Here is a 135334-nt window from a genome sequence, read left to right as displayed (position 1 = left end):
ATATATATAATATGCATATCAAAGTCCTGACTCCTAAATTTCTAAAACAATATGCTGAAGTATATTATAAATAGAAAGTGGGCACTTTTCAAATGAAGTTGGTATTAAACCGGCCTTTTCAAATTGATGACATCAATTAATTATACATCATGTTGGAATAATTCTTTTGTGACGGCCGCAAATTAAACCAATTTGGTGTTTGTTTTAGTTCAAAAGATACAGACCAACAAAATATATAAGATGCTATTCACGTCTAAAATAACAGCTAGCAGAAGGAAACATATATATATATATATATATATATGCAATTAATGTGCTGTTTTCAATAGTAACAGACTAACAGTTCTTTCACTAATAAGAGAGTATGGGATACGGCCGGCCTGGGCACACGGTTGCTGGGCGATCTGGAAAGAAAGGAATAGAAGGCACTTCTCGGGTGAGAAGACGAATGCGATTCCACTAATGTTCTTTCTTTTTTAATAAAAGTTGAGGATCAAAAAACCATATTGGTATCCATATTCACATGGATATTCATATATTAGATATTCATATCTAATTTATTTGAATACCGATCAAATATTATCCAACTGTTTTCATCCCTAGATGCATTACATCTTAAAGTTATTATAGTTTTGCTATACAAGTAGAAATATTTGTATTTGGTATAAACACTTTTTAAAGGAAGTATAGTATGAATTTTTTTCAGAGAATAAGACTGTTACAATGGATCTTATTTCCTAAGGAATGCATGCATGTATGAATTGTGATAGCAATTATTATATGCTTGTAGTTCAAACATGTCAGCATTGTAAGTATTTGGTATAAACACTTTTCTGAGCAAGTATAAGGCGTTTGCATAAATTTTGCTTATAATTATGAGTAATGAAATAGTTAAAATGAACTCTTTTTCTTAAGAAAAGGAGCACCCCTCCTATTCTTCCATCCTAGCCGTTCAAAATCGATCATACGGCTTCAATTACATCTGATTTATTTTAATATATTATATTGATATAAAAGAAAAAAGTAATTGAATTCGTATAATCGATTTTGACCAGCTCGGATGGAGAAATAGGAGGGGTATGAGTAGTACAAGTTTTTTGTATAAACACTTTTTAAAGTAGATGTAAGATGTTTTGAATGGAATTGAACCATATGTGTATAATGTCAATAACTAATATATATTTATATTTATTCCTATAATTACTATAATTACTAAATGGTATTTGTATATGTCAATAACTAACAGGAAAATATTTTTAAAATACTCTCGCAAATAAACAAAAACCGGAGCTTCTCTTGTGGAATTATGTTCATGATTTAATGATATATAATTTATATACTAGTAATCGTGTCCGTGCACAGCAACGGGAGCAAATTATGTAGTAGAAAACATTAAGCTCCTTAATAAGGAGGAGACATAATTTAAATCAAATTTGTAGAGAAAAATAGTTAAATACTATATTTATCTACAAGATAACACATGTGAACTCTAGTAAAAAAGAAAAAGGATGCGCGGTGCACAGGCTCGGTCCGCAGGTGCCGTGCGTGGTTTAGAGGCGCAGTTCACGGGTGCGGCGCGCGGTCTACGGGCACTGGGATCATATGCGGCGCGACCAATGCATACTTAAGTCACTACAGCAAAACAGATTTACTGCGACCGGTATCAACGACCGGTGCTGACGCCGGTCGTTGATAATTGATTTTTCAAAAAAAAAAAAAAGGAAAAACGAAAATCAGCGGCGACCACAACTTTCAGCGACGATATCTGCGACCGGTGCCTTCGCCGGTCGCTGAAAAAATTTTTTTTTAGCGCCGAATTTTTTCTGCGAAATTTTTCGCCCCAAAACCTTTCTTCGCGCGGCAGAGACCAGAAAAGACGCCCAAAACCCTAACTTCTCTGCCCTCTCTCCCTGTCTTCCTTCTCCGCCACAACCAACTCGCAGCAGAACCAACTCGCGCCATTGTCGCCTTTCTCCCTGTCGACTGTCTCTCGCTCGCATCAGAACCAACTCGCGCCAACCCTTCTTCTCATCTCTCGCGCCAAAACCAACTCGCACCACTGATTGCCGCTGATTGCACAGGAGGACCCTATTGCCACTGATTGCCCTTATTTGTCGTAGAAGGTTTGAAATTTGTGAATTTACTGAAATTTGTGAATTTTCTGTTTTTTTTTTTAATCTTGCTGAATCTGTGAAATTTGTGAAATTCGGTGGTTAAAGGGTATAAATCCTAAACTGACTCGGGTATAAATCTGGTTCGGGTATTAATCTTGCTGTTTTTTTTTATTGTTGGTTCGGGTATAAATCTGACACTAACTCGGGTATAAATATGGTACTGACTGAGTTATTTGATTTTTCTAAATTGTTCATTTGAGGTTTAATTGAGGTTTACTTTGTCAAAACGGCGTGGCCGTGACGAATGCAGGTGAGGTATACTCGGCAGATGCACTAAGTTGATTGATTTGTTGAGAGGGATCTCCATTTGGCATTGATTTGAAAGGGGATAACCATAACCTGCTTGGATCTCAGGTTTGTTTGTCAATTCAGATTACTCATACCTCAGCTTTAATTGGTGCGGGTTTAATTAATTCTGCTTGTAAAAATCTGCTATTTGTTGGAAATTTTTGAGTTAAATCAAGGCATATTTAAGGCGTCAATAGTTAAGCCTAGCACACTTGGTATTATACTTTTAGTTATACTACATAACACACTAAGTTCTCTAAATGCATCGGCTAATGCATATATGGTGTCACATTTTATTAGCCTTTCTAAGCTGATGCATGGTTTTGTTTTAAGCTCATGATCAAAGCAAGGAATTTGCTAGAAGGGGTTAATTATTTTTTCATATATTAGTTGAACAATTAATTGCCTTTGACTATTCCCTTTTCTTTTTTCATTTTCTAAGAACTGTTTTGACTGTTCCTACTACCACTTATAGGTTGTTAGATATGTACCACTCAAGTGAAGAGCATCAGATTTGTTAGACATCATCAAAATTGACATATATTTTCTATCAAGTAAATACATTCAATAATATTCATAAGTGATGCTAGAAGGCATTTCCACTGGTTGTGTATATATGTTTGTTCATATATTTAATCAATTTAGACTACATTGTGGCTGCTATGCATCACATATATTTAATCAATTTAGACTACATTGCTTTAAGCTCATGATTAAAGCAAGGAGCTTGAGACCAGATTTTGTTTGAACTTGAGACCAGATTTTGTTTGACCTTGAGATCCATTTTTATTGTTGTGAATCATGTGATCTTCAGTATTGTCAACAATGACATATATGGGCTTTAAACCAGGCTAAATGGATCTGGATTTTGCATGTCTAAGTGCGTCACAACCCATTTGGAAATAAATTTGCTACGATCCTGAAAGGGATTGTAGGGTCCTACGGTTCTAAAAATGCCATGATCCTGGTTATAGTTCGGGATAGACAGCAAAATAATGCTGTAATCACTGGGTATTCATTGCCAAATTGTTCAATTTAATAAAAATGCAATATAATGCATGCAGGATATTCATCAAGCAGGGGTTATTTGTATTAAAGGTTAGTTGCTGTTAGTCAAGGTTGCTTTATGTAATTTGTAGGATATTCAGGAAGAGGTGATTGAACTTCAGAAACGACTGAATTCCTTGAAGAATATTCAAAGGTTAGTTGCAATCTGACAGAAACGTTTATTTTTCTCAAAGTTGGCAATTACCCCTTTTACTGTGAAATATCACTAGCATAATATTTAATCCCATAGCTAATCAATATCCCAATTGTAATCATATTTCTGTGTTTTCTGGGTCGCTGCTTAGTCCTCAAAATCGGATTGTAGTTACTGGTATACTGGTTTTCCTGCTGAATTTTACTGGTTTTTGTTGATTTTATCAATTTCCTTTAGATCTATGCATTTATATCAGTACACTATATAAATTTTCTCTATTTTTTAGTAGTTTAAAATTGAAAGTAGCATTGCACATCACTGCTGTGCTGTGTGCATTGGTCAATGTAGAAAAAAAAATTGCATGAAGAGCTTGATCTCTGCTCCCTAATAATTCATAGGCTTCATGTTTATTATAAAATATGTATAAAAGCTTAATAATTAAAAGAGTGACGTCAATAATATATCTAAGTACTATACATATTTTGCTTATATATTGAATATAATTGCTTCTATTATATATTATGGAACACTAGACAAATAGTCTATTAGTTTAGTGCTGATATATAAAAAAAAATTAGGATATAGCTAGTATATTAAAAGGTCAAAACTCAAAAGTTTCAAGTTTCAAGAATAGGAATATGATGAGACTTCTCTTTTAATAATTATTAAAAAATTGCAAATTAAGCATTGGTTCTCTGAGGCACAATTGTTGTAATATATACTTTATACATCAATAAAGGATTATTGGTCTCTCTTATCTTATCCAACCATATGAGCTTCTTTATAGCATGATATAATGATTAAATTCTTTATGGTCTCTCTTATCTTATCCAACAATTTTAGTAATCAATTGTACTAATAATATATATTAAATTCTTTATAGGATGTTGAATTAAAAGGTCCAAAAGAAAAAAGGCTCAAAGAGAGGTACGGGGAAGAAGTAGAATAATTGCTCGTAGTCAGGCAAGTTTTCTCCCTCTTAATGAAATGGTATTTAATTATATTATTAATTGTGTAGTACAATTTGTTAGTTATTAGTATAGTACTGTTTTATGATCCAACAAAACCGGAACATTTAGTATGCCTTTTAGGTTCATACCCGTTCAAAATTAATCCAATAGGGATTAATTTTGAATAGTCCCCGTTTTGGGACTGCTCTTTGAATACTTTGTCTCATTTAGGATGTGAAGAACTGTCTGTGGATCTAGTATTTAAGAAAGATTCGGTATCATTTTCCCTTGTTGTTCCTACGAGTACGTATTGAAACATGTCCAAAATGATGTGTTTCTAACGCGTACTCGGGGAACTAAGGGGAAATGCTGCCGAATTTTTCTTAAATACTAAATCCACAAACAGTTCTTCACTATTGAGACATAGCATTCAAAGAGTGGGATAAGATTGTACACCGGCCCTTCGTAAGCCCCAAAAGACTAACAACTTTGGACCTGTTTATATTTAATGTCATTATTTCATGGAAGTGTCAGAATATAAGGAAATCATAACTTCAAGTTCAGTTTTGACCTCGTGTGCATTTAATTTTATGTAGACCTAATTAAGGCAAGTCAAGTCAAGGCAAGGCAAGCGAAGCGTCCTCTTACTCTATCTGGTATGTATGTTTAAATTCATAGTTTATGTAGTGTAGAAGCCGCTTGTATGGCTGTATACAAGTCCTGTTGCATGGATGATGCAACAATTGATTGTGATTTCTTCCATGACTTGCTTTAGAGGGTCCGTTATCAATTGATGATATCTGGAGGGTCTAAAGTATAGATCTGGACTTCTTTATTTGTTTGAGTCTTAAAGTATATATACAATGTCTTAATTATAAATGTGTATGTCATGATTAGGAGAAATGGAGGGTGATCGTAGTTGGATGTACGGTCCTCGTTACTTGAATAAGCGAATGAATCCCACATTTGTTAAGGGTGTTGAGGGTTTTTTTGAATATGCATTTAGTATTCAAGAAAATATAACTAGTGGTGATCGCATTAGGTGTCCATGTGCCAAGTGTGGGTGTACCCGATGGTTGGACAAAGAAACTATCGGAAAACACCTGATGAAATTTGGATTCCGACCTTTCTACACCAATTGGTTCATGCATGGTGAGGCATACAGCCAACCCGAACAGAGCCAACCCGAACAGAGCCAACCCGAGGTGGAGTCGCCAAATGCTATGGTGGACATGCTTCTTGATGCTGCAGGTTCGTCTTTTGAATGGACTGCGGACGAGCCCCCGAATCAACAAGCTCAAGAGTTTTATAGCATGATGAAAGCGGCAGACGAACCGCTATGGGATGGTTGTGACAAGGAACATACTGTCCTTGCATGCGTTACCGAACTTCTCAGCATTAAAGCCGACTGCGGCATAACCAAGGAGGGATTCAATCGCATCATATCGGCCGTGAAGAAGTGGCTTCCGAAAGAGAATAGGTTGCCTCCAAATCAATATCAATGCAAGAAATTGGTGAAAGGGTTGGGATTAAGCCACGTGAAGATCCATGCTTGTCCGAATGATTGCATGTTATATTACGGTGATGATAACATTTCTAAAGAGAAGTGTGATGTTTGTGGACATAATCGTTTCAAACCCAGCAACCGTGAAAACACCACGAAACGTTTGCCGTACAAAGAAGTGCGGTATCTTCCAATCGGTCCGAGGTTGCTAAGACTTTTTTTAACTTCTACTACTGCTGAACAAATGCGTTGGCATAAAGAAGGAAAGCGGGAAAAGGAAGGGGTCATGGTTCATCCTGCTGATGGTGAAGCATGGAAAGAATTCAATCGTCTGAACTCAGATTTTGCAACAGACCTAGAAATGTCCGTCTTGGGTTTTGTTCAGATGGTTTCTCTCCTTTCAATATGGGAGGTCGGTCTTACAGCAATTGGCCGGTATTTCTAGTCGTTTATAACCTTCCTCCAGCTTTGGTGATGCGTGACAACAACATATTCCTGTCTCTGTTGATACCAGGGCCCAATAGTCCCACTAGAAGCATAGACATCTACTTGCAACCTCTCGTGGATGAGCTGAATGCCTTATGGAAGGATGGAGTGCTAGCATACGATAAATTCAAGAAACAAAATTTCACAATGAAGGCTGCCTTAATGGGGACTATTAGTGATTATCCGGCCCTAAGTATGCTCTCAGGATGGTCGACGAAGGGAAAACTAGGTTGTCATGTATGCATGGAAGACACAAAGGCTTTCCAACTTAAGGAGGGAGGGAAGATCTCATTTTTTGATGATCACAGAAGGTTGCTGCCCCCTGATCATGAATTTCGATTTGAAAAAGATGCATTTAAGAAGAACACAATCGAGACTGACGGTCCTCCGCGACGCTTGAGCGGACAAGAATTGTTCGATCGGGTTTCTTTGTTGCAGCAAGTCACATTTGGCACCAAAAATAAGAAGAACATTTCTGGTTTTGGTGAAACGCATAATTGGAAAAAGAGAAGTATATTTTGGGAGTTGCCATACTGGAAAGATCATCTGGTACGACACCACATAGATGTTATGCATCTAGAAATGAATTTCTTTAAAAATATATTATTCACGTTATTCGATGTTAAAGGAAAGACAAAAGATAACGCAAAGGCTCGTCTCGATATGGCACAACTATGTAGTCGTCCACACTTAGAGCTGACAACCAACGATAAGGGCAATTATGTAAAACCGCACGCAACCTACTGCTTAGACAAAAAACAGAGACGTGAAGTTTGTGAATGGGTGAAGAACTTAAAGTTTCCCGATGGGTATGCCTCTAATCTGTCGAATATCGTGGATGTTGATGATGGTTCATTCAGTGGGATGAAAAGTCATGACTGTCATGTTTTTATGGAACGGTTGTTACCTACAGCATTTCGAGATTTTCTTCCTAATCCAATATGGGAGGCATTAACAGAGGTTAGTAACTTTTTTAGAGACATATGTGGCAAGGAATTGGACCCTGTTCATATGTGGCGGTGATGGTACAGCTTAGGTCTTTTTATATATTTCTACCTTGTCATATGATAGTGTTTATGTTATTGGCACAGCTATGTACTCGATATTTATGTTTATGGTGCTGATGGTACTGTTTGGCATTTAGACTTACTGTTATGTACTCGGATGTTTATGTTTGATGAGATGATATACTACTTTTTGATTTTTATGTTTATATTTGTTTGTATGCTTGTGTTGTATGTTGAGTGTGTATTGATATTTATTTTTGCTTATATGTTGGTACGTGTGATACCAATTATTAAATGGTGCAAATGTAAATAATAACAATAAACCTAAAAACCTGATAAATAAGTATCAGCGACCGGGATAGAGCTTCAGATACGAACTACATTGGTCTCTGATAATTAGCTCATCAGCGACCAAATATACTATCAGCGACCGTTATTTCCGGTCTCTGATAACTTTACATGACGTCAGCAAAAAAACAACAGCGAGCAAAAAACTTTGGTCGCAGAAAGATTTTCAGCGACCGGATGACGTCATTCAGAGACCGGTGACGTCATCAGAAGAGTATCTGCGACGATGCTTTCAGCGACCGGTCTTTCAGAGACCGGTTTTGACTTTCTGAGACCGGTTTTGACTTTCAGCGACCGGCGCCATAACTTTCAGCGACCGGAATTCCGGTCGCTGAAAGTAGATTCTGTTGTAGTGAGTGTTGAAACTCATACTTTGAAAAATTCATCTATGTGCGATCTGAAAATTCAACGGCTGAGCATCATTAAAAAAAAAACAGTAAATCAGGACCCACCCTTGCAAAATCTAGACATTAAGCTCCTTAATAAGAAAGAGAGATAACTCTATGCAAAAATTGATTCCATTTCTCTCGTCTAAGACTATTACAATGTAATTTTTGATCTTACTGTAACAATAAGGACTTGATCCTTATTTTTATTCAAAAAAAAACTCTATGCAAAAGTTACGTAACAGACTGCTGCAATTTTTTTTTTTTTTTTTTTTTTTGTCATTCAAAGCCCGAAGGCACAAAGTTACATAATAGACTGCTGCAAAATCTTCCTAGTACGTATGCTCTAAGACAGATCAATACAAGAAATACAAACTAAACATGACTAGAGAACATGGGATATGTAGAAGCCAGTACAGGACTAGTGAAGAATATTTGCCATGTTGTGATCAGTCACGTTAAGGAACATCACGTCACGTCACGTTATGTGTGTCGATTATGTGACTTGACTTGCGTGTCACGTGACGTGACCACATTTGAGCGAAAATTACACGTCACACGAACCAATCACATCACGGTATGAAACATAGAATATCCAGTTTTTTCTGATTAACTTTCAGCTTTTTTTGATACGCATAGAGTATTTAGGTTTCTCTTTTAGTGTAAGTTTAGTAATACTGATACTCATGTAGTACTGATTTTTTTTTTTCCTTTAGGTTAGTCCAGTGAATGCTTCTAATTAAAAATTTTAAAATAATGTCAAATGTCCACCGACCGTTCCTCAAAACAGAAAAATAACTTTGCAACATTATTTATTTATTTTTGAATTTTTCATATTTTTTATATCTTCTTCTGAATTTTTAACAATTTAAATTAAAATATAAAAAAAGTTTAACGTTATATGTCTGTCTGTCACTATTTAGTCACATCATATCACATAACTTAAAAAAAAAATTGATCAAATCAGATAAATAATCACAGCATGTGACATATTTCCTCTTGCTAGTAAGTATAATTATGGATAATGGGTTGGGTAAACTATCACTACCAAAATATGATCATTTATTGGGCCTTTATTGGGCTTTGATCCAGCTTACCTTTTTTTCTTTTTAAAACTGTGTAAACTCTATCTTCTTATTAACGGATCCGTTGATCATTTGCTTGTTTATTTCTACAAAATAGTAATACATTTTCTTAACCTTTTTTTTTAATTGTCACGCACTGTGGCATATATTCCAACAGTATTCTTAATTGTTGTCTAATAATTAATTTTCTTTTTCTTTTTAATTTAACAATAAGGTGCGAAGTTTGAAAGATCACTAAACTGATACTAATGTAGACAAAAGGTTCTAAATAGTTAGCTATAACGCTATTAACTGTTTTTCTTAAAAGTCTTGAAACTGATGCATCATATAAATTATTAATTTGATCGGATTGTTTTTATTTCACGATAAATATTTCTGAAAAAAAAGATATTATTATAATTATATATATACCATTAGTTTTTCTCGTGCTACTTAAGTGCTAAGAGTTTCAATAATATTTCATTTGTTATAGAAATAGGTATATATGATTATATTAAACTTTTCAACTAGTGGCAGACTTAAGTATAGTGTATAGGGGTCAATTGGCATTAGCATATTTTTTAACAAAATTATGCTATTTAATATATTATTTTATCATTTTTTCTAGTACATTTTTTTTAATAACAAACTAGAATTGACCCCCGTATATTTATCGCAAATAAGTATTCATTGTGGCCCTCATACTTTAAAAAATGTTAAATTGTAGTAAGAATTTTGATATAAGATCTGGAATGTATACAATTGATTCTCCCTAAATATTTAATCCAGACAAATTTTGCACATTTTGTGTTCTTGATTCTAATTAAATGAAGTTCAAATTATACATATAATACGGACCCAACACAGTGTTTATTTGTTATTTTATTATCGATATAACTTTTTAAATTTGTTAAATATGGAGACACAAAATAGGAACATTTAAGCAATCTTTTTAATAAACATACCTTTTTAAATGCAGCTTTGAATCCTCAATAAATTGCAATGTAACAAAGATGTTCCACAAGACCACAGGTAGGGGTGAGAACGGAGCGGATACCAGACGGATACGGATACAAGTCCGATCAGATCGGATATTTATGAAAATAATATCAAAACATTAAAGTTCGTAATATTTATCTAAATATAATGGTGAATAACATAAATTTTTTACAATATATATTAAAATATATGATATATATCTACTATTTGAATACGGATAATTAAAACGTAAAATCATATTAGTATTTTTATCCACACGGATATTCGGATATTAGATATCCACATCTAAGTTTTCGAATACGAATCGGATATATCCATACCATTTTCACCCCTATCCACAAGCATCTTTCTCTCAAAAAAAAAAAAAAATGTTCTGCAAGAAATAGAATCCTGAACCTACCAAGTACCAGAGACCACCATTTGTTCGCTAGGTGTCCCTTAATACCTACCAAGTAGCCTGAACGACTGAACCTAAGGAGCAATCCATCCAACCTTTTTTTATTACTATTGTTTTCTTAGACTTGACAAGCTTAGTCTCTGCCATTGCCATTACGAGCTTAATCTTTTCTACAAGATAGCACGTCTTCACCGACAAGGTACAGTACTGGTATATACTATATAGTATACTACTGAAATCTATCTCATCTCCTTTTTGTCATTTGTCATTGAAGACAGACGGGTGTCTCATCAAAATCACATACGATTATATATTTTGTAAGTTCTAACCACCAGATAGGTGATAGGTGTATCATTATATATACCCACAGATCTTAAAAGTTCTTCTAAAAAGTCGCAGCGTGATCTTGTTCCAATTGTCAGTCAGATTCTGTTCTTTTCAGTTTTTTAAATAAATAGTAATAATTTATTTAAGTTTCAAATATTTGATTACTTTGGACTCTTGTGTTGCCAGAAAACACTTGAGAACATGAATTTTAGTTCTCGAGCATTTAAACACTACGTTTGGATGAAACAAAGAATAGAGCTAATATTAAGTTTGAGAATAGTAGCTAACTCGACATTTGGTTGGATTGATAGAATAGTGAGCTAACTCATATAAGACAAACAAAGAATAGTGGATTAGTGATATTCTTGCTCCATCCAAACATCGAATAGTTCAAAAGAATAGTATTATTCTCGGGTTGATATATATTATTCTTGCTCCATCCAAACACAAACATTGAATAGCTCAAAAAAATTTGAATTTACAAAAGCAAAAATTGTCATCCTTAACTACACATCATCCGTAAACACACACGTTCACAAACATTCAATTTCAAATATAAGTAAAAAACCAATATATTTGTGGCAACATCCTCTTAGAAACAAGAGAACATTTGATGTAAAACTGTCAATTCATCAAAAATGTAAAAAAAAAATGAATACATTAAAAATTAACTTTAAAATATTCACATTTGACCGTTTAACTTTATACTAAATAAATTTGTAAAATTGCATAGAAATGCACAACTAATTGAAGAGGTCTCTATCGTAAAATATAATTCCTAGCTGAGAAGCATAGACGATGACAACATTTTTTCTCTCTTTCCTTCCATGCAAAATTCTCTTGTACTTATTCGTGCAAACATGCTCATCCTGGCCTCGAGGTGAAAAAAAATACGCTCTTGTTCGTGCACACCACTATCGCACAGAATTAATCGAAAATACATGTACCTATCATCATAGCTTTCAACAATAATATATTATTTAATAACAAATAAACAACTAACATCGTAGTTGTATATTCCAGAGCGATTCTTGTTGCACCAGCAGTCCCACGCCCCTATAAAACTTTTGGTAAATTATTGATTAAAAATTTCATATACGTTTATGCAGAAAGCATAGCTCAGGCTTAGATTTTTGCATTAAATCATATTTATTCAAAAATATCATGGGACGATGATATTTGCGGTACAGTACCTGTCATGCCCACATTAAATTGATAATTGCAGTTACAAAGATTGTATCCACGGTTTACAAAAGTCCACTGCACTCAAAACAATTGAGCTTAAAATAAGAATAAAAGCTAAATGGAAAATAAAACAGAATGATGGTCCTGAATGGGAAAAACTGAAAAAACCAAAACAGACTTTTAAGAGTTGAAGCAGCAGAATTTTGGTTTTGGGTCACCTCTCTTTCGTGCCAAAACCAGTCCGGTACGCTCTTACCTCTCTGTCAATGCAACAGTATCTTTTACGAGCACGTACCAGTATGTTACCCTTGAAACAGTACCAGCACCAGCACCAGTCCGGTTCCCTCGTACCAGCACCAGTCTGGTACCCTTGTACCAGCCCTCTGCCCCTAATTTTCTTGATCGTCTGTGCTATTGATCCGCCGAGTTTTGATGTAAATTCTTTATGTTACTATTTAATTGATTATTCATTACGTACAAGCAGTAGTGCTCTCATTTTGCAGAATGAAAATTAAATAATTGGGCCTACTTAAAACAAATGAACCATTTATTTTTCATAAAAAAACGGACAATAATCATGTACAGTATATCAATTTGTTTAATGCTTCTCAGCAGATGAAGAATTTTCATCCTGATACATTTAAAACAAGAACAAAACTGGTTACAAAATATTGAGGGGGTAAGAAGCAATAAAAGGAAAAAAAAAAAAAAAAAAGATTTTTCTGTCTGTTAAATATTTGCCCTCAGCCATCCCAATTTACAAAGACTGATTTTACGCACTCGCTTGTTTACAAATCTCTATCTATGAGTCCAACAGTATGTTAAAAAAAATTTCACCTATATCACTAAATCACAAAATAAGTTAGCCGTATATGTATACGTATTTCTTATCTAATTATATTTACGGTAAAGCCAGGCCACTCTCTGCATCAAAATATGCACCCTAGCCTGCTGATGCACCTCCAATGACCTATACAATCTTCATCTCAACTTGCATGAAACCACACTTTCATGTGTCTTCAGAGAATGCCTTGAAGATGAAGTCGCGGAACCTTCTAGAATACTGCCTTGGATCTACGGCTGAGATAGAGGTGGGGTCATACTGCATGGACTTGTATGCATGCTCAAGCTTCTTGCTGATGTCATAATCTTGTAAAATATCGATTATGCCGAAAAACAAAATCACATCGTAGAATTCACCGGTTGGTTCCCCGATTAGTTGCGAATCATTCTCGTTTCTCCGCACTGTCAGTGTGGCTTTCGCCGGCATGTTTGTACCGAACCTGAACTTGGCCCACCTAAAAATGACAAATCATTGACGAAACAAATTACTCGAGGCCAAAATATTGTGAGCAAAAGTATCTTGTTCACTGCAAATCCCCGATTTTTTGCTCCTTTAATTTTACATTATTCTTTCCTTGTTCATTGTGAAGCATTACTTAAGGATGAGGGCTTAATCAAAGCTTTACTGTGAGTTGCACTAATTAATTTAAGTGAGATCCAGCTTTCAACAGAACAATATCATTTATTGTTTTCAAATTTTTGCCATGTGAAAGGAGCTGATTGCGGCATGTGGAAGAATGACTTGAAGACCATTTATAGCACATAATTTTTTATGGAAATGGAGATGAAAATGTGGTAACAACAATTATACCAACCAGGCTACAAATTGCCGGGACGAAGAGTAAAGGCATGCAAAGCCAGATACATTAGTATTTGTATTTCAAGGGTATTGCACAAATTTTTACCATGTGTGATTCTCGTCTGGTTTATGTTAAAACCCAGCCATTGGTGCTGGTTTGTTCACAAAACCATATTTGTGGGTGATTTACGCATAAATCGACCTAAATATAGCTAAAAGATTAGCTGTCAGTAAGGGTTTTCCATTTTTAGATAATTTCAGGACATCCACAAATTTTGTAAAACATATGCAAAAACTAAAATGTTATCACATCAACTATTACCTATTTGGGTCTATTTGTTGATCCATGCTTGCTCTTGAAAGTCGAGGAGTTGTTTGTCTCTGTAGGTGATCCATGTCAACTGAACCTTTAATTTAATACAAGTAGATTGTAATCAATTAGCATACTTCAAAAAAAAAAATCAGATTTTTATTGAACTTGGTAGTTGTTGTTTTGCAATACAAACCTTCCATCAGGTTCCTTTCTCGTGTATCTCTAAAATGCACACCAACTAAAAGACTGTAATCCATTATTCTCTCTTGCTCAAGAAATTCGCAATCTTTTTCCACTTGCCTATACAATAAAAAAAAAATGCCAATGAGTAACAAAATCTGTTTTCAATTTTTAAAAAAGGCCAATTGTGGTAGGGAATTTTGGATGAACCTTCTAGGCTAATTGGCACTCTTTCTGTATAAACTGAATAATTATTGATAATAGATGAGACAAAGATAAGTAAACATACTTCACAAAGTCTTGGAACCAATGCTTTCGCAACCTAAATATGAAATTAAGGTCGAGATCTTTCAAAGTTGTGTATTCATCGATTTCAGATTGCGACTTTTGAGTGGTACGACCAAGTGATGACCCTTTCAAGTCAAACCGTCTGTGAATTGCAAACTCAGAACAGAACAGATTCCCCATTATAACAAATCGAACCTATTTTAGTTACATAAACAAAATGTTAGGCCAATCTCTTCTTAATGCATAATTTATGTACTTCACTCTAATGGTCGCTATCCTATACAGTATCATTTTGGTCCTTGGGTTTTATAACTCATTATTATCCTAGTACTTGAAAGGAACTAGACAAGAAATTGCTCTAATCTATAGCATATCATTTCTTTGTAACATGTTTGGACTTTGTCAGGCCTTGCAAAATGGCATTCTTTTAACCAGTGCAACATTTAAAATTCTAGGAAGCAAAGTCTAAATAGCTCAAAAAGAAACAATCATGTCACATAATTTTTTTTTCTTTTGGAAATCATTACAATTTAATATTCACATCGAAAGGGAGTGGTATTCTAAATTTTTTAAATATAGTTATTTTCTCTAACCTTCTTTTGATTTGTGCCGGTTAATTTTACACAATGGAGACCAAAAAATTGGGTCACCAACGTATTGTCATAGGCTCGCACATGGTTGTAATAGGCTGGAAGCATCCGCAAAAGCACCTATATGAAATAAAGCAAAAGGCAAGCATAAGAAACATTGTCCATATAAACCTCGATTTTTTATTTATTGAAAACGATAGCAAGCATTTTGCCAACTAATACCATCTGGAGTAGTCACTGTTTGTCTCTCATAGCAAACAATTTTCTCTTTCAAACACTCATGTCCACTACTGATTAGCACTAGTTGAAAAATACATGCAACTAACAGATTTGAGCTTCAGAGGTGCTAGCTGGAGTCTCAAACAGATTAAATTGAACAGTACCAAATCTAAAGGCAAAAACAGCCCAGTACCTTTACTTCGGCCTTCTTCATCGTTTTGATCATGTACCGGTCATCATTTGTCAGGTAAAAGAAACTACCGCTCTTTCCTGGAGAAGAAAGCTCTCTAAGTGCATCATTTCCACAAAGAGATAGCATATAATCAGCTGCATCTACCTTAAAAAGTTTCCGTAATGTCCTGGAAAATATTTATAAAATGTTACTCTACGAAGAATCTATTATCCAGGGAACATAGACTGGCATTTTGACCTCATACAAGTAACAAAATTCATTGTATTTTTTCAGAAGTAGAATCTTCATTTTAAATTTGTAATGCTATGATGTCACAGGTTAGAAAATAAAACGGCAATGTATCTGTAAAATCTGGTAGGCTACAAAGCCGTGGTACCAGTATGTACCAACTGGTGTAGTATTAAATGATTTTCTTCTCACCTAAAAACAAGAGGGCAGTAGTCTTTCCATCGGAAATCACACGATTGGTGAGGTGGCGTGTGCTTGCTCCCCTCAGGAGGAAATTTGGTCCACACCTTTTCCCTCGGATCAAAAGCTGACGGTTTTAGATCAAATGTAATCGGACCCTGCTTGCCTACAGCATGCCTATGACACACACACACCCCATTGAGATTTAGTGTTATTTACAGCAAGGAAGAATCAACACTTATTTGTTTAACATTATGTCAAATTACTTTTGGCAAAATAAACAAAAAACTACAATTATTAAAAAGGGTGAAACATTAATTGAAGTAGGCTATTGAATGTCAAATTAAAGTTAATTTGAATATGGAAATTATTATATCAGTTCCAGGGATTTAATAATTTCCATATTATATTCTCATGTGGTGGAGCCTCTAGGTTAGTGATGATGTAAGACATACCACATGCAGTTCATGGGATGCAATTATAGGACTTGAAAAGGAAATGTATCAAAAGAAACAAATGTAGACAAGAGAAGATAGAATGCGAGCATGCCAACTAATTTTCCACATAGTGATACTCTGATTGCATAGAGGTCAATCTACCACTTTAGAATCTGATGTTAGACATAAAACGTGACAAAACACTTGCCAAAAGGAAGATGAAAGTTCACATCATGTCCAGCCCACTAAATTGCCCCAAATATTCCCCAATAAGCTAAAGTGTTAATTCTACACAAACTTTTAAGGACTTATACGGACAGCATCACCGTCAAGAAAATACTATAATTGAAAGGCTATGTTCCATTTACCCAAAGAAAACAGGAAATCAGAGAGACTCCTCAATTTTACAAACCATTTAGGAAATCAGCTCATGGTTCTGTCAGGTTACTAAAACATGATATGCTAGTCCATGACCAGAATCAAACCAGTAAAACACCAACATAGATAAAACATTCAAACTCTAGCATCACACATACAGGATATATAAAAAAAAAAAATCAATGCCTAACGTACCTTATACCGAGTTGCAAATTAAGCATGAGATCATAATTCTTGTGCCCTTTAGAAATAGTCTCTCCTTGCCGCTTGCGGCCCCGGGGTGGGCCCCACCTCATCTCAGGTGTTCCTGTCCGGCTTGGCACTGTGCTAGCCACACCTGACGACGCCTCATCCAACCCAAACCCTGAAAGCAAATCCTCAATACCACCCCCGACAGAAGCTGATATTCTGCTAATACCATTCCCATCCCCATCTGCCACCCACATGGTTAATCCATCCCCCGTTGAGCCCGACAACCCATTTAGCCGTCTGCCAACTGGTGAATGCTGCAACCGGGGCGACTTCCAATTGCCCGAATCCGTCCCACTGCTGCCCGACCAATTTAATTGCTTTTGTGATGGCAATACCGAGACCAACTCGCCAGAGCTGCTAATCTTGCAATCTGGCAAATTCATGTTGAAGAAGTCTCTCGGATCCCGTGCGGTTGGCGATGATGCAGCCGGTGATGGGTAGTACACCCCCTTCTGTTGCACACCTTGGCTGGCCCCACCCACATCACGGGTCCAGACACCAACATACACACTTCCATCAGCCCATTTGAAGCTCCCATTGCCACATGGTGACCCGTCTTCCCAACCGCCTTCATATTTGTTCCCATTGGCCCATGTCAGGGTTCCCCGACCATGTATCAACCCGGCATGCCATTCACCATTGTACTCTGTGCCATTGCGCCATACGTACCGGCCCTTCCCATCTTGGAGGCCCTGTCTCCACTCCCCATCATAGAAATCACCATTCGCATAATACTTGCGCCCAGGTCCATGTTTTAAATTCATTGACCAAAGGCCCCGGTACGTGTCACCGGCTGCTCCAGTGTACGTACCGGTGCCGTCCATGTACCCTTCTTTGAAATCACCTTCATACGTGGCACCACTTGGCCAAGAGAATTTCCCCTTGCCTGTTGCTTTACCAAGGCGCCATTCTCCCTCATACATGCAACCATCATTCCATAGGTACTTGCCAGTACCGTGGGGTGTACCGCTGCACCATTGACCGGTATATATATCGCCATTGGGCAATGATTTTTCTACTTGGTATGATGAGTTGCTGTTATCTGGGTCATCAGAGGAGGTTGATGAAGACGAGGAGGTGGTGGCAGTGTCGGTCTCATCGGTGGTGGGGGTTACTGACATGGAGGAGAAGAAGGACACGCGGCGCCGCGTCATTGGCTGAGATTGAGAGCCAGGAGGTGGTGGGTCCCAGCCTTTGGCGCGGCTCTGCTCGTGCATTGTATGTTGCGGATGTTTGGTCAGTAATGTATATCGAAGAGGTTTATGATTGGAGGTGTGGTAGAACTGGTCGTAGAGGAGACGGCATTGGTGGAAAGAATGGAATTGGAGGAAGGTCAAGGCAGAGAGAGAGAGAGAGAGAGAGAGAGAGAGAGGAGGGAGAGAGGTGGTGGGGGTGATGTTTTTGTTTCTTTTTTTCTTTTTTTGGTTTTGGGCTTTTGTTTTTTCTTTATTTCTTTTTTCTCATTTTGTTATTCATTTGTTTTGGTTTCAAGTTTTTTTCTTTCAAACCCTTCTACGTTTTGCTTTTTACATTTCTCTGTCGCTCAAGTTGCTTTTGCGTGTACAAGGCAAAGAATTTATGCGAAATTACTTTATTTGGATTAGATTCTTATATATAATTCATCTCTTCCATAAACATCGTATTGAACAAATTTGTTGTGGGAAACTAGTTTCAAAGGAAAATTGTAAATTTTAGAGAATAAAGAGGGTGTAATTGTAAAATTTACTTATTTTCGGGTTGTGTGAAAGTTGTGGTCAACGTAAAACAAAAAAGAGAAAGGAAAAGAGACACCGGTTTCTCTATTACAAAATTCCTATGCGACCCTATCAGATATCGCTGACAGTGGGGTATATGACTTGTAAAGCATTGAATTAAACCGATTCATAAGTGACTTGTAACACAGTATGTATCAGGGAATTTGTAACAGAGAAACAGGACTAATTGTGTTGGAAGTTGGAACAAGACGGCTTTAGTTTATCCCTCTTTAGGTGAATTTAACCGAGGAGACCTACAAAGAGGTTGTCTATTTGTCCCTTTTTGTGTCTTGTGATTGTGGGCCCAGCTACAATTAATTAATATCCCAAATCCCTCAACAAATTAGAAGAATGTGAAAAAAATGCATAACAGAAACATTGGGTAGAGATTTTAACAGAGTAGTTTTGCCTTCATGCAGCGCGAGAACCTTATGCATCACTGCGTCGATTCTACAGTCTGTGCGCTGCATGAAGCTAAAACTACTCTGTTAGAATATTTACCCGAATTTATTTGATGCATGCCAAATTAATTCTCCGCTTAATTTTCAATAGAATAATATCTTCGCTTTTATAATTTGTTGTCAATTTGTCCCTTTTTGTGTCCTGTGATTGTGGGCCCAGCTACCAATTAACATCCCAAATCCCTCAACCAATTAAAGAATGTGAAAAAAATGTACACCAGAAACATTGGGTAGAGATTTTAACAGAGTAATTTTGGCTTCATACAGCGCGAGAACCTTATTCATAGCTGTTTCGATTCGACAGTGTGCGCGCTGCATGAAGCTAAAACTTCTCTGTTAGAATATTTACCCGGATTTATTTCATGCATGCCGAATTAATTCCCCGCTTAATTTTCAATAGAATAATATCTTCGCTTTTATAATTTGCTGTCAATTTGTGATTGCAGTAATTGTTTGGTAATATCTTTTTTCAGATGTTGCTGTAATTAATGTTGATGTGTATGCTTACGATGGAAACTGAGAGGGACAAAATTTGAACTAATGCACGCGCATTTATTATAGTTAAATAAATTTAGTTTGAGAAATTATTTTTGCAAGTTGCAACTGATGTTTTCACTTGAAATTAATGTAATTATACTAAACAACGAGTTATTTATTTCAAAATTTTGCAATTGTTTTATACAGCATAGGCAAATTAGTAAAAAAAAAATGTCAAATGAAAATTCATCTGAAATGCTTCTTTATATAATTTTTGTGTAATCAAGTATTTGCCATAATTTTTATTCGATTATCTGCAGTTTATTAATAAATTTGGAAAATGTACTACGTGCATTGCATACCTCTCAACTACTGTCTAATATATTATATTAATATGTAATGCAAGGATGTTCGTGCAAAAATGCCTCTTTTTGTCTCCTCGCCAAATATAAAATTTCGAATTTTTTAAGGTCAGATATGCGAATTTTCGGAAAATAATTTTCATGGAGAAATAACTTCAAATTGTTCTTTAAATCTAATATTAGTAATTGGATGTTTGTCCGTTGAGCATTGACTAATTCGGATTTATCATAATTCAAATTTAATTCAAAAAAACGGCCCGCCTCAACTTAGATCTCGTGTTGCAACCGTTTTGTGGTTTTTTATGTGGCGGTCAGAATGGCGTGGAATTAAATTATTGCGCACCGTATTATTATTTATTGGTATGAATTAAATTCTTGAGATTTCATATTAGTTGTTCTGTTTTGACATGCTTTGTAAACAATCTTTTAAACTTTATAGAATAACAATTATCAATTCATCGTGTACATGTAGCATGCTTGACGACCGCTTAAAATATATTCTGAGTTTTCAGGTTAGTGATATTCAATTTATTTACAAATTTCAGAGCATTTTATTTTTATATTTTCCTCGAGAACGTGAGAACTAGTTATATAGAACACTTACAAAAAAAACTTTTTTGATATATAAAGTGCCGGCTCTTAGGGTTCTTGATTTACTTGAAGGCAAATAAAGATTTAAGCTCGGGATAGCTTGATATATAATAAAATTACATAATATTTGACTTATCATTTATTATAAAATCGGTTATTTCTCTTAGAATGAGTTGCTGCTTATTTTATTAACCTGGTTAATTTAAATTTTCTCATTTAAAATGAGTTATTATTTATATTGATTCGGTTGCATGCAAGACTTTGATGAGTCTTCTTCTAAATCAAACTTAAAATACAACAAAAACTTCAAAGATGTGAAGTCAATTTGTACTTTTTTTATCTTAATACAAACATCAGCGAGCGTCTGCTCACTGATCTTATAAAAAATATGTGAAGTCAAGTAAAACCGAAACATAACAATATTATCGGACAAGTAAAGGTTACAGATGTTCAAGTTTTATCAAAGATTTAAATAACGTTTATCGCTTTATAGCGGAATGGCTAAAAAGATGACGCTACACTCATATAGTGTCGCTATAGCGCAGAATAACGTGCTATAACACCCCGTAAAACTTTTATGGTCCAAAAACGCTATAGTTCGCTATTTAGAACCTTGAATTTTATCACAGAATCTGTCTTAAATGTTTTAACAGTAAAAGATTTACCTAATAGAGTCTGAATAAAAGTTATGATTGAATAAATACTGATATAGTGCACACTGCACAGTACTTGAAGCAACACAAACCGAAACTGTTACTGGCCACAACAAAACCCACAGCCGGCTCTAGATGAAGCCCCATACAAGCATATTTCTTCTATTTTCAAATAATTATTTTCTATACAGCATTTTTGTTTTCAAAATAACAGTGAATGTCAACCTCCGACAGAACTTTTTATTTTCTATCAAGGTCTTGTTTGGAAAGGCAATGACTAGGAGATGGAATAATCATCACCTCATAGATAATAATATAAAATCATATCTATTTTTATTTTTCTAATACAAATATAGATAGAGATATTAGATGGATATGAATACGGTACGGATTGGATCGGATTGGATTGGATATTTATTAAAAAATATTATTAAATATTATTAAAAAAATATCAAAGTTTATAATATTTATCTAATTGTAATATTATAATAGTGAATAATATAATTTTTTTCGTAATATATATCTACTATTTTAATATAAATAATTAATTTAAAATTATATATGCATTTATATCTGTATTCACATAGATATTCAAATATTTAATATTCATATCTAAATTTTGAATACGGATCGAATACATACCGGATATTATTCGCTCCGTTTTCATTCAGCTAAGCTGAATTCCATTTCTTTGAAAATCATGACATTTTCCGGAACAACAATTTATGAATACAAATCTTAAAAAATTAATGTTAAAAAACCATGATATTGAAAAATATAGAGAAGCGATCAAAATGATTATTGCATTACAGAAATCGTCAGTGGAAGTTTGATTTTATCCAATTAATAATTTTAAATTGAAGATATAACCACATATATTACTATCTTAAGATCAATGAACAGTTCCTTAAATTGTCCTGGTCAAACAAGACAAGACACTAGAGACCAAATTAAAATAAAATAAAAAAAACCTCGTTTGAGAAATTAATTACCATTTCACTATACTTGCCAATTACTATCATCAATTCTAAACTTCTTTTATTAAAGTCATCAATTCTAAACTTAATTACAATGAGATACGGTGTCAATGGCACTCTTTTACCTGTTTATCCGGGCTGTATCATATCCGAAAATATGAAAAGGGATAAAAAAAAAAATTGTTAGCTTATCGAGTACAGGTAAGAATCACAAATTTTTTTTCATTATCTTACTCGTTTTCGTATAAGATAATTTTTTAAAATAAAATTATATATATAGATATATATTTGTATGAAGATGATACATGTTACAATCAAGTTTTGTATTTTATTAAATTTATATAATACAAATTAGTTGTATTTATTATTATTTCTTTCTTTCTTTTCTTGTTTTAAAGAATAATTTATCAAAGAATAAATCAAAATGTCAATGACACGTTTTTATCTGTTTATCCTGGTATTCAAAAAGACAGATTTAGAGCATCTACATCTCTGAAACTCTTGGAGTTTCTAAATAACTGTTAACTAATTTTAAAAAATTTGTCTCTGAAAATTTCTAAACCCTCACATCCCTAAGAATAAATATTTTTTTCGTTATTATAACGGGTACGGATATGAAAATGCTTCCATCCAACCCGTATTGTACCCATTGACACCTCTAATACTACACCGTCATTGTGGCCAAGTCAAGAAACTATTAATAAATCGGAGACCTAGCCGATATATGTTAGAAATTTAATGAATTTAACACTTTGTGATGAGTTCAGATTCAATGATTCACCTTGTTGTGTAAAATTAAATTTAAATCATTCGTTATAAATTAGCATCAATTTTTAAAACGGCTGAGTGAGTTCCGATCAAACATGAATTCTTTATCTAATTCTACTGAAAATAATCTCACGAGATGAATTATATCTTACGTGAGAGGATATATTCAAATCTTTCGTGTTCTCACAATTTAAGAGGGATTTCAAATATATTCTTAAAAAAAATCTGAAATTATGCATTTATCATTTTGAATTGTAGAACCTCGTAAATTTTATATAATTTATATATTTTTTTTATTAAAACTCATTTTAAATTTATAAATTTCTCATTTTATTTTTTATATATAAAAAAACAGTCTTATAAGAAAAATGTCCAGTTTTAAAAAAAAAAATCTTTCAATGGAACACCCCTTTAAAATACAAATTTATATCACCTAAGGTATCTCAATTTTTTTAGTTTGAATGTGGACTGACACGAATATTATGTCAAATACATTCGACATGCAATCAAATTAACTCGAATTCAACTCGAACGGTCGAAATTCAAATTCAAAATTCGAGTTACTTCAGGAGCCGAAATTTTTGTTAATATCATTTTAAAAAAAATACCGCTAAAATTGGAGAATTTGAAAAATACCAGGACTTCCAATTCAATCTATGGCTCCATTCTTGAGAGGCCGCAGATTGAACTGGTGTCCCCTAAAAATCTAAATATCAGTATATTACAGTGCATTATTTAATTTTTGGGATCCTCCAATTCAATCTGCGTCGAATTCCCTATAATTTGTGTGTGTGTATGTGTTTTTACAACAGTATTAATAAAAATTTCGGCTTCAGGAGATCCAGACTCCTTAAATTGCATCATCGGCAAGTGAGTCCGCATCGTTTGCATTAACTCAAAAGAGCATCTCCTGAGTTAACGTATCTCAACCGTTTGATTTTTAAACGGAACCAATCCGGTCCCAGCCTATGATTCAAGAACCTTTTAATATTAGTGTATTTAGTTCACACGAATCGGATAATTCAGATGCATTACCTCAAAAATTCTTTTTTTGAGTTAATGCAGAGGATACGAATTCCGGCAAGTGACACTGAAAAGGAGAAGAGAAGATGAGAGAAGAGGAGAGATGGTAATATTAATTAATCTCGACTTGACACCCCGCATGACATCAGTCAGAGTCAATTTCGCCATGATTGCTTCAGTTTTTTCTTCCAACCGGAACCTGTTCACTCAGTGCTTCATTTAACAAATCACATCTATACCTATCTCCCTGCTGATCTTCTTTGCTGAATTTTTTTATTTTTAGAAACTACATAAATAAATTATCAAAAATTAGAAGAATCACTATTTGATTTAGTGACAAAAGGCAACACTATCTGGTAGGGTCATGTTTCCAAGGCCCTTTACACTTGTCGGAATTCGGACCTCGTCAAAAGACCAACCTGAGATAAATAATAAAAAATATATGATCAAGTCCGAATTATAAGTTCGCTCTGCCTTGAAAAGCCTTGAAACATATGGGCTGAATCTATGAAAGGCTTATTTGGCTCCGCACAGCCAAATGTCACTTTAAGGTGACATAACCACTCATAAGTCGGTTTCCATGATCCCATAATCCCACGATCTCCTCTAAATTGCTCGGCACGGCGCCGTTTATAGGAAGAGGGTCATACTATATAAAACCCTTCCTTCAATGGAAAAATGATCAACACTCAAGCAATTAAAACTTACACCCAGAGATATCATATAGGTCATAGTCGGATATCTCCAAGATCTCAATCCACCCAGAGATCTAGCTCCATCTCAGCCTGCGATCTCAAGCAGAACAAGCTCAATATGAAGCCCTTTTTAAGCATACAATCTACTCTCCCAGAGTTACCCCTTATCACTATCTGAGTTGGAGATCTTAGATTTGAAATTCAAATGAAAAGTCTTTTATGAACAAATCGAAATATGAATAAGAAGTCTTTTATGAACAATAAGTCTTTTATTTTTGTAATCAGTATATATATTACGTACTATGAAAGAGTTCAACAAAAAAATGCAAATAAAAATTCAAACTTCAAACCGCTATAACTTTTGATATATTTCAGAGTATGACCCCACTCCTTGAAGCTCATAAAGAGAAAATTAAATTGAAGTTTATTTGAAGCTAAAAGAACACTATCTATACCTCAAAAATTGAGTTAAAATTTATTTGAATTAATAATAATATTAATATTATAACAACACACGCACATATAAACAAAAGTAAAAAAAAATCACTAAAACTATTTTATACGATTTATTTTTTATATATTAAATTTCGAATCTGTATCCTCCCAGGTACCTGACTCAACACAATTGAAACAGATGGTCCAGATTTACTCTCAGTTGGTGTTTGCTCGGAAGGCGCAGGAAGCAGTATTATTTGTGCTTTGAGATCCGTGCCAAGTTAAAAAGAATAATTTTGAGCCGTCCGATTCAATTGTACTCAGTCCGGTAACCTGAGGGGATGTGCAGGGGCGGACGCAGGATTTTTGTCAGGGCGGGGCAATAATCGGATGCAAATAGCTTATCGGGTTCAAATCCAATAGCTTATCGGGTACAATTCAACATAACAATCACCTTCACACATGACCATGATAAGGTGGCTTGGAAATGGGAAGCCTCTGGCTTATTTTCCGTCAAGTCTTTGTACAAGATGCTCAACTTCAGAGGTGTAATCTTTCCTAACTCCATGATTTGGTGGACTTTGCCTGTCCCTCCAAAAATCAAAACATTTATGTGGCTGATAGCTCGCAATAAACTCCTTACTAAACGAAATCTCAGTAGGAAAGGGTGGCTAGGTAGCACAACGTGTCAATTTTGTAGTCAAGAGGAAACAACTAATCATTTATTCCTAAAATGTCCTCTCACACAACAAATTTGGTTTTGGATGGGTCACAGCCAACACTATTTCTCTCATTGGCAGAATATTACCGATATTATAGAGTTTGCTTGTTCTCTAAAGGGGAAATCTAAACTAGCTTTTTTGACCATGTTTAGTGCCTTGTGCTGGACCGTATGGAAACTTAGGAATGATTCTTGTTTTAACAATGTCCCCAATAAAACATTTCGAACGATTATTTTACTTATTATCTCTTTACTCACATATTGGGCAGGGATCATTAAAAGATCAGTTCGGGACATAATTCAGACTGATTGGATGCCAGAAGATGTGGATATGATACCATTACAGGTGTGGGACCCTGCTGCAGATGTGGAAGCAAACAACATGCAGCTGGTGGTTTATCGTGGCCCTATGGAGGAATTGAAGAAGCTGACTCTCCCGAGTCAGTAGGATAAAATTCTTAGTATCTTTATGATTGCATGTGCTTGTAATATATTTTTAGATGTTATATTAGAACTATCTTTTATTTTCTGCACTATTAGATTGGTCTTCCAATAACACAAATTTGAACTTGTGTTTTGTATCCAGTTTGAAGTTTCTTTAATGAAACGGGCTTTACAACAGCCTTTTATCAAAAAAAAAAAAAAAATTCAACATAACAAAAAAAATACCAATCAATATAATAAAAATCCAAAATTACTTGAAAAAAATCAACAATTCAACATTTATAGGGAATTTTGGTTCAACTAATTTTCGCTATTTGGAATCAGCGCCTATTTGGGCTATGCTAATTTGTTTCGCTCAGAGTTTATATGAGCTCCGTTCCATCTATTAGAATTCCAGAATAGGCTATGGGGGGCAATTTGAATTCCAGGGAGGGGCAGAGGTCCGAAAAGCAGATTTTTAGCACTATTTTTAAAAATCCAGCGGGGGGCAGCTGACCCCCCTGTGCTACAGTGGATCCGCCCCTGGGGATGTGAATTCTTAAATTTCGGTACCAAGAGCATTTGGGACTGTTGTGAAACAAGTGATCAGGCACTAAGATTAGAATGTACCGGACTATATTTTCGATACCCACTGAGTTGTACCGAAAATTTGTTGACCTGGTACTTGATTTTTTTGAAGGAAAAAAGAAAAAGAAAAAAGAGAATCAATCTGTATTTGACATTTTAATTTTTTACTTTCTAAAAATAAAAATCTTCTTTGCTTTCCATGGTCAATTGCTTTTTTCTTTGATTTTAAGCGTCTCTCTCTCTCTCTTATTTTTTCCCTTTTCAAAGGAGAATTTGACTGCGGAAATTTTTGACCCTGACTTCTTTCTTGATATTAATTTGTATTAAATTTTTTTTATCAGTATGGAGCTTTTCAGAACGGTTCATTTGAGTGACTGTTCCATTCCTATTTTTTTTTTCACCAGCTTCAAAAAAATATTTCATACTTTTTGTGAAATAATTGACAGTTTTATCTGTTGCGCGCGAAACAAAATCGAAATATAGTTTTAGAAATTAGAATATAACCGGTCTCCATGATAAAACCATTTAATTATGAAAAAGACTTCCGCTGGCTGAAGAAGCTGTCAATCATGCCGAAATTTTTTATTAATATCCTAAAATATAAAAAAATTATCAAATCTGTCGTCGTATTGAAATTAATTTTAATAATGTCCTCACCGCTCTGGAGAGGTAAGCTTTTTTTACCAAATCACCCCGTATTTGGACGAGGGATAACCACTTTGTGCTATCCTTTCTATGTGACAAAACTTCCTAACAATTTTTATTATGACAAACTTCCATGCAATTAACAATATATGTCAAAGTTTATGTGGAGAAACGACATGGTTAGTCTTCCTTTTCTTTTCCTTTGTTGCTTTCAACACTATTCTCAATGAGCAATGTCTGTTGACATTTAGATCGTACATTATGCTCAAAAAATCTTGAAAACATAAAAGTATTAGCGATTTTGTCTCCTAAACATTTGTAAACATCTGTAAACTAGTTTGTAAACATCTGCAAAATTAGTATATATTTGTTATTTGCTAATATAAACTAGTTTGTACCTTGATAAGTATCTGAAAATATTAAGATCTCTTAAAAAAAAAAAAAAAGTTGACCGCCCAAACACGTCCCACGTTTGAATGGTCAGGACATTTTTAAAATTAATTTCAATGTGAGGACAATTTTGATGATTTTTTTTTATTTTTTAGGGTATTAATTAATAGAATACGGAGACTTGACCTCCATATTTATATATATATATAGAGAGAGAGAGAGAGAGAGAGTAAGGCTACGCCACTTCGTGAATTAATGGGGGTGTTTTAATTCGCGCTCATATCTTTAGTTTCAAAGTTCAAAACAGCTGATCCAAACCGTTAGATGTTTAATCTATATTAAAATGTGCTTGGAGACTAAATTTTATATTTTTTGGAATTTGTTTACTATTTATTAAGATGGTTTGAAAATCGCTGCTTTTTAATGGTGCAGAATTTTAATAAAAACAATAATTTTCAAACCATCTTAATAAATAGTAAACAAATTCCAAAAAATATAAAATTTAGTCTCCAAGCACATTTTAATATAGATTAAACATCTAATTCTTTGGATCGACTATTTGGACTTCGAAACTAGAGATATGAGTGCGAATTAAAACACCCCCATTAATTCACAAAGTAACGTAGCCTTACTATCTCTCTATATATACACATAAATAATCTCCAAGCTATGTAAACATGAGTAAGAATAATTTGTAACGGGTACAAATATGAAAATGTTTTCACATGATCTTTACCGTAGCCATTGACACCCCTAGGCTCTTTATTATTTACCTGTGTAAATCTATTTTCTCTACAAAACAAAAATGTTTCTTACAAAGAAAAATAAATACTAGAGCCGTAGCTCCAAGTACCATTTAGAAAGCTGGAGCTTAGAGTAAAACAGCAGCCAAGAGATCCAAGACAGAGAAAACTGTTTCATGTCCATCTTTTAAATACCCATCTTAATATTTAACAATAGACTAATTATTTTAACATAGAATAATAAAGAAATGACTGGATTGAAATCAGTTACTTCTAATAAATATACTATTCGTATGAATACTTAGCTATTTCTTTTTAATATTTTTTTTGTTCTGCTTAATACTTATATTAATTTTTACAATTCTTAAATTACATTGATGATGGTATGAAAGTGTAATGATGGGCACCTGTATGAATTTGGATCATGCTGTTCTCTAAATGTCATAAAAGATCATGTTATTTCAAATTTAACCGTTGGATGTTATTTCAAATTTAACCGTTGGACTTTATTGAGATTCGCGTATGAAAAAATTCAACGGTTAGAAATAAAATAACATGGTCCTGTTATCTCATTTGAAGAACAACAGAGTCGGATCCTATGAATTTGATGCCATTACCACACGTGGTTTGAGAACTAAACTATATATGCTAAAGAAAAGTTAAAAATATAAAAAAATAAAGTAAGTGTTTACAAGAATAATATTTTTGAAGAAAAATTTATTATATAATTTTTGAAGAATAACATAAATATTTAAAAGTATAATATATTTTGAAATAAATTTAAACTTTGGCATTCAGATATGATCATATGAACACAAATAACTACCTCGGTGACTGAAAACCTTCAACAGAGGACAAAAGGTTGAATAGCTAAGTAGCCATCAACCTAATCAATTAAAAATTGGTATTTCGGCGTCACTGACAATCCATCAATCCACAAATAAAAATCAATGCAGGAGGGGAATTTGGTGAGAAAGGGGAATGAAAGGGAGAGAAATTGCAAAGAGGGGAACAAGCAAGAGACATGGCACAAAAGTGTGGAGCCACCACAATAACACATGTTGGGTGTACCCATGGCAAATGCCCCCTTTCGTGGTTCATTCTCTCTCTCTTTCTCCCCTTTAATGGAGACGCGAATTTATTATGAATTGAGAGTTCCAACAAGCGCAAAAGCTACGCACAAGGCTGTGTTTCTCTTCTCCATAAAGGTGTTCATTTTTATTCTGGTATATTAACGTGCGGTGCAATGTTATTGTTGTACTTGTACAAGCGAATGTGGATAAGATATTAACACAGCTGGTTTGGCTTATGCAGCGCATCAATTATATTAGTGTAATAAATGTGGTCTATGCGGCCACATATACGTATTCGGTTGTAATCCGTATAAAAATATGTATGCGGTCTCATATTCGACCGCCTATTATTACTGCATACTTATACAAACTTGTATGATACCGAATATTACCGCATATATGTTTATATAATATATGAATTTTCATTTTTAAATCTATATATATAAGTCTGCATAATAATCCACATATGCAGCCACAATACAAATATGCGGTATGCGGTAGCATATGCCGCATAGAAACTATATTTAATAACATTGGTTAAAGACACACACTCTCCTATATATATTATCACTATTAGTTATGCGCAGTATGAAATCAGAGCAGCTCTGTTAGTATCTTTATCCACAAATTTGGTTCGAGAGATGTCAGATCAATTCCTTATTTTTGTTGTCTTATTTATTTATCTATATATTTTGCTAAACCTATGTCCCTACATGGCTACATGTCATCTCTCAACTTAATTATTTGATTATATAAATTGAGAAACCACAACTGTATCTTGAATGAGAAATGCGAATGAAATAGAAGTTTGCAGTGGGACATGCATGTAGACATTGCAATTCGTCGGTGTATGTGCCATTAAAAGTACTTGTACTAACGATCCAAAGCAGATTTGTTTCAAAAGTTCCAATTGTTTATTTCACACACTTATCTGTGTTTTTAATATACCTAGGCTAGGATAATGGTGGTGCAGTACAAAAAAAGGGAGGAATCTTCAGTGTCACAAAAGAATGCAAGTTGTTGAGTCGGTATCATTAAACACTTATCCTAATTGGATTTCATTTTTGTCCTTCAAAATTTCTAATTTTTATTAAATAAAAAATATATTATTAACCTTTCTCATACAAAAGTTACATAATATTTATTTATCCAGCTCTCTGACCTCAATTTTTTGATTCCGCACCTAATCAGGTTGGGATCCAAATATGTTGCTATTCTTTTTTCGTGAATATAAATTCTGCTATTTCTGTTTTTTTGAATTCAGCCGTTAATTTTTTTTCGAAAACGAATCTCAAAAAAACTTTTTAGAGAATTATTATGTGCACGCATCTCGAAATAATTCAACGACTGTATTTAGAAAAACAAGAATAGCAGTGTTACAGTTCATGCACAAAAATAGCAGCAGATTTAGATCCCTCATGGTGATATAACAATAAGAGCAGCATGAGCTCACTAAATAATAAGATATGACAGTTGAGATGCAAATATGATTTCTGACTTCTCTACAGAATTGATTAGGAAACCTGATAATTGAAATTTATGGCACTGAATTTGTCTGTGGAAACAAGGTTGCAAGGGAAGATATTAAATTGGGTCCCATCTGTAGCCTCTCATTCATACAACTTGACATGGAAGTGAGAGTTGCACTTGTGGTCCACCATTCCACAGTGGTCCATGTCTACGACCGTACATGTTAACTTCTGTCAGCTGGTCCACATAGACCACAGTTTCTAACAAACTTTTGTATCCTCTCTCTCCGATTGAACATGCATATATTGCATGTCTTAATTACAACGCAAATCACAAAGATTCCAATGCTTAAGGTTGCTTGGTTTTAAATGGTAGAAAGATCTTTATTTGATACTCAACTAGTGGTTTGCAACTCGGGCGGGTACGGGTACCCCGGGTTACCCATCTCGGGTACGGGTACGTCTCGGGTACGGGTATACTCGGGTACAAGGGTATTCGGGTACGGGTATAATTTTCAAAACCCATACCCTACCCGTCCTATACCCTTACCCGTGTACCCTTGACGGGTAAGGAGGGTACGGGTACGGGTATTTTATTTATTTTTTTTTTTTGCTGTTTTTTTTTCTGGTTTTTTTGTTTTTGTTGTTTTTTTTCTGGTTTTTTTCTATTTTTTTCTGGTTTTTTTGTTGGTTTGGGGGGGAAAAAATCAGATTTTTTGAATTTTGAAATGGGATGAACAGTGGTCGGATATACGGGTACGGGTACTCGGGTAGTCGGGTACGGGTTTAGTCGGGTACGGGTAAACTCGGGTAGGGTATGGTCGGGTATTGGTCCAAAATAACGGGTCCGGTCCGGTTTTTGCCCGTACCCGCGTACCCGAGTACCCGACCCATACTCGAGCTCGGGCACGGGTACCCCGGGCGGCGGGTACGGGCGGGTATACCCGACTGGGGTAAAATCAATCCACTATACTCAACCAATATATATATATATATATATGACACATAAACCTCTACGTCTTGTGGATTATTTTACATGGAGCGTCGGATTAAGATCCAGGGGCTCTTAATATTACATATTAGTTACAGATCATAGGGATGGCAACTTAATATTACATATTAGTTACAGATCATAGGGATGGCAACGAGCAGGCTAGTCACGAGTTGGGTCCAGTCTATACTCGTTACGAGCTAACTCGTTTGAGTCACGAGTGAGTTGACTTTAGAGACCCAAACTAAAATCTTAGCTTGAAATCCACGAGCTGGATCGAACTAGCTCACAAATTGACGAGCTAGCTTGCTGAATTTAGCTAGATCTTGTTTTAAGAAGAAAATAAATTATACAAATTTTTTGGACCGAGCTGGACAGTATAAAATGTACACAAATTAATACCTAGCTGAACTATAGCTCGCGAGCAAGCTAGGTCCCAACTTGAACTTATTAATTATGGACCGAACTAGTAGCGAACTGGCTCGTTAACAGCTCGATCCAATAACAAACAAGCGGTTAGCGAGCAAGCCACGATCAAACCACCAGCTACGATCTTTTTTGCTACTCCTAATTAAAGAACTGACGTCTTGTCAACTGTAGAGAGAGACTTTAAAGGGCATTTATAGAGAGGTTTAAAATTAAATAACAACAACACAGAGAGTGACTGATGATTTATTTGCCTGGGAAATGATATAACCGTGCTATTTTTGTAGGAAAAAGTGTACATCCATAAAAAATTCAATTGAAAATTCATCTGTCAAAATATAAACACTGGACATATCTCCACGTTTGCGCATTTTTTATTTTAATAATCCTAATTATAATTATAATGCACTTTACTCCTGATTAAATCATTGATAATATTTCAAATTACTATCTAGATATCCTATAAATTAATAGTATCTGACTCTCAATTCGGTACCAGTAATTCGGTACCATTCTCTACTAATAGTATCAGACTCTCAGTTCAACATGTTTCTTTGTTTTTTGGTAGACAAGCCTGGAGGCAAGTTCAACATGTTTCTGTTACATTAATGGGTGATGATCGGCATAATAGCAATTAAGATCATTTAAAATATATCTTAACCAGTATAATAATTATTAGACCAGAAATGGGAAATATGGGAGATACTGGATTTGAATGGGATAATATCCAATATTAATTTTTTTGGTGATGATCGGCATATTGTTTGTACTATTTTCATACACGAGACGAAGAAACGATTATACTGTTTGGAAACAGGAACCGTATTGCAAGTAAAGTCTAAAAGATGGAGCCCAGCATGATCCTCCAAATTTAAATCTACTCAGGCATCATTATCAAGATATCAAACAAGGAGAAGAAAGAAAAAGACCACCAACTAATGCATTTATATACTCTACCAACAATACTGCAAAGAACCGACCAATACAGTTAAGAAACAGTGACTCCCTCGAGCTCTGCTTGAGCAACTGCGGCATTTATCGCATCCACCACCTCCAGTTTTCCTTTGCACACAGCTTCATCCACTGGAGTTCTCTCATGGCTGAAAGACAACCAATATTTATGACCATAAAGAACATTACAGATGAAAAGAGACTTGACAGTTTACTAGACACTGATGTACTATTGGCTATATTTTTCAATGATTCATCAAATGCTTGGGTAAAAAATTTCATGTATTCATGTTTTCATATATATAATATAACAGGAGGGTTCAAATGCCTCCATTTTTTGTGCCTCCATTTTTAAAAACATTAATAACTCAAAATTTAAAACTTAAAAGTCAAAATAAAATCGTTGGATATGATCTATATCATTTTATCTATGAAAAATTATAACATTTCAATTTTGTTTTGGTTGCCATCAAGAGAGTGTAAAAAACACACTAATGTGGATAATTTCTAGACGTTGATTTTTCAACTTATTTATTCACATTTAAACAAAATCGAAATGTGATAATTTTTTATGAGCACATAGAGAAAATAACATAGATCACATCTAACGGTTTTATTTTGATTGTTAAATTTTAAATTTTGAGTTATTAAAGTTTTAAAAAATGGAGGTATGGTGGAGGCACAAAAAATGAAGGCATTTGAACCCTCCTCATAATATAAATCATATTTAAGCTTCCAGCTTCCTCCTGTTAGCTAAAACCACAAACACAGAACAAACCATGATACAAAATGAGCACTAAAACTGTGCAAATTTGTATCGCCTACAGAATTCATATGCTATGGTACTTAATTCAGGACTTTAGGATACAACTTGTAAGTATAAAATGATATCCTAGGTGGTCGCCTGAAAGGCCTACAAGTATGCAATTATTTTTCATGGAAAGATACATAGACTGAACAAGAACTCAAAATATAACATCTTAAATATCATTACAAATTTGATACAAATATCACATACCTGTTTAGTACACTGACATTGGCTCCAGCAATGATCAAGGCCTTGATCACCTGAACAATATTTTATTTCATTACTAGTATTCTGGAACTGCAATTTTATGTACTCAAGACTGACACTAATAGATAAACAAAAACAAATGAAACTAAGGAGATAAAATAGCAGATACCTCCATGTGTCCGTTGAGGCAAGCCCAGTGAAGAGGGGTGTTCTTTTCCAAGTTGGTTACATTTACATCCTGCATTTAGTATACAACATAGATAGAATGATGGCATGCTGGACAACAGCTTTATACTCCCAATAAGTTGAAAGAATTTCAGTTGTGGAGAATATTTAAATAGCATAAATTAAAACTTTAGATGTGAAATTCTTCCATACAATTTAGTGTAGCACAAGGTCTAGTGTATAGTAGTTTGTAACTTTGTATCGCTAGATACCCTAAACAATTATAATAATTATTAAACGATAATAATAATAATCAATATTATAAGTATTCAAACGGTCAAATGATAATCGTTTGAAATTGATTTACAGTGCTGTATGATAATAATAATAATCAATGTATGATTCCAGCTTAAAGAAGAGCAAAATTAGGAAAAAGTTGCTAACTTTTGTAATTCACAAACACACAACATGTGACCTGATTGTGCTCTTCACCGTAATTGTAAGAACAAAGAATGACTTTCAGGAACACAGGATACGGAAGCGTTGCTCACTTAAGAAGACAACAGAAGTGTTTATAGAGCTATCTATCATGGATTCATCTCTACAATTTTGATATTCCTAACATGATTTTGTTAAATGGTGTTACAGTGTCTGCCATAATCCTGTATCAGGGCCTAATATCAACATCTTAATACGCTCTTATAAGGTACATACAACAATAAGAGGTACATACCGCTCCATTCTTTATCAAATAGTCGACAATAGCCAGATGTCCATTGGCAGCGGCCATATGAAGTGCTGATAACACACAGAGTTAAAAAATTGAAGTTAGATGCAAGCAAGGAATAACTTGAAGGACAAAAGCTTAGCATTAATTACAAAAGCAGACTATCCAATAAGAACTAAAAAATATTTAATGAATTGACACCCGAAATTTTTGAATATATGATTTGAAAAAAAATGATAAACAGAAAAACCACGAATTCTGAGATTAATGGATGCAACTTCAAGTTGCGTCCATAAGGAAGTTGCATCCAAACCTTATGGACGCACCGTGGTAACTATGGAATTTGGTTGTATCTGTGGTAACTATGGAATTTCACAGAATTCGTGGTTTTTCTGTTTGTCATTTTTTTTCAAATGGTATATTTAAGAATTTCGGGAATTGACACTGACAGATTACCCTCCATCTTAACCATGGTATGCTCCTACTATCTGTACACAATGGGTCCCCACACATTCAGCGGGCCCACTCCAGACTAATATGGTATGGTACAGAGTCTACTGATATGGTATGGTCCTGAGTCTACTAACTGCAAAGAAAAAACACGGATGATTATTCAAGAGTTTGAAAAATGATAGAAAGAAGAAAACCTGTTCGTCCTTGGGAATCTTTTGAATCAAGAGGAAAACCAATTGAGAATAAGCCTACGATATCTTCAATCTCATCATATCTTGCCGCCTGTTACAGAAAAAGGAAGAACAAATGATGCATAATATAAAACGAACAACATTCAGCATCAATATACAAAGTACTCACAGAATGAACATTACCGAAAGCCCAAGACATTAATTACAAACTGAAAACATTAGCATACAATTTTTTAGGTACTTACAAGTTACAATGATCACCATTTCTTCTTCTCTGGGTAAACCTCTTTTTGGTGTTAAATTGAGGTTTTAGGAAGCATTAGTTGCCAACAGTAGGTGCCATTATACAAATGGAAAGCTTATTGTTGTAAGAAGCCTTAGATTGATTAAAGAATAGACAAGAGCGCTCAGAAAAAAATATTCCAATTTTGGAGAAAAACCGGTGCAAATCGTATTAATTTATGCATAACAATTAACAGCTAAGCTGAAAAATGCGTAGCAGTATACCTCGAGAAGAGCTTCGAGTTGATCAGGAGTAGGTCCGGCATGTTCACTTTCCGACGAAGCTCCCATGGTAGATTATTTCCTATGCTTTCTCTTTTTTATCCACTAATGCAAATTTGGAAGAGAAATCGAAACTAGAGAGTGTGTGAATTGAATTGTGATCCGACGAAGAAGGAAGAGGATTCAGGCCTTTAGGGTTTCAAATGGGCCACCGTTTTTTCTTTAGAATGCAAAATAGGCCTTTGCGGTTTAATGGGCCACCACTTTTGATTGGATACTGAGAAATGATCTCTTCTACCGTTTGATGGCTGGACATAATGGGCTGATCTGTGCCAACTATAAACTGGATCGTACTTGTTACTTTATCTCAGGAGCATGCTGGCGGGGTGTTCATTGGTTCGGTTCGGTTGAAACCGAACAGAATTAAGTAAATTGAAGTTATAATTCAGTTTTAAAAATAGAAACGGACCGAACCGATTTAGTATTGCAACTGAACTAGATCGAATTAAAAGTTTTATTTTGATTTGTTCGGTTCAAACTGAAATATATTATTATATTTATTTAAAGGAATTGATTTATAATAAACCAAAGTATATTAAGAAATAAACCCAAATACTTAAAACAATTGATAAAATAATAAACTGAAGTATTTAAAATAACTGATTAAGAAATAGACCGAAGTATTTAAAGCAATTGATTATGACATAAATCGAGGCAGTACGGATCAAATTTATAATATATAACAGTTCAGTTATTTCAGTTTTAAAATTTTTCAAACCGAACTGAACCGAAGTTATAATTCGGTTTTAAAAAGAAAACCGAACCATTAAATCGAAAAAACTGAACCGTTTGGGCCAAACTAATTCGATTTGATTCAAAACCGACTAAACAGGACCCAATGAACAATTGAGCACCCATTGCATGCTGCTTCACAATCGCAACATTTTCCTTTTTTTTTGAAGAATAGTGATATATACCACCGATTTCATTGAAATCAGAATTCAGAGCATATCTGATATGGTACCTAAAATTGATATCAAAATCAAATATAGCAAGTCATACAGTTGTTCATATCATACAAAAACAGTAATTACAAAAACCGAAAACATAAGCTGCACCATTCAATCACTACTTGCCTATAAAACAAAAAACAAATGCAAGCTCATCCTGGTACACCAAATCATCTTCTTCATTCCCCTCTTCTCCAGACAGTAGAGATGAGGGGTTGCCATCGCCAGAACCATCACAATGTTTTTCTTAAAAGAAGGAAATGTGGTTTGCAATAACGACGAAATTATTGAAAATGTTTTGTTCGTATTATTAGTCGGTAAAGTTTAAATTTCAAGTTGTATGATTATTATAATTCGCATTCATTTTCTAAATCTTATTATTTATATGCTCGTATAAGTTTTTTTTTACGCCAAATAAAAAAAGATAGATCAAATATAATAAAAACTAAAATATTATAAGTTTTTACACATACATATATAGATAATATGATATATATGACATCTAAGTATCTAACAATTTTATTTTGACTTTTAAATTTAAAATTTAAAATTATTATAATTTTTATAAATAAAAGCAAGCTTCTAAATAGCGTTTATAGCGGTGTAGCGGGGAGACAAAAAAAAAAGCTTTAGCGAATGGCGGAGCTATAGCGAAAGCTATTATAAATAGCGTTTTTTTATTTCAAAAATTATATTTTATATTTCTACTAATAGTAAAAAGAGTGATGCTTCTATGGACATAAGGGCCTATTTGTAAAATGAATATATTTTTATTTTCAAAGTTCAAACAGCCGATCCGAACCGTTCATCTTGTTCTCCATATTAATATATCTTTGGATACCAAATTTTACATTTTTCTGAATTTATTTACTATTTATTAAGATGGGTATAAAAAATATCAAATTCAGACCATTGAATTTTGTACCCATCTTAATAAATAGTAAAAAAAATCAGAAAAATGTAAAATTTGGTCTCCAACCACATATTAATATGGAGAACAAGATGAACGGTTCGGATCGACTGTTTGAACTTTAAAAATAAAAATATGTTCATTTTACAAATAGGTCCTTATGTCCATAGAAGGCTTTGCCTAGTAAAAATGTCTTATCAAGAAAAAAAATATCAAATTAATTAAGAAGTTCTAATATTATTCATATTAAACCAATACAAAGTTCAAATTGTCATTCAAAATATCCCTAATTCAAAAACTATCGATATATTTTATATTCAAAATATACCACTACCATATATTAATGCATTATACAAAATTTAATTGATATAGCGGTATAGCCCGCACATGTTCCATTGTATTGATATAGCTTAATAAAGTAAAAAAAAAAAACCAATCTAGATATTAAGACCCATTAAAATTGCAAAATCATGTTTTCAGAAAAAAAATTTGCAAAATCATAACCCATGTAGCATAGCGGACCGCTATTGCCGCTACGCGCTACGCGCTATAGCGGACCGCTATTACCGCTATAGCGGTCGTAGCTTGATTAGCGCAGTTTTAGCCCGTAACTTAGCTTTCTGGGTCCAAAACCGCTATAGCTTCGCTATAGCTAGCTATTTAGAAGCTTGAATAAAAGTATTATAGAGACATAAAAATTAAAAACACTTAAACTCTCCTTCGTTTTAAAAATCAACTAAAAATTTAAAATATCTCTGTGTGAATTCGTTCTGTGGGGCCGTCCAAACCTGGATGAGTCTGCATCGTCTGCATTAACTCAAAAGAGCATCTTTTGAGTTAAAACATTTTGGCCGTCCGATTGTAAACAGAGTCCATCCGATTCCTATCTAAAACATAGGAAGTCTTTAATATTAGTGCGGATTTTATTTGCACGAATCTTAAATCTGATCGAACAGTCCAAATGCATTAACACAAAAGATTCCTTTTTGAGTTGATGCAGAGGATACGAATTCAACCTGGATCCACAGAAGGAGACAATTGACGCGTGAGAAGAATAATACTATGTGTACACTGTACGTATATATATAATACGGAAATAAATCTGCTGTGATTCTAGAGGGATCGTAGGACCTGTGATTCCAAATCTAACCTTTTATTTTTTTAAATGCACAAATCTCAATAACACTTATTTTTTATGCACGAATCTCTAGACAGATAAATGGATGGATTTAGAATAACAGGGTCCTGCGAATATAATACTAGTTATGTAGTGTGTATGTGAATGTGAGGTGAGAACAATATCTCGAAATTGCCACTAATTTTTGCCTGTTCTCTCTGTACCCTTCCCCTCTCAAATTTCTCCACATGTGCACCGATCCAAAAATCCCACAACCCAACAGCACTACAGAAACAAACCCACCGTAAATTCCACATAATTCCACATAATTCCAAGATCCATTCCCCGTGCCCATCCCGTAACACACAACACCGAGACCGTCCAATCGCACCGCTCCAAGAACACCGTAGCAGGACGCGGCTCATTTCTGTTGGTTGGAGAAGGAGAAAGCGTATGTGCGGATAGTGGGGTCACAGGGTACAAAGCATGCACGATCCCTTGCCTCCTACAGCTTTCTCTTTCACGGGTGCGCCATGACAGACAGAGAGTCATAGAGAAAGACGGAATACAGTCTGTGCCTCAACACCTTGCTCTATGGCTTGCTTATAGTTCTCTGATTTTTTTTTCTGACACTGGATGAGTCCATTTTAGACTTCTTGTCGTCACAGACTCATAGGCTCACAGAGTCACAGCTGGTTTCAACAGTAAAATACGAACCTATTAAATTCAAAGATGTGGTGTGTATATATATAGTACTACTATTACATGTGTCGTTCAGCTTTTATAAATCTCTTTCTTAAGTAAAAGTGTAAAAGTTCTTATGTAACTCGGCAGTCGGCACAAAAATCAGGTACATGTATTATCATATCTTTTCAATTTAGTAAATTTTTAAGCAACTTTTATAAACAATAAGAGTAAGGCTTATTGGGTGGGTGCTATAGATAGCATAACGCTATTCTAAAAAAAAATATTATATAAACTTTAAATTTTTATTTAAGTAGTTCAGTAAATTAGTTATATAATAAATTTGTTGAATACTGATTTTTACTATTTTTGAATTTTTATTTTTATTTTTTATGATTTATGAAAAATGAATTTTTTTTTTAAAATATTGATAATTTTCTTTTATTTTTAAGTCATTTTTTATCATCTTTTATAAATCATACATATAGTTAAAAAAATTCAAAAAATAATAAAAATTGATATTATATAAGTTCATTATATAACTAATTTACTGAGCTATTTAAAACGAAGTTTGAAGTTTGTACAATAATTTTTGAAACTGTAGCACAGATAACCTTATGTTATCTATAAGAGTAGAACTAGGGTGCTCTTAAGCTCACCAAAGTGTTTGGTGAGCTTGACTCTAAAATCCATCAAATCAATTTCTAATGACGAATCCGAACCGTTGAAACCCGCCTACCTTACGTGTGATGTGTCTGCATGTGAAATTTTTAAACATTCGAATTAATTTAGTATAAAGTCAAGCGGTCAAAAAACGTTCAAAAAATGAATGCACTAAAATTAATTTATTAACCTTCTAATTTTGACCAATTGACTTTATACTAAACTAATTCGAATGTTTAAAAATTTCACATGTAGACGCATCACACTTAAAGTAGGCGGGTTCTAACGGTTCGGATTCGTCATTTGAAATTGATTTGATGGGTTTTAGAGTCAAGCTCACCAAACACTTTGGTGAGCTTAAAAACACCCTAGTTCTACTCTATCTATAACACCTAAGCCTTATTCAAACAATAATTATGTCCATGAAATTTACAAATTTTCTTCATTAAATCAAAATTACTACAATAAAATAAAACTAGGAATGACAAAAAGCTCAGACCAAATTAATTGGGTCAATTACATATATTCTTTTTGAACTGGTCAGGTGATTAATATATTGGGATTTTATTATTATTATTTTTTGTATCCGACCCAATCAACGACTTACATATCAATCCTACCAATTCAATAGAATCCACACTATTATTAATAAAAATGATTCCTTTATACGGACTGAAAAAAAAATTTATTTACTATTCTAAAAATCCATAATTTAACACCTAATGAAGTCCATTGTTACATAAGTAATTTAACACCTAATTATAATAAATTGACCCCTTGACATTATATAGTGCATTTAATTAATTATTGAGCTAGTTAATTCAATTTATCTTACACAAATTTAAACTTGAACAAAATTTCGTAAACACAAATGACGAATATATATAGTAGAACTAGGGTGTTCTTAATTAAATTCATCAAGCCTCTTGGTGAACTCATCAAGTCTAAAACCCGTCAAGTCGGCTTCAAATAACGAATTCGAATTGTTGAAACATGTCTACCTTAGGAGTGATACGTCTACATGTAAATTTAATTTTCAAATTAATTCTGCATAGAGTCAAATGGAAAAAAAAGTTTCAAAAAATGAATGCATTAAAATTAATTTATTAATCTTCTAATTTTAACCGCTTGACTTTATACTAAATTAATTTAAATTTTTAAATTTTTTACATGTAGACACATCACTCGTAAAATAGGCGGGTTTCGACGATTCAGATTTATCATTCAAAACCGATTTGACGGATTTTAGACTTGAGTTCACCGAAGAGCCACAACAACAAAGTAGACACTTTTCGCGAGAGAAAAAACACATTTATAACGGGACTCCGTCGCGAATAGAAAAAGCACGTTTATGACGGTACTCCGTCGTGAAAAATCACTTTTTATTCTCACAAAAAATGCATGTCTTTTGTAGTAAGCTTCGTAAACTTAAGAACACCCTAGTTCTACTCATATATATAAACCTTATTCCCTCCGTGTTATTAGACTCTTTATTAACGTCCATGTAAGAACTTAGATCACAGAATCGTTCATCAGAAGAGACAACAAAATACCTTCTTTTCCGTGAAAACTGGAGAGTATCTGATGCTAAAAAGGCATCACATTATACTCCATCCATGATACATCTATATATAGCCAAACACCCCAAATCTGAAATCCCCTCTTAAACCATCAAATCCTCATAACACCAACTACGTACACTGAATGGCTTCTTCTTCACTTCCACTTCTTACTCTCTTCCTACTCTCCACTCTACTCTATACCACCTCCGGTACCACTCGTACCGGCTCCGATGCATGTGCAACTTCGCCAGACACCGGCTCCACGCTTCGCATAATCCATGCATTTGGTCCCTGCTCGCCTCTTCGCCCGGCTGCACCACTTCCTTCATGGGCAGACTTTCTAACTGACCAAACTGAACGCGACACAACCCGTCTTCTCTTTTTAAACTCCCTTGCTACTACTGGTACCGGCAAGTCATTCGTACCAGTTGCCTCGGGCAAGCAACTACTCCAAATCCCTAACTACATTGTCCGTGGCCGTCTTGGAACACCTGCTCAAAACCTTCTCTTAGCTTTTGACACCAGCAATGACGCTGCATGGATGCCATGTACCGGCTGTACTGGTTGCCCGGCAGGTGCAACTTGGTTTAACCCTACCACTTCAACCTCGTACCGCCCGGTACCATGCGGCTCACCTCAATGCAGCCAAGCTCCAAGCCCAACATGTTACCCTCGTGCAAATTCTTGTTCCTTTAACTTCTCATATGCCGCCTCGTCTTTTGAAGCCGGCCTCGGCCAGGACTCTCTATCTTTGGCATCTGACACCGTCAGTTCATACACTTTTGGATGCCTACAGAAGGTTGCGGGCAACTCATTACCACCTCAAGGGTTACTCGGTCTCGGTCGGGGCCCACTATCCTTCTTGACTCAATCAAAATCTATTTACGGATCAACATTCTCGTACTGTCTCCCGAGCTTCAAATCACTAAACTTCTCGGGCACGCTCCGTCTTGGTACATACGGCCAACCAAAGCGTATCAAATCAACACCTCTCCTCCTGAACCCACATCGATCTTCTCTGTACTACGTCAACATGACCGGCATTAAAGTCGGCCGACGTACTGTTGCCATACCACCATCTTCCCTTGCCTTTGACACTACAACTGGTGCTGGTACAATCATCGACTCAGGTACCATGTTCACGCAGCTGGTACGCCCAGCCTACGAGGCATTGCGCTTAGAGTTCAGACGTCAGGTAAATGCACCGTACACATCTCTCGGCGGTTTCGACACATGTTACAATGGGCCTGTGACATACCCAGCAATTACCCTACTTTTTGATGGAATGCAAGTTACATTGCCAGAAGATAATGTGATAATACATAGCACAGCAGGAACTATAAGCTGTCTGGCCATGGCAGCAGCGCCTGAAGGACTGAATGCTGTGTTGAATGTGATAGCAAACATGCAACAACAGAACCATAGAATCTTTTTCGACGTGCCAAATTCACGGGTCGGGTTTGCCCGTGAGCTTTGTACCTGATGAGGAAGAGAGATTCTACATTAATTAATTAGGCTTTATCTTGTTTTTTTCTTCTAAATTTTAGGGTTTAATTTTTTGTTAGTCCCATGGTGTTGTTGTAGGGGTGGGGCCGGGAACTACTTGTTCTTTTGTATTTTGCAGCTTTGCTACTGAATTCAGATTCTGAAATGTAATAAGAATTTACGTTGTGTTCAATTATAAGTTGATTATCTTGTAAAATTTTAATTATCGCCGTGGGCTCCACAATATCATTAATTCTATGGGGCCCCACTGATCAGTCACAAGTGGCAAGTGCAGTCCGTGACTCTGATGGTTAAGGTGAAATTGTGAACGAATAAGATTGCTCCGGATGTAAAGTTTTACAGTAAGGAAAGAAATAGATACAATTCCAAAATTTTACAGTGAGGAATTTAATCGTTTATTCGATCCGTAAATTTTAGTTGACTTAAACATTTGTCAATATATAGCCTCAAACTATTGGTACCGTTATTTTTATGAGGACGGTTCAAATGCCTCCATGTTTTTGTGCCTTCATCATGCCTCTATCTTTTTCTATCATTTTCAAAATTCAAATAGTCGATCCGAACCGCTCAACCTAACCTCCATACTAAAATATGTTTGGAGACCAAATTTTATATTTTTAGGAATTTTTTTACTATTTTTTTAGATAGGTACAAAAATACTGTTTTTAGATGGTTCAGATTTACTGATTTTGTACCCATCTAAAAAAATAGTAAAAAAATTCCTAAAAATATAAAATTTGGTCTCCAAACATATAATATTTTAGTATGGAGGTTAGGTTGAGCGGTTCGGATCGACTGTTTGAAATTTGAAAATGATGGAGAGAGATGGAGGCATGATGGAGGCACAAAAACATGGAGGCATTTGAACCCTCCTCTATTTTTATTCAACGATAAAATTGTTTTATCTGACAATTTATATAGTTTTTTTTTTAATTTGTAATATGCGGCAGACTTAATTTATTATAGTTTTTAAATTAATGGGATAAAAATCATAATTTTATACTTTGTGTACGTATATAATGTGTTAATATATTTATTTAGTTGTTGGTTATATTCTTAGATTAAATTATAAGCTAATATTTTATTTAATAATTGTTATCTTAACGAATAAAGATAAGATATGAGTAAGTTCACTTTAACAAACAATAAAAAAAAAGAGGAGGGTTGAAATGCCTCCATTTTTAAAAACTTTAATAACTCAAAATTTAAAACTTAGAAGTTAAAATAAAACTGTTGGATATGATCTACATCATTTTATCTATGCACGTGTAAAAAATTATGGCATTTTAATTTTATTTTGGTTGTTATCAAGAGCTTGTAAAAAACATATTAATGTGGATAATTTCTAGACGTTAATTTTTCAACTTATTGATTCACATAAAAACAAAATTGAAATGTAATCATTTTTTATGAGCACATAGAGAAAATAATGTATATCACATCTAACAGTTTTATTTTGACCTTTTAGTTTTAAATTTTGAGTTATTAAAGTTTTTAAAAATGAAGGCATAGTGGAGGCACAAAAAATGAAGGCATTTGAATCTCTAAAAAAAAAATATATAAATCAGACTAATTCTATACTGCTATGGATATATATGAAAATGTCCACCTGATATGTACTGTATAAATTGATACTCCTATGAATAGATTTTAACTCCATGAGAAAATTACAGTACAGAAATAATATAGCATATTGGTTGCGCAACAATTTAATATTATTATAATGAGTGAGACTATATTACTATGTATAAGGCATAATGGTATGTATTATAAATCATTATTTCAATTTTCAGAGTTCAAACAATTGATCTGAATTTTGAACAGTTCAACATGATTTTCATAGGAAAATATACATGTACGTAGATCAAATTTACATTTTTTTTGTTTTAGATAGGTAGAATATCACGAACTAAATATTTTAAACCATATAGAAATAGTGATTTTCTTTATATCTGAAAAAATAGTAAATAAAACTTAAAAAATGTAAAATTTTGTCTGTAATTATATTTTTACATAAAATTTATGTTTAACGGTTTCAATCGATTATTTACACTTTTTAGAAAAATATTAATTCGCAGTACGGTCCAATCTGAAGCTGACTGAAACAGACGGCTTAGATTTACTCTCAGCCGGTGATTACTGGAAATGGTGCAGCGGCAGTATTATTTATTTTTTGAGATTCGTGCCAATTAAAAAATCTGAACTGATAATAAATCTGAGCCGTCCATTTCGGTCAGGATCAGGTAACTGGAAGGATACGGATTCCTCACACTCCATATAAGAATTCCATACCGTTGTTTAAAAATGTGGGAGAATAAGAGGGGACTAATAACTAACAAGGTTAAATTGGGCCGGGATTGTTCTTTTTTCTTTCCTTCTTTATTGGGCCAAGTTTGTAAGGGTTTTGGGTATCATTTCAGTTATCTTATTCGGCCCAGCTCACAGTGTTTAAGTTTAACACATGTATATATGATCATTTTATTGAAATGCTCACAGTTTTTTTTTTTTTTTTTAATTTGAACATAAATTATCAATGCATGATCATTTTATTAAAATTATCTTTGTAAAGATTTAATTTATTCTGAAATGTATATTTTTTTCTAGCAAAATTTGAGACATAATTCTAATTTAAATAAACAGCTGCCGAGGAAATAAATCGATTATTGCCTGAAGAAAATTCTAATTACCTGACAGCACATTATTACATCATTGAAGAAAATTAACGAAATATATAACACTTTATTGCCAGAAGAAACAGTAAAGGGATCTTGACAATAAATTTTATTTTGCTCTCACATCTCATTTCCCTAGAGATTTTGCCATAATAAGTTGATCAATACTTGGTTCATTTTCCAACTAAGGAAAGCAATGAATCCTTGTAATGGCCATGAGTGTTTTTTGTTATCATATCTTCAAGCTTTACCCCAAATTGCTGATAATAAGTCTCTCTGATCACCTCCATGTCCACATCAGCACGTGATATGATCACACGTGTCAGAGCGATCTTTGATTGTTTATCCGCTCCTTCCTTGAAAGCATTATTTATTGCCTGAAACCAACATAATGAACTTAATTATTTGTTGTCTAACATCTAAATGCATAATATATGTGAAGGAATTAGAAACCAAGTTTCACTAAGAGAAATTGCTTTAATAAGGAAAAACTGTATCTCACCTCGCTAAAATACTTTGCGGGTCTGTCAATGCATTTTACAGTCTCTTGCAACCACAAATTGGCACCCAAATCCTGATAATCACACATCAAATCTCTAATTAGGAAAATTAATAGCTTTAAAATTTGTATACTGAAAGTGTCTCTATGCTGATCCGGACCAGTACCTTTGAAAAACTGATACAATCAATCTCAGGCATTAGAATAATATTCCATCATTATGTGCAATTTCGTGACTAAACCTGATCAGTGCAATGGTACCAAAGTACCAAGCTTCACACCATTACCTAGTGTGGAGCTCTATATCAATGTATATATAGCACTGGTATCGAGTAACCAGTATGGTGTATGGACAACCTGATATATCATATATATCAAACTTTCTGACCTGTTATATTTTGTGCTCACGGTGCGTTTAGATAAAGGCACATAACAATGCACGATTACACTACACTACATACATACATACCTCTTCAATGGGCTTGCCATGCAATTCTTTGTAATGTTTAAAAGTCGCCTTGAGATGAAGCTTGCTCCTTGTACTGAGTATTCTGACAATTTCTTCATTTTGAATTAGCTTTCCTGATCCGGCGCTTTTTATCGCACTGTTAAGTGCCTTTGCTTCCCATTTTGCCATTTCATTGTCAACTTGAGGGCCCTCATATCGGAATGAACTTACAAGACCGACAAGAAGCTGTTCCAAGGAACCAATTGTAAAGATTAATTGTTGTCAAATTGAGATTTGAAATGAATTTATTAATGAAGAATGAGAAATGAGTTGAAAAGGTTTAGATAATGATTTTTAAGGTTGCTTATGGCACTGAAAAGTTGCATGTACAAAATTGATTATTTGATTAAATAATTTTGGAGTGTATAATTTATGGTAAAAAGTAAATTTAAATAACAGAAGGTGAGATTAAAAGTATTCAAATACTTTGAGATTGTGTTTTTAATCATTATTAATTTCCTCTTCTTTAAAAGCTAAATTAGTCTACCTTTGAGTAGTTCTCTTTGATGTGGTACGCAACATCCTCCTCGACAGAATGATCGAAAAGAGCTTGATACGCTCGCTTGGCACCGAGTAGCTCTTCTGATGAGCGGGTACATGCAATCTCTATTATGACAGTGAAAGGATATGATTTGTGCATCACATGATGCATCCAGCGTGCATCTCTCTCCCAAGGATGCATCAACCACAACACCATGATGTTCTGTATAAGTAAATACCTAGTCATATACAATATTTTTGCCAACATGTTCTCTTCTTGTCTGATTAACATCAAAGGAGACACCGCTTCCAGTAGCGTAGCCAGGATTTAAGTTAGGGTAGGCAAAAATCGGATTCGGGTTCTTTTTTTCGAAACGGGTTTGACTCGCCTCCATAACTTCCTTCCCGCCTCCGCCTGAGCCGCCTCAATTTTACAAAGTTGAACTTGTTTTTTACTTTGTTTCATTATAAATTTATACAATTTATAAATCTCTTTTATGGGTGAATCTATATTACATTTGGATATTTGTCAGATCTATACGCCAAAGGAAAAGATTGTATATAATTAATCAAGGTATGAGGAAGGATTATTCAAAATTTGCCATTTTCAACAAAATTCTTAGTCCCTGTGTTTCGAGTGCTCAGAAAAACAGAAACTTACAGCAAAATATTTATGCTAAGCTGCTTTTAAAATAGAAAATGAAATAGTACTTCTAAGCTGTCATTAATTTCTTTCTTTCAGACATACTTTTCAAAAAGTAGAATAATATAAGAAACAGCTTTTATTTAGACACACACACACACATATATAATATATATATATATAATTATATATGGATCAAATCTTTTCCAGCTTTTATGCTGTACCTTAATGTAGTTTAATGATAAAGAAAATATAAATTGCTTTATGTAGAATTTAAATCATTTGTTCCATAAACAAGCATCAATTTTTAACATGTCATAAAAGCATAATGGAAAGTTCTGAGACACTTGAAAAACCAACCAAAAAAATAAAAATACATTGATATGATAATATACACAATTGTTACCTTGAACCGAGAAAACTCGGTTTTTAGATGGAGCAAATAATCATCCTCGCACTTCTCTATGCTGCCAATTGTCGTGAAAAAATCAGAGAAATCTCTCCTGAAACACGATTTCTGGTCAGGCTGTCGACGCCATTTCGTGACCATCGCTACCATTGTTGCCTCATCAACCCCAAATCCTCCATGACCTTTTGAACAAAATTACAAGGTCAAATTTGGTTATGAACAAAATCTAATTAAGCATGTAATGTTCACAAAATATAGCTGTTCATGTCAAGATGATCAAACCTGAGAAAGCCTTTTTCAGTGATTGATTTTCATCAGCCATTTTTGGCTCTTCTGTTAACTTGAATTATATTTCATCAGCCATTCAGCAGTATATATATATGCATGAAGAGAAAGAAGGTATTTGGAGCGCATTTTTTGCATAATGGAGAAGAGATATGAAACTGCTTGCTAGGGGTTTCATTTTTTTTTTTTTTTACTCTGTTATAAATGACAGTAAATGTTCAGACTGATGAAGCTATGGGTTTCTTTTGTTTACCTCTCGTTATTTAATGCAAGGATTTAAGGCAAATTTTATAGAAATAAAAGTTATTTTCCATCAATATTAACGTCTGGATAACTAAATAAATAAAATTATTTTCCATCATCTAAATGAATAAACAGTAATGTTTGGATAAACATAAAGGTAATATTTTCCATCATCTAACATAGAATTACACCGTATTAAAGTTATTACAAGACGTCAAACCTTCTCTTTTATTAAAAAAAAGTTGAAATATTTGAACCGGGCTAATCAGGATTTTAACTTTTAAATAGCGCCACTATAGCGTTTTTGAACCATAAAAGTTATGATGCTATTGACACTATAGCATGCTATTTTTGGACAATGAAAACTATTAGACATAGCGTCATTTTTCTAGCCGTTCTGCTATGACGCGATCTATTCTAACCTTTGTGAAAGTTTACGGGAGCTTGGTTTCAAAAATAAAATAAAATATTTGATTTATAAATATATTTTTCTTATTAATTGATTCTCCATAAAATCTTTGACATTTAATTCAGCCGTCCCAAATCAGTTTCTCTTAGCTCATTTGTTGACCAGATAATTCTTATATCATGTTTTCTTTCTTATTTAGAAAAATATGTATTTGATGTGTTTACGGTCCAATTTAAATCTCAAACAATCCAAGTTTTTGCACGATAAACTGTGTTGTTTATATTAGAATAGAGGTTGGCTAAGCTCAAAACGTTTTTTTTTAGTTTCAGGAACAAACGACTCGGTTTTCCAATTTTTCAAGTTCAAACAGTCGATCCAAACCGTTAGATGTTCTATCTATATTAAAATGTGCTTGGAGACCAAATTTTACATTTTTTGGAATATTTTTACTATTTATTAAGCAATTTTGAAAATGGTTATTTTTATTAAATTTATGTACCATTGAAAAACAACGACTTCTAAACCATTTTAATAAATAGTAAAAAAATTTCAAAAGATGTAAAATTTAGTCTCCTAGGACATTTTAATATAGATTGAACATCTAATGGTTTGGATCGACTGTTTGGACTTTGAAAGTCGGAAACCGAATCATTTATTCCTGAGGCTAGAAAAAAAACGTTTTGAGCTTAACCAACCTCTATTTGAATATTTAAATATATTATATATGCTGTCACTATTTTGGAAAAAAAATAATTAAATTTTCGGACATATAATAATTCTCTATGGAAATTATAATATTTGAAAATTAATATGTTCTTCAATAAATATTTTTTTCGAGGTGAAATCCGAAAAATAACTCGAATAATTATAAAACTGTAAACAGATCAAAGCAGACAAACTGGGAATATAGGGCAAACTCAAATTGTCATTAATAATAGAAAGGAATGTAAATTCTTGCTGTCGTGAAATTGTCACAAGAATTATAATTTTTTGTACATAATCAGACATTATTTAATGTGAATCTTGTATATTTTTGGTTCCAAAATTTTTAGTTATACCATAATAAAAAAAAATAAACCAAAACACCCTCGTTTGATTAGAATTCGAGAATTATCCAGGCAGCTGGGTTATTATGCGGCCTCAAATACTAGAGTCCGCACAAGCATTTTGCAGCTTCAGCCTGAGGTCCGCATAATAGTTCTACGGCTCCATCTTTTATTTTATTTTCTTTTTTTAAAGAAAATTTATTAATAAAAAATAAAAAATTGATTTATGTGCCAATTCTTCTTTGATTAATAAATCCTTCCTCCGACTCTCTCCGCACCAAAAATCGATATTTTGGTATTTTAATTAATAAATCTCCTCTAAAAATTTTTGGGCTACATAGCTATTCTGCGGACTCTAGTATTTGAGGCCACAGAATGGTGCAGCGACCTGAATAATTCTCAAAAATTTTAAAAATATTGGTGTTTTGATTTTTTTTTTTTTTTACGTTAGAAATAAAAATTTCGGTTGTTGGTTAGTTGAACATGTACAAATTGAATTTGTATATGTCCGACATCTGTCATAATATATTCGAATATAATTGACATTTGTTAAATGCGAACCATACGCATTTTGTTTTTATCAAGTAAGAACAATGTACAAATTTAAATACAATAATTATACAGTTATCCTTATGAGAATGTCTATAAACTCATATAGTAAGTTTTTTTCAAATAAAAGACGCATATAGTAAGTTGGCAAATTTAAGAAGATTGTTATCGTTTAAATAGCGTTCATCGTATCATAGCAGAACGGTTGAAAAAAACGATATTATTGTCATATTATACCGCTATAGTACTGATAGCGCCATAGCCTTTATAGTTCGAAAATACTATAACGATGCTATAGCATGCTATTTAGAATCCTGATTACAATGTTCATACTTAGAAGAATTGCAGTGGCATCTGATAAATGATCCAAATTTATTGGGGTAACAAATTAAATGTCCCCAACACCATTAGAACAAAGAAGATAATTAAATCTGTTCTGTTTTTCCACCTGTCGTTATTTAAATTGGACGGATAAATAATTAAAAATGTCATGTGTATCACGTTATGGGGAAATCAATTAATTTTAATTGATGGTAGGTCTAGTGCAATCCCTTTCTTATTTTTTTTAACTAATTAATGGCTGGAAAATGATAGATCCACCAATCACTCCCTATCAATCATAGAGGTCCCAACTTTTTTTTTTTTTGAAGGATGAAGGAAATGTATCTTTTTTAGGGACTAAATTAATTTGGTTCTGATTTCACAATTTTATGTTATGGAATAAGTAAGTGCCTTCTTTTTTAAAAGAGGAGATATTTACTTATATTTTTTTTTTGTGACACTGAATTACACTCTACATTTTCAAAGTTTTCAAAATTCAAATAGTCAATTCAAACCGTTCAACATGATGGATATATTAAATATGCTAACATATCAAATTTTACATTTTTTTGAATTTTTTTACTAGTATTTTACAAAATTGTTATTTTCAAATCATTGAATTTTTGTACTCATCTTAATAAATAGTAAAAAAAATGTTAAATTTGATATGCAAGAACATTTTAATATATCCATTATGTTGAACAGTTTGAATCGACTGTTTGGACTTTGAAAATATAGTGCGTAAAAAAGGTGTAAGTGGATCCCTCCTCCTTTCAAAATATAGAATAAATATTGGGAGTGATGTGCATAAACACCAACATTAATAAGGAACCATAATCAAGCATGTTAGTATAACGCTTCCCTCCAGCTTTAGAGGAGAAATTATCTCAGCTTCAACACCAAGGAGACAAAGTAAAAAAGATAGATGTCTACAATAGATGTCCCAAACCCTCTTCCTTCCCCAAAGGAAGATGCTCAGGAACTCAAGAAGGCATTTGATGGTACTATACTTCTCTCAATTTCACCTTTCCAATTTCTTTGTCCAAGAGGAAGGATCTGTAATGCATTGCTTGTATGATTAAGATTGTAGATAAACTTAGTTTGCTTGAGATTACCTCCAATTGGAGTGTTTTACTAACATTCTACTTGTTTTATGTACAATTTTTGGGGGGGGTGTACCGAGCCGATTACGCTGGTATAGGAGTCCTTTTTTCGATTAGAGAAGACCCGGTTGTTTCAAATTTTGTTTACTTTAGTGGTTGGTACCACAATTCAAGCAGTAACTATTGGTCAAGAACCTGGAAAGTTTGAACATTGCAAGATCATTTTCTATAACTTGATGTGATTCTATATACAGGATTGGGAACAAATGAAAAAGTGGCTATAAAAATTCTCGGCCGAAGAACAGCTGAGCAGCGTGCAGAGATACGCCGCACCTATGCCGTCCTCTACAAGAAATCCCTCCTTGATCGACTTCAATCTGAGCTCTCTGGGGATTTTAGGGTACTAATTTTATCTAAGCAATACTCATTGTATAGAAAAAGTAGAATCCATCAGATACCCCATGTATTTGCAGCTTTAGTCAACATTTTTGGGTCATTTTTTCCATATGCATATAGCACCAAAATTTTTAAGGAATGGTTAAATCTAAAGAAAAAGGACCAAATTAATAAAATTTCCCTGAATTTTCTATTTTGCGCACCCAATTTTATAATTAGAAGGGTATGCATAACCTAAAAAGATAGAAACCGTTGCACCAATTTTCAGTTCATTGCTTCCATTGCACCAAAATATTGGGCATAATTTGGTGTTTGGACAGAAAACCATATCTAGAATTACCATCTCCAGAGAAAATACCATTATCTCAATTCGATTTCTCTTTCTTTGTTTCCGTGGTTGTTTGAAAAGACAGTATATTTTTAAAATGCCAAACTGATAGTTATTCTCTATGATCTTCACAGAAAGCAATGATATTATGGATGATGGACCCAGCAGAGCGAGATGCAAAGCTAGTGCACGAGGCATTAAAAAAGAAGGGTGAAAAGGCAATGTGGGTTGTTATTGAAGTATCATGTGCTTCAACTCCCGACCATCTCATAGCAGTTAGACGCATTTACCGCTCTCTCTTCTTCTCTTCACTCGAAGAGGATATCGCTTCTTCTTCCTTGTACAAGGAGCCTTTAAGAGGGGTATGTATGAATTCTTTGCAAATTGTTTGAGTGGTATCCAATTAAAATATTAAATAGATTATGGACCATATGGTAAAGAGTTACAAGAAAAGGCATATCTGTGTCGATTTTATCCGTGTAAATAAGATAAAGAGTTACAAGAAAAGGTGTTGTTTATGCGCAGTTTTTGGTGAGGCTGGTGAGCAGCTACAGATACACAGATGATTATGTAATGAGCGAGTTGGCAATATTTGAAGCTTCATTGCTTATAAATGCTGTAAAAAAGAGAGAACTTCACGATGAAGATTTTCTCCGCATAATCACCACAAGGAACAAGTCTCAGCTCAAGGCGACCTTTCTTCACTACAAGCGACTCTCTGGCAAATCCATTGATGAGGTAACATTGACCTTTCTACCCCTCTCCTTTGGTTAAGAACTTAATCTGTTTATTTTCTGCGAATTTTTTGTTTGGTTAATTCGATGGTGGTACAGAACTGTTCCTTTTTTTGAAAAAAAAAAAAGGCTACTAGTCCCGTTTCATTTCAAAACTAATTACCTGATTGGTATGTGAAGAACCCATCTCCTGATCCCTTGATGACTAATTCTGGCCCATGTAAGCCACAATTCTTTCATGCCGTGCAGTCAATACTAAATTAAACCCAATTGGGGCTCATGTTCCTTCTGATATCAATTTACACGCAAAGCAAAAATTGCAAGTAAAAGCAACATAATAAATTGCCGAAACCAATTCTCTAATATTCGCTGGTTTATTCAAGTGGGAGCTTGTCCAGGACGGCATTGAGATCCAGTGTTCCACTGTTTTACTCCTGTTCTATGGACTATAATAGTGGAAGGGTTTCACAGAGCTCAAAATAATTAAAGAAGTGAACTTATACAGGGACTTTCAGCTACTTGTAACATTACAATCTATTCAATCATCTTACTCGTGGACTTTTGACGAATCTTTATTTCGAAAAATCCGCAGGATATAGATCATCACAGTAGCAGTCAATTTGCCAATATGATGATCAGAGCCATTTGGTGCTTGGCTTCTCCAGAAAAGCACTTTGCAGAGGTAATTAGTCAAGCATAACGATTCTCATATTTTATCATATATTGATCAGGTCAGGTACTGGTAACATATGGGTTCAGACCTATGATACCAATATGGACCAGGTCTTCAGAGGGCCTATGGCCACATCTTTTCCTATTGATGTGTAATCTGTGGGCTCTTTAGGTATATATCAAATATAACACAATTTCAGCATCACATAATTTTTTAGACTGTCAACACATCTCAGTACTTTTAACCTTTCATTTATCTCTGTGGTTCCACTAACTTCATTCACTTACCCCCCCCCCCCCCCCCCCCTCCCCCTTCCCCGCGCTCTCTCTCTATAGGTGATTAGGTATTCTATTGAGGGACTAGGTACAGATGAGGATACACTAACAAGAGCAATTGTTTGCCGGGCTGAAATTGACATGAAAAGGATCAAAGAAGAATACAAAGCTACATTCAAAACTACAGTCACTTGTGATGTTATTGGTGACACTTCTGGTGATTACAAGGAAATACTGCTAACACTAGTTGGCAGTGAAGAAACGTGACAATTGCAATATTGAAGAATCGAACTTTTACATAAGTGGGCTAATTTGCAGTTTAAGCATGTTTGTGTGGAGTTGTTTGGTGTATACCTGGTATGTTAATAATTGTTGTATGCAGAGATTGTACAAGTTACATATCTGTTTAATATCACTATATAAACAGACACGGGCCGAGTTTATTTAAGATGCAGATTCTTACACTGTTATTATATGTATTATAATCATGCCAAGATTACATAGAAAATTATTTGCAAATTTTAATATTTTGAATAGGAGGGTTCAAATGCCTCTATCATGCCTCAATTTTTAAAAACTTTAATAATTCAAAATGTAAAACTTAAAAGTCAAAATAAAACTATTGGATATAATCTACATCATTTTATCAATGCACGTGTAAAAAATTATGACATTTCAATTTTATTTTGATTGTTATCAAGAGCTTATACAAAATGTACTAATGTGAAAAATTCCTAGATATTGATTTTTCAACTTATTAATTCATATAAAAATAAAATTGAAATGTGATAACTTTTTATAAACACAGAGAGAAAATAATATAAATTACATCTAACGGTTTTATTTTGACTTTTAAATTTTAAGATATTAAAGTCTTAAAAAATGGAGTCCCAGTGAAAGAAAAAAAAATGGAGTCCCAGTGAAAGAAAAAAAAATGGAGGCATTTTAATCGTCCTCTATTTTGAAATGTTTGGCAAATTGTATGCATGTGATAGCAGATGGGTTGACGACAAGCCCCAATACAAGACATTCTCTTGGTCTTATTATTTAAAAACAGGTTCTATTTTTATAGCAGTGTCAGCGTCAAATCCAAAAAAGCAAAAATAGCAACATAAGCAAAATCTTTGTCAAGTAATAGTATCAGCAAAGCCACCAAAAATTTATACGGCAGTTGCCAACTCAAAATACAGGCAAGTACACAACTCTCTTTTGCAATTTTAGCCAGTCAAATTTTATTTTTATGTATTTCATCACAAGTTTCTCCTCTAAAATAGAACATAATATCTGTCCAGACTGTAAGCCCAAAATTCTGTCATACAAATTATAGGTACCTACTAAGACTCTAGGAATCAAGTCGTCAATGCAAAATATTCAAACCCTTTTCTTTTCCTTCTTTTACAATATATATAAGATAGGGAATTGAAAGAGGAAAAAAGGAGAGAGAACCCTAACAAGGCTTGTAGTTCTACTACAATTCAGCCCAAACACAATTTACAAACGCAACAAAATAAGTAACCATTTATCATTCACAAATTATTCAGAAAACCAATTCTTTCCTACTTGCACACAACCATTGGGAAATTATTTCTTTTCTGTTGATTTTCTCTTAGCCGACGTAGCAGCAGCCACTATTCCAGCGATCGCAAGCCCCCCAACTCCAAAAGCCCCGGCCACTAATCCCATTCCAATCAGCCCATCTATTATCAAAAGTATAAATCAATTAGATTCTAGAAACCAGCCTTTCTGTTGGTTTTCAAACCAAAGCTAAGAACTACCGAGATCAATCAAGTTGCTGTAACTGCACCATTACTTACCAGTTGGATCTCAACTAATTTTTTTTTTGGAGAATATTGAGTCTTAGTGGATGCTGTTAAGCCAAAGCCAGGATAACTGAAAACAACACAGGACCTTATCATACCTTTTCTTTTGGTTCAGTTTGGGGTACAATATAACTGTTATCAAAAAGCTCAAATTCCATTATAATACCAAATTCTAACCCTGCTCCACAGCAGGATGCATTCAGTTCCTCCTAATTAACAGATGAATGCTGTCTAAACTTGTGAAAGCTCCTCAGATTCACAGGCAAGAACTTCCAAATAAAGGTTGAGGAATATGATATAATTTTTAGTTCAGTTATTAGGAAAGTATAATCACAAAACATCAAAATATTCCGACCTCGAGAAACTTTGTCGTCCACAAGTTTTGACAAAGTTTGTGCCTGTCTCCAATCAGGTGCAACCTTTAAAGGCAAAAATTAGCATGATTAAACAATGATGTTAGAAAACCATAATACATTCTAGAACAGTTAGAAAACTAACCTCCAAACAACGATCCAAAAGATGGTGACTCTTTGAATAATTGCCAGTCCGATAACTGCCAACAGCTAACAGGTAAATCTTTTCCCTTGTTTGAAGTGGGCTGTTGGAGTTCTCCAGTGAAGCTGCCCAGAGAGTAAATATTTATAAGTGAACCGATAAATAAATAAATAACAGATGATTCAGTGATTATTAAATCAAAGCAATAGGTTGTATTTATCAGCAAAAAAGTTGAAGAAAAGGTTCACAAATACCATTAATCCAATTTAGGTTAAGAGAATTCAACCAGTAATTTCTTGAGCCCGCCATAACCAAGAAGTTACGGCATACCCAACAAGTATTCTTCGCCAAAATCAGCCTAAGACTCAAATTTACAATTATAACTCAAGCTTAATTGTTCAACTCAACCTAATTTTTTTTTTTCGGTCGATTCTACAACTATGCTCCAACCAATGGTAAATTTAGTATCAATGCGTAATTACATCAATTCTGCACTTACAATTCGAATTAAGCTTACTTATTAAGCCTAGATCATACCCCTTTCCAATTTGAAATCAATTAACACTTGAGACTTTTTGACTCAGTACCACAAAGTTTAGCTTACCTTAAGTATCCTGAATTGAGCACATAAGATCCCAATTTTAGGTCAAGTTGAGCAACTAACCAATATAATGCAATTTTGCCACAATTATCCCTGACTTGTAAAATTATCCTAAACTGACAGTTCTCATCTTTATTCTCAGATACATATTTAGCATTGATTTACTCTCAATCGTATGAATGAACACAAGAAGCTCTCAAAGAAATACATGCATATTTACCTTCTAGCATTCCGATACCACGGTTAACATCATCGGGTTGCCTTGAATGCACGAGAGCCCAAGCTAAGCGCATCAGACTCTCGCTCTTCTGCTCCTCGTTTCCCGCCTCCGTAACCTCTCTCTCACAACCCTGAATTCAAAAATTAAAAACACCAATTCAATGAGAAATTCTACGGACTCCGTATAACGAGATGAATAGGAGCAAGGAGAAAAGGTTATGGATTTGTACCGCGATGATGTCAGGATCGCACCATGGTAGGTTATCGCCTCCCTTGAAGATGGATCCAACGGAGTCGAAGAATTTACCCACACCCTCCATTGAACAGCAACCGTCGATGATCTCTCTCCTAGGGTTTTTCTGGAGCTGGGGAAAAAGGCTAAATGACAAAAATCGGGAGGTATTGGGTTGGGAGAAAATAAATTAGCTCTGGTCGAGTCAGTCTCTTGCGGGTTGCGGGGCTTTTGTTTAGCGGGAGCCGAGAGAGACACGGGCACAACACAAGGCTTCGATGCTAAGAAAAGGATGTCGGTTTCTCTGTGGCAACTAGCAAGTGCATTCATACCATGAAACATTTTTTTTTTTTGAGGAACTGGCAACTGGCAAGTGCATTCATATGTTTCATAGTTAAAAATTCGTAATTCAGGTATAATTTGAAAAAAATCATAATTTTTTTTTCTAAAAAATAAAAATAAATTCTCATTTTTCTCGTGAATAATTCGTAATTCGTGTTTTATTCACGAATAAACTGTATTATATATTTTTTTGCATTTTATTCGGAATTCGGTTCAAAAAAGTAAAAAAAAAGAATTATTCGCAAATTTATCACGTATATTGTTACTATGCTATGAAAGTGACTGTAGCAACGACAATAGGGGTTCAGATCCAGTGCGGCACAGTAATAAGAGATTTTCAATGTTCGTTTTAAACTGACACGAATCTCAAAGCATAGGAGTTCAGATTCAGTTTTCACCGCTCCGCACTGATTCAGTTTTTTATTATTGTGAAACGGATACAAATATATATACGGATCAGATAGAATATTTTTTAAGAAAATATATAAATATTATTAAAAATACTAAAATTCATAATATTTATCTAATTATAATGATGAATAACAAATATTTTTCATAATAGATATTGAGATTATTAAACTATATGTATATATCTACTATTCAGATATGGATAATTGAAACATAAAATTATATCAATATCCGTATCCGTACGATCTTTGAATATCGGCTATTCATATCTAATTTTTCAAATATAGATCAAATACATATTTTTTTGAAGGTTAGTTGGCAAAGTGCCAATCTAACAAATATATTATAAGAAAAGTTTACTTACAATCCTTAAATTTATACACTGACCTTTGCGGTCATCTACCCTACTTGCCTACCCATCTAATTCTATTTGTCGAAACTTGCCTGTAGCATTAGGCTATATGCACTCGCACATCCCCTACCGCTACCCCTCTCTTTTGCTTCCCAATTTTTATGCATTTTGTATCCAATCATTGATTTCTAATACCGTGCTCGCAATGACCATTCCCACTGGTCAATTTTTCTGAGTAAACAATCTTTTGTTCCTTTCCCTCCATATTGCCCATGCGCCTGCAGCCCATACCGTATCCCAGTTATGTTTATGCCTCCCATTCAAACCTGATCTGATTTGGAGCCATATATCCGGTAAAGATTTGCCTCTAATTGTTTGGAATCTGATATTGAATTCCCCCATGATCCCTCTCCAGAAGGACCTTGCATAGTGACATTCTCATAGCATGTGTCCACTGGTTTCTATCTCGTTGGAACTACATAGTACACAACCTTGCGATACGTTGCACCCTCTTGTTATCAGGACTTCCTGTGTAAGCAAGCTGTTTTGAGATATCAACCAAATGAAGATCTTTACCTTAGTTGGGATTCTCAGTTTCCACAGCAGTTTGGAATATGGACACCTGGTACCCCTATCATGTACAGCCTGATATGCCGATGCACATGAGTACTGGCCATTCCTCGTCCATCTCCATACCTTCCCTCCATTCACCAGGTCTAGCTCGGTTGAGACTTGATAGAAGTTTAGGCTTCTCTCAAGATCCTTTGAGAAGAAAGATTGGCCTTCTACTTCCCAAAAAGCCTCGTCTCTGCCATAAATTTTCTGTATTGTTTGTGCCCATTGACTGTTTGGGTTTTGTTCTAACTTCCATATCCACTTGATGAGTAGAGCTTTGTTTTGTGTAGTCAGATCAATAATACCCATGCCCCCATTCTTTGCCAGTGTGCATACCGTTTCCCAGTTTACCAGGCAGTTGATTCCTCGGCAAGTCTCGTTTCCTTTCCATAAGAAATTCCTCCTCATTTGATCAATATGCTTGAGTACCCCTTTTGGTAGATCGAATACATATTATATATTATCAATTATGTTTAATCCCTAAGTACGGTATCCTATTGTGTAGAATGAGATTTGCATCGTCCGCTTTAAATTGGCACGAATATCAAAGTAGGCCTTAATAATTTTAGTTCGGCTAGGATTTATTTTATGATTTGTAATTCGGAATTTTAATCAAGAGAGGGAGCAAAAAAATTGGTGACTCAGATTTAAATAGCTAATTGGGTTCAAAATTTTTATATCAAGTGATTTTCTACTTATCTAAACAAATAGTATAAGTTTTTTTTTTAAAATATATGAGCTTATACACATGTTGCTTATACATGAGCTTTCTCCAGTGTACTGGAAAGAAAATATTACAGAGTTTGTTTATACGTGCACTAGTACAGAGTACATGTCAAAATTTAAAGACCTTTAAACTGCAAATAAAATATTACAAAATTTGATTATGCCTGAGAATTAATATAAACATGGTACATGTAAGCGCTGCTGAATTGATTAAAGAAGCTCCGATTTAGACTCATCCTAAAAGCATAACATATATATTTTCCGGTGGATGGTGCTCCTTGAACCTTATTATTATTTTTTTTGTGTGTGTGTGTGTGTGTTTTTGAGAGTACAATCACAGGTTTTTATTTTAATTTTAGTATCGAATCCAACAGTATCGTGAAGCTCTCAAGTGGTAATTCTTATCTGAGTAGAAGCTAGTGTTATTGAATGCAATAAAAACCATGTAGAGATCCAAACAACTTCACATCACAAGAACTCCGAATCCTTTGAAATAACTCAAATTTTGAGTTTACAACCGAACCGTCTAATTAGAATCCGAACCAATTCGGTCCGAAGCGGAATACATGGGTCCTTTTAATATTCATGGCAAAACATACATGACACTAGATCTTAGCTCAAAATTTTAGTTATTTAGGTGATATGAATTCACATTACAAATTGGTGTGCCCTGATCCAATAGCTTGGAATTCATATCATCAAAGATAACCGAATATTTCTGTTTAGATTAGGACAGTCCGATCAAAATCCGCAAAAATATCAGAGGAGCCCCGTGCATCCCACCTATGATTATTCATATTATAATTGATTATTTATGTTTACTTATCTTACAAATTTCAGCAATCTAAGTACGTTGTTGCCTTTTTGAAATTTCAATGTTGTCGTTTGTAGCATACTTAAAAGAAAATTTTACAGTTTAAAGGACTTGAAATTTTGACCTGTACAGGTGCATGCTCAAGCATAAGCAACATGTGTAATCTTTAATTTGTTGTTGTTAATACAATGTAAACATTTTAGTGTGTTAACAAAATTGTACATCAAATTTCCTTATTAATATATAAATGAATTTAATGGTTTTCTTTCACGCACACTTACAAATATTAATGAATCAAGACATATATAGAATTAAAAAGATGTGAGATTATTATGAATTTAAAAACTAATGGTAAATTAGGTATTGTAGTATAAAAAATTATTTCAGCTCTCAAAATTGCAATTTGTGTCCTCATTATAGCACCACCCAAATAAAATACTATTGAAAGATATAAAATCTTAATAAATTTTCTACACAACATGTTTCAAGTTAGAAAAAAAGGAAGAGAGCTGTGATAGGCATGGTGAGCCAACATAAAATACAACATTTTTATGAAAATGAAATCTCACTCCGTCGGATTTCATTTCTAGCCTGTTCCAACTCGTTTGGAACAAAAAAATATGTTGTTGTTATTTGTAGAAAAATTTAAGTTTCTAAAAAATATTTAAACACAATGTGTACAAATGTTCGACTAAATGTATGTATTTCACTTGTAATATTTTAAAGTAGCTTAGCGTACTAACAATACGGAGCTTAGATATGTTGTTGTTCCTCTGCAACAAACTTTCCTTGCAACTCAAAATTTATTGGATTAACTGTGAAATAACTGAGAAGATAATTACTAAAACAAAAACCAATATTATAAAAACTATAGACGGTCAAAAATTAGGTTTTGGTCTAGTAACAAATGCATATGGTCTTACAGAGTTATTAAATAGTTAGATGGTTTGATCTTCAATCTTTACTTAGAAAACTATAGACTATCTTTTTTAAATTGTCTGATGTACATTTGTTTTATTTATCTTTATATGTAATTATAATTGTCTAATAAATCTGTCGTCAATATAACTTATTCTAATATAAATTAGAGTAGAATTAAGGAATTGTTAAGTTCAACAAAGTGATTTAGTAAATTTATTGAATTGACTCAAGAATAAATTTATATTGATAAAATCAATCTAATGATTTAAAATTTATAAATTTTCGAATTAAATCAGGACAAACAAACAGTGCAATTTTTACCTTTTACGGTCGCTCTTCGCCGTTTCCACTGGAATTCATAATCTTTTGAGTTAATAAATATGGACCGTCCAATTGGATTTAAGATTTGTTCGAATTAAATCCGCACAAATATTAAAGACCCATATGTTTTAGGCGGGTTCCGGATGGATTCCGTTTACAATCGGACGGACAATATGTATTTAACACAAAAGATGCTCTTTTGAGTTAATGTAGACGAAGCGGACTCTTCCCAGTGGCCCAGTCGATTTCGAATTCATATTCTCTGAGATATCTCAAACTTTGCGTGATTTTATGGAAAATCCCAACCGTTTAATGACGTTCTGCACGAATCTCAAAGCACACAAAATACGGACCCCCTATATCACCCCCGAATAGGCACCGGACACGTAGGTCACGCAAAAGTTGAGATATCTCAGAGGATACGCACTCGTCGATTTCCACGAAACAAACCATGTCGACCACAGAAGCAGCGCCGTCGCCGTCGCCGTCGTTAATCTCACCGGCGAAACAAACTCAGCATCAGACTTCGCTCTCCGTTTCTCTTCGTCTCCCCTTGAGAGAAGCATTCGCATTCGACCTAGAGAAGGTGGTGTGCAGCCACGGCCTCTTCATGATGGCCCCCAACCGCTGGGACCCAGTCTCCAGAACCTTCCACCGCCCTCTCCGCCTCTCTTCCTCCCCTTCCACCTCCCTTCCCGTCTCCATCTCTCAGTCCCCTCCCTCCGATGCTCTCGAGATTCGTGTCTTTGGCATGGATTCCCTTTTCACCCAGGATCAAGAAGCTATTCTGGTAGGTTCTTGCTTTTGCTTTTGATTTTGTTTCTCTTCATTTGTCAAATTCTACCCACTATAACATACCCAGCAGCTCGAAACTCTATCATTAGAAATATAAATAGGAGCACCAGTGAAACTAGATATGTCAAAAAATGTATATTGGGTAGAAAATAAGGTATAATACTATGTTGGCTTGACCAAAGATTAAAAAGTAGAAAATATGTTGAATCAAAAGAGAGAATAAAGTCAGTTTGGCTACACTTTGGCAGCTGAATCCCTACAAATAAGCTAACGCCCGCAACAAAGCCAACGATTCAAATACAATATTACAAGGTCCTACACTGCACTTCATAATATTGCTCTTTTTATAGGGTCAAGTCAAAAGGATGCTTCGAATCTCTGTAGATGATGATAGAGTGGTACGGGAATTTCATGAGCTGCACGAAATGGCCAAGGAGAAAGGCTTTGGCCGGATATTTCGGTCTCCGACTCTTTTTGAAGACATGGTCAAGTGCATTCTTCTCTGCAATTGCACGTGAGACACTAACTGGTACTTTGGTTAATGAGTTTATGATGTTTTTGGAATGGGTGATCTAAACCAACAACAACAATCAAGGAATGCTGGTAAAAAAGCAAAGTTACATCCAATGAATTTTCTTTGTTTTTTGCCCCCTCCTTCAGTTTCTTTAAGAAGGGTATGATTTACCTCATGGGCTGTAGGTTGAAATTTTTTAGGTTTTAGTTTTATCACGGTCATACTGATACACCAAAAGCATAATACATAAAATTTAATATCTCTAGTTTGTAATATCTTACTATAGATGGCCGAGAACTCTGGCAATGGCTAAAGCCCTATGTGCCCTCCAACTAGAGCTAAAAGCGGGCATCTCTTCTGAAGATTTCAAACCAAAGACCCCTCAAACCAAGGAGCTGAAAAGGAAGCGTGCAAAACCAAAAACAAAACCAAAGACTGCGATTAAATTAGAAACCAAGTTTGCAAAATCTATAGAAGAGCCAGCAGATGACAAGACAGAAATAACAAATGATTCTAAAGATTATGCTGATGAAATTGAAATTGGAGACTTTCCTACTGCTGATGAGCTGGCTGCTCTGGATGTAAAGTACTTGGCCGAGCGATGTAAGCTTGGTTATCGTGCACAAAGAATTTTGTCTCTGGCACAACGTGTAGTGAGAGGAGATATACAAGTAAAAATGATGGAAGAATCATGTAATGGTTGTGATATGTTGTCATGGTATGATACTTTATACTCTCAGCTCTTGGACATTCCTGGTTTTGGCCCCTTTACATGCACAAATGTGTTGATGTGCTTGGGGTACTTTCATAAGATACCTGCTGATAGTGAGACAATACGCCATTTTAAGACGGTACTAAACTTGCTTGTCTCATGTTACCTTTCTTGCTTGTTATTAACTCTCAAATAACAGAATAATCAATACAAGAATATACTGTTAAAGGACCTGACTGACAAAGTATGTAGCATTTTTTTGTTGAGCACTCACTTAAACAATTAAACATCATAAGCACAAAGACAAAATACCTGAGAAAAAGTATCTGCAGTCATAACAAAAGTAAAAAAAAATGATACCCAAAATGTATCCGCTGTCATAACGAAAGAAAAAAATAATTGATAAATAGTTGTTGTTCGAACTTGGCACAAATATATCATGAATTATTATTTTATTTTGGAAGCTCCATAATTTGTTTTTTTTTCATGAAATGTTATAACAGTGGAGCTTCTGACTAAATTAAAGTATGTTTTCTTGCGTAAGCATTGCTACAATAGTTAACTTAACAGTTCTGGTTTAAGAGCCATTATCTGTTCAGATCAGCTTAAAAAGAGGGAACTACTCATCTAATGCATCTTTTACCACTTTACAGTTCCATAAAATTAATTGTACAATTACCACTATTGAGGAGGAGATTGTCACAATATATGGGAAGTATGCACCTTTTCAGTTCTTGGCATATTGGTAAACAAACGATTTATCCTTATCTCCGTGTATTCATCATACATGTTTTTTATCTTGTTTTATTGGGTCAATTTCATTTCTACTCTGTTAATATCAAAATTTGGTATATATCCAATGCAAAAAGAGAAATGTCACCAGAAACCCTATTATACATAGAACATGTTCAGCCATTAAATGATGGGCAAACAATACCTTTTTCCTTTTACCTTGCTGTTTATTTCTGCACAAGCAATGGTATTTTTGGGCATCTTTGAGAACAAAGAGAGAGCTGTTATTTTGTTGAACTTCTCCTATCTTTTATGGATGTTTGAGAACTTTAGGGGTATATTTAAATTTTCTGTCAGGAGGTATACATGAAATCCTTTGCTTTTGTTTTGAATCTTCACCTCTACCAATGAAAACCTTTGTTCAATTTAGGTTTGAGTTGTGGGAGTATTACGAAGAGACATTTGGCAAGACAAGTGATATGGCAGCTTCCGAGTACCTGCGAATTACTGCTACCAATATGAAGACAAAGGAAAACAAGAAAAGAAAAAAGTAGATTATTGTAAGGTGATTCTTGCACCGTTCATGATTTTTAAATTGCCTTTTGCATATATTAAGCTTAACCATCAACTTGTACCAGTCTGACTACTGACTCAATGCTATGATTGAAGCTGGTACACAAGCATTCATGTCTTACATTATCTGTGTTAATTACACAAATGTTCCATTAGTTGTCATCCAATTCTCCTTTAGTATGCATATGCTTTAGAAGTTTCAATTTTGGTCTCAAACTTTGCAGCTTGAATCAGTTAAACTTCAACAGTACTTTTTTTTATTTTTTTAACATCAGTGCTGATTCAATCCAGCAGTTAAGCATTTCCCTTGATTGGTAATGATTTGAGGCCCAAAATAAGAATGAAACATAAGTTGGGTAATGATTTGAGGCCCAAAATTCCTTGAAATGTGCCGATATGTAAAGCATAATTTATGTATTTATAATATAAATGCTCAAGTTCATTGTGCATAATAAAAGAGAGAATTTATTTTCATCACTTATTTTGCTTGCATGTCAGAAACAACTTAACGCTGTGTTGCAACTTCTGATTACATGGTACCAAAGGAAGACAAGGCACATGGTATGATATTTTGACTTGTAGACATTGACAACTTTTACACTTAAGTTTTTTGAAGGTTAGTGGCTTTAAACGCCTACTAACAATTTCATTGATAAAAAAAGTATTTACAATTGATCAAATGACCGTAATTCCTAAATCTACTCTTTTATTCTTATAAAAACCTTTAAACTACTTGATATTTTAATCTATTTTAATTACTCTAATACCTTAATTTTCATCTCGCTCCACGACCAGATTCACTTCTTCGATTGCCACATGAAACTAAGTGTAAAAGTTGGATATAATTTCATGTGGCATTGAATTGGTTGGTAACTTAGTTTCAATGCCACATGAAATTATATCCAACTTTTACACTAAGTTACCACCTGATTCAATGCCACATGAAATCATATCCAATCCTAGTTAGACTAATACAATATTAACAGTTCTATTACCAATGATGAACTGTTGAAGAAGCAAAGAACGGCCCTTTTAAACTCTTTAAGGAAAAGAAATGTTATATCATATTAGCTAGCCGTTCTGACAAGTCATGGAAATACAACAGTAGCATGGAAAGATGTTCAGAGGTTAGATAACAAGCATCCATTTGCCCTGAACCAACTCCAACGGTATTGAAATAATAATAATAAAAAATCCAACGGTATTAATATTTACGGCATATTTTATTTAGAAGAGGCTTCCAATGTCTCATGCCTTTTATATCTCATCATACTTCATCTTTTATATCTAACATTTTTTTTATGATGGCGAACCAAACGTTGAATTATTTGATTGACCAAATTTTGACCGAATTATTCGCAAATTTTATGAATTGTTTTCTAAATTATACAAATTATTTTTGAATTTTTCTTGAATTTTTCCGAGAACATTTAATTTTTTTTTATTTTTGCTTTCTTGTAGGACAAATCTCTGATCTAGATAATTCCGAATTATTCCTAAATTATATCTGAATTATTTCCGAATCACAAATTTTTGACCCCGCCGATCCGAATCCAAATTATTTAGAATCCATCCGAAGACCCAAGTCAGAGGAGTCGAACGGAGGATTACCTTTACCTATGAGAAAATTTCAGTCTAACCAATTTGATAAATATAAACACAATAAAAATACCCTCGTTTCAAATGAATAGCGAATTATATCTCCCAAATCTGAATTCACACGTTTGGACTTTCGATAGTTTGATAGTTTGCTCGGTGTTGATGTCAAAAATACGAAATTTCAAGTAATTTCTGCAAACTTTTTCCAGTCTAGTCATAAATAATATATATATTTTTCTTTATGCTCCCAATTCTGATGCTTTCTCTTTTCCAATTTTATTGCAAATTTGGAAGTGTTAAGACATTTGAAATTTGTATAAAGCATAATCACAAGATTCGCGAATTAAACCCAAAAAATTCATGTTTTTAGTGATGCTGAACCGAATGTTGAATTATTCGGTGACCGAACTTTGACTAAATTAAACCCGAATAATTCACGAATTCCACAAACTTTTCCCAAATTTTACGAATTATTCGCGAATTTTTGCCATAACATTTTTTTTTTTTTTACTCTCTTGTAGGACTGAGATCTCTGATCCAGATAATTCTGAATCATTTTGAATTATACTCGAATTATTTCCAAATCACGAATTTTTAACTTATTCGAACCGAACCTGAATAATTCATTTGTCCCCAATTGAGGATGAACTTGGGGCAACTGCCTTTTTGAGTCTTCTGATTCTTTGTTTATTGATATTTTTGTGAGACTGGACTTGCCTACAAGTCTGCAACTACTTGCGTTTGTCAAAAAGAAACCATATTTTTAAAGATCCTTCTGTTGTCACGAGATTTGATGTTTTTTTCTTCGGAGATAAGTCGCAAGATTTGGTGTTAGTTACCTAACATGCAAATGTCGTTAAAACACCCGCAAACTGGTGCTATTATAAAAGAATAGGTTAGTTTCAAAAAGGAAAAAGGGTGAATTTTACGTTATACCCCTCAAAAACTTCAAAATTACTTATGTCCCCCTCTAAACTTTAAAATTACGTATTCCCCCTCTAAATTTCAAAAACTCATAAATTTATCTATTTTATTTTTTTTATTTTAAAATTCATTATAAATCTATAAAATACCCATGTTATCCTTTATTAAATCATAAAAACTCATCAAGACTCAAATTTGAATCTGAAGAGTTCCTCTACCGTCTGAACTGCTTTAAAATATGTGTGTGCAAGATCAGCACAAATCTTGATACTAACACATACTGATATTGAAGCGACGTCCAAGTCGTGCGGTACCTTCAAAACATTATTGATATCATATGAAAAAGATGTCTTAAGAGGCCGCTTACTGCCTAAGAAAAAAGACAACTCAAAAATCGCTTATAACGATTTCTCCTTCCCCCAACCCCACCCCACCCCTCTCCCCCCTTCTCGCATCCCTTTTCTCCTTTGCTTCGACCCACCCCTTCATCTCTGACCAGGTACTTCTGCTTGATGGATTTGGTCACTGCTCTCGGCGCTTCCACTTAGTGGATCTGGCCATTACTGTTTGCTCTGTCTTTGTTCGAGAAGGTGTTTCTGCTTATAGAATTGCCGCTCTTCGCTTCGCCCACCGCACCTCATCTCTTCATTTGGGTGGTCTTTATTCTCGAAGACAAACTTTTTGTTTTTTATTCTCCTCTTCTCTTGAGTTATTTCTTCCCTCTTTGTTAATGAAAAAATGAATGGAACAAATTGTACATACAGTTAATTATGTTACATGTTTGTTGTTGTTGTTATTTGTATTAGTTGTTTGTAGCTCTCCTGTAATGTACTCTCATATTTAATGATATGTCTACGTGTTTTTTATATAAAAATAAAAACATTACTAATATCTGAATAAAATAGGTGAAAAATTACCCACTTTTATATATTAAAAAAACTATCTATCACAATGTCGCTTGTGTGAATTCTGTATAATATTTATAAAAATATAAATTATTTTAAGCTCACTTAGTAACATCTTGTTAGTATAAAATAGGGGTGACAAAAAAGCTCGTAGCTCGTGACTTGATCGTGACTCACATCTGACTCGTTCGCTAACAGCTTGCTTGTTATTGTATCGAGTTGTTAACGAACCAGCTCGTGACGAATTCAAGCTGAACTCAGCTTGTTGCCACTCTAGTATAAAAAGCTCAAGATCGTTTTGCTATGGATGATTATACAAGGACCAAAATTTATAATTAATTTATACTATGATTATGTCTCCTAATGTGAGTCTACATTACATTTCTATAGATATCTGATATCCCCATCCCTTTCAATTGGAGCTGTTGCGCTACTGGATCTTCCAAATTTAGACTGTGATTCTTAATCTTATTCCTTGATTTTTGAGCCATACTGACATATTCCCACTTTTTGAAGCATTATTCGGTTGCCAGCGAACAGCGATTTTTACACAGGTTGGTTTTTGTGGGTGACCAAATCATATAATTGATTATCAATTGAGTACAAGATTTAGGTTTTATTTTAAAATTTAATTATTTTGAAGGCACTGATTATAGTACCCTACAGATTCTATATACCGAACTTGACATTGTTTTGTCAACTGCTTTATGCTTCCCATTCAATATATATAATAGGACATTTCTTGGTTGCTCCATGATCACTTGCACCAACATTTTTTTAATTAAAATTAGATCTGGACCGTTTAATTTAAATTTGTATGAATTTTAAAACGGCTCTCTATATTTAAATAAGTTTCAAAAAAGTTTTCAAGCTCAGCTAATTTTTTTTTTTTTTTTTGAATAAAGTTGGAGGTCAAGCAATCTAACTATTTAATATCCTTGTTATTATAACAAATGATATGATCTCTCCCATCTAGATTTCGAACCATGATCTTCAGCTTAGTTGGATGTACTGCAGAGAATACTCACTCCAATTTCTTAGAGGCTGAGAGTGTAGGATGGAAATTATGAAATTATAAATAAATAAGACCCTTATTTTAAAGGTTATAAAAAAAATATTTTGCAATAAGGTAGGCATTGAATTAAGAAAATCAGTGATTTTATTCTGCTATTTTTCTGTAATAAAATAAAGTTTTAATATAGGCGTATTTTTTAATCTTTTTATTACATTAGACATAGTTGTGTTGGCTTAGAAAAGTTTTTATTTGTTATTGATGTCGATATGGCATCAACCTAGCTCTTGTTATTTTTTATAACAAATGATGAATTAACTTGATTGGAATAAAATAAACATGAATTAACAAGTAAAGATATTTTTTCTAACATAAAATTTTGTTAGAAAATGATTTAAACCTCCACCATGCAAAGAAAACAATTTGGAGTATAAAGCTACTTTGCCTAACGCCAAATATCTTCAAAAGAAAAACCTTTTGTAGGTTTACAAGTTTGTTATATTTCTATAAAATCCATGATATCAAAAAAGGTTTTAGAAACACACTTTCATGATATAAATAGGTTAATAGGTCTAATATCATATTATGGGAAAAAGGTTTATTTGTTATGCTTCAGTTCTAACAATTCTCAACTAATACATGATCTTAATTTCATAAATTTTTCTAATTTTGCAAAAAAATAAAAATAAAAATTGAAGTTATGAGTTCATCAAATTAAATTGATTATGGATAAGACCTTTGAATGGTTTTGTAATGTCTTTATATAATATTTTTAAAATAAAAAATGAATACGAGAATCAGTCTTTAATATAGTAGTTAACACAATATTCTTATTGTGGAAGGTCACACATTTATAATCAGAATCTCCAGTGAATGTTTTAAGTTTAAAATTTAACTACATTTTTTTCTAAAAAAATAAATTGTGATAATCGTCAAATCTAGTAAATTTTGTTGACATAAAAAAAAATTGTTACTTGCTATTGATTGATGAAGATATCAGTATCAACTTTTTATTATTTGTTTATAGCATAAGATAAATCTACTTGATTGAAATAAATTAAAAATATATACTTTGAGAGAGACAAATGGTGATTAAGTTATCAATCAATAGATCATGTTAAATCTCCAAAATGGAGATTAAGTTATCAATTAATTGATCAAGTTCAATTCTCTGAAGATAATTTTTTTGTAGAGAAATTATCATCTGGACCTCCAACCATGCAAAGATATTTGGGAATATAAAGTTACTTTTGCCTAACTCAAATATCTCAAAAAAAAAAGAACCTTTTACAAGTTTCAGTTTATAAAATCCATGATGATAAAAGTAAGCTATAAGATTTAAAAACCTAATATAGTCTGACCAATATCATATTTTGAAAAGTTTATTTATAATTTCCTAGTTCTTACTTTTCAACTCATATATCTTTTGTTAATATACATTTTTAAATTTTGCATAAAATAAATCTTAATAAGTTGATCAAATAAAAAGAATAAATCTTAATAAGTTAATTTTGAAAAAGCAATTTAATGAGTGTACAAAATGATCGTCAAAGCCAACTAATTATATGAAAAACATACTACAAAAAAATTGCTTTATTAAAAATAATAATTTAATATTAAAATAAATAATAAAATTAACATTTCTCGGTATAAACATTTTCAATAATAAAAATAATGAGGTTTTCAATTTCATGTTTTCTTAATAAAAAAAAATATTTCCAACAAAGAAAAGTTAAAATTTATTCGAGTAGGTACTTGGTAGCATAGTGACAAACGAATAGTTTGGGTTCAGTCCGGCGGAGTTAAAATTCATGATTCGGATATAACTCGGGAATTATTCGGCAAATTTTTTTTTTGGCATTTTTTCCATGTTTTTATCGCGAATAATTCGCGGCTTCCGTTTTATTCAGAATTCTGTTCAAAAACATTAAAAAAAAACAAATAAAATGTGAATTATTTGTGAATAATTCGCATATATTATTACCATGCTTGGTAGTGCACCGAGTTTAGGCACAACATTTCTGGTCAGATTGGCAGCTTAACTACTTTACCTTTCTATGTTGTCTTTTCCTCCATCGACCCCATCCAAAATGGCATCTATATTATATATAAATATATAATATAATAAGGAGAAAAACAGAATTCATCCCATGATAGAGACATAACCTGTTAACAGAGTTTGTTATTTCTTGTTATTTTTGCTTGTGGATGAAATCAATGGAAGCCCCTAATCCATAACCAAGCTGTATTACATTTTTTTAATATGTTTCAGGTGCAACCTCAGCAGTATCATATTTTTATAATTAGAGTAGAACTAGGGTGCTCTTAAGCTCACCAAAACTTTGGTGAGCTTAACTCTAAAACTCATCAAATCGATTTCAAATGATGAATCCGAACTGTTGAAACCCGCCTACCTTACGTGTGATACATCTACATGTGAAATTTTTAAACATTCGAATTAATTTAGTATAAAGTCAAGCGGTCAAAAAACATTCAAAAATGAATGCACTAAAATTAATTTATTAACCTTCTAATTTTGACCGCTTGACTTTATACTAAATTAATTCGAATGTTTAAAAATTTCACATGTAGATGCATCACACATAAGGTAAGCGGGTTTCAACGGTTCAGATTCATCATTTGAAATCGATTTGATGAATTTTAGAGTTAAGCTCACCAAAACTTTGGCGAGCTTAAGACCACCCTAGTTCTACTCTTATAATTATAAATAACTTAATAATTTAATTATGGATCTTACAAGGCAACCCCCAATTTCTCAACATAGTTTGTAATATATTATAGAGGTATCTCCATTGACTTTTTAATTTACTGGATAATAAAATTCTGTCAAGCAAACAGTACTACTTAGTTGTTCAATTGAATTTACTTATCATGTATGCATGTGATTTTCAGATGAGTAGGCTCGTAGTGGCCAACTCTTCGAATGATATATTTTTATTGTTTTCTTTTATTTAAAAAAATAGAAGGGTTAAGAAGACTATTTTTTTATATAGTATTTTTAAATGAAAATTATGTCAGGTACAATTAATTTAAACTATATATCTCTATTTCTCTATTTTTATATTAAGTACGTAGATGTCCTGAGCTGCCAACGGCTGTGATAAAAGATGAAATTTCAAATTGAATATCAACAATTAAATAGTTTGACTTCTTTTGATTCTATGCATATTTTTGATTTTTTTTTTTACTTATAGAAGTCTAAATTTATTAAGATACGCACTCACCGCAAGTTTATTTAGTCTGCATTCTTTTGGTCCTGATTTTGTTTCTATTTTTTAAATGTCATTTAAGAAACTTATGGATTGATTGACAATGAATTGGTCATGTCTTCATTTATTTTTATTTTTTTTATATCATATAAGAAATGTTATTTGTCATTTAACGATCTCATATAACATGATTCTATTCTCTATTTTAGATACACAAATGCATATATATCTCCCGAAGAGAGGAAGATAATCCTTATAACAATAACAAGAACCATAATATATTCAATAAAAGGTGTCATAATATAATATGATAACAACAAATAATAGAACTTATTTTGATGATATATTTTTTCTCTTGTTCCCCATCAAGTAACATAAGAAAAAATATCATGTACTAGTAAAAATAAAATTTATAGATATGTCATTAAAGAATGAGATATACAAATAGATTTACATTTGTATGAGAATATATTGGTATATTTTTTTATTGTTAAATAATTATTTTTTTCATTGATCTATTTTTTTTTATGAAAATATGTCATTTTGACTTAAATGTTAGTTCTCAGTAACTATGGTTGATATTGAACTTGAACTGCACTGCTAAAATGATGAAATTTACTACAAGTTTTATTGTTCCTTAAAGTATTTGAAATTTACAATGATCCAATTATAGTACTCTTTGATAGAATTTGATACGCAAGTAATTCTTAAGTTCAAAAATGTGTTAATAATTATCTTTTTGAAAATTTATTGACTTAATTTGAAAATTTATTGTTAAAATTACTAAATACATCCAATATCAATGAATACCCACCTTCACAATTATCTTCTACATAAATTCTACTTAAATTGAAGAGCTAGTCTTTGATCTAGTGGCAAAGGCATGATCTCTATATAAAAGATCATAAGTTCGAAATTCAAATAGAAAAAAATTCTTCATTGTAATAACAAAAATATTATATAGTTGAATGGCTTAACTTCCAATCTCTACTTAAAAAATAAAAATTTCCACTTAAATTAACATAACTTTAGTATTATTCATTTATTTAAAATCCAGAATTAAGCGTGAATACCAACCACCAAGTATACTCCAATATACGCCGCCATAACTTTTCCTAAACTTTTCCTTTGACAATTCCAAAAAAAAAAAAAAAAAAACCTTTCCTAATGGCAGCGAAAGAGGAACACTTCTAATCAATTAAATACGAATAAAAAATGTTACAGTTGATTAGCAAAAAGCAGCAAAACCGACCTAGGAAAATAACTTGTGGGGCCCATATGGAGGGAGGGGGGGGGGGGGGGGGGGGGGGGGGGGGGGGGATTTGGTGGATGTTGACGGATTTAGAGTGAAAATGATATTGATTATGAAAAAGTTTTGAAGTGAAGGTAGCAACTAGCAAATATATAAAATAAATATTGATCGAAAAGCTCAATTGCTGAAAGAAAATCAATGAATCGTATCGATAATGACAAAATAAGAGGTGAAAAGAAATTTGAAAAAAAAGGAACTAATTTTGTTTGTTCCTTTGAAGAATGAAAAATATAATAAGCCCGTTTAAGGTAACCGTTGTCATAACTAATAATAAGAGTTGATTAAAGCCTAAAGAAGAAAATAGAGCGAAAAAAAAGACGGGATACTTGCCCATAATCAAATTATTTATAAATATTAATTTATTAAACAATTTAATATTTCCGAAATAATCTCTCATTTGAAATTTAAACATATAATCTCCTACACCTACACTAAAAATAATATTTTTGTCAGTAAATCAGAAGCGGTTCTTTCTAGACTTTCTATTTTGTTGGGTATATATTTTTCCATGAGTAAGGCTTAGATGCTATGAATAGCATAAGGTCTTCTGTGTTACAGTTTTAAAAACTAATTGAAAAAATTTTAAACTTCGATCTAATTAGCTTAGTAAATTAATTATAATGGTATATAATGAACTTGTAGAATGTCAATTTTTACTATTTTTAGAAATTTATTATTTTTATGATTTATGAAGAATGATAAAAAATATAAAAAAATTGTCAATGTTTTGGATCATTTTTTTGCCATCTTTCATAAATCATAAAATATAGTAAAAACTTTCAAAAATAATAAAAAATACTATTTTAGATCAAAGTTTGAAATTTATACAATTAATTTTTAAGACCATAGAACGGTAACCTTATACAATCCACAGTATCTAAGTATAACTCTTTCTCTATATAGTATATTTTTTTAATATATAATAATAATATCTTAGTAATCTAGTATGCACTTTTATCCCACCTTAAACATAATTAATAATTAATACAAGATTAACCAAAAGACAGAAAACAAAAAGAAAACTCCATTGCTTATTTGCTCATGACCCACCTCCAGCCTGGCAAGTCACCTCCCATTCTCTCCTCATTATTACCACTAACCATTCTTTGTTTATTTCTGCTTCTCACTAATCTCCCTCTCCCTTTTATACTCTGTTCAACCCCAATTCCTTCTACTATCCCAATCTCTCTCTCTCTCTCTCTCTCTCTCTCATGTTTTTGTCATAACTTAGTCATAGTGTACCAGAAAGAATACCAGTATCAGAATCAGAATCAGAATCAGAAATGGCTCAGAAGGAGAAACAGCAGCCACAGCAGCACCGGCGCATATACGTATTACAGCTGCGCAAAGCGGACACTATACGCTGCGTAAAAGAGCCCGATCACCTCATGTGTTATTACGACTATGCTGCTGGTCGTGTCAACAGGTCGAAGCACCACCATCCCCTTCGCCGCCTCTTCTTCCTCCTCTCCTCTCTCTGCTTCTCCCTCTTGTTTCTCTCTCTTCTCTTCTGTAAGTGCACATCCTACTAAGTATTTCATTTATCTATGTATGTTCCTTTTTCTTGTGTGAATATATATATATTTTTTTTGCTTTAAAGAAAAATCTGATCAACCAATAATAATTGCTCTGCTTTTTGTAGATAAATCGCCTGTTTGGTTTTTTCAGAATTTTTCCTAGAACCAACTTTTCTATTATATCTTTCCTAGTTTAGTTATGCATGCACCCATTTTGAAATAAAAGAAGAGATTTATAATTATTGAAAGCCAGTTGATCATATCTGTCTTTTCCCTTGTTACAGTGATTTGGTTGTTTATGAATGAAAAACATGCATAAAACAATTTAATTTGTACTCAATTACCCAGTAAAGTCTAATTCTTTCTCTGATCATTATTTTTCAGACTCTTTAGGAACAGAGCAAATTCTACAAGTAGAGAGAAATCTACAAGCTGTGTCAAAACCACCTTGCTCATCCATGGGGAACAACTCGTTCTGTTGTGATCGTACATCTTTCCGCACTGACATATGCTTCATGCGAGGAGATGTACGGACAAATTCACCCTCCAAGTCAATCCTCCTCGCCTCTTCTCCGGCAACACCAAACATCACAGAGGAGAAAATCAGACCTTACACTAGGAAATGGGAAACAAATGTTATGTCGACAATTGACGAGCTCAGGCTCAGACAAGTCACTGACAGTGGGTCCCACAAATGCGATGTCACCCACGACGTACCGGCCGTTATCTTCTCTACCGGAGGTTATACCGGTAATGTTTACCACGAGTTCAACGATGGTATAATACCTCTATACATCACCTCACAACACTTCAATAGGAAGGTGGTATTTCTCATATTAGAGTACCATCCATGGTGGATGACAAAGTACGGCGATGTCGTATCCTGTCTCTCGAAATACAAGCCTATTGATTTCACAAATGATAAGAGAACTCATTGTTTCAAGGAAGTGATTGCGGGATTGAGAATACACGACGAGTTGAATGTCGATCCGAAGAAAATGATCAGAGGTAAATCTATTAGGGATTTCAGGAGGATGCTTGATGATGCATACAGGGGGAGAATTAATTATATTGAAAGAGTAGACGGAAGAAGAAGTTTGGTACCGGTGCAGAGTTTGCGATTGAGTTCGAATCGTGAGGTTTACCGGCCCAAACTGGTAATACTGTCAAGGAGCGGCGTGTCGAGAATGATTGAGAACGAGGCCGAGCTGGTGTTGCTGGCCAAGAAAATTGGATTTCAGGTTCAGGTAAAAAATATTCAATTTTTGAAATTTTCATTGTGCATATTAAATATGGAAAATAATTGTGTATAAATTGAAGCTACTATATACAGTATATATACAAGTACAAAATCAATGTGATCAATTGTTTAGTTGTAGTGATTAAATATTAGTTATGGGTTGTTATGGGTTGTTACTGGTTTAGTTGTTTAGGTGTGCAAGTTCAACCAGAAAAAGGTAACAACCACTTAATTAAAGTAACAGAACACCGGTTCTTCAATGAAAGAAGAAATTGCAACCTAAATGATAAACTTTATTTTGGTACTGAATTTGAATTGGTTGCATTTCTCCAATCTCGGAGTCATATTAAATTATTCCAAATTGAAAGTACCAAATAGGCACTAAACTAATTAGATCAATTGGAGTTCAAAGTTTTTATATTGATAGCTACAAATTTTATATGGGTTTACAGTTCTAGACAAATGTAAATTTGTGCACATATATATTTCTTATTTATAAATTGTTTGAGCAAGTACCTTACTTCAAAGAGAAATGTCACATCAGCTCTAAATTTGTTGGAGTGTAGTCCAATCATTTGCAAAATAGTTGGTACACTTTTTAAGAAATTATACAAGCTTTTACGCATTTAAAAAGTTTAAACCAAACATTCCTCCATGGCAAGAAACAAGAAAAAATAATTAATTTCATCAGTATATACATATCTAACTTGTGCATATGTAATGCATCATTTCAGGTACTAAAGCCAGATAGAACAACAGAGCTATGCAAAATATACAGAGAATTAAATTACAGTGATGCTATGATTGGAGTGCATGGTGCAGCCATGACACATTTTTTGTTTATGAGACCAGGGAAGGTTTTCATGCAAATAATACCGCTCGGTACCGATTGGGCGGCCGAGACGTACTACGGCCAACCGGCTACAAAACTAGGACTATTGTACATGCCATATAAGATCCTAGCCAAAGAGAGCTCACTGTATAGACAATATCCAAAGGGGGACCCAGTTCTGACAGACCCAGAAAGTGTTGGTAAAAGGGGTTGGGAGGTAACCAAAAGGGTGTACTTGGATAGGCAAAATGTGAGGTTGGATTTGGGAAGGTTTAGAAAGAGGCTGGTAAAAGCTCATGGTTACTTGGTTTCTAAGAAGAAGAATCAAAATGTGCATTCAAGGAATTGAGGTGAGAATGAGGCTAGGTCAATGATTGTGGTTGTCTAGTTAGTAACTTAGAGAAATTATTTGTGCATGTTTATCTCTGACAAAAGAAAGATTTTGTAATTGAATTGTTTTAGATATAGAGTATAGTAGTATACTTGGTGGCCATGTGAGGGGTGACAATTTGTGTAAATAATAAAGAAAAAAGAAGATTGTTTGGTTAATTGACTTTTTAGTTTGGTTTTAGTTTAATGCATATTCTTTTCCTTTTAATTTTACAATTTAATATTATAAAAAATGAAAAAAAAATGCTCATGCAAGTAAATTTAATTGAAATTAATTTAACATTTGAAATAATCTGATTATCCATAACTAATATGTTGAGAATTAATATTTTGTCTAATAACTTATGTAATGTCTTCCTTTGATAAGTCATATTTTTGGAACCCAATTTAAAAATTCTTTATGAATATTTGAAGCTCAAAAAAATAATTCCATTTGTATTTACAAAAAAAAAACAGTGACATGTTGTTGCTCCTTGAATATTTTAGAAGAATTCAGGTATATATAATTATCATAGAAAATTGAACTTTCCTAGGATGAATTGAATTGAATTGAATTGAATTGAATTGCAGAGATGGTTCCCTAGTCGTTATCATTTGGTTATCATCAGTGTCAGTGCCTTTTCTTAACTAATAATTGATTTTGGTGTCTAGAGATTAGTTAAGGTCCTCTTAACTTTAATTATATGGTTGAACAATTGAGTTAGATCTTAAGTTGATGTCTTCATTTGAATCATTTCAAGTTAGGAAATTAGAAAAAAAAGTGATGATAAAAAAGTTGCAAATTGTATAAACAACTTGTTTATAATAACTTGAGTTAATTTTTTTGTAATTTTATCAAACCTTAACACGCTAGATTAAATTTGTTTTTAAGCCTAATTTAATTTGACAGCAAAGTGTAATTGCTTTTTGTTTTTTTAATATTCTAATGAATTGACTATTCAAATCTCTTTGCTAATAATATCTATTAATCAAGATATGGTAATAAATGCACACTAGTTCTCCTTAAATCCGAATCTGTTGTAATTCCGAGAGAAATTACAAGATACTAAAATTCCGATATCAATTATTCAAACTTTTTTGTGCACGGATCTCAAAAAAATTCTCAGAAAAGTAACATTTCATGCGTGCATCTCGAGGAAGACCAACGGTTGGGATTAGAATTACATAGTCTTATAATTCGCCGAAAATTAAAACAGATTTATTTTCCCATTTAAGGTGAATCAGAATATGCTTTGGATCAATGGACAAAATTAGTATAACATGAAAAATTTCCTTTAATTTTCGCAATTAACAAATTCTAGGCCATGAAAGAGGAGGTAGCACAATTGGCTAGAAAAATGTTATAGAGTTGTTATACCCAAAGATCGAGAGTTCGATTCTCCCTCATAAATCTTGGTAGCTACTACTAGGGGTGGCAACGAACCGAACCGAACCGAACCGAACCGAACCGAACTTACCTTAGGTTTAAGTTTGGTTTGAATTAATTTTGAACCAAACCTGGTTTGATTCGTTTCGAACTGAACCCATTTCGAATCGAATTAATTGCGAACTACACATTTTTCGAATCGAACCCGAATCGAATCACGAACTAAATTATTTTTTAGCAGCCCTAGTTATACCGGTAGTTTATACATTAATTTTTTCTCGCGGGACAAAATTCACATGACTTCCTTTTACCGGTATGAACTATAAAATAAGTGTTTTTAAGTTAAAAAATTGTTCATAAAATCTGTATTGGTAGCAAATCTACCCGACTAAGTTTTTTTTGCCAGCCCTAGCTACTACTAAGTTTTAAAAAAAAAAAAAAAACAAATTCTAGGCCATGTGCAAATCTACCCGACTGCGGCAGATTATTTGTGATTGGGTTAATGTAGAAATCTGTGTTGCCTCTTGATCAAACTCGGTTCCAATACGATAATTGTTCGCTACACAGACAGTTGTATTGTTGATGAGTCATGTTGTTGTTATATCAGAATTGAAAAAAAAATGAATAAAAGCGGGAGGCCACGAGGCGGATCGAACGGCTCGAGAATCTTGCTGTCGTCCAGTACTGTAGATCTAACGGTTGATGTACAGTCCAGCTCTCCAGCTAATCACACATGGCTGTCTATGATAAGTTGGGCTGCGCATGGGGCCCTCCATATGTGCAGGTTTCTTTTGTTGTTTTCACAGCTATACCTTTTGCAAAATGTATAAGGGAAAGGCTAAGGTGCTATGGGTTGCAGAGCGACCTACGGTGTTACGCTTAATATTTAAGTTTTTAAAATTTAAACGGTCGATCCGAATGTTTATGTTGTTCTTCATATTAATATGTGTTTGGATACCAAATTTTACATTTTTTGAATATTTTTTACTATTTTTTTAGATAGGTAGAAAATCAAATATCCGAAGGTGCATCATTTTTTAGATTGAATCTTATTTAGCGTTGTGTGCATCCGACCCGTCGAAATTTTTATTTATAGCATAAAAAGAAAAACTAGAACACCCTCGTTTCTGAAGAATTTCAGATTTACTTAGACTGTAGAGCCAATCTATAGATTCAAATACTAAAATCCCCCCACACACAATTTGCGGCTCCAACTATTTTTTTTTAAAAGAACATTTATTAATAAAAAAAGACAAAAAAAAAACTTTGATTTACGTGACATCTCAAACTTAATTTCTACAGCCTCAAATTTTTTATTTCTCAAACTTTGAGATATCTCAGAGGACGCAAATTCCAAAAAAAAAAATAATAAATAAAAAGTTATGGTACAAACCCTACCCAAAAAAAAAGTAAAAACTTGGTGCTACAGATTGATTCTGCGGATCTAAATCTAAGACCGCAGATATTATCTGTGCAGGCTTCATTAATTAAAGCTGCATGTTGACTTTGCGGTCTGGTTATTTCTGAAATTCTCACAAATTTAGAATGTTATTTTTTTATGCTATAAATAAAAATTTCGGCCCGACCCGATGAAAACCGAAGTTTTTAGAATGCTCAAATTTGGATGCATGCCTCGGTCTCTTGAGTTTTGCTTAAAAATTGAAACACACGAAATGCAAGCTAATAGCAAAGAAGCAAGTTATCCACCATGCATACTTTGCTTCAGAGTTATTAATTAATGCAAAACAAATTAAAGCACTACGGCATTACCAAAGCATTCCGGTTTAATTAATTAAACTGTCAAGTGTCAACGGTACATTATGAGTCAAATCATAAATAATTTATCTGTTGAGATTAATTATTGTCTATTTATATCTATATTAAAAATAAAAAACTTTAATGAAATTATTATTTATGATTACTTAATATCTTATAGCATCTCCATTAATGTTATTACTGGAGTTTCTAATATAAGGTGATAGTTTTTATTTAGATTTCAGGAATGTGAGAGAATTTCTTATTTAGAAACTATGCAAAAAATTTCTTATTAAAAAATTGTTTATAAACTCCACGTTGATCAAATAATTGGCTCAAATTATTTTTTCTTTTTAATTTATTGCTAATTTGGCTTAATTTATTGCTGAAGCGGCTTAATAGAAACTCTAAAATTAATTTTAGGAATGTGAACGTTTAGAAACTCTAAAGGCTTTATTTTCTAAAAAGTGGTTAATAGTTATTTAGAAGCACATTTGAGTTGCTGTAATACTAAATGTTATTTGGGTTTTTGGTAGGGGTGAAAACGGAGCCGGATTATCCGGCGGATATCCGCTCCGTATCCGGATATAATCCGAATCCGGATAATCCGGATTCGGATAATTCCCGGATACGGATTCGGATAATTTTCGGAAATCCATAAAAGATCCGGATACGGATACGGATACGGATACGGATTCGGAGTCCTAAACGGAGCGGATATCCGGATTATCCGGATTCGGATAATTTGGCCAAACCCATATAAAAGAGAAATAAATATTTGCTATAGGTGGGATTTGAACCCATGTCCTCCCATCTCAATGCCTTAAGACCAAGCTTCAAACCACTACACCACAACATCTTTTGTTACCATACACTTATTTGATATATATATATTATATGAATAGATTATCTTTCATCTCTTATAAGTTCATTAATATTTATATTTAATGTTTTAATTAATATTTGTATTTTAGAAGTTCATATATCTTAATTATCCGACCATTATTCGTTTTATATCCGTATTCGAATCCGTATCCGTGGACTATCCGTTCCGTATCCGTATCCGTTTAAGGCGGATTTGGTTTTGAATTTTGATATCCGTTTACTATCCGTATCCGTATCCGTATCCGCTCATTATCCGACAGATGCGGATATGGTATTAGCATTATCCGCTCCGTATCCGCTCCGTTTTCACCCCTAGTTTTTGGGGGTTGCATATTGATTTGGAGGCCCTGGTATTTTTCAAAATTCCCACAAAACATAATTTTTTTTAATATGGTATAAATAAAATTTTCGGAACTAGACAGGAAAAAACTTGTAAAGTATATCTGATTGCTTCAGGAACCCATATTACATAATAAGGGTTAATAAATCTTTAATTATTCTTTTATTTGTTAAGCCACCTTTACTGTGCTCTCATTCATCCGGTTTTTTTTTTTCATCACTTATTTTGATTAGTTGTCTTTTTTACAATTTTTCTCTTTCCTCATTAAAAAAATATGAGCTTGATATTAGTTAAAATGTAATGTAATTTTCTAAAGCAATACAATTCTGTTTGTAATTCTTTGCACTAATTATATATTATGGATCGGAAGCAGATCACCTGCCCCCCGGGGTGCAGGAAAATCCTGCTCCCTCAGTCACTGCGGGGTGGGGCCGGGTTTATGATTTAGAGGTTTAGGATTTAGGGTTTGGGGTTTAGGGGGTCCACCAATAGTGACTCTAGGGGCAAGAAATTCCTGCCCCCAGGGGGGCAGACGATTCAATCCCTCTAATCATGTTGTTTTTCGATATAAACATCTTTAATGCTATCAAAGAACTTTATTTGTGCCCCAAGTTTACTGCATTATAAAAACAAGAGGAGGGCATAAATGCCCCATTGCTTCGTGTCCCAATTGTACCTCAATATTTTTATCTGCGATTTAAAATTTAAATAAAAGATCCGAACCGCTCAATATGATATCACTTTAAAATATTCTTATAGATCAAATTTTACATTTTTTTGGAAAATATTTACTAATTTTTAAAATAGGCACAAAATCAATATTTTTCAAGAAATTGTGGACCATCGAAAACGGTGATTTTGTACCTATCTTAAAAAAATAGTAAAAAGATCCCAAAAAATGTAAAATTTGATCTCGAAGCACATTTTAACGTGAATATCATGTTGATCTTTTCAGATTTTTGTTTGAACTTTAAAATAGAAGATAAAGATATTGTGTACGATTGGGGCATGAAGTAATGAGGTATATGTATTTTATAAAATTTATCTTTTTTTTTTTCAGAGCTTAAGGGAGAAGAATATTCCTGATAGGCAGTAGATTCTATTTCTAAATTAACTTGCTTATTCAATTTGAACTTGGATTAGCTTGTACTTGTAGTGGTGGTATTCATCCTGATTTTTTTTTTAATCTTTTAATGCTACAATCAATCTGGCAAATCACATGAAAAGAAGATATTCTGGGATCTTGGATCCTCTCCAACGCTATGGAGTTTCATGAAAGTTGAAAGTTAATCATGATTTTAATGGAAATAGCAGGTTTAGTGCAGTGGAACAAACTCTCATCTCTTTTTTAAGAGATGAATGTTCAATTCTAAAAAAAAAACATCTAAAAGTGCTGGAATGTATGAAAATCTTTTAATAAAAAAATCACGATTTAATTTAGCACCATGATTCTTTGAAAAATATATATTTTGGAATAACAAGAACCTGTTATTTTGACTTCGCTAAAAAAATATTTATTGAAGAAAAGATGGAATTAGAAATAGAATGATTTCTAAGAATAAGATTGGAGAACAACATCACTACATAAGAATTTATGTATAATAATACAAAAAATATCATTGTTAAAAAATTGCATTACAACTTGGACACAAGGAGAGTAAAATAAAATCTTATAGATCTTTCGGTCAAGAGATAAAAAGAGAAAAAAATAAAATAAAAAACGATTAGTATTGAACTTGATATGGCATGGCATGAATAAGAAGTTTTAAAATTTAACAATTTTAAAGTATGGATTGGAGAGGATCCTGGAAGGTGAAATCTTCATTAGTACAAGCGCTCATGTTGTGGCAAAAAAATAAATCTTATATTGCATGGTACTGCTGGCTCTGGCTGCATGCAACAGCTGTCTAAAATGCATCACATACCTTCCCTTTAGCCAAGCTAGCTTTTGTTGACTATTTTGCACGTGAAAGATTTATTTTTTTATCTATATTTTTCATTATTTGTTTTCGGATAATTAATTATCAGTTCAAATGTCAACCTTGTTGTGCGATGCTATATATGTGTGGCCAATGACAGCAAATTTCTTGCATGTTAAGCAAGACGATGTTGCAAAAATATGGCGCCATTGTGCTGAATTAAAATTGAGAAAAGGAAAGGGAAAATTTGGTTAAAAGCAAGTTTGAGAAATGATACAACATGCTTTATACGAAAGTTACAACTTACAAGGACTATCTGACATTCGATCTGACCATATAAAATTAGAAGAGGATGCCGTGTTTATACATAACCAAACGTTAATTTGGATATATGTATTTCTCAAGATCTAAAGCCCCCATCCTATAAATCAGAAAATTATATTTCTCAAGATCTATTTTTTTTTTCGAAAATAAATAGGCCCCCCTAATTAAATTAATATCGCACTACTAATTATTCCATTACCTCCAATTCTATTTTTTTTTTATTATATATCCTCTTTCTTAAATGCAAAAATGTCTCACATTAACGGTTAGATTGTAGTGTATATTACCAATATTAATTAACTTTTCAAAAGAGTTAAAAACATATATTTTTCTAAATTGTGGTGTGTTTTATTGATTTTACACTCAAACATATAGAATATGACAGTTTCTGCAAGAGTAAAAGTGTTTTTTGCCGACGGTATCGTCGCTGATACTACTGTCGGTAATATTGATACGTTAAAAAATAACACGTTTCTGTTGGGATACCCTCGGCAATAGTATTTTCTTATCCTCGCAGATACTGTTGATCCATTCTTGTATATATAGTTATTTTGTGCATTTTAATTTCCTCCCAACTAGAAAATCCAAATACCTTAAAACTAATTAGTCTATATATATCATGCATGATAAACAAAATTTCGGTTGAGGTTAGGTTAGGTCAGGTTATATATCTCTCTGTCTTAGACAATTCGATATTATGAAAGGAGACATGAAAAAAGGAAAAGGAAAAGGAAAAGAAAGATGATAAGATTATTCTACCATACTCATCCAGACACATCCCCAAAATGTCTAAATAAACATTTAGTTGGCTCAGCTTTCTACTCAATCATACCCCTTTTCTTGTTGATTAATTAAGTTCAAGTCTATCCACATCAACTTTCTCAATTGAAAGTGACTTTGCATGTACACTGACTCAACCGGTCAACAAGCAGAGAGAACCCAGCTATGCCTGGTTCTTTCATTTCTTTTGCCATTTGATTTAACCACACAGTACCCAAACAGTTGTGTGCTCATCACATTCCACCTAATTAAACATAAATTAATGAACCCAACCTGGACTAGACCAACGAATTTCCTATCTGGCCGAAACTTTTATTTATACCATATCCAAAAGAGAAAAAAAAAAAAACACACTATGTTTTGGGGTGATTTTGGAAAATGCTAGAGTCTCTAAGTCAATCTACGGCTTTATTTTTTGGGACCGTAGATTGGGTTGGCGGCTCCCAAAAACAAAAAAAATGCACTGTAATATTTATCGGCGGCCATCAAAAAATAAAAAATGCACTGTGATATTAAATATATTTAGGTTTTTGAGGCTTTAAACTAATATGCACTCTCCAAGAATAGAACTGCATATTGAACTGGAAGTTTTGGTATTTTTCGAAATCCTCATAATTTGAGGTATTTTGGTTTATTTATTTTTCAAATATGGTATAAATAAAAATTTCGGCCTATCTGGTCCCTGCAGCTGGATGTTGAGAATTAATGCAATATATACTGAACTTTTTGCTATTAATTTGGTCAAATTAGGGGTCCTTATCCAAGAATCACACACCTTTTCATGAGAAGTGTGTGTGTGTGTGTGTGGGGGGGGGGGGGGGGGGGGGGGGGGTTGCGATCGGAGCCATCGAAACATCATCAAGATTCGTGGACGATCCGCACAAATTGTCCGTGTAAATTTTAATATGAGTCGGACAATTCTGATCTGATATTGGTTCAAATTTGATCTGATACCCATTCTATTGCCCTCAATTCCTTTCATGGTTTATATTATATTGTTTGGACTTGAGATTTTATAATTTATTTTCTAAACACTAATTATAATTAACTCTCTGTTAGTGTTAACTATATACCAGTAAAAACTAGCTAGAAAGCAAGAATTTAGTAAATGCACGATGATTAATTAGTAATCACCAATTAAGCAGTCTTTTCTCAAAAAATAATCACAATGCAGCCAGTTTTTTATTGTTTTTTATTTATTCTATTTTATTGAATTCATGGTCGTACACTGTCTTCGGCTCAGGGACGAAACAAAAAAAAAAAATGATTGAAAGAGATAAAACATAAAATGTCTAATATGTAGTATGTTGAATTTAAACTCAGAATTCCACAACTACAAATAAAAATTCCAACTATTAAGCTAAATACACATTTATTATTTTATAAAAAAAAGTTAAATTATATAATTAAAAAATTAAATTTTAGTATACGCAATTAAAATTTTAAAATTACAAAAAAGACTAAGCACTCATGTGATTAGTTAATTGTAGATTCGCACAGGGGCGGAGGGATGTAAATTGAATGAGGTCAATTGACCCCCACTTTTTTTTTTTTTTTTTTTGTTTATATATGATTTTTTTATACAATCTAGAGTAAAATGTCAAGTTATTGTACAAGACTTCCATTCTTAACATGGAAATTCTATATGATTCAAATTTAATCTCTATATAGTTTAAAAATCTGGCTCCGTCTCTGTTCGCATGCTTCAGCTCTCCAGATACAATCCAACTTTGCTGGAATTTTATCTTTCTTTCCAGTCCAGTTGTATAAAATTTAAGGTCAACTAGTAATAATTTATTAGATTGACTTGTATAAAATTTTAGGTTAAAATTTTATGAACACAATATGATGTGAAAATTATGAACATTAACACACACACACACATCATTCCAAGTGTTTTTTTTATTAAAACAAACATAATTACAACTTAATTAATATAAAATGGTGTTTAGGATGAATTAATGGTGATTAATGTTGGTTGTTGATGAGCACTGAATTGGGGACAGATCTAGACTCCAGTTGTTATGATCAGATAACATCGAATAATCGAAGACCAATAAATGCAATTATTATAATGAGTTTCTCTTTATTCCCCCACCCTTACATTTTGATGTGCAATCTGATCTACTTTCCATTTACCTAATGAGCGTTCAACATATACTTTAAATTCGTGGGACACTTGTAACCTAGTGATATTGACATAGCTACTAACATTTTTCACCAAAATAATTATATAAAAGCTTTGTATAAAGCAAGAAATTAATTGCCCCTTAAAAATACAATCTAATTGATAATCTGATACAACGTATATTATTATACAACATATGTAGTCAGGAGCTAGACTCAAATGGAGCCGAAATTTTTATTTATAGCATAAAAAAAAAAAAACAAATCACTACTGTTTGGTCAGAATTTGAGAATTACTTAGGCCGCACAAGCGATCTGTGGCCTCAAATACCGGGGTCCGCACATGCGTTCTGCGGTTCCAGACTGGGGTCCGCAGATCACTCCCCAATTTGTTTTTTAACAGAAAATTAATTAATAAGAAATTGATTTCTGTGGTACATTGCATTGTTTCGATTTCTGTGCCACAAAAACATTGTATCTAAAAAAAATAAGGAAAAGTTGGGGCTGCAGAGGTGATCTGTGGACTCCAGTCTGGGGTTGCAGAACGTTTGTGCGGATCTCAGTATTTGAGGCTGCAGATCGCCTGTGCGGTGTGGGTATTTCTTGAATTTTCTCAAAATCAGGGTGATTTGATTTTTTTTTATGCTATAAATAAAAATTTCGGCAAATGGAGCCAGAGAGATAACTGTTTTTCTAAATTTTAATTTTTTATTGGAATTTATAGGTCCGGATCAACTTTGTCTCCTCTGAAATTTTATTTGCCTTCCTCTAAATTTTTTTAATTTGTAATTATTGTTAATTTAGAGTAAAATTAGGATAAATTTCTTGAATACTGATTGGTAAGTATGATTAGAAATTATATTATTGAAAATTAGAAGTTAGAGTATTGTTTTTTTTATCTAATACCTGATTAGCTGATGAATTTAAACATGATTAGTCATTTAAATCCGATTCACTATTTTTTATCTCCTTCTCCGACAAAATTCCTAGATCCGTCCCTGCATGTAGCTGCTTATGACCTGAGCCGTTCAATGTGAGAAGAAGCATTAATCCTTCCATTTTGATCACACGGCTAGAAGGGATTTTGATCCGAGCAATTGATTTCAGCTGATTGGATGTATATTTTGACCTCTATGAAAGCCATGTGTGATATGTTGGTGTTGTTGAGTCAGTGTGGTCCCTTCTCCGCCTTTTCTTTTTCTTGTTTGTCTTTCCTTTTTATTGGGTTTTAAAACAAAGATCCGGTAGGCATCACAGTAACAAAAGAAAAGTTCGGATTCAGTTCGGCGATTTCAAAAATTTGTGATTTGGATATAATTCGGGTATAATTCGGAAATAATTCAGTACAATAAGTAAGCAAAAAAAAAATCTCCAATGAAACCCCAGCAAAAAATAAAAAATAATTCAAAAAATATTCTTAAAAAAAACATTTTGACGTTTTTTTTCGCGAATAATATGTGACTCGCATTTTATACAGAGTTCGGTTTGAAAACGTCAAAAAAAAAATTTATACGCAAATTATATCGGAATCATGTCACTATACTAGGCATCCATTCTCCACTTACCGCACAAAAAGGATTTGTATGGCTACATAGTACCTGCGCCGATGTAAAGTTCAATCAATTGTTTTCGTAATGTCCATCTCCTTTTCTGAACGAGTTCACTAGACAGGTTTGGATAAGCATGTTTCATCTTTGAAATTGGAACAACATGATTAGCATCGATTTATGACATGAAATTAAATGTCAAAAAACATAACAAATGAATTTCATGAGCTAATTAATGGCAGCTTTTAATCGTTATGCAAATATGCATAGATTTTCGGTTTTATTAGGGGTGACAAAAAAAGCTCGTAGCACGTGGTTCGATTGTGATTCGCATTTGACTCGTTTCTTATTGGATCGAGCTATTAACGAACCAGTTTGCCACTTGTTCAGTCCAAAATTAACGATTTTTAAGATGGAGTCTAGTTTGCTTGCCAGCTCGCAAGCTAGTCTGGCTAGGTATTAATTTGTGAATTTGTATAAATGTGTGTGTATTTTATACTGTTGAGCTCGGTCCAACTCGGTCAAAAAAGTTTGTAGAATTTTTTTTTTTATAACAAAATCCAGTCAGATCCAACGAGCCAGCTCAGTTCAGCTAGTAACGATTTCAAGCTGAGGTTTCAACTTAGATCTCTAAAGTCACATCGCTCGTGACTTGAATGAGTCAACTTGTGATGAGTTCAAGTTAAACCCAGCTCATTGCCACTCTAGGTTTAATTAGTGTAATAAAATACGGTCTATGCGGTCGCATATGCTTTTGCAGTTGATTTCCGCGTAGAAAATCAATATGCGGTTTGCATATACAACCACTCAAATATTTATATTTATTAATTAAAAATTCAAAATATAAAAAAGATCCGATATGCAGTCCAATAGTGAAATTTTCTCTAGTCCATAGGATTTCTTTTATAGGCTCTGAAAAGTCTTCTTTCTTTTGATTTTTTAGAGTTGGGACTGAAGATGAGCAAGTAAACTGGACGGATGCTATTAGGGTGTGCTCCAATTGGGGGGAACGGAGGGGAGGGTGAGGGATTTTTGCACGTTAACCTGCTCCAGAAATTAATATCGGAAGGAAAGGAAAGACAGAGCGGGTGGATAGTTTACTCCTCAGGGCCAAAAAACGTCACCCCCAAATCGGGGTGTAGCCAAAGGGAAAACGGGCCCACCAGCAAAATTGACCAACTTTGCCCTCTTTCCGCCTCTGAAGCTTTTTACTGTCTGAAACCAACTAGAGGGCAAACTAGTAATTATAAATAAAATATAAATAAAGTTAAAAAATAACAGCTAACCTCTCCCCTTCCTCCGTGAACTTTATTGGAGCAAGTAACTTACTAAAAAATCCCCGCCCTTTCCAGCCCTCCCCTCCCCTCCCCTCCCCTCCCCTTCCTCTCTTCTATAATTACTGGAGCACAGTCTAAGAGATTTCAGCTTTTACATTATTTTATTATTAATTTAAAGCAAACAGATTTCACGTAAATAGCTCTAGGATTGTGTAATTTTAAAAGGTAAGAGGTTTAATATGGGTTTTATGTGAATAACTGTTGGGTTTCTATATTAAATTTGTTTAATATGCAGGCTTTCATATTAAATATTTATATATGGCCACATAATTGTTTAAGTGGGCTATTACTGTTGCATGTTTCCGTATTTTATTACACTGGGTTCAGGTTCAGTGATTCAATCGGTTGGTTAACCTCCGTTGTTTGGTTAACGATAAAATACCGGGCCCAATATTCAGTGACACTATTTCGTTAAAAGGGTTGACACCGTCAACGGTCTTTGTTAATCTTTTGAACTTGAACCAATCACAAGCTTTGAGCATTGGAACGCATAAAGAAAAGAGGAATACTAATTATCTTTGACTCCTCACTATTTTCACTGTAATCAGTCTCCAAATCCAAATTGAATCCATAAAATCCGGCCAATATAAATTTATCCCGAAGAAATTGATCCAAATTCATCAAAACCAAGCTCAACTCTGACTCTGAGAGATAGAGAGGAAAAGAGCGAAGAGCGGAGATGGCCGGGGTGTACGAAGCGGAGCAATACGCGCAGAGGCGGCCAAAGTATCCCAAGGAATGGTTCTCTATGCTGGCGTCGCTAACTCCCGAGCACAAGGTCGCTTGGGACGCTGGCACCGGCAGCGGCCAAGCTGCTATCGGCGTAATCTCTTAACCCTATCTCCATTCTCCACCCCAATCGAAATAATAGTAATAATAAAAAGACCTCTCTCTCTATCTCTATCATGTTTTTCCCAGAGTAACGGTTCCTTATTTTGAAAATGCTTCTTAATTTCTGATGACATATGAAACATGCTTGTAACAATCATAGTCACAAGATTCGCGAATTAAATCCGAATAATTTGTTTTTTTTGTGATATCAAACCGAACGCTGAATTATTCGGTTGACCAAACTTTGACCGAATTATAATCAAATAATTTGTGAATTTTTTCCAAATTTTACCTGGAATATTTTTTTTTTCTTTTTGCTAGACTGAGATATCCGGTCTAGATAATTCCGAATCATTTCCGATTTATACCCAAATTATTTCCGAATCACGAATTTTTGACCTCGCCGAACTGAACTCCAATAATTCATTTGTCACTGTGGTAACAATAATATACTACGCACAAAGTTTCCTCTAATATTGTAAGTACATAATCACACAAAAGATTTGCATGTCTTGACCAGTACAGCTGCTGCAGTACCAACAGAGAACTACTGGTAACAGGTAATAGTGCAGACATTATAATGTTTCTGGCCTTTCTGGTGCTCATATTGAAATTAAATTAGTTATACTGGTACCGGAACAATGCAGAATACCAAGCTAACAAAAAAAATGTACCTATGTTTAATTAATTATGTCATATATATACCAGATTGCATAACACTATGACCAAGTAATAGCAACCGACGTGAGAGCAGCTCAACTTGAACACGCGGCCCCACACCCGAAAGTGCGCTACCTCCACACCCCCATCTCCACCTCAGAAGATGAATTTGTTACCATGCTGGGTGGCGATAATTCCATCGACCTTATCATCTCTGCTACCGCAGTTCACTGGTTCGACCTGCCATTTTTCTACTCAGTCGTGAATCGTGTGCTCAAAAAACCCCATGGAATCATCGCAGTTTGGACTTACCTCTATGACATACCCATTCTGAAAAATTCGATGAAAATGGTTTTTGAAGCAGTGTTGCCTTACAGGGATCCAAGAACATTTCATGCCTATGAGAAATACAAGAAATTGCCATTCCCATTTGAGAGTGTCGGGTACGGGTCTGAAGGCAGCCCAATGGAGCTCGACATGGGGTTTGAGATGACATTTGATGAATTTATCGAGTCACTTAAAACAGGGTCGGCGTTTGTCAAGGCGAAGGAGCAAGGGGTGGAACTGTTATCAGATGAAATTTTGAAGGAGATGAAGAGAGAATGGGGAGATTCCACAGGGAGTCGCAAGTTGTTTTATTTAACATACATGCTTGTTGGAAAACCCAAGTCTTAAATGGTCATTATGTCATTTCATATCGACTAGTTACAAAATAAATAAATTCATAATTGTTAATTACACTTATGGATCGGATATTGACGATTATTTAATAAATGTATCAGCATAAGAAATAAGAACCTTTGCTTTGTTTTTGTTTTTTATAATAGTGGACTACTCCACTGATTTCATAAATCGCAACCATATAATGTTAGGCAAGTACTGGTACCAGTGGTACCAGTCCTTCCTTATACCAATCAATTACAAAAGAACATATCTAAACCAACCTACAGCATATCAAAGCGGAAAACCAAAATCCAAGAGTCAAAAACAATAACCAACCAATTAGCAAACACTAATAAAAGAAACGGCCTCAAAACTAAAAACAGAATGGTTGCACTCTAGTATCAAATTTCACCGTCCTCCCGTGTGTCGGACCCATCTGTAAGCAGAGGGACCCTGTGCTCCTGCACTCTCCCATCCAAATCCTCCTCCTGTGTAATCAAATTATCACAAAAAATAGGAATATGCAACACATCAGTAGGAAGTACTAACAATAATTTAAGGACAGATCCATTATCTTTTGAAGTCACCCAAAATTTCGCAAGAGAAATAATTTTAGCACCTATTACTCGAGGTTTAGCTCTAACCCCCTGAAAACACAACTTATTTCTTGCCAACCATAAAGACCATAGAACAGCTTCTCGTACTAATTCTATTAATAGCCTATCTTTTAATGGAATTAATGCATCAATAATTATATGAATCACCCCATCATCTCTTAAACCCTTAGACACGTTTTTAGAGGTGTGTGTGTTTTTTTTTCTTTTTTTCAATGTCGTCCACATTTCTCACGATCTATGAGAAATTTTGCGAATCTAAAACCACGAACATATTATACGCAATTTTATCTTTCGAATGAGATCTATGATGAGATATTTTCGGACTCATCGTCACACAAATATTTATACCTTATCATGCAAATATTTATACCTATACTTGTAAGTATTTATCTTTCCCAATTGTGGATCCCGCATCTCCGCATCAACCTTCTCTAATCGTCCCTGCGACAACCTTTCTCTAACAAAAATAATTGACCTAATAGGTATAAATACTGCAGTGCATAAGTATAAATACTTGTAATACTTGATATTAATACTTTTAAATGTCAGCAGTGTCATATGTGTAAAATACTAGGTATAAATACTTGTATGACGACGAGCTCAAAAGTATGTCATTATGGATCTCATTTGAAAGATAAAATTGTGTAGAAGACGTTAGTAGTTTTATATTCGCAAAATTTCTTATAAATCGTGAGAAATGTGGATGAGATTGAACAAATAAAATTGGGAGAATAATGGAGGATGAGAGTGGGAAAACAATTATCAGGGCCCATATTAAAATCGAGGACATATCTCATTTTCCTAGGTAATGTATTGCACTGGATCTGAATCATGGATCGGAGATGGAGAGATTATATATGGGGAAGCAAATTGTCTACCCCTTATGAGTAGGATTTTCCTGCCCCCCTTTCAATATAGTCATTCACTAGTTGACACTTGACATATAATTTTAATTATTATTTTTAATAGAAAACACCTGTACACTTTCTTTTTGACTTTTACCTGCCTGAAACTTGTAATGCAGTAAGTTATTACTCGCACATCTTACCATAGATCAAATTCATTCTACATTATAATATTACAAAAACTAAAATGCTTGGAATATAAAATTTCAAGTAAAAGCTTCTACTAATTTTAAAGGCCCATTTAAAAGCCCCCAGGTCTCGCCCTTTCTCTTTTGCTCAAAACCAAATAAATTAGGGGGGGTAAGCGGCATATTTTCTCCATACTTCTGACAACTCCATTCCACCTTGCCAGTATTATCAAACTGCTGAATTTCACTGGTATGAGATTACCCTTCTACTCCCCACACTGCCCTCTATCTACTGCCAAGGTTTGAGACTGAAAAACCATAAACTCAGTGGTACAACTCTCTAAAAAGAATCAAAGATTATAAAATCTTTCTTTTGCAAAGTGAATATTGATAAAGATTTTACTCAAACCTAATCTTATTTATGGTACCGACCAATCTAGTGAAGTATCAAAATTTAGAAGTTACAATAGAAAAAAATTATAAAAAATAACTTAAAAGTAACGCTAGCTACTTGATTCAACTCAAAATATTCTCATTACAAAGATTGCTTACTTGATTCAACTCAAAATATTCTCATTACAAAGATTGCTTAAGCTTTGAACTTGTAAAATTAGTAGAAGCTTTTACTTAAAATTTTATATTCCAAGCATTTTAGTTTTTGTAATATTATAATGTAGAATGAATTTGATCTATGGTAAGATGTGCGAGTAATAACTTACTGCATTACAAGTTTCAGGCAGGTAAAAGTCAAAAAGAAAGTGTACAGGTGTTTTCTATTAAAAATAATAATTAAAATTATATGTCAAGTGTCAACTAGTGAATGACTATATTGAAAGGGGGGCAGGAAAATCCTACTCATAAGGGGTAGACAATTTGCTTCCCCATATATAATCTCTCCATCTCCGATCCATGATTCAGATCCAGTGCAATACATTACCTAGGAAAATGAGATATGTCCTCGATTTTAATATGGGCCCTGATAATTGATTCAACTCAAAATATTCTAGAAGTTACAATAGAAAAAAATTATAAAAAATAACTTAAAAGTAACGCTAGCTACTTGATTCAACTCAAAATATTCTCATTACAAAGATTGCTTACTTGATTCAACTCAAAATATTCTCATTACAAAGATTGCTTACTTGATTCAACTCAAAATCTATTGTATAAACTTTAAACTTTGATCTAATTAGTTCAATAAATTAGTTATATAATGAACTTGTAAAATAATAATTTTTATTATTTTAGAATTTTTTTACTATTTTTTATAATTTATGAAAAATGATAAAAATAGCTTAAAAATAAAAGAAAATTACCAATTAAAACGTCTCCACAAATGGATCGTGAACTACGATAATTTATAAGATAAAAGTTTTTAAAACAATAGCATGGAAAGCAACATTCAAGATAAGACAAATACCGTAACCCCGGAAAAGCATTTTCAAATACGGTAAAGTTTTTGACAACAGTTTGTTTTAACAATCTTTATAACTTCTTCTGAAAACATGTTAAAAAGATTTTAAAAAAAAAATATAGATATTATTTTCATTATAAATCAATTGTATTTTAATTTTCATACAATTTAACTATCATTTAATAATTTTAAAAAATAACATTATGTGCTGAACAGTGAAACCTTAAAAAAAATCAACCATTTGTCATGTATATATTATGTTTAAAATATAGATTATATTTACTCGTCAGATTTTAAAACTATAAATTATATTTGTTGATTGTCCAAATTATGAAACTTGGATCGCACCCTTCTTCACATGTTGTATAAAACAATAAAACAAATTAACAACTGTTTGCCAAATATAATATCCTTTGAAACAACTTTTGTAATTGTACAATAAAATCTTATTGCTCACAAAAAACAACAAAAAACCATTGACCAGAAGAACATTCACGAAGAAATATCAGCAAACTGGTCACAGAAAAAATAACACTATGCAATTAAGTTGCTATTTCTATAATAATCTCAGCAAAACAAAGCCAGTCCAACAACATAATAAGCAGACAGTGATGAAACAAAAAAAAAATGGTCGACCTCCATGAAAGGGAAAAAAAAACAAAACAAATAAGGGAAGCCTAATTTCTGTTCAACAAGACTTTTAAAAAAAACAAAAGGTTCTACATTATTCTATGCTAAGACATTAGGGAAGCACTTCTACTGGAAAGCATAAACTGGAGAGAGGCCAAGAGAGGTAACTGAAGATATCCGGGGCAAAATTAACAAGGTGATAGCAATGTTGTATATATAGACTATATCTTGTCACAAGCACAAATGGGATTACTGGGTCTTATAGCCGTAAGCTGGACCTTGTTTTAATCATGCGCTTTAGGGCCACAAGCCAGAAGTTGCACTCATCCCAGTCGCTCGTTGTCAATGAAACCTGATAAAAGTACCAAATAAGTACATTTTTATTACTTGCTTACTGTATTTAATTGGGTTTTTGCCAGGGACCTTGGAGAATTGTCCTGCCTACTGGATATTTTTATTTCAAGAAAACTAACTGCATTTGTATGGCAGGTAAATAGGTTGCCACAAGCAGATTCTATTCTCTTTTATTTTTTATAGCCTTGTCTCAAGTATCAGAAGTACATTTACCTGGAGTTGTAAGGCAGAGGCAAAATCACCATTATCCAGTGCCAAACACAACTGGACCAACTTAGATGCGACGCTCGGAGAAATATCCCCCCCATTCAACTTCACAAACAAGGCTCCAATTTTCTTTGAGTTGTCATCTATCTCCCGCTTCTTGGATGGGTTTGCTTGTGGCCCCCCTAGAGCTCTCGATGTCTCGTCAAAAAGCCGTGTCAGGGTCAATATAACAGGCCTCAGTTCAGCTGCAAGACAATATATATAAAAACAAATGCATTTGACTCCTCATATTTACTCATAATAAAATGTACTATGGAACAGTTCGACTCCATGTGTACTTTTCAAGTTTCTTTACTGACTAATCAAAGAGCTTGGTATAAACAATAGCAATGGGAAAATAGTAGGTCTTCACTATAGCTAAGTATGTTGCATAGTTGAAGGTCACAAATATTTCGAGTCTATTTAATTTCTGCAGAAAGCACTTAAAAAACCAGCTGGTAAGGTTATGCCATGCGATGCTGGTACAAGTGCAAAACAGATTCCATACAAAATTTTGTTGTAATCTTAGTATACAACTATGGTAAAGCAATCCAATAATGGGATTCTCAATTATACCATAGAAAACCAACCAACACTCAATTAACCGTATAAACCAACTTAACATTACCCGAAACTTTTGATGTATCAGCTGTCGGAACGGTAGGTGGAGGGGCTGCAGGGGCAGGTGCTGGCAGCTGCTGTGCAGGTGCCTGAGTCGGGCTGGATGGCTGAGTAGTGCTCATGGGGCCCATACCAGCCCTTGGAATAAAGCCCTGATTAGCCATGGGCATAAACCCAGAACTCGGGTTGGTTGCAGCAGCTTGTGGGAACTTGTGGCCTGGAATGGAACCAGTCATTGGTGGGGCTGAGCTGCGTGGTGCAGCAGCACCAGGTGGTACCGGTGCTTGAAATGTGGGGTTTGTAAGTCCCTGCAAATGCCATGAAAGTAATTGAGATAACAAACTGCAAAAGGAATTTGAGTTTGCCAATACAGAACAGAGCAAGTTGAAACCAATTAGAACAATTATTGGTATAAAGCCTATTCCTCATTTAACCATTGCACAATTTACCAAACTTGGATTACATTTTTACCCAACTAATCCCTGTTAAGCCCTCAAATTTGATCCAATTTGGCCTCCATAATGATTTTAAGTTTGCACAGTGTGATTGGCAACCGAATTAGCCAGAACGGTATACAAAAAACCCCATCGAAAAAAAGGAGGATATGTTTTGTTAGATGCAGTAGACTAATGCATACTGTAACCAACCAGCTTATGTTTCATAAATGCATCAATGCAGATAAAAGACCAGAAGAAACCACACACACACAAAAAAAAAAAAAATCTTGAAGCAAAATATTCAAAACAGTAAAATTATACATACTGGATAGAGCTGAGAACCAAGAGTTGTTGGCTGTTGATACTGTTCAGCATTTTTAAGGACACCTTTATCTGATGGAACAAAAGATGTTGCAGTGAGCTGAGTTGCCGGCTGTTGGCCGAAACTTGGCTGCAAGAGAATGGAAAAAGTAAACAATAAGAAAGCAGTTGTACAAGACATACAGAAAGTGGATGACCACAAAATAATCAAAGTCTTAAATGAAAAAGATGCCTGTCGAGGAGGTGCGTGTTGTGCCGGTGATGGAACAAACATCTGACGGATTGGAGCTGGTTGAAATGATGGTACTGAGTTGCTCTGGTATGGAGCTGCCGAGCTAGTAGAAGTATAGTCTTGGAACTGTACAGGCTTCTGTTGCACCGGTGCATAGCTGCCATAAGTTGGATTAAATGGTTGCTGCTGATAGCCTTCACCATATTGGTCACTAACACTCCTCGGCTGCTGAGTCTGCAATTTATCATGCACAGGAAAAAATATATAAAACTATCAACTTGAGTACAAAAATTCTAACAATGATCAGAAAAAAGTAACAGAAATTTTGGCACAGTATATTCTAACAATATCCATCACTTCAACAGTTTATGGCTTAATGTCAAGTTGTGAGCATTCTAGAATGACCTGCTCAAACTACATTAAAGGCCAGAAAGCGCATAAAAGATATCACACACGAGAGGATGGAGCACTGAACATCAGAAAAAAACATATTTAAAAAAAAGACTGAAGTCGGGACACAAGCATTATGACAAAAGCAAAACCTGATAATCAATGCTGTTAGAACTCAATTGATCTTCACCATAGTAAGAGGCAGTATGTTGCTCAGAAGGGAAAGCATCTGCAGCAGCTGCAAATTTAAGAAGTCAACTAAGTTAAATGTCTCATTCGAATAATTCAAGAATATTTTACTATATCACAACATCACTGATTCCTGGCCCAATAAAAACTAGCCAAAGTCAATTTTGTCACAACCCATCTGCCTGAATAACTATAATAAAAAATTTGCCACATGGTCCCCACATCTTCTTAAATGGCTGCCAGCCAGGTAAACATGTAGGTCTAATATTCTTCTCATTTTCAATTTCAAACCCCCAAAATGTAACTATTGATAAACAAGCAGTATATCCTGTAAGTTGTAACGAATAGTAGCATCCATGAAGAAACAGATATTTCTGAGCTTGAAAGTTCTTACCACTTTCAGCAGAAAATGCAATTCTATCTCTCAAGATGGTCAGCTCCTGAGAAGAACCATCAGATCCTAACAGCTTGAGGTACTCCATCGCAGTAGAAAGGAGACCCTGGCTGGCCAAGAGTTCAGCATAGTTCTCCACAAGCTTAGACAACGAAGCGCTAAACCTCTTTTGCCCGGTCGCAAGGGCCAAAGTGATCGTCTTCTCCATCAAATCCTGCCAAGCAAGAAAAGAATAATGATGGCTATAAATAAATCAAATCACACTAGATTAGTATAGTGAGCATTTTGTTGCCAAGAGAAATTACCTGAAGAAGGTCAACATAAGTTTTGCCTTCATCTTCTGATTTCAAGTTAAGGGACCAAATTTCAACAGTTTTGTCGATATTGCCAGCAACAATGTAGCAGAGAGTTGCAGCAAGTGTGTTCCCAGAAGCTAGAAGTCTTGAAGCAAGTGTGTCACACAGGACAGCCCATTCATCTTTGTTTGCAAACTGCAATTCAAACATAGACAAATTTACCCTCAACTACGCTCTTTTCAAAGCCTAATATCTCTTAAAATAATGTGTAAACTCATTGAGCAACAACATGAATCTCCTGGGATCCAACCGTCCACACAAATTTACCAAAAACAAATTCTTATATACACAAATTAGTAGTAGCAAGCTTACAGTGCAGAGAAGAGCCAATGTTTCTTTCCAAGAATTCAGTGGCCAGGTGTTGACAAAGCTCATGAGATCATTACCGGCCATAGCAGAAACAATCTGGGTATTGAAGTATATCAAAACAAAAAAAAAAGTCATCTTCTAATTAAGTGTAATACAAACATAGTAGAATATTTTAGTAGCAAACTGAAAATGAAGTGGATGTAAAACATCCAACGTATGAAAGTAGTAGCAATACCTGCAGAGATACAGATACAGAAACCAATACGAATAATTATAATCCCTTGGTTACCGATATGGATATCTGGATTTCCATGAATCAATCCAAAACTCTTCTTATTTACCTTTGTTTACATTGCAAGTGTAATATTTCAACAAGTTTGAGTTTGTTATTTCTCATGCAAGTAATATAGTTCATGCATGCTGGTATATATTTTTAGTTCAAAAGTTAACTGGTTTTAATTTAAAATGCTTCTCCGTTATATCTTTACTTTGTTATTGAAATCAATATCATCAATATCAGTTGATTAATTCAATTAACTCATAATTTGTATTTGCCAATCATATCTCCATTCAAGTATCAAAGCATACTCTATTTTGAAATTAAACATCATTCAATATCCGCTGTATCCATATATGTTTAATGAGACCAGGAAAAAATATTGTTTTACTTCTATCTTGTCCACTCCATTTTCACATAAGAGATTCTAGGATCACTAGGCAAAAAGCATCATTGAGGCATCAGTAATGGCCAGACTTGATTCAATTTTACATTAAAATTATGTATGGACAATGCCAGAATCAATCAGGGACTGGATTTATTAAATAAAATAAAACACAGTTTAGTACCTTCAGATAAGAAGAAACACTGTTCTTGAGATACAAGTTGCGGGTGCTCTCCCAAAGAGATGGACCTCCAACATGAGCAATAACCAAAGCATCTGCCATCCTATTAGCTGCAGCACACTGTGCAACAGCTGCTTTATAGTCACCCACCACCAAGGCACGCTGGATGCTCTCATCAACAGAAGGATCAGAAGGAACTTCTGGAATCTTCTGCTCTTCATCCTTCTTTATCTGTTCAGTTTCATTGCTGGAGCCACTCTCTTCGGAGACCAATGTATCCTCAGAGGAAGGCTGGGGATTGTTGAAGAACTCATCTCCATTGTCAACCAGGAATTGAGAATCCCTTGCCTCAGGAAACGTGCTGCTGTTGTTGTCAACACTGAGGGAGTCTTCAAGGATCTTCACAAGGTCATTAGTGGAGTCAACAGTCTGGCTTTCTGGTACACTGAAGCCAAGATGATCCAGCAGTTTTGTCCTTGCAGCACCCTCTTCATCAAGCATTACTTTCAAAAAGCTCCAGGTTTCTTTCTCTTCTTCAGATCTATTCAATATATAGTGAATAAACTGAAATTAATTGAGCAGATTAAAAATATAGTCTCCTTAATGATATCAGTAATGACCAAAACCAGAACCAATTTATAGCACCAAACCAGATGCCTTTTGTAACAATTGTATGAAGAAAACATGGTTGTGCAGTTCAAAAACTCAATTAAATGAAATAAACCAAAAGCAACACAACAAAATTGGGCATAACCTATTGGCCCATATTTCATTGGTACTGTAACTGGTAGAGATGATTTTATCAATCAAAGTGTTTGGTCTCTGCTCAGTACAGGGGAAGATGGCAACAATATCTTGAATGAGATAAATGATCACTTCTAAAAGAAACAACAAGACATTTATATTATAATATTTTATAGAACAGCTGTTGGAGTACATTACAGCAAACAGAAAGCAAAAAACACCTGCAAGAAGTCATTAATGATTTTTAAAAGGTGAAGACATACTTGGACTCCTCAGATTTCTTCTCACACAATGCTCGGAGTGACGCTTTTTCCCCATTTTTTATCACAGATTCAAATTCAGTTGATCGGCTAACCAGAGTATGCTCAGTAACCAATTCATGCACAAAAACCTAAAGAAAAAACAGACATTAAATGGCGGAAAAAAAAAGATAACTAGGTTAAGGAAGAACGATGAGCGTTGAAGTACCTCAGAATTAGTATTTGGGGCATTTGGCACAACAGGATTAGCACGAAAAGAGACGAACTTCCCTCCAAAACCAAAGGAGGCACCAGTTGGACATTTCAGCCATTTTGGGGCCCTCATGCGAGCTGAAACAATTAAAAAAAATGAATATAGCCAATCAAACTAGACTAATTGAAAGAGAAATATGTTGAATAGGTACTTTCAGAATACCTGGAACAGTACCATAGGATCCCTCTCCACCTGAATAGCGGCCACAAGCCTGGAAAATGGGATTATTTAATATGATGCCATGAAGATCCATCATCTGAGTCAAAAATGACTGTTAAATTTAAATAACAAAAAAAATACAGTACCTCTATGTTGTATATTCCAATCTTAACGTCAAAAGAGGAAGCCGAAATGACCCCTGGAATCTTTGGGTACCAGTGAACATCGAAGTTCCAGTTTGTGCTAGCTGGAAGTTCACTTGCTATCTGTATCACATTGAAGTAAATAGACACAACAAAAGTTAGTTTATTAAGGTGGATGCAGTTCCACGTTGATCTGTACAGGAAATAAGAATGAAACACGATTCTTTACCTCTCCACTATGAGTGTCCCAACAAATAGTTCTGTTATCCTTGGCACAGGTAAGCAAAAATGAGCTATCATAGGGACACCAAGACATGGCAATTACACCTGGTATCCATAAACAGAAGCAAGGAAAAAATATATATAGTCCACAAGTATAAAGTTGCAAGCATTCATAGAAACTAATGAACAGATTGGAAATCTTCAAGAAGAGAGCTAAATTAAACCTTTTGTGTGTCCCACAAACTCTTTCAAAGGTGATATTGTTTTCCTCACATCCCACACCTGTCAAAAGTAAAATGGAAAAGGTAAACAAGAAATGACTACAGGCAGCAAATCTTTTGCATCACTAATAACAACCACATAATGAAACTATAAATTGATGAAATGACAAGTGCTTTCTTCAATTCTGATGAGTTATTTAAACCCTAATATTGATAGCTTGTCTACCAATTATTGTCTTTCTTGGTCTCAAAAGATAGAACTTAGGCAAAAGCTTGACAAAAAAAAATAAGATATCTCCTTCAAAGGAACTTTATTACAAAACACCTCATGCTATGAAAAATAAAAACAAGCAAGTAACCCGCATGTAAACAAGGAACAGAATTCAGAAAGTTGCTCTTGCAATTTCAATCTCATTGTGGAAATAGCATTCCACGTTTAAGTTTTAACATAACAATTAGAGCTTCCAGAATTTCAGAAATAGGCTCGCTCTTTAAAATTTTTAACAACAATTCTTTCAACTCGTGACAAATTATGAAAATAAAAATTTAGACTGTAATAATAATCATACCCTGAGAGAAGGAGAGCTATCATCATCGGAGGCAACAATTAGTTGTGTTGACATATCAGGATTCCATTGCAAAACTGAGCACCTCCTTCTATTTGGGTCTGAAAAGCTGTTAATCATAGGAGATGGAAACAAGGACAAAGTGAAGTTAAAGATGAGAAAAGAAGATGTTGCATTAACTACTGGCAATCAAGTAACATCAAATTACGTACTTGCCTTGTTATGGGCTTTTGCTGTCTTAAGTCCCAGACAACTGGAAATCAAGCATAAGAAACAAAAAAAAATGTAAGTATTCCACTCTCCCCACAGCCAAATTGACAAACAAAAAAAAAACCTCCGAAGTTCAGTACCAGATATGCCATTATATGAAGTTGAGGCCAGTATGTGCTGAAACTTGGGATTCCAAGAGACAAAAGAGACCTCTGTTTGAGCCCCAGAGCCAACTCCCTATTTTGAAAGAAAGGAACATTCATGCCTTTATCAGAACATATGGAAAACTCAAAAAGAACCATGCAAGAATTACCAATCTTAAATTTCATGTTTAATGCAGGAGAATATAATACCTTCAGAGGAGGGAAAAGATTTGGCTCAGGAGGCTTTGCCAGATCCCAGATGCATATTTCTCCTTCATCAGCTCCAGAAGCAAGTAAATTTGGTGCCATCGTGCTAAATTCCAACCCACGAACCTATGTTTTGATTTACAAAAGAAAAGTAGAGTCCACTAAAATAAGACAAGCCTGGATACAGAAAAATGATAATGATGACAAGGTAGTAAATAAATTTTGGTGTTGACATTATTACCGGTCCAGTGTGCTTCTCAAGCCTAGCTACCAAAGCTGCATCTTGATCTTGGGAACTTCCATGAATAACATAAAAGGACAAAATGTAAAGCATCATTACTTGCCAGGATAAAGAACAAAATACAAAAGGCGGAATACATTTATTAGGCTGATGGCTCTATTGAATTATTCAGATTTTAAAACTGTTGCTTCAAACCAGAATTACAACACTTGGTTTGTTTCCATAGAAAATTCTCTGTACTGTATATAACACATAATAGAGATTGAATAAATATCAGCACAGTAACTCTCACTTACTGTAAAATCTCAAATAGAACATACAATAGCTTAAAGAGCAAAATAACATTGTAATAAGCTCAGTGCAATCTGAAACTCAGGCCAGATAAGCCAGCATTAGTAATTGATTTCCAAAAACATTGTAATAAGCTCAAGGGTCCACATGAATACATGCTGTTTTGATATGATCTTTTTATACCTCCAGATCAAATACAAAACATTATGCTTTATTCAAGAGATCAGTAACAAGTCAAAATTTTAAGTTTTAGATAGCATGCGTTCTCTTTCCCAAAATTCCATTCCATTTGGTCTCTATTTGTATGCCATTAAGATTCTAATTCCAGTATCTTGTACTAGGAATTACAAATCTACTAATCATAAGACAAATAAATTAACAACTAATTATATCAATAAGTTGAAACACTCATTATCCATCAAGGATAATTCGTTCCCCTTCGTTTCATAAAATATGTATTTCCGTACTCACAAATGCAATCTACTTTTTAGAATTCCAATACATTTCAGGTCTTACAAAACCATGCCTTATAATGCACCAGATCTGTTGAATTACACACACCTGATCATAGTCCAAGGGTTCCAGACACCAATGGATCCGTCGCCAAGCCCGCCAGCAAGCAAGCCCAGCGAGAACTCTTCAGACGAAGCTGGTTTAGACCACGACAGCCGATTGAACCGATCCTGACTGGGAATTGACACTGCAAGAGGAAGATCAGGCGCGTCAGATTGAAAATCTAACTTAAATATCTCAAGATTCGCAGAGGAGCTGAAGGACAGATCCACCGCGCCGGACATAGTCCCAGCGGCGAGGTACGGCGCGTCAGGAGCGATCGCCACCAGCGCCGATCGCTGTGCACTCTTGATGCACGCCATGAGGGAAGAGAGAGGGAAGAAGGGTTTCTGGATCTCGGTTTGAGTTATTTGAGAAGGGTGTCTGGGATCTAGAGGGAGGAGTGTTTAGGCCTTCGCTATGGCCTTGCGGATCGGGGTCGAGATGAAAAATTACAGAACCAGGCAGAGAGTGAGCAATCAGATATGAACGGAGGGTTTTATTTAGGTGCCTTGAGGTAGTTTGTAACATATTCTATAGATTGATTGTGTAACGAGCAATTGGAGACCAACCAGTTAGTTAGTCACTACATAGAATAAAATATAACAACAAATACAGAAATATACAATTTGGAGCGTCTCGAGGAAAATGTTATGGTCACCGGGAGATCCTACAGTTAATCTTACGAACACGCTGACGATGGAATCTTAGCCCTTCAAATTACAGTGATCTGCCACCTGTCGGTGGACAAGTATCATTTCTGTAAAAGATTCTCTTCACTTTACGGTTTGAGATTAACTCCCAGTCGCTTTGGGATTCGGGCTAGCACAGGGATAATATTAATGGGCTTTGAGATTTGTGCCATTTAAAAAGAACAGCTCAGATTCAGTAATTGTAACAGATTCCCTGTTACGGTACTAGGGAGGATCTGAATTCTCTGTCGATAGCGTTAAAGACCCGAGTAATGTTAATTTCTGGATAAGAGTATATTTTCTATTTTATTCAACCTTTTTCTTTGGAACAATGGACTATTTTTTGGTTCAGTAGTGAGTAGGGTTGTCAGAAAGGCTCGTAGTTCGTGATTTGATTGACTTTGATTCGAAAAAAAAAATCACAATTAACTTGTTCGATTGAAGTTCGTTCTGAAACAAATCAAACCAGTTCGGTTCAAATCTTAATCAAATTCAAACTCAAATTGGATATAGATCGTTCAAAATTGGTTAGCGGACTATTTAAGTTCAAATCTCAAATTAACATGTACCGTTCGAATTAGAGCAACGCGCAGTGGCTCAGTGCAAAATTAAGGTTTCATTTCAAATATGCACAAATAGGTATATGATATAATCATATAAGATCCAATGAATGCTTAGTAAGGTATCCAATTTTCAAAAAATAACTAAGGACGGTAGGGCTACCAAAAAAAGCTCCTAATTCGTGATTCGATTGACTTTGATTAGAAAAAAAAATCACAATTAACTTGTTCGATTGAAGTTCGTTATAAAATAAATCAAACCAGTTCGATTCAAATCTTACTCAAACTCAAAGTTTGATTTGATTTGATTTGATTCGTTTGCATCCCTAGTAGTGAGACCTATGTTATTGTCTTCATTTTTCTTTAATCGTCAAAAAGAAAATTATTTATCACATCAATATTTTAATAAAATTTTGACAATAATTTCAGGTTTTCAGTACATCAGTACGTCTTTAATTTTAATTTTACTGACGTAATAAAACATAATTTTAACAGTATTAATATTTCATCCTTAAAATTATTATTTATAGCATCTAATGTGGTACTTTCAAACAGACTGCTAATTTAGAATGATTACTGTAACTGACAATTAGCATATCATCATTTAATAATTTTTTGAATTGTCAGTAAAATTATAATTATAATTATCATATCATCAATTGTCAGTTACAGTAATTTTCTTATTCATCATATCATCATTTAATCCTATAATTAAAATTATAATTATCATATCATCATTTAATAATTTTCTTATTCAATATATCTGTTAGTGGAATTTTCCATTTAACCCTAAATAAAAAGAAATTACATAACATGGTATGAAGTTTCAATCATATATATGATTTTGAGTTCTACGGTTTAAATCTGAGATTTAAATGATATGAATTTGGTTTATTCATTTTAATTTTTAAAACAAACTAATTAATGATCATGTTAGAATATGTTTCTATTTACTGGAAAGAAAAAGAATCCAAAATTCCATATAACTGCACTTTCAAATTTGCATCTTTTATCAGCAATTCAGCACTACATAACATTTTTGTGCCTAGATTATTCTTTAGGAGTGCAAAAAAAAAAAAAAAAAAAATGTAATTGAGTATTCCATGGTACTTAGGGGGCGTTTGGTTCGCGCTATAGGTCATTACAGGGAATAGAAGGATTTCAGGGAATGTAATGCCAGGGAATGTAATGCCAGGGAATGTCATTCCAGGGCATGTGTCATTACCATGTTTGGTTCGCGCATGGCTATTGCTTCAACATTCCTTGGAATGAGCATTCCCATGTTTGGTTCGCGCATAGTTATTGCAATGGCTATAGTCATTTAATTTAGACAGCAATGGTAATAGCTATGCTGAGTTATTTCCGATACTTAGCGGTACTTGTATTTAGAAAAAAAAATACAAGCTCTTCAATAAATTATGTATATTAACTTATTTTAATTTAGAGGTTATGTTAAATTTAGAAGATTATGTATAACAAGTTTATAAATGTGCCTACATACACGGTCCAAAATTTAGACCATATTAGTAAATCATCACCACATAATAACAAGAAAATATACTACAAAAGCATAGAATAACAAGAATCATGTTAATACATAAACCATATACTTCGTACCCATTAAAATTTTTTAAATGACATGAAAAGGAAAATGACTATATAATACAACTAATAACATATCAACTCAGTGATTATTTCTTGAACTTCTCCACGTGGTAAACATTTCATGAGCTAATGTGTCCCTCCAATTCGTCCATTCATATGTTGATTCAATATGTGTAATTCGCTCACCATCTAGCTCCTCTAGCAGTAGGTTGGCCTCTTGCATTCCGACATCCAAAAGATCAATAGGCATTTTCCTTCGAATATGATTGTGAATGAGCGCACAAGCTGCAATTATTCGACATTGAATCTTTACTGGATAAAATGATTTTCCCCTAAGAATTGCCCATCTCCCTTTAAGAAGACCAAAACACCGTTCTATGACATTGCGTGCCGAAGAATGTTTGTAGTTATAAAACTCCCGTGCTGTTCGTGGTAATCTGCCATCATTCCAATCACTTAAATGATATCTTTGACCTCTGTAAGGTGTAAGAAAACCCTCTCCATTTGGATAACCGGCATCACAAAGATAGTAGTAACCTATAGTTAGAAAAATACAATCTTTTGAATTGGAGACATGAAAACAGCTCCAGATTTACCTTCTGTCAGTAAACTGACTGCACAAGTGGTTCTGGATTGATTTTGATCAAACATCTTCATGAGCATATAGTCGACACACATACAAGAACTCTAAAAAAAGAATTTCTCAAAAATGATTTTTTTACAAGTTTTTATGGCCTATTGAATTTCATATTTCAGAAATGAAGTGCACTGTCAAAACAGTGCACTGCCCCCCCACACTGTAATGCATGCTAAAATATCAGAATTTGGGTTTTTGTTCCTAAATGCTCATGATGATGTATTCCATCTATTTGGAAGAGGAATTGGCTTAATTTTGAGTTTTGATCAAGTTTTGGTTTCAGTTTCTAACAGAGGGTTGTTCTATAGAGTTGTGATACCAGTAATGCATGCATTAGTATTGTGTTAACCTAATGACTGGGACAAGGCTTTCACTATGTTTGAACATTACTTTAAAATCTAATTTGACATAGATATGCATTAACTTGTGTACTGACTTAGTGAATTGATATACTTATTATGCATATGAAAAATAATGCAAGATTAAAAGAAACATCTTGTTTTATTTAGTTTATGAAAATGTATGAACTGTCTCTGTCAGTGATTATGACAAGGTTTTTTTACAAAGAGGTCCATGTCTTTATTATTATTCTTATTTTAGTTTAATAAAACAATAGATATGTATCATTTTTATTGAGAATCATCAAGTGCTAATAATGAACTTATTTCACATGTATCATTGTACTTTCTAAAAAACTGGTCACTTAATCATCTTAGACAAATCTCTATTTTTTTAGATACAGTAATGAGCTATATAATATATGATAAATACTGATAAATATGCTTACCACGAGGGACATGTAATCCATTTCTTCTAGCAATTGCATCACGTAGTACTCTTGAATCAGCAGCAGATCCTTCCCATCCAGGTAGAATATACATGAACTGCATATCTGGAGAACAAACTCCTAAAACATTTGTAGCAACCTCCTTTTTCCTGGTACGGTATCTGGCTTTGTCAATGTCATATACATTCACTTGAATATATGTATCATCTAATGCGCCAAGATAGTTCTGTTAAATAGAGACAATAGTTAATTTGATTTTATTTACCATGTACATGTTTTATATGATTGGTGAATTGTAGAAGTACCTTAAACCATTTCCATCTTTCATCAGTTGAATCTTCTGGTATTGGTGTTGGCTTCTTAAGCAGAACATTATGGCATCTAATAACAACAGTAAGCACATTATGGAATTGCCTGCTTATTGATTCTCCGGATCTCACAAATTGTCTCTTTATTACTCTGTTTTTCTCATCATGCGCCAAAATATTCAAAAATATTGCTACTGCCTCTTCAACTGATACACTTCCATCACATGTCAACCTCCCCGCACTTGACAACAAGTCACACAGGCTATAAAAAGCTCTTCGATTCATGCGTGTATTTTCAACACAAACCAAATCACTATCAAATATCATTATGTGAAGAGTTATAGATCGAATAGAGTGTCTCTCCAAAGCTTTACGACCACCCCACAAGGTCTGACGACTCATCAATAGCAACCATAACAAGATAGCTTTAAACGTTAGATAATAGAGCATCTCAAAGTATGAAGCTGTAATGGAAATTGTAACAGGAATTGCGTAGAGATTGGTTGGTTCATCCATTATTTCACAGTGCAGGCAGAATTTATCTAAATAATCAAAATTCACAAAAGATGATTAGATAAGAAGCAAGTACATGATATCATAAGGCATTAGTAAATAAGTGAATAATTTCGTCAACATGGTTTAAATTATGTGTATAGCATAAGAAATCCACATCACTGCATTTCTCAAAATAAGTTCAGAGATTCACATCACTGTAATTTGTAAATGAACTACACAGGTATCTAAAGAAGGTAGTCTACTTCTATTTGCTTATTACCTGACGACTTCAAGCAATTGGAATTAATAAAGCAATTTTCCGAACTGATTGGCTGTGTTTTTCAGAGAAAAAACGCTAGATGAACTAATTTACTCAGTTTGGAATAAAGCATAATGAACTAATTCAAGCAATTGGAATAAAGCATCGGAATTTGGGTTTCGATCAATTGAATGGTATTTTGGATCAGTTGAATTTGGGTTCCGATCAATTGGAATAAAGCATCGGAACAAAGCAGTTGAATCGGTGTTCTAATTTTTTTCACTTTCTGAACTAATAAGAAGCCTAGTGCAGAGAGATAGATAGAGAGAGAACCTGTAATCGGAGACGGAGGTAAAAGGGAGAAGTCGAATCGTATAAACGGAGGCCGAGGGGACAAGTCGAAGTCGGAGAAAGTTTTCTCTCGCGAAAATTATCGGAAAAGAAGAGAAAACAGTTTTAACTGAATAAAATAAAAAGCGCGTGCGCACGGTTCGTCTGATTCCCGTCAATCGGGAATGAAAGAATTCCGTCTTTTTTTTTTGCTATCGCCATAGCAAGATCTGTGGTAATCAGAATAGCCAGGAATCACTGATTACCGAGTCTATTCTCTTCCTAATATTGCCAAACGCGGGAATCATATTTCAAGGCATCTAGATAGCAGGGAATCATCTCTCAAAAACCTCAACCAAACACCCCCTTAGAGATAATCAGCTATACAATCTAAGTCTCAATTTAATGATAAAACTGTTACAACAGCAAAACAGAAATATTAAATGAAAAAAAAATGAAAGTAGTATCATGGCAGTGTGTGGGCATGACACCTGTCAACATCTTCCACATGCGTGCTTCAACATGGCATCGACATGCAATGACACGTACACAACCGTTCTCCATCTAATTCGGCACCGCCTGAATTTCCAAATTCCAATAAAACCCAACATGCATTCACCGGATCCGTATCCTCCCAGGTATCTGACTCAACACAATTGAAACGGACGGCTCAGATTTACTATCAGCCGGTCAGGATTCGGGAAGACAAAGGGGCAAGATTATTTGTGCTTTGAGATGCATGCCAATCCATTTTCGAATAGCCTCAGGAAATCATCACAGGCTATTTAGGGTTTATCGATGGAACCAAGCTTTGAGATGTGATGACAAATAAGGAAATAGCCTCAGGAAATCATCACATGCTATTTAGGGAGAAAAATCCAACTTGCATCAAAATATAGCTGTTACGCTATATTAGGCACCAAGCTTAATTCTCTCAATTAGGCTAAATCTAGAATCTAATTTGTTAGGAAAGTCTCCAACGGCTACAATACAAAATAGGCTATAAAGAGCCATGTAACACTCATGTACATATCAGAATTTTCAATAAGAAATTTTATTTCCAATTCATCGTTTCTCTTATTTTCATCACATCACAAAAATCATTATGGTATCAGAGCAGGAATCAATCCTGTGAATCAAAATAACAATAATAGAAAGAGGGTCTAGAGCCAAAGAGAGCCAAAACCCATAATCTCAAACTGGTACACAATACCAGTATCACAAAAAAAACAGAAACCATGTCTCTACCAACTGATAACTCCAGAATTACAACCATAACACTCAGTGGCAACAAAGATTACCTCCCATGGTCAAGATCCATTCAAATAGGCCTTAGGGGCAGAGGCAAATTAGGGTTTATCGATGGAACCCTAAAAAAACCGATAGCAGCCAAACCAGCTGAGCCAGATGAGGAAGAAAAAAGGAGAATCACAGAATGGCAGACAACAAACCATTCAGTGATGTCAATGCTCATCAATACCATGGAGCCTCAGATCGCACGTCTATGCATGCTCCTGAACTCATCCAAAGCCTTATGGGATAAGGTAAAAAGGCTATACGGTCAACAACAAAATTTTGCTCACATTTTCAATCTCAAACAGGAATTGTCACAAATCAAACAAGGGAGCAAAAATTGTTCTCAGTATGGCACCGAAGTACTGACAAGATGGGAGGAACTCCAGCTTTACCTCCCACCTATAACAGACACAGAAGAAATTCAAAGAAGGGCAGAGCAAGACCTAATTTACACGTACCTTAGAGGTCTTGACTCAAGCTATGAAGCCGTAAAATCTCAAATCTTGTGCTCAACTGAACTTCCATCAATCGACTCGGTAATGGCAACCATAGAAAGAGAAGAGACACGGCGTGCCAATATGAGCAACCAGAATGATCCTGACACCGGTGAAACCAAAGCCTATACCGTCCGCCACTCTAACCCTAATACCCGAGAAGGGGCAAAATCAAGGGGAGGAGCACCCAACAGTAACGACAAGTGCGACCACTGCAAGAAGCAGGGCCACACTCGCGACAGCTGCTAGCACCTTCATCCTCACCTGCGACCCAACTGAGAGAGGGAATAATGGCGGCGGCGGTGGGCGAAAATGAGAGAAAGAAAAGAGATATGGTGGACTGAGCCAGGGGCCAGAATCATTGCATCTAAATGATGGGGCGCAGGGGCAGCGTACTAGATCCGATCCAGTAACTAAAACTGATCCAATAGGATCCTTTGTGGCGCCTACTGCATAGCTAGCCCAATTGCTATCTCAACTTAATAATCTGTTGCAACAACAGACTCCAGGTTCCTTATTATTTAAATCTGATTTTTCATGTCATTCTTTGTATAACCCCAAATCTGAAAATTTGTGCCAAAATACGAGTAATTGGATTATTGATTCGGCTGCTACCGACCATATGACATGGGACCAAACTAACTTCAAAATTTTGAAAAAGTTAAAGACCCTCAACATGTGATTGTTGCTAATGGAAATAAAGCCCAAATTTATGGTTTTGGTACTACAATTTTTTTTACAAAAGATGTAAAAAATATTTTGTACCTACCAAACTTTAATTCAAATTTGTTATTTGTTGGAAAAATAACTCAAGATTTAAACTGCAATGTAATATTCTCACCAAATAAAGTGATATTTCAGGACCGGATATCAGAGAAGATGATTGGTGAGGGAAATTTTAAAAATGGTTTATATTATCTTGAAGATAATATTAATAAGTGTTTTGTATCATTAAGTTCAATAAATCGCGACAAGTTGCTGCATTGGAGATTTGGTCATCCGTCTGATCAAGTTTTAAATAAACTTTTTTGTCATAATTTAGACTCAAGTAATTGTGATGTTTGTAAGTTTTCAAAACAGACTAGGTTACCTTTCTCTTTATCTACTAGTGTATCAGAAAAATGCTTTGATTTTGTTCACTCGGATGTTTGGGGGCCAGCTCCAGTTGACTCTTATAATAATTTTAAGTATTTTGTTACATTCATTGATGATTTTTCTTGCACTACATAGATTTACCTTTTGAAAGCAAAAAGTGAAGTATTTTCCCGTTTTCAAGAATTCTTTAATTTTATTGAAAATCAATATGGTGCCAAACTCAAGATTTTTAGATCAGATAATGGAACAGAATATGTAAACACAAATTTTGCAGAATTTTCAAACAAAAAAGAATTTTACACCAAACTACATGTATTAACACACTCGAACAAAACAGAATTTCTGAAAGAAAAAATCAGCATCTTCTTGAAGTCACCAGATCACTCCTTTTTCAAAACAATGTCCCAAAAATCTATTGGTCCGATGCCGTGTTAACAGCAACCTATCTTATAAATAGATTGCCAACTCCAAGGCTAAAAAATATGAGTCCTTTAGAAATGTTAAAAGGTAGGAAAATAGACCTTGATCATATCCAAGTGTTTGGGTGTACATGTTTTGTACATATAAAAAGACATGACAAATTAGATACAAATTCGGTTAAAACCATGTTTATAGGATACTCATCGGAAAAAAAAGGATATAAATGTTATGATCCAAAAAATCATAAACTTTATATCTCAAGAAATGTGTCATTTGTTGAGAATGAGCCATTTTTTCAACCAATTGGAACAGAAAACAACCATCTAAATACCCAAGGGCAACCAATCATATTACTTCCAAATAACCTTGTTTTTCCTAAAGAATTAAATCAAGAACAGGTCGAACATGAGGAAGAAGAACACTTGGATGACTCAAGCGCAATTTCTTCAGGGGGAGAAGAAGAGGAAAATGAGTCAACTCAAGAATCTGTTCAAGAAGAAACTGGCTTGAGAAGATCCAAACGACAAACTCAGCATTCTATCAAGTTAATGGATTATGTATCCTATCAGGTGATGTATCCAATTCAAGACTTTGTTTCTTACAAAAATTTATCTTCGCAATATCAAGCTTATTTGAGTAACATAACCAATCAAATCGAACCAACCAATTTCAATGAAGCCAACAAGGACCCAATTTGGTGAAAGGCTATGAAAGATGAACTTCAAGCCTTAGAAAAAAATGACACATGGGACATTGTCTGTTTACCAAAGAATAAAAAACCAGTAGGTTGTAAATGGGTATACAAGATAAAATACAACAGTGATGGTACAATTGAAATGTATAAGGCTAGGTTAGTGGCCAAATGCTTTACGCAAACTTATGGTATTGACTACCAAGAAACCTTTGCACCAATGGCCAAAATGAACAATGAACACGGTTAGGATTTTGTTATCAGTAGCCACTAATTTTAGATGGAATATGTTCCAAATGGATGTAAAAAATGCATTCCTTCAAGAAAATTTGGAAGAAGAAGTCTACATGACACTTCCTCTGGGTCACAAAAGTACATCGGATCCGTCATTAGTGTGTAAGTTAAAGAATACTATTTATGGTTTGAAACAATCTCCAAGAGCATGGTATGCCAAGCTAAGTTTTTCTCTTCTAAAAATTAATTTTGTCAAAAGCACAGCAGACTCAATATTACCTATGCAGAGCTATATGGTTTGGTTGTGGCATAAGTCATGGAACAAGTATCTCATTCTACACTTATACTGTCAAATATGGATATATAAGATATAATGAAATAGTATAATATAAGAAATCACTTATGTCATCATAAATTAATCCACCTTTTTAGGTTGGCATAACTTAATTATGTCGCGTCTCTCCTCTTAAATTAATCCACCTATTCAGATTTAGCCTATGACGTAAATTTAACCCACAACCAAACAAAAATATCTTATATTTTCATAACTTGATATAAGCAACTTATAATATTGTAACTTTAATTCACAACCAAACATGGCCTATAGATTAAAGTACATATATGTTGGATGACAAGTCTCGTCTTTTTCTCTTATTCTGGTTATTTTCTTAATTTAACAATCAGGCTGTTCAACTATGGTGTTGGGGTTCATCTAGTACAAAAGCCGGAAGATGTACCACTTCTGGATGCTGATCCAAACCGTCTTGACCCCATAGATAACCACATATCTTTTCAGGTACTGGAAGGATTCTTTTGTGTATATATGTCTCGAGTAAATTATGATAATCGATGAAAACAGTGAAGTGTTAGTTCTCTAAAGAAGTTAAAATCCTCTAATGGGATTCTATTATATTCCAACGTAATTTTGTAGATTTGTAATGCTAAATGATTTGCATAACAATAGATGCTACCTTAGGAAGTTAAATTGCTTACAACTGTGTATACGATCACAAATAAAATAAATAAAACATACACAAAAATGTAATGTCACGCTTGTTTCTTTAGCATCATTTTTAGGCCTTGTAGAGCGATAATTAAGTGAACAAATCAGGGAATAATTTTGTTCAATGATGGTATGATTTATCCTCTACTACACCCATACATAGCCTTCAGAAGTTAGAAGCTTAGAGAGAACTCTTTATATTGTACCAGTAATTTGGAAGTTAATGCTTCCTTGCATGTTTTAGACTGGCTAGCTAGTCCCGCCTTAAAATTTCGTTCGTCAATTAATGGTTTTTTTGTTTTCATAGTGCGAGGATACATGGGCAATGGAGAAGAGGCTCAAGGAGATGAAGATCAAGTATCTCAAGCGAACAATAAATGAAGAAGAAGGTTCACCAATTGATCAAATGTTCTTCAAAGATCCTGATGGATTCATGATCGAGATAAGCAATTGCGAGAATTTGGAGCTGGTTCCAGTTGGGGTGTTTGGTCGTATAAAACTTCCGCGTGACCGCCACAATCCTCCCTTGCAGATGAAGTGATCCCTACACTTAGAAATTAGGTTAAGTAACAGTAATCAGTAGGTAGTGGTAGCGCGCGATGTTTCTTTCTTCATGTTCTTAGACTTTATTTTAAGTATTTCGTTGAGTTATGAGGACGATGCTCATCTGTTGGGAAAAGTGTTAAGTTGCAAGAATTGCAACCATACACCAGAGGAATGAAACAAAGATAGTGTAGGGAAGCTTTTCTATTTGATTTCTAGCTTTTAAGTATTTGTTTATATTTAACATATGAGGAGGGATTCACTTGCAACATTTGTAAATGTTGTGAGTTATAGCATCTTACCACTATTTGAATTTGAATTTGCAATTTTAAAAGTTCAAATAGTCGATTCAAACTGTTTAACATGATAACTGTTCGCTTCTCAGAGTAGGCTTACAAAGTTTCAGGTACAACAAGTTGTACCAGTTTAAACCTTGAATTTACTCTCGTCTAAGGTTGCAAGTGCACAACCCTATCCGTGTAGTATATTAAGGTATCGATCCTCAGGGACGGTTTAATTCGATTCTAAATTTCTACAAATCCGAGTTAAGTACTAGAAGTGTGAAGGGTTTGGTTTGAATTCGTTTCAATTTCCTAATTTCGGGTGTCAATTCAATTAACAGTAAATGAAAGCAATTAAAAGTTTTGGTTTTGAACAATGATAAAAGGCGTTCCTAGGGTTTCAGGTTTCATCCCAAACTTTGCCTTCTCTGGACCTATCATGCGACTCACATCATCTCTGATGCGACCCGTATGATGCGACTCGCATCATCTCTGATGCGGGTCGCATGGCCCTCGAGCAGAGCTGACATGTGTTCGTATCTAAGTTGATTTCTTGTGCGAGGCTTCAACCTGTGGCTCTCGCCTACTGGTATCTAACCTAAATTGATTGTCTGGTTAACTAGAGGTATCTACAACCTTTCGATAATAGAAATTTCACCTCTCGGCTACTATTGATCTTAGATCTACCTCAAATGCTCAATCACAATTACAAGATACATCAAGGCCAAATTACTATAATAGATGCTATAGACATCTAACAGTAGACAATCAAGAATCAATCAAGAAATCACAATCAAGCAAACAATGAATACTCAAACAACAATCACACAAGTTCAAACTTAGATCAAAACATCATTCAACTCAAAGACAAGGTTTAGAGACTACATCCTAACCCTAAGAACTAGAGATCTACTCAAGCATAGCAAAAGAAAGCATAAAAGAGAGAGAGAATAGGCAGATCATGATGAAGCTCAAAGATCCAAGGTGGATTGGAGAGGATCTTGCAATCTTCTCTTCTTCTCCAAGCGATCTCCAATCTCTCTCCTCTCTTGATCTTTTCTCTCTCCTTAAGGCTTTGAATCTTTAAATTTCGGAACCCCCTCTCTGGTAGCAGGGGTGGCCTATTTATAGGCTTTTTAAAACAAGTGCTTCAATTCTGGGCCTTTGCTGTCTGCTCTGGAAACTCGCGATGCGACCTGCATCAGGTCTGATGCAACCTGCATCAGGTCTGATGCAACCTGCATCAGGTCTGATGCAACCTGCATCAGGTCTGATGCAACCTGCATCAGGTCTGATGCAACCTGCATCGACTCTGATGAGGGTCGCATCGACTCTGATGAGGGTCGCATCGGCTCTGATGAGGGTCGCATCGGATGTGATGAGGGTCGCATCGGCTCTGATGAGGGTCGCATCGGATGTGATGAGGGTCGCATCGGATGTCTCAGATGTCAGTAACTTCCCTGATTTTGCCCGTTTTCGCCTGATTCCTGCAAAGTAAGAACCAAAACATAGCAGTACCACATTCTATGGATATTCAATGTAAAATGCACCATTTGTTGGTTCAAAACATAGATTTTTGTATGGAAACAAGTCGAAATAATAGGTCTAATAAAGTGATATCAAATTCCCCCAAGCTTAACCTTTGCTTGTCCTCAAGCAGAGATCTGTTCTTTGTTACCGGGCTGGACTCTAAATGCAAGTTAAGTTCCTAAATGTGAAAATTTACATGAGTTGCTTAAATCAAGAATCTCGAGAATCTTTATGGTATGATTTGGACTTTCCTTGATCAATTTTGATTCACCCCACAAATTGACTAATCAAACTTCAAGTTCTAGAATGTTTTAATACTTGCAAAGCTGAATACTCGAATTGATCAATCTATCATTCTTTTACTAAAATCAAGCTCTCATTTGTGGAGATTTTTCGTTTTTCTCCCCCAAGCTTGGAACAAGCTTAGGTTAGCAAGTCGCGGACTTCGTGTGTTGATATATGCAAGAGTTATTTTTCTTTTCTAAATTTGGGAGACGAGCTCAAAGGCGCCCAATATGACTTATTGCCAGTACTCTTATTTTCTCCATCCTTTTTTTTTATTTTTTATTTTTTTATTTGGGAGACGAGCTCAAAGGCGCCCAATAGGACTTATTGCCAGTACTCTTATTTTCTCCATCTTTTTATTTTTTTATTCTTTTGCTTTTGCACATATACCATGAATACACACATCCATTGGTATTCATTCATACCAATGAATATCCAAATTTTTCTTTATTTAAAATCCCCATTTCCCTATTTAAAAAGCACAGTTCAGTTTCAAAAATTGATTTTTGATACAATTCAAGTTTTCATCCTTTCAAGTTCTCAAAACATCCCTTCCTAATTAGTTCTTTGATCAATTATGAGGTTAGTTCTAATTTTTTCAAAGTCATCCAAATCACAACCAAAATTGTTCAAACAAGTCCTTAACCCAAACAATCACACAAATTTATCACCTAAAAATGCAAATTTTGGAAAAATAAACATGACCTAAATGCAGATACAGTTTTCTTCTATTCACCCCCCCAAGCTTGAATGAAGCATTGTCCTCAATGCTTGAATTCACACAAGAAAAGGTAAATAGAAGAAAATATGGAAACTAACCAGACATGGAGTGGGGGGTGAGGCGGGGGCGTCTCACTGATTGGTGGGAGGTGGATCGGGTGGTTTTTGGTGGAGCGCCTTGTCGAATGTGTCGGAGGGATACACCATTCTTTCCTCATAAGGGTCGGGTGGTTTTTTCTTTCTAACACACCAAGGAACATAATGCATCGACCAGGTTGGTTGTGCATGGCCCGTATGATGGTCTGCATGGTCCGTGTGTCTGTGATCATCCGCTGGTATGGTCTTGTGCATGCATGTGGCTAGGTTCGTGCCCATCAGCTTCTCGATAAAGTTCGCGATCACATTTTGCTGAGTTTGGAAATCCTCAAAGTGTCCAGCAGTGCAATACGGTGGCAAATCTGAGTGGAGCGTCGTGTTCTCAAACATTTGCAAAAGAAAAATCCACCCCATATCTTTCAAATCTTTGATCGACCACCCGATTGCGCTTATGTGAGCTTTCAATTTCCCCAAGAGTGTGGCAATCCGATCAGGGTTGAGATCTGCATTTAAGATCACAGGACAACTTTTATCTGGATCTAGGAACTCATACCTGAAATTTACTGGAAGAGGCTTGAGTTCAGGAGTGAGTTTCTCTGTCTGGTCCTTGACGCGGGTCGCATCATGGTCTAAGCGGGTCGCATCGGGTGGACTCGACTCGCATTCTGACCTTGCATCTGCTCCATCCGACTCGCTTCGACCAGCTTCAAGGCCTTCAGACCATGGCATGCGACTCGCATGAGGTTGATGCGGGTCGCATCCAAGTTCTCCCAGGTCAGCTGCTTTCACATCTGCTCCATACACTGATTCCAACTCGCTTGTTTTAACCTGCAACTCAGATAGATAATCAGGGTAATTTTTAATTGAGCTCCCGTATCCCTCGCGAAGTTGTCCCTTAGCCAATTGATCCTCCATGTTGATTGTGCAGCATGCTTCTGGTTCAGCTAATCATCGGGGAACGGGTACCGGTGGTCTGTAAGGTGCAGGTTTCTCAACCCCTTTCCCTTTCTCTTTGTCAGACTCTTTTGATGCGGGTCGCGTGGTACCATTGCGGGTCGCGTCTACAGGTTCTTCAGGTGGTGTTGCTGGTCGCATTGGCTCGATGCGACCAGGATTCACAGGTTCCTCCGAGGTTGATGCGGGTCGCATGGTGGTGGTGCGGGTCGCATCAGTTGGGATCTGATCAGTTGGGAAAGCTGGTTCATCGTGCTGGGTCCCACTCCTCAGTGTGATCGCCTTAGCTTCTCCTCTGGGGTTTGGTTCTGGCTGCGCGGGCAGCTTTCCAGGTTGAGGTTGGCTCGAGGTGACGATGTGACTCAGTTGCTCCAACAATTTGCTTTGGGCGGCCATTTGAGTTGCCATCGATTGCATTTGCTCCCACATCATTTGGTTCATCTTCCCTTGCTCATGTGTGAAGTTGCTCACAACGGGATCAATGTACGGCTCGGGTGGATCGGATTGGAATGAGCAGTTGTTTGAGTTGTCGAATGGTGCATTGTTGTAGAAGTTGACCTGTTCGGGTTCCTCATCCCATTCCGCCAGTGGGCAATACTCGTAAGAGTGCCTCCTATCCCCACATATGACACATGGCTGTGGTTGATGGTTACCGACTGCCTTCATGCTCATTTTGATTAAAGCCTCCTCCAGCTCGGCAGCTCTAGCAGATAGAGCTGCGATCTGATCAACCCTGTATCGACCGCCTCCTCCTCCTCGAGAATTGTCGTGGCCGGACCACTGTTGGTATGTTGCCATAGCGTCTTGAACTTCTCTGTCTCTTCCACGCGAGTCGCGTCGGTCGTGATGCGGGGCGCGTCGAGAGGTGGTTGTGCAGGAAGAGCTGTGTTCCTGTGGTAAGAGAAAAATAAAAGAAAAAGATACAAATTAAAATCTAGATTAACTTGGATAAGCAAAAATCTAGAAAAGAATTGATAGCCGTCCCCGGCAACGGCGCCAAAAACTTGTTCGCTTCTCAGAGTAGGCTTACAAAGTTTCAGGTACAACAAGTTGTACCAGTTTAAACCTTGAATTTACTCTCGTCTAAGGTTGCAAGTGCACAACCCTATCCGTGTAGTATATTAAGGTATCGATCCTCAGGGACGGTTTAATTCGATTCTAAATTTCTACAAATCCGAGTTAAGTACTAGAAGTGTGAAGGGTTTGGTTTGAATTCGTTTCAATTTCCTAATTTCGGGTGTCAATTCAATTAACAGTAAATGAAAGCAATTAAAAGTTTTGGTTTTGAACAATGATAAAAGGCGTTCCTAGGGTTTCAGGTTTCATCCCAAACTTTGCCTTCTCTGGACCTATCATGCGACTCACATCATCTCTGATGCGACCCGTATGATGCGACTCGCATCATCTCTGATGCGGGTCGCATGGCCCTCGAGCAGAGCTGACATGTGTTCGTATCTAAGTTGATTTCTTGTGCGAGGCTTCAACCTGTGGCTCTCGCCTACTGGTATCTAACCTAAATTGATTGTCTGGTTAACTAGAGGTATCTACAACCTTTCGATAATAGAAATTTCACCTCTCGGCTACTATTGATCTTAGATCTACCTCAAATGCTCAATCACAATTACAAGATACATCAAGGCCAAATTACTATAATAGATGCTATAGACATCTAACAGTAGACAATCAAGAATCAATCAAGAAATCACAATCAAGCAAACAATGAATACTCAAACAACAATCACACAAGTTCAAACTTAGATCAAAACATCATTCAACTCAAAGACAAGGTTTAGAGACTACATCCTAACCCTAAGAACTAGAGATCTACTCAAGCATAGCAAAAGAAAGCATAAAAGAGAGAGAGAATAGGCAGATCATGATGAAGCTCAAAGATCCAAGGTGGATTGGAGAGGATCTTGCAATCTTCTCTTCTTCTCCAAGCGATCTCCAATCTCTCTCCTCTCTTGATCTTTTCTCTCTCCTTAAGGCTTTGAATCTTTAAATTTCGGAACCCCCTCTCTGGTAGCAGGGGTGGCCTATTTATAGGCTTTTTAAAACAAGTGCTTCAATTCTGGGCCTTTGCTGTCTGCTCTGGAAACTCGCGATGCGACCTGCATCAGGTCTGATGCAACCTGCATCAGGTCTGATGCAACCTGCATCAGGTCTGATGCAACCTGCATCAGGTCTGATGCAACCTGCATCAGGTCTGATGCAACCTGCATCGACTCTGATGAGGGTCGCATCGGCTCTGATGAGGGTCGCATCGGCTCTGATGAGGGTCGCATCGGATGTGATGAGGGTCGCATCGGCTCTGATGAGGGTCGCATCGGATGTGATGAGGGTCGCATCGGATGTCTCAGATGTCAGTAACTTCCCTGATTTTGCCCGTTTTCGCCTGATTCCTGCAAAGTAAGAACCAAAACATAGCAGTACCACATTCTATGGATATTCAATGTAAAATGCACCATTTGTTGGTTCAAAACATAGATTTTTGTATGGAAACAAGTCGAAATAATAGGTCTAATAAAGTGATATCAATAACTATGTTAAAATGTATTTGGTGATACAAATTTATATTTTTTTGAATTTGTTTACTATTTATTAATTATTTTATAAAACTGTTGTTTTTAGATAATTTTTTATCACTAAAAAATAATATTTTATAAAATACTAAATAAATAATTCAAATAATTAAAAAAATGTAAAATTTTATCTGCAAATATATTTTAATATAACTTATATATATTTAATATAACATATCATGCTGTACGATTGTTCATTTAGACTGTAAAAATCGTAAATATTGTGACTTACTGTTGCGAGTGGATCTCCCCTAGATGTATTTTTCATATTGGAATTTACCAGTATTTATACTTTTTATATAAGAAATATTTTATCATCTTTTTGAATGATTTTACGAAAGTATTTTTATGTTAGAAGTTAAAATTTTGTATAAGTAAATAAATTATAGTTTTCAGAATATATATTTATTAATATTTTGAAGTTCAAATATTTTTATCATCGAATGAACATTTTAACATTTGTCGTTAGTTCAGTAGGTGTTCATTCACGAAATATGTATTATATATTTTTTGTGGTCTTAACAGATTTTTAGAGGGAGCTCCAACGGTAAAACGATCCATTAATTTGTCATATCATATACAACAACAAAATATGCACTTTTCGCGAGAGAAAAAATGCATTTATGATGAGACTCCATCGCGAAAAGTACCATCGCAAATAGAAAAAACACGTTTATGACGATATTCCGTCGCGAAAAGTCACTTTTTTACTCTAGCGAAAAATGCTTGTCTTTTGTTGCATATTGATTGTAGGTTGCGTGAAGTTCAAAATTTGAAGGACGATTAAATAGGTTCTTGGGTTCGGATTATTTTTGGCATCCCTACGCGGAGAATATAAATTTTTTCATGTAGATTTGATGAATAAGATAGAGAATATCATGTAAAAATAATGCCAACTATATGATCGTAGCGCGCTATATAACATGCATATTAATTTCCGATTTTTTTATTTATATCCAAAAAAATATATAAATTTAAAAAACTAACCAAACCGCTTGTTTTTTTTCGAAAACTACCCAAACCGGAAATTTTTTTTCCGGTTTCAATACCAATTTCCAGAAATTGGATCCTAAATCCGGAATAATTTTTTCTGGATTTAAGATTTTTTTTTTAGGAAATTTTTTTTTTCGGATTCTTTTTTTTTTCATTTTTCATTTTTTATTTATAATTTATTTATTTTTTGTATTGATGTATTACAAATATTTAATATATTTTTTAAAAAATAGATGGAATACTATATAATTTGATTTATTCGAAAGACTGCTACAAATAATGCGGATCAACATTTTTCATGCCGGATTTTTTTATGGCCGTAAGAAAAATTAATATAATATAATATATGTATATGTATATGTATAGGTATATATAATATAATATATGTATAGGTATATATAATATGAGTTAGGCTGGGGTGCTATGGATAGCATAGTGGCCTCTATGCTACGGCTCAATATTTGAGTTTCCAAAATCCAAACGGTCGATCCGAACCGTTCATCTTATTCTCCATATTAATATCTGCTTGGAGACCAAATTTTATAATTTTCTGAATTTTTTTACTATTTATTAAGCCACTTTGAAAATCGCTAATCCAACGGTTTTACTGTTTTGTGCAGCCACCGTTGGATCAACAATTTTGTAAAATACTTAATAAATAGTAAAAAAATTCAGAAAAATGTAAAATTTGGTCTCCAATCAGATATTAATATGGAGAATAAGATGAACGGTTCAGATCGACCGTTTGGATTTTGAAAACTCGAATATTGAGCCGTAGCATAGAGGCCTATATGCTATCCATAGCACCCCAGCCTAACTCTATATAATATAATATATGTATAGATATATATAATATAATATATGTATATGTATATATAATATAATATATGTATATATATGTATATATAATATAATATATATGTTAAAATGTGTTTGCATATCAAATTTTATATTTTTTTTGAATTTTTTTACTATTTATTAAGTATTTAACAAAATCGCCATATTTAGACCATTGAATTTTTGTACCCATCTTAATAAATAGTAAAAAAATTTAGAGAAATGTAAATTTTGATCTGCAAGCACATTTTAAAATATTCATCATGTTGAACGGTTTGGATCGACTGTTTGGACTTTGAAAACTTTGAAAATACCGATCGTTGAATGCCTACCGTGGAACGAAAACTTAAACTGAATTTTTGAGGCACTAAACGAGGGTTCCAATGCCTCATTTTTTTTATACCTCATCATACCTCATATTTTATATCTTCATTTTCTTCATATTCAAAGTCTAAATTGTTGATCCGAACCGTTCAACATGATATCCATATTAAAATATAGTTAGGGATGAAATTTTATAATTTTTGAAATTTTTTTACTATTTTTTAAGATGGGTAGAAAATCACTGTTTTTTGAACGGTTCGGATCGAATAAAAATTTTTGTTGAACGGTTCGGGTCGAATAAATTTTTTAACATATATATTATATTATATAAGGAGGGATCAAGTTACAACAATTTTTGAGTTACAACAAGTTACAACAAGCATTTTTTACATTTTCAAAGTCCAAATTGTCGATCCAAACCGTTAGATGTGATCTCTACAATAAAATGTGCTTGGAGACCAAATTTTAGATTTTTCTGAATTTGTTTACTATTTATTAAGATGGGTACAAAAACTAGTCAAATTCAGACCATTGAATTTTGTACGCATCTTAATAAATAGTAAAAAAAAATTCAAAAAATGTAAAATTGGGTCTCCAAGCACATTTTATTGTAGAGATCACATCTAACGGTTTGGATCGACAATTTGAACTTTGAAAATGTATAAAATGCTTGTTGTAACTTGTTGTAACTCAAAAATTGTTGTAACTTGATCCCTCCTCATATTACATATACATATACATATACATATACATATACATATACATATACATATACATATACATATACATATACATATACATATACATATACATATACATATACATATACATATACATATACATATACATATACATATATTATATTATATTTTTTTACGGCTGTAAAAAATCCAGCATGAAAAATGTTGATCCGGATTATTTGTAACAGTCTTTCGAATAAATCAAATTATATAGTATTCCATCTATTTTTTAAAAAATATATTAAATATTTGTAATACTTCAATACAAAAAATAAATAAATTATAAATAAAAACTGAAAAATGAAAAAAAAATCCTAAAAAAAAATTTCCTAAAAAAAAAAATCCTAAATCCGGAAAAAATTATTCCGGATTTAGGATCCAATTTATGGAAATTTTTTTTCCGAAAATTGGTATTGAAACCGGAAATTTTTTTTCCGGTTTGGGTAGTTTTCGAAAAAAACAAGCGGTTTGGTTAGTTTTTTAAATTTATATATTTTTTTGGATATAAATAAAAAAATCGGTATTAATTTGTTACAATATAAATTTTATTATCACAATGAAAATAAATAATATTAATTAATTTCCTAAGTAACTTTTTAAAGATATTTGGTGTCCTTGTTGAAAATAATAAGGCACGAGTATAGCATGACACCTAAATCTGTTTCAAAATGTATTTTTAATTTACAGATTTTAGAGGAAACTGAAACAAAAAAAATCGGTGTTTTTTTCATCAAATAGAGCCCCTGCTATAGTCTTTATAAAATTTTGATGTTGGAAATTTTTTGAAATGAAATTCGTAATTAATTTTCAATTATGTTTATCAGTTACATAAAAGAATTACGATTTTTTTGTAATTTCTGTTATATTATTTTCATGTTTTCCAGACATATTTTGTAGTTATTCAAGATTAGTTACATCTTGAGACAGTTCTTTTTATCTCTATTTATCTTTGAACAAACATTTTTATTTAGCTTTTGAATATTGTATTTTACAAGTCTCACTTATTGTTACATTTCGAATAATTGTTTTAGTTCTTCAATTGATCGATATACTATATCAAGTCTAGCTATTTTTCTGTGCCTAAGTCGAAGAATCAATTCTTTTTTAGTCTTTTTCTACCTTTCTGAAATTATTATTAATGGAAGCAAGATTTAGTTGAGATGAGATTTTCTCGTAAATCAGTTTGTTGCCGTTTGTTTTCATCATTTTGAGTTCACAGAGTTCTTGATAATTCTTTTTTGATTTCTTTATGTTTTTAAAGCACAATTATTAAGTTATGATACTAATTATCATGATTGAAGAGTTTTTAAAGTACAATTTAAATAGCATTTATCGTGTCATAGCGGACTAGCTAAAAAAACAACGCTATGCTCAAATAGTGCGTTATAGTGCCGATAGCGCCATAGTTTTTATGGTCCGAAAACGCTATAGTGCGCTATTTAGAACCTTGCTTAAAAATGGTGGGTAATCAATCATTTTGGAAGAGACTATTGCTTAAAAATGGTGGGTAATCAATCATTTTGGAAGAGACTATTGCTTAAAAATAGTAAGTGAATAATTGTAACAAGTTGTTTTAATTATTTTAGTGGAATATATTTATTATAAATTAGTCATTTTACTCTATATAAAAGTCATGATGGAAAAAAAAAATTTCTCATAAAATTTTCCTTTTACCAATGTTGCTTTCTAACTTTAACAGCTCTTGAAATCTTAACAAGTATCATAATTAGAATTATTTATAATATTATATAAAAGCTTGTTAAAATAATTGGGTAGAAAGTACCTTATTTAATGATAAAATATGTATATTTTATAAACCATTGTTTATTTACTTTATAAAATCTTTAACTAAAATTTTCTTTTAATTGTAAAAAAAAAGTGATAAATATGCACCATCACTAAAATGCTAGCTTTTTGCAACATAGAGTTCAGAATTTTTGTCATATTATCCATACTTTCTTTAGCACCTAGCAGTACACAAATGTGTAATATACACCAACAAAAGTATATCGCTGAGATAAAAAGAAACCAGGTAAGGTCTTTTTTTTATATATATATTTATGTAGAGGAGGGTTCAAATGCCTCCATGTTTTTGTGCCTCCATCATGCCTCCATCTCTCTCCATCATTTCCAAAGTTCAAACAGTCGATCCGAACCGCTAAACCGAACCTCCATACTAAAATATGTTTGGAGACCAAATTTTATATTTTTAGGAATTTTTTTACTATTTTTTTAGATAGGTAAAAAAAGACTGTTTTTAGATGGTTCAGATTTACTGATTTTGTACCTATCTAAGAAAATAGTAAAAAAATTCCTAAAAATATAAAATTTGGTCTCCAAACATATTTGAGTATGGAGGTTAGGTTGAGCGGTTTGGATCGATTGTTTGAACTTTGAAAATAATGGAGAGAGATGGAGGCATAATGGAGGCACAAAAACATGAAGGCATTTGAACCCTCCTCATTTATGTATACCTTATTTTTAATATAATTTAAAAGTTAATATCATGGATAGTGTGAAATTAACTCTCATTTACAGTAAAAAATTTTTATATGCTTGATCTTTATTCACGTTTGATTTTCATAGTTTGAAAGTCTGACTCCGCTCCTGCCCCCTGAATATCTGAAGTGCAATTGGAAAAAAACGGACGGTCCAGATTCTCAACTAGGCCAAATTTAATCTAGTGCTTATTCAGACGTAGAAGATCACTAAAAATGCTAGCTTTTTTGCAACATAGAGTTCAGAATTTTTGTCATATTATCCATACTTTCTTTAGCACCTAGCAGTACACAAATGTATTTGTGTAATATACAACAACAAAAGTATATAGCAGAGATAAAAAGAAACCCGGTAAGGTCTTTTTTTTATTTATATATATACACCTTATTTTTAATATAATTTAAAGGTTAATATCATGGATAGTGTGAAATTGATCTCCATTCGCAGTAGAAAAATTTTATATACTCGACCTCTATTCACATTTGAGTTCTATAGTTTGAAAGTCTGACTCCGCTCCTACCCCTCAGATACCTGAAATGTAGTTGGAAAAAAAGGACGGCCCAGACTAATCTCAACTAGGCAAAATTTAATCTGGTGCTTATTAAAACTGTAGAAGATTTACTTTAATATTCGTGCCAATTTAAAAAAAAATGATTCTAATTTATCACTAGCACCTCATATACGTGAGGTGATTCCACAACCTATGGCGTCAAAATCCTCCTAGCACATTAGCAAGAGCATTAAAAATAGAGATTAAATATGAATGTAAATTCAATTTGATCTTATGGTTTCTTTTTGTTAATGGAATTACCTGAAGGTTTCTGGTCGAACAATGAATAGAGTTCCATACTATAATGGCACCTTAGTCTGGTTCTGGTTCTATCCTTCTCTCGGCTGCTTCTATTTCAGTTGATCGCTGTGGCATCTCGTACTTAATTACCGGATACAAGAATTTGATGAATTTATTTTCGGATTGTTTAATTTCATTAGGAAGTGAAAATAGAGAGAAAAAATGATTGTGCATTCCATTTCGGGCTGAATTGACTCGAATTATGATTGGACGCTCCTGATCAAAACTAAAAAAGTTGCAAGAGACACAAAAAGAAGAAGAAGAAGAAGCAGAATTAGTATGCAAATCAGGGTACAATAATTAAATAGAGCATCTGAACAGACTTAATTAGAGATTGTGCATCCAACTGTGGGAGATCTGACAGAAAAAACAATGTGGTGTACCTAAACATTGATAGGGTTGTCCATGGAGAAATAACCTGAAGATTGTCTTAGTGCATTTGTTTGTTGGGTTGTTCTTTGATTTTTGGTTTTGTTTATATATAATATTACTTTTCTGCTAAATAGAGCTTAATCCAGACTTTAGGTGAAGATTGTCTTAGTGCATTTGTTTGTTGGGTTGTTCTTTGATTTTTGGTTTTGTTTATATACAATATTACTTTTCTGCTAAATAGAGCTTAATCCAGAGTTTAGGCTTAGGAAGGGTCAAACAGTTACTGTCAACCTATTTCATTATTGTGTTGTCTACTTTTTTTTGCAGAGTTCTCTATTCTGCCAATGATGAAAGCTCTACACTTACAACAAATTCTGAGATTATGAGGAGTTTATATACCCGCTCTTTAAAGATTAGGATAGCTTTTAAATGAATTTTAGGAGATCTTTTATATTTACAATCAAGCATGTGTATTCTAAAATGGATGTAAGTCTACGGTCATTTCAATGAAAAAAAAAAAAAAAAATCTTATGAATGTTTACAGGATCTCTCTTGATTTATATATGATGCGGTACTGTTATTGATTGGTGAGATTATAATTAATTGAAATTAATTATTGTGATTTAAAACTATCAATTTCTGCTGTAATGTGTGAACACTTGACTAGTATGATATGAAGAATATATTATTAGACTGTTGGCACTAATCTTCAACCATTGCAAATAGGAGCGCAGGCTGCAGGTGTCAAGAAATTCATATTGGTATTGCGATCGATGTTACAAATTATGTAATTCTGTCTCATTATTTAGATTAACATACCAAAAAAAATTATTCCATCTTTAACCTACCAAAATGTACATGGTTCTGAAATAATAATAATAACAAAAGCTTAATCTTTACAACGGCCCAACAGCCCAACAGCCCAACAGTCCAAGCATTGCGCAGTCTTTCATTTGGTACAACGGCCCAAACATGCCTCACTTAAAATTTCCAGTTTCATACCTGCATTTGAAGTATGAGGAGGGTTCAAATGCACTCAAATGTACTATATTTTTCAATTTTTTTTTCTCCGTTTTCAAAGTTCGAATAGTCAATCCGAACCGTTAGATGCAATTTATATATTAAGACGTGCTTGGAGACCAAATTTTACATTTTTTGGAATTTTTTTTACTATTTATTAAGCACTTTGAAAATCGCTGATTTTACATTTTCTGGACCATTGGATCAGCGATTTTCAAAGTGGCTTAATAAATAGTAAAAAAATTTCAAAAAATGTAAAATTTTGTCTCCAAGCACATCTTAATATGTAGATCACATCTAACGGTTCGGATTGACTATTCAAACTTTGAAAACGGAGAAAAATGATAGGGTGCATTTGGGTGCATTTGAACCCTCCTCTTGAAGTATATATATCTTCATAGAGGAGGAATTCACTTGCACCGTTTTTTAGTGACACTGAATTATACTCTATATTTTTAAAGTTCAAACAGTCGATCCAAACCGTTTAATATGATAGATATATTAAAATATACCTGCAGATCAAATTTTATATTTTTTTGAATTTTTTTAATATTTACTAAGATGGGTACAAAAATTCAGTATGAAAAATAATGATTTTGTAAAAAACTTAATAAATAGTAAAAAAAAAATTCAAAAAAAATGTAAAATTTGATCTGCAAGTACATTTTAATACATCCATCATATTAAACGATTTGGATTTACCGTTTGAACTTTGAAAACTTTGAAAATGTTAGTTATAATCGGATGTCACCAAAAACGATATAAGTGGATCCCTCCTCCTCTTCATCCCCATCATATATTCATCCTATGACATATGGACCCACATGTCTTCTTTCATTTAAAAAGTTACTCGATCATCAGTTTATACTTCTATTATAACTTAATTATGATTTATTTCAATTCCAGTATATGATTTGACAAATCAATCAGACAATTTGTCATTTTATCCATTGGATCACTCTTTCTGTAAAAATCTGTTACAACCACACAAAAAAAGAAAATAACAATACAAATTTCATGATTAAAAACACCTACTAAATTAATAAATACCTACCTGAGTAAGATCCATTAAGAGGAAATTACCAAGACATGTAGCATTTTGAAATTCAAATTAAACTATTAAAGTCAAGAAAACAAAACATAATCTGAAATATATGTGAAACTTACATAACATGGCTTCTTATTAAATCATATTTTTGTAATATCTAAATCTGCAAAGATTCTTATTGCCCGGTATGGGTTGCCTCAACTTTTGGTATCAGATAGCATGGTTTTAGACAAATTAAACCTCCTATAAACCTTGTGCTGTTTCACAACAGTTTCCTTCCCGACAAATTCGCACTGCTCGCTAGCGTAATATGGATTTTTTTGGAAGGCGAGATGCTCACTGTGTACATGCTGGTAAGAAATATATCACATCACTATACCTGATTTGCGAAACAGTGTTCGCTTGGCTTCCATTCTGGTACCTGTTTACGGTACAACTGAAGTGTTCATGAGTAAGTTGCCTGGCCAAGATATCTGCTATGTTGATGGGTTGTTCAAACCACCGTCGTCTGAAGGAGCCCAAATCCTCTGAGGTAACAGAATATTTCTGTTTAGATTAAGAACGTCCGATCAGAAGCCATGCCAATCCAGGCCGAAGTAGAATGCACGGATTATGATTGGACGGTCTGGATGTAAACAGAAATATCCTGTTACCTTAGACGATATGAATTCTGTCTGAAGGTGGTACTGGTACATGTTAAAACTTGAAAGGATAGTCAGCTGGTACAGGACAGAGTCGGAGAGGGGCCCACTTCTCAGGATGGTGACCATTGTTCTTGGCTTCTTGCTAAGAATAACATATTCAAGCATGAATTTTCTATGTATACAGATCGATCGCATGCAGAGTTAACATATAATCAAAACGCTTCAAAAATATATTCCTAGCTCCTCAAAATCATAAATCCTGAGCACTAGAGATAACATATAAAAGAATCAGGATTCAGGCCCAATTTGTAGCCGGAACCTAACAACTTTTGATGAGAAATTTAGATATATGGCCCATTATAAACACATAATTTAGATATTTCTTTATTCAAATTTATTTCCCATTGAAACTTACCAAATTTATTAATTTAATCACTTAAAAATACATTTTCATAATAATAAAAAATAAATATACAACATCCTATTCATATTTGAAAATTTGATACGGATATCCGATATCCCAATATCCATACCGATACGGATACAGATACGAATACAGATACATATATATTTGGTTTTAAGTTTAATTATTTGTATTTAAGTAGTAGATATATACCATATAGTCAAATTAAAATAAACAGTAATAAAGATAACATCAGCAGACGTAGTTCTAATTTGTTATTCATTGTTTGTTACTATTTTTAGACTAGGTTTTGGTGAGAGAGCTGTACCAATTATGGATATACATGAAAAGTCGTAATAAAATAAAGCATAAGGACTTTGAGACTTTCCCTACCAGAACAAAAATACATTATAATTTAATTAAAGAACTTCAAGTGGGATTCATAGGTGCAATGAATCTTAATTAGACACTAGACAGAGTCTCCATGGCGTGTTGTTGGATCTTTGATTA

General features: G+C 34.0%; 9 protein-coding genes, 1 long non-coding RNA gene and 3 pseudogenes across 17 annotated transcripts; 8 read left to right on the top strand and 5 right to left on the bottom strand.

Moving 5' to 3' along the window:
• The first annotated feature begins 5515 nt into the window (after positions 1 to 5515).
• On the top strand, positions 5516 to 6562 carry LOC144565556 (uncharacterized). The gene has a single exon (XM_078315345.1). The coding sequence runs from the start codon at positions 5516 to 5518 to the stop codon at positions 6560 to 6562; it is 1047 nt and encodes a 348-aa protein (XP_078171471.1).
• Positions 6563 to 12844: 6282 nt separating this feature from the next.
• Positions 12845 to 18618, bottom strand: LOC144565420 (phosphatidylinositol 4-phosphate 5-kinase 6-like). The gene is made up of 8 exons (XM_078315172.1): positions 17160 to 18618; positions 16162 to 16326; positions 15742 to 15907; positions 15333 to 15449; positions 14741 to 14934; positions 14465 to 14571; positions 14281 to 14365; positions 12845 to 13614 (listed from the first exon to the last, which is right to left on the bottom strand). The coding sequence occupies exons 1-8, from the start codon at positions 18431 to 18433 to the stop codon at positions 13326 to 13328; spliced, it is 2397 nt and encodes a 798-aa protein (XP_078171298.1). The 5' UTR covers positions 18434 to 18618; the 3' UTR covers positions 12845 to 13325.
• Positions 18619 to 33679: 15061 nt separating this feature from the next.
• On the bottom strand, positions 33680 to 37086 carry LOC144565738 (ankyrin repeat family protein). Its single transcript, XM_078315560.1, has 7 exons — positions 37050 to 37086; positions 36891 to 36986; positions 36387 to 36474; positions 35746 to 35810; positions 35017 to 35085; positions 34851 to 34900; positions 33680 to 33981 (listed from the first exon to the last, which is right to left on the bottom strand). The coding sequence occupies exons 2-7, from the start codon at positions 36954 to 36956 to the stop codon at positions 33870 to 33872; spliced, it is 450 nt and encodes a 149-aa protein (XP_078171686.1). The 5' UTR covers positions 36957 to 36986; positions 37050 to 37086; the 3' UTR covers positions 33680 to 33869.
• Positions 37087 to 42874: 5788 nt separating this feature from the next.
• LOC144565299 (aspartyl protease AED3 pseudogene) lies at positions 42875 to 44514 on the top strand (annotated as a pseudogene). Its single transcript, XR_013514865.1, has one exon. The product of XR_013514865.1 is annotated as an aspartyl protease AED3 pseudogene (transcript).
• Positions 44515 to 47178: 2664 nt separating this feature from the next.
• LOC144565824 (annexin D4-like) lies at positions 47179 to 49892 on the bottom strand. The gene is made up of 6 exons (XM_078315668.1): positions 49833 to 49892; positions 49548 to 49732; positions 48506 to 48721; positions 47980 to 48204; positions 47514 to 47585; positions 47179 to 47388 (listed from the first exon to the last, which is right to left on the bottom strand). The coding sequence occupies exons 1-6, from the start codon at positions 49870 to 49872 to the stop codon at positions 47185 to 47187; spliced, it is 942 nt and encodes a 313-aa protein (XP_078171794.1). The 5' UTR covers positions 49873 to 49892; the 3' UTR covers positions 47179 to 47184.
• A 3305-nt stretch (positions 49893 to 53197) lies between these two features.
• Positions 53198 to 56439, top strand: LOC144565228 (annexin D3-like). 3 transcript variants are annotated; one of them, XM_078314925.1, is made up of 7 exons: positions 53198 to 53404; positions 53761 to 53906; positions 54365 to 54592; positions 54756 to 54968; positions 55557 to 55646; positions 55748 to 55808; positions 55973 to 56439. In XM_078314925.1, exons 1-6 carry the CDS (start codon positions 53329 to 53331, stop codon positions 55790 to 55792), a joined length of 798 nt encoding a protein of 265 aa, XP_078171051.1. In that variant the 5' UTR covers positions 53198 to 53328; the 3' UTR covers positions 55793 to 55808; positions 55973 to 56439. The 3 variants fall into 3 exon arrangements, with proteins under 3 accessions (XP_078171051.1, XP_078171048.1, XP_078171047.1); XM_078314922.1 differs by lacking the exon at positions 55748 to 55808 and having other exon boundaries at positions 53200 to 53404; positions 54365 to 54448; XM_078314921.1 differs by lacking the exon at positions 55748 to 55808 and having other exon boundaries at positions 53202 to 53404.
• A 680-nt stretch (positions 56440 to 57119) lies between these two features.
• On the bottom strand, positions 57120 to 59480 carry LOC144565227 (mitochondrial fission 1 protein A-like). The gene is made up of 5 exons (XM_078314920.1): positions 59278 to 59480; positions 59049 to 59178; positions 58231 to 58352; positions 58088 to 58151; positions 57120 to 57609 (listed from the first exon to the last, which is right to left on the bottom strand). The coding sequence occupies exons 1-5, from the start codon at positions 59365 to 59367 to the stop codon at positions 57494 to 57496; spliced, it is 522 nt and encodes a 173-aa protein (XP_078171046.1). The 5' UTR covers positions 59368 to 59480; the 3' UTR covers positions 57120 to 57493.
• A 4711-nt stretch (positions 59481 to 64191) lies between these two features.
• On the top strand, positions 64192 to 67254 carry LOC144565754 (uncharacterized). The gene is made up of 5 exons (XM_078315582.1): positions 64192 to 64568; positions 64924 to 65087; positions 65374 to 65938; positions 66453 to 66544; positions 66962 to 67254. The coding sequence occupies exons 1-5, from the start codon at positions 64230 to 64232 to the stop codon at positions 67083 to 67085; spliced, it is 1284 nt and encodes a 427-aa protein (XP_078171708.1). The 5' UTR covers positions 64192 to 64229; the 3' UTR covers positions 67086 to 67254.
• Positions 67255 to 77252: 9998 nt separating this feature from the next.
• On the top strand, positions 77253 to 80224 carry LOC144565776 (xylan glycosyltransferase MUCI21-like). Its single transcript, XM_078315598.1, has 3 exons — positions 77253 to 77598; positions 77988 to 78850; positions 79578 to 80224. The coding sequence occupies exons 1-3, from the start codon at positions 77370 to 77372 to the stop codon at positions 80022 to 80024; spliced, it is 1539 nt and encodes a 512-aa protein (XP_078171724.1). The 5' UTR covers positions 77253 to 77369; the 3' UTR covers positions 80025 to 80224.
• Positions 80225 to 92990: 12766 nt separating this feature from the next.
• Positions 92991 to 94670, top strand: LOC144565280 (uncharacterized; annotated as a pseudogene).
• Positions 94671 to 98177: 3507 nt separating this feature from the next.
• Positions 98178 to 107674, bottom strand: LOC144565095 (protein transport protein SEC31 homolog B-like). Of its 4 annotated transcripts, XM_078314736.1 has the most exons (22): positions 107207 to 107674; positions 106355 to 106409; positions 106117 to 106239; positions 105904 to 106000; positions 105770 to 105806; positions 105557 to 105662; positions 104991 to 105048; positions 104774 to 104871; positions 104548 to 104667; positions 104405 to 104453; positions 104198 to 104319; positions 103993 to 104120; positions 102989 to 103526; positions 102146 to 102238; positions 101783 to 101968; positions 101478 to 101691; positions 101047 to 101132; positions 100505 to 100738; positions 100277 to 100402; positions 99522 to 99822; positions 98861 to 99099; positions 98178 to 98645 (listed from the first exon to the last, which is right to left on the bottom strand). In XM_078314736.1, the coding sequence occupies exons 1-22, from the start codon at positions 107518 to 107520 to the stop codon at positions 98553 to 98555; spliced, it is 3417 nt and encodes a 1138-aa protein (XP_078170862.1). In that variant the 5' UTR covers positions 107521 to 107674; the 3' UTR covers positions 98178 to 98552. The 4 variants fall into 4 exon arrangements, with proteins under 4 accessions (XP_078170862.1, XP_078170861.1, XP_078170860.1 ...); XM_078314735.1 differs by having other exon boundaries at positions 100277 to 100724; positions 101036 to 101132; positions 107207 to 107671; XM_078314734.1 differs by having other exon boundaries at positions 100277 to 100738; positions 107207 to 107671.
• A 7374-nt stretch (positions 107675 to 115048) lies between these two features.
• On the top strand, positions 115049 to 116474 carry LOC144565557 (uncharacterized). The gene is made up of 2 exons (XR_013514909.1): positions 115049 to 115169; positions 115522 to 116474. It is a non-coding gene; the product is annotated as an uncharacterized LOC144565557 (long non-coding RNA).
• A 1254-nt stretch (positions 116475 to 117728) lies between these two features.
• On the top strand, positions 117729 to 118659 carry LOC144565555 (glyoxylase I 4 pseudogene; annotated as a pseudogene). Its single transcript, XR_013514908.1, has 2 exons — positions 117729 to 117896; positions 118411 to 118659. The product of XR_013514908.1 is annotated as a glyoxylase I 4 pseudogene (transcript).
• The last annotated feature ends 16675 nt before the right edge of the window (positions 118660 to 135334 follow it).

Source organism: Carex rostrata, chromosome 14 (genome assembly GCF_964058835.1).
Source record: "Carex rostrata chromosome 14, lpCarRost1.2, whole genome shotgun sequence".
In the NCBI taxonomy this organism is placed as follows: Eukaryota; Viridiplantae; Streptophyta; class Magnoliopsida; order Poales; family Cyperaceae; genus Carex; species Carex rostrata.
This window is presented reverse-complemented; position numbering and strand designations above follow the sequence as displayed.

Excerpts from the sequence above, each read along its gene's own strand:
- LOC144565776 (XM_078315598.1), top strand. The coding sequence starts at position 77,370 with ATGGCTCAGAAGGAGAAACAGCAGCCACAGCAGCACCGGCGCATATAC. Across the intron at positions 77,599-77,987 it reads GTTTCTCTCTCTTCTCTTCT|ACTCTTTAGGAACAGAGCAA; the intron begins GTAAGTGCACAT and ends ATTATTTTTCAG. Across the intron at positions 78,851-79,577 it reads AAATTGGATTTCAGGTTCAG|GTACTAAAGCCAGATAGAAC; the intron begins GTAAAAAATATT and ends GCATCATTTCAG.
- LOC144565228 (XM_078314921.1), top strand. The coding sequence starts at position 53,329 with ATGTCTACAATAGATGTCCCAAACCCTCTTCCTTCCCCAAAGGAAGAT. Across the intron at positions 53,405-53,760 it reads ACTCAAGAAGGCATTTGATG|GATTGGGAACAAATGAAAAA; the intron begins GTACTATACTTC and ends TTCTATATACAG. Across the intron at positions 54,593-54,755 it reads ACAAGGAGCCTTTAAGAGGG|TTTTTGGTGAGGCTGGTGAG; the intron begins GTATGTATGAAT and ends GTTTATGCGCAG.
- LOC144565095 (XM_078314734.1), bottom strand. The coding sequence starts at position 107,520 with ATGGCGTGCATCAAGAGTGCACAGCGATCGGCGCTGGTGGCGATCGCT. Across the intron at positions 105,049-105,556 it reads ATAGCTCTCCTTCTCTCAGG|GTGTGGGATGTGAGGAAAAC; the intron begins GTATGATTATTA and ends TACTTTTGACAG. Across the intron at positions 104,454-104,547 it reads TTGGAATATACAACATAGAG|GCTTGTGGCCGCTATTCAGG; the intron begins GTACTGTATTTT and ends CCCATTTTCCAG.
- LOC144565738 (XM_078315560.1), bottom strand. The coding sequence starts at position 36,956 with ATGGGAGCTTCGTCGGAAAGTGAACATGCCGGACCTACTCCTGATCAA. Across the intron at positions 36,475-36,890 it reads AACTCGAAGCTCTTCTCGAG|GCGGCAAGATATGATGAGAT; the intron begins GTATACTGCTAC and ends TTTCTGTAACAG. Across the intron at positions 35,811-36,386 it reads AGATTCCCAAGGACGAACAG|CACTTCATATGGCCGCTGCC; the intron begins GTTTTCTTCTTT and ends GTGTGTTATCAG.
- LOC144565420 (XM_078315172.1), bottom strand. The coding sequence starts at position 18,433 with ATGCACGAGCAGAGCCGCGCCAAAGGCTGGGACCCACCACCTCCTGGC. Across the intron at positions 15,908-16,161 it reads TACTGCCCTCTTGTTTTTAG|GACATTACGGAAACTTTTTA; the intron begins GTGAGAAGAAAA and ends AATATTTTCCAG. Across the intron at positions 15,450-15,741 it reads TGAAGAAGGCCGAAGTAAAG|GTGCTTTTGCGGATGCTTCC; the intron begins GTACTGGGCTGT and ends TATTTCATATAG.
- LOC144565556 (XM_078315345.1), top strand. The coding sequence starts at position 5,516 with ATGGAGGGTGATCGTAGTTGGATGTACGGTCCTCGTTACTTGAATAAG.
- LOC144565227 (XM_078314920.1), bottom strand. The coding sequence starts at position 59,367 with ATGGAGGGTGTGGGTAAATTCTTCGACTCCGTTGGATCCATCTTCAAG. Across the intron at positions 58,353-59,048 it reads TGGTATCGGAATGCTAGAAG|CTTCACTGGAGAACTCCAAC; the intron begins GTAAATATGCAT and ends CTCTCTGGGCAG. Across the intron at positions 57,610-58,087 it reads GGACGACAAAGTTTCTCGAG|ATGGGCTGATTGGAATGGGA; the intron begins GTCGGAATATTT and ends TTTTGATAATAG.
- LOC144565754 (XM_078315582.1), top strand. The coding sequence starts at position 64,230 with ATGTCGACCACAGAAGCAGCGCCGTCGCCGTCGCCGTCGTTAATCTCA. Across the intron at positions 64,569-64,923 it reads AGGATCAAGAAGCTATTCTG|GGTCAAGTCAAAAGGATGCT; the intron begins GTAGGTTCTTGC and ends CTCTTTTTATAG. Across the intron at positions 66,545-66,961 it reads TTTCAGTTCTTGGCATATTG|GTTTGAGTTGTGGGAGTATT; the intron begins GTAAACAAACGA and ends TGTTCAATTTAG.
- LOC144565824 (XM_078315668.1), bottom strand. The coding sequence starts at position 49,872 with ATGGCTGATGAAAATCAATCACTGAAAAAGGCTTTCTCAG. Across the intron at positions 47,586-47,979 it reads ATGGCAAGCCCATTGAAGAG|GATTTGGGTGCCAATTTGTG; the intron begins GTATGTATGTAT and ends TGTGATTATCAG. Across the intron at positions 47,389-47,513 it reads CCGCAAAGTATTTTAGCGAG|GCAATAAATAATGCTTTCAA; the intron begins GTGAGATACAGT and ends TGTTGGTTTCAG.